The sequence below is a fragment of the Eschrichtius robustus genome, chromosome 2 (assembly GCF_028021215.1).
Source record: "Eschrichtius robustus isolate mEscRob2 chromosome 2, mEscRob2.pri, whole genome shotgun sequence".
NCBI lineage: Eukaryota > Metazoa > Chordata > Mammalia > Artiodactyla > Eschrichtiidae > Eschrichtius > Eschrichtius robustus.
The window spans coordinates 162,066,866-162,174,405 of record NC_090825.1 but is presented as its reverse complement, the minus strand read 5'-3'; the positions used below and the strand labels follow the sequence as shown (position 1 = coordinate 162,174,405).

The 107,540-nt window shown below is 50.5% G+C and overlaps 1 protein-coding gene across 1 annotated transcript; it reads right to left on the bottom strand.

Moving 5' to 3' along the window:
• Positions 1-16,913: 16,913 nt before the first annotated feature.
• On the bottom strand, positions 16,914-63,822 carry WNT3A (Wnt family member 3A). Its single transcript, XM_068534669.1, has 4 exons — positions 63,752-63,822; positions 45,045-45,286; positions 22,975-23,240; positions 16,914-17,393 (listed from the first exon to the last, which is right to left on the bottom strand). Exons 1-4 carry the CDS (start codon positions 63,820-63,822, stop codon positions 16,914-16,916), a joined length of 1,059 nt encoding a protein of 352 aa, XP_068390770.1.
• Positions 63,823-107,540: the final 43,718 nt, after the last annotated feature.

Below are 107,540 nucleotides of genomic sequence, written 5' to 3'. Positions count from 1 at the left end.
CGCGTCCGTTTCGCAGATGCAGCGGTTGAGTCCCGTGTGGGCCCTGCGGTCCCGGGGCGGCGGTGCCCAGGTGCCAGCTCCCCTCCCCAGCCTCAGCCCGGGTGACTGCAGTGACCCACGCAGCCCCGTGCGCGCCCGAGGAGCCGACCTGAAGAAGCAAGACCCAAGATCAAATAAAGCTGGCGTCTAGTAGCACGGACGGAGCAGGGAGCCAAGCTGGGCAGGGAACAGCGCTCCCCCGAGGTAGCCACCGAGGCGGGTTCCAGGTGACAGACGGGGGAGCCCTCTCCTCTGGGAAGCCTCCCTGAGCTGATCAGAAGGGAGAGGGGGCCTGTCGTGGTCCCTCTCCACGTTCTCCCGGCTGGGGGCCTGACTGTGGCCTGCCGCCAACCCCCAGTCCCGCACCATCCCTCCACCCCTGTGCTACTTGAACTCTCTCCCCCACTGTCCTCCTGCTGCTGTGAAGGGTCCCCAAATCAAGAGTCATTGGTGAGATTGCTGGGGGCCTCTTCCCCCAGTGCCTGCATGTTGTGGAGGGCGCAAAGCAGGCCATCACCTGGGTCTTGGCCCAGGGGCCTGCCTGGCAGAGAAAAGCCTTGAGGTGTTGTGCAGTATGCCGGCAGGCTCCTGTCATTTCTCTGCCACTCCTCACCCACCCACTCCTCTTGGGCAGGGCCTCCTTACTGGGCTGGGGTGGCTAGGACCTCACCAGCCCTCCCCAGGGCTGCCTAGCCACCCCCCCGCCCCAGGCAGCCCTCCTGCCCCAAACACTGATGACCTCTTCTCCTGAGAGGCTGAGGGCCCTAGGCCCTGTGAGCCAGACCCTGCCAGTCCCCTGTCTCGAGACCCAGCTTCCCCCAGTTATCTACGGAAGAACTAGCCTGTGCTCTGCACCTCAGCTGCTGCCCCCCCAATGCTGTAAACACATCACAATGCTCACTCAAAGTGCCCTCAGGGGTTTATATCTCCAGAGAGGGGCACAGAACCTTCTGGTGATGCTGGCTCTCTACCCCCAGAGAACTGACCCACAGTTGGACGTCTGCAAATGATTATTGTGTCCTCAGAGCTTCCTTTAAAAACAAAAAAAAAAAACGGGCTTCCCTGGTGGCGCAGTGGTTGAGAATCTGCCTGCCAATGCAGGGGACACGGGTTCGAGCCCTGGTCTGGGAAGATCCCACATGCCACAGAGCAGCTAGGCCCGTGAGCCACAGTTACTGAGCCTGCGCGTCTGGAGCCTGTGCTCCACAACAAGAGAGGCCGCTATAGTGAGAGGCCCACACACCGCGATGAAGAGAGGCCCCCGCTTGCCGCGACTAGAGAAAGCCCTCGCACGGAAACGAAGATCCAACACAGCCAAGAATGAATAAATAAATAAATAAATGCACTATTCAATTAAAAAAAACAAAAAATATAGACAGGAAGGAGCATGTGAAAGATACATGCGCAGTTTAAAAAATAAGATGGATTCCTGTGTAATCCCCAGGTCACCGAATTTACCTTCCTCCTGATTCTGTTCTCCTGGTTTGGTGCCCCCCCTCCCTTGGGAAAGGAGGCATCTTCAGGCCAGACAGGTATGGGAGGCCCAGGATGGGCACCTCAGGGGAAGGATCCCTGCCCGTGGCAGGAGACCTGTTAGAGAGCCAGGAGTTGTCAGGCAGTTGCCTAGGGAAAGTGAGGCCCCAGCGCCCACCAGGACCTCCCTGCCCCCTTCCCTAGAGTCCAAGCGATGGAAACACGGGATGGACAGAACAGGGTGCCTACCCAGCTTTGGCCAGGAGGGGGCGAGGTGAGCTGGCTAGAGGGCTTGCCAGCATCCATGGCCACCTCCATTGTCAGGCTCAAAGCCCCCAGCCCAGATCCTCACCTTCAGCTTGACCCACGCCAGGGGCCTGGCTGGGGTCTGGCGTCAAGTTCCTCCCCTCGGGGGGTCCCTGAGTCCAAAGACAAGGTCAGACACGGGGATGCTGAATCAGAAGGCCCCCTGGGGAAGGTGGCTAGAGGGACAGAAGTACCAGCAAGAGCAAAGGGGCAGAGGCAGGAGAGAGAGGGAATAGGAAATGCCAAGACCCCAGGCCTGGCAGGTACCTCATGCAGCTTCTGTGTGTGGCACCTGTGAGGTGGACAGCATTTGCGCCAGGTTATTGGCAGTCAGGTTGCAAGCCCACCCAAGGTCACACAGCTGGGATTGAGCCCCTGGAACTCGGACCCCAGCATGCCTGTTGCCAGCACCTTCACTATTCCTCTGGCCCTACCCTGCCTCTGGAGACATTGGAGCTTCAGTACATCTGCAGGCTGCAACATTATCTTGGACTCCTCCAGTGATGGGGAGCTCACTACTTATGAAGGCACTCAAATACCAGGACCTAATTGCAGAACTTTATCCTCTTAAAGAGTTCCCTGGATGGGGGTGGGGTGGGGATGGGAGTCCTCTGCCTGCTTGCACTCCTCTACCTGCTCCTGGCTCTGTTGGGCTGGCCTCTATAGAATTCCTGAGCCCAGAGGGGACCCTGAGATAGGTTTCTGTCCGGATAGAGGTGGGGTGTGGAGAGGGCCGCACCCTTCCGTCTGCTCAGCTCAGATCCCTTCTTCTCTAGGCACACTCTCCAAGCCCACTCTCCTACATGACCCTCCTGGTGCAGGTGCAGGGATTATCACAGCTATTCTGATGGTGTGGGTCCCAGGAGGGGACTTACACACCCTCCATGCCCACTTTCTTGCCCCACCCCTGGGCAGCTCTGCCCCTTGTCCTGGGCCTGGGCTGGAGTCTGGGGGTAGCCAGGTCATGTGGGAAGCCTGTGGTTGGCAGAGGGGTGGGCTCACCCAGAGCCACACAGCGGTCAAGGGGCAGTGTGAGGAACCCCATAGCCCAGTTCCACACATGTGAGAGGGCTGGCTCTGGGGTCTCTCTCACCTTCGGAGCCTTTGAGCATACCTGCTCCTGCCTCAGTTTCCCCATCTCATGCAGGCCCCTCCCTTCCCTGCATCCTCACTATGGCCCCCTCACTCTGGCCCAGCTCACAGGGACAGGCCAGGACCATTCCCCACCCAGGGCCTTTCTCCCTTTGCCTGGGGCACTGTCTGAGAATGAGCAGTTCCTGCACGCTCACCTCAGCTCTCCTGGGCACCATGGTCCTCCCTGGAAGGCCAGCTCCACTGGGCAAGGATGTTTCTCACCTGGTTCTCGTCCTCACTCCATGCCTGGGCAGACAACAGGTGAGGTGCGTACAGGGAGCCCCGCTCAGTGAGCCTTGCACAGGGATGCCAAAAAGCACATATTTGTTTTTAGGACCCTCTGACTAACATTTAGCTTTTCCTCCCATTTTGAATATAGGTGACATTCCCAAACAGCAGTATGTGCTGGACCTATGACGTCAGCAACAGAAACCTCAAGACATTTTCATGTCGTGTCATAGATGTTGCAGGAACCATGAAATCTTGTTTCTGTTCCCCGCTCAACTGAAATTACAGAGGTTGTCAGCCTGCAGCCAGCCTTTTCATCTCTGGTGCTGGTGACAATGCTGCATGTCGTGCCCCATTCTGCACAACGCTTCATTTCCATATCTTCTGGCTTTATGGAGGTGAACGCAGTTAGAAGGACATACTGGAGGTGTGTGGTCTGGAAAGTTCTAACCACACTTAGTACGTCTTGGAAGCCATCACCCTTGTCAAGGTAATGGAAACCTGTTGCCCCTGAAGTCACATGCCACAAAAGTCTTAAAGCTTTTGATAACTGGATCTGTTTCTTTTGTGATGGTGCATCATTTATTTTAGGCAGTAATAAAAACCTTGTTCTGAGAAGGAGCCCATGGGCTTCACCAGCCTGCTAGGGGGTCCCTGGTGCCTACATAGCCTCCCTGCTCTAACCTCTGGATGAGGTCAGTAAGGGTGGGAGAGAGGCCCCATTTGGGGATATGTAAGACAGGCTGCAGCGCAGGGGGCCAGCAGAGATGTCTGAGCTGGAATTTGAGGGCCAGGAGGAGCCCCAGTGACTCGGGCTTTCTCTGGTGGTTCCTGCAGTGTGGCCAGGGAGGGGCTGGAGGCCAGGAAGTCAGCAGGAGGAGGTCACCAGGACCAGGCTGACCAGGGTGTGGAGCCACAGCACCCAGCAAGGTGGTGGGTAGGGGAGGGAGGAAGGGTGGGGCCCTCATGGGTCTGGGGGTGGGGAGACACAGATTGTGAGGGGGCATGCAACACTAGTCTCCACCTGGACCAAGCTGTTCTCTTGGGACTCACCTCCAGGTTTGAGGGGGCTGGTGTCTGTGCCTCTCTCTGGGGGCCCTTCTCCCCTTTCAATCCCCGGACAGAGGACAGCAGGAGGGAGGGACCCCACCTGGCCTGGGAGGCATCTAATGAATTCAGGGTTCCAAAAACCCTGGGAAAGGGAAAAGGTGGTCCCCGCCCATTCTGCGGTCTGGTGACAAGTTCCACAAGTTCCACAAACCTTAGTGGCTTAAAATGACAGTCCTTATATATGCCGTCTTCTTAGGGGTTAGGACCTAGTGGCATCTTGGCGACATGTACTGGCATGAAGTCTTGCGTGAGGTGCAGCCAGACAGCGGCAGTGCCTGGGTTTACACCACAGGCTTTGCAGGGGGTTAGAATTGCGTCCCCCAAAATCACATCCATCCAGAATCTCCGAATGGGATCTTGTCTGGAAATGGTATCTTTGAGGTTGTAATTAGTTGAGAATCTTGAGATGAGATGACCCTGGATTAGGGCGGGCCCTGAATCCAATGACAAGTGTCTTTATAAGGAGATTTGAGACACAGACAAGGGGAGATGGCCACGTGACAACAGAGGCAGAGATTAGGGTGATGCAGCCATAAGCCAAGAGTTGCCTGGGGCATCAGGAGCTGGAAGAAGCAGGAAGGATCTGCCCCTAGAGTCTCTAGAGGGTGCACACTCTACCTACACATTGATCTCAGAGTTCTGGCCTCCAAACCTGGGAGAGAATAAATTTCTGTTTTTAGCCACCACGTTTGTGGAAATTTGTCATGGCCTCCCCAGGGCCTCATGTGGGCTGGTTCCTGGGGCTGAAAGGATGGGGGCCCCTTGGACACCCCTCTTTCCTTTCACCTGCCTGTCCGGGTGGTTTCTGCACCCATCAGCCTGAGGGTGGCCGACTTGTTGCAAGTGGCCACCTAGCCTGCCCAGCTGGGTATGTGTCCCCCACTGGGCATGTGTCCCCTGCTGTGACCGCCACACCTTGAAGTGGTTCTGGGTCTTGGGGTCAGACCAGTCCCTTCCCAGGTGCCCCCTGTCCTGCAGCCCCCAGCAGGACTAGGGGAAGGACTGGAGGCAGTCTGTGCTGATACTGAGAGACACTCCCTCACCCTGCTTCCTTCACTCATCGCTCCCAAAGCCCCGTGTCTGGAGGAAGCCAGGTGTGGAGAATGTCAGCCCTGTAGCTGCAGTAATTGCAAAACTGCCCTGAAGAAAGATGGGCAGCTGTGGGGGCGGACTCATGTGCCTGCCTGCCACCGCCTCCCCCAGCCAGCTCCAGGCCCGGGCCCAGGTGCGGATCATCCTCAGAAGAAGGAGTCAGGATTCACAGAATCTCTCAAGGACTCACGAGCATCTTGCTTGCCATCCCACTGAGCAAGGCGAGGGAGCCTGGACAACAAGCAGATTGGGGTCTGGGTTATGGAGGGCTCAGGCACCCTGGTTCCTGGCACCTAGCAAGTGGCCCTGCTCAGAAGCTGCATATGGTCCCTGTGCCCCTGAGTGACGCTGAAAGTCCCCCATGTCCACGGCCTTCTGCCATCTGGCCCCCTCTCATTCTAATTTGCAGGTATCAGGCAGCTCAGCTGTGCCCAGGGTCCTGTCCCGGGGCCTTCGCACTGACTGCTCCCTTCCAGGTGAGCTCGCTCCCTCCTTCCTTCCTCCTTACGAGGAAGGAGGTGCTCCTCTGTACCCCCTCTCCATTTGAAGCAGCCCTCCCTGCTTCTCTCAGCCCTTCACTCCACTCTCCTCCATTGCACACAAACATATTTAATACGTTTGTTTCATTGTTTTTGTCTATCCTCCACCACCCAGCAGGGCCTTTGCAGTGGACACACCATAGATGCTCAAAGATGGGAAGGAGAGCAGGGGGGCAGCCAGCAGGGGACAGTGGCTTAGAGAGGAGCTGCCTGATCTTGGGCCACACAGACTGGATAAGAGGTCACAGGCTCTGCAGGCGACATGCTGTGTCCTGCGTGGCCAAGGGCAGGCAGTGCTCACTCTTGCCATCTGAGGTGTGCCATCGTCCTTTGGAGCAAGACTGGAGCAAAGGCGGTCAGGTGGGGGCGCTCCTGCCTAGGCAACTGCTACCCTGGCTGGGAACCTTCTGTGCTTTAATTAAAACTCATCTCTCTGCCTGACCCCACTCTGCCATCACATTCTCCATTTAATTGGGGCCCTTCAGAGTGGCCAAGGTTAATTAAAAAGCCCAGCCAAAGGCATCACGGTGTCCCAGCATCTGCTGCCAGGGTCTGCCCGCATGCACCCTGCCTCATACCCCAGAGGGCTGGCCTCGCACCTGCCACCCCACCTTGGGGTGCAGCTCCATGCTCCCCACTCTGGTCTCTCCAAGAGTGTGAAAATCCCTCAGGGATCCTGAGGCTCTGGAGTGGCTTGCTGTCCCCACCAAGTGAGGGCAGGCTGGCTCTGGGGACACCAGCCTGTTTGTGCCAGGTCCTGACTCCAGGCTGGGGGGCAGGGTGCTGCTTCTGGCTCCCAGGTCATGGTGGGCCGGCCCTGCCCTTTTCAGCACCCCATCCCTACCTGCAAGCCCAGCTGGGCACCTGCCCTGGGGAGCCCCCTTCTTGGGAGGGTGTCTCAAGCCTTTTCCTGCACAGGCTGCCACCCCTCCTACCTCCTACCACCCCTTGTTAGGACTGTCTGTGGAGGACAGGCCAGAGTCTCCCTGGAAGGCACCTGGCTCCCCAGGTGTGCTCAAGGGGGTGGGTGCCCTGTGAGGGAGGCCAGTGGGCAGGCAGAGGCCTGCCAGATGAGAAGCCAGGGACATCAGGATCTGGGATCTGATCCTTCAAAGGCCTGGCTCTAGAGAGGGAGACACGGATAGGCCGAGGAAGGCAAGTCCCTGACAAAAGCAGGCCTTGTTCTGCCATAGACGGGAATAAAGAAGACCTGAGTGTCTCACCACTGCCCAGAGCCTGAACATCAGGGCAACAGGCAGAGTCCAGGCCCAGAGGCCCAGCAGAGCTAGGCTGAGGGCTGGTGGAGCCTGAGCAGGTGGGCCAGGTGGTGTGAGGAGGCCCAGCATTGCTTCTGGGCCTGGAGAGAAATTATTCCTCATAACTGAACAAGGAGAATATAAAATGAACACCTGACACTGGGACAGACCCAGAGCTGGAGACTGCTGGCCATGCTGGGGTATCAGCTGGGCCGGTGCTGCTGCCTGCCAGCGTGTCAGGCCAGGCTGGGTTCGAGCTGCAGCTGGAGAGCTGCAGGGGGAGCCCTGGAGAGGCCTCTGGTCCTATTCCAGGGCCCAGGTGTGTCCTCATGTCCCTCAACCCAAGGGCCTGCTCAGGGACCCCAGGCCCTGTGGTAGGGGAAATAGGAAGTGGTCGCACCTGCTCCTGAACTTGCTGGCTGAGGAAGCATATCAGAGTGGATGGTGGCCTGTCCCACTTGTCATGTCAGCCTTGGGCTGGGTTGCAGGAGCTGGACCCTGTGGGTCAGCCCCGACTGGCTCACAGTCGAGGATCAGCCCAGGGGAGGGGCTAAACCTGGGGTCAGGAACAAAGCTCCTCTCTTTTTGTCCACCATAGGGCAGGCCGTGTGACAGGGAGAGGCAGAGAGCGGGTCTGAACCACCTGTGAGTGTGTCCTAGCCTGAGGTATCCCACCTGTGCTGTGTGCAACTCCGCCTGTAGTATGCTCCCTTGTATCGTCCCCACCTGCAGCATCCACACCAGCAGGGTCCCCATTTGTATCCTCCCCACCTGTACTCTCTCCTTCCCACCTGCATCCTCCTCACTTGCAGTGTCCTTCTCACCTGCAGTGTCCGCAGCTGCACTACCCCCACCTGAGTCCCCACCATACCTGTTATCCTCGGCTACTCTGGGGCAAGCTGAGCTGAGCTGTCTGGGGGAGGAGGCCACACTGTCCTCCTATTCTGAGTGCATGGGTGCTGGGTTGGAGCCCTACCAGCTTCCTCACACCAGCTGTGGGCTGGGGTGTCCATCCTCCCCATCTGAGAGGTTAGAACTCTCCAACCTCCACACCCCCCAGGAGGTGTTGCCAAACAAGCACTGGCAGGGCTGTGGGTCACTGGGAAGTGGCAGGGCAGCTCCCCAGTGGTCCAATGGGTGGGAGACTTGGAGCTCAGGCACTTAGGCACGGGTTGGGGACCAGGGAGCTGTTGCTGCACCCGCAGGGGTGTCCAGGAGCCTGGGTGAGGCCACCCATCCCCCATACCGTGGGGGACATCCACGAAAACCAGCCCTCTGGAGACAGGCAAGGGGCAGACCCAGACCCAGCTCTGAGCTGCCAGGCTGACTTCTGACCTCAGACTGACCCTGATCCTGTCCCAAGCAGCACCTGTCCTTCCTGGACACTTGCCCAGCTGGAGCTGCCTGCGCTGGATGCGGCCCCTTCCTGGTGGGCTTCCAGGGCAGGGGTGACCCAGTGTATGGATCCTGCCTGTCCTCAATGTGCCATTGACTCTGAGAGGCTGGGACAAGGCCTGCCTCTTTCCCAGCCTCAGTTTCCCTGTTTGCAATGTGACCTGAGACCTGGGACACCTTTCCTCACGGCCACCTCCTGGGGACCCTGATATGGGAGCTGGGGTGAGGCTCCATGGTGGGCACGCACACAAGGACCCCCTGGTACCGCTGCAGAGACAGCTGATACGCCACGTGTTGTAAGGGTGGCCCATTGCAGGTGTCCCAACCACTCCCAAATCTCCTCCCAGATAAGGGGCATTCCCCTCAGGCATTCTGATAATCTGGCTTACTCAGACTGGCCTGCGCAAGGGCTGGAGCTGGGGAGGGTGGATCTGTTGGGAGCTGGGTCTAGAGCTGGGGAGATAGCTGAGCCCTAGGAGCTGGTCAGGGCCCCTGCAGAGGCCTGTAGCCCTGGGGATGGGCCAGCTTGGCATCAGATCCCCCCACCACCAACCCCCACATGCGGCACATACACAGCTTCTCCTCTGCCTTGCATGGGCCCCTGAGGTGTGGCTGGCACTGACCTTCCATGTCCCCAGGGGACAGTGATACAGGAACCACAAAGGTTATGGCAGTGAGGTGGTGAGAAGGCTGCAGCAGAGGCCAGGGGAAGCTTGAGACTGGAGGGATGGAGGCAAGGGTGAAGGAAGGTGAGAATGAACTGTAGGTGGGACCAGAAGGTATGATATGAGGTCTCAGTTTTCCTTAAGACTCTATCCTGACTAACGTGCTGAGTGCCCTTGGGCAAGTCATGTCTTGCCCAGGTCACTTTCTCCATCCATGGATTAGAGGTCCCCCTTTAGCTCAGATTGGAACCAGTTTGTGATGGGTGCAGGCTGAGGCACTCCAACTCCAACTCATAGGCACTGGGGAGCCGTGGAAGTTTCTTGAGAAGAGGAGGGGGCTGGCTTGGGGATGTGCGACCCATGTCCTCTGTTCCTGAGGTTCCTGTTCTCCGGCCCAGACCTGGGAACTAAAAGCACGCTCAGGGAAGAAGCACGTGTGATCTATGGGGCTCCTTCCAAAATCCAAACATCAAACAGCCTTCCCCAGGGCTCCCGGCTTTGCCTCTCTGTAGGTTGCAGGCTGACAGGCTGGGCGAGCCAGTTGAGGTGAAATGAACCCCTGTAATCTATAGGCAGCAGAGGGAGCTAAGGAGCCTGGGAGGGCTGTTGAGCCCTGCTGGAGATTCTGCATGGGCCTGCCTGCCTCTCTGCAGTCTGGTTTTTAGGCAAGGGGCAGACAGGTTGGGAAGTCCCCCTTCTCTCCCAAGACCTTCCCATTGCTGTCTTGGAATTCCACCATTCAACCTCTTGCATTAAGGCCTGGGCCTCCCCACATTCCTGTCTTTAGTTCTGCAGATGGCCTCTGGGGTTGGGAGGGGGTGTGTGTGTAGAGGGTCCTGACATCTGCCATAGGGACTTGGAGAAAGTTGAAGGAGATGGAAGCCTGAGAGGTGCTTGGACAGGAGCTGTGATTGGACACAGAGCCCTGGGGAATCTGAGGGCACTGGCGAACCTTTGGAGCTCCCCTTGGAGGGTCCTCTCTTTCACAGAAACCTCCTCCTAGAAGCCCTCCTGGATTAATGGCAATTCCTCAAGTGTTGGCCACCTCCAACTACACAAGTGCTCAGCTGGCAGGATTCTGGCCAGTGCTGGCCCACTGCTGGTGGGTGAACTAGCTGGCTCCTCACTTCAGGCTGGGCTGCAAGCATCAGGGGTTGCTGGAAACAGGCCTGCCTCCTCCTTTAAGAGTGGAGGGAAGGCCCTCCCAGCGCCAGGCCTCCATGGGCAGGAGGGCGTGCCATCCCTACCAGCCCAGCGCCTCCCTCCCAGCCTGCCGTGTTTGGGTGGATGACTCTTGGTCCTTATACCATAAACACCAATTTGCAGGGCCCTGAGAGCCAAATGACTGTTTACTGTGTGCTCCAGAGACTCAAATAAAAAAAGAGAGAGGGAGAGAGAAAGAGGAAGACGTGATTGAGGAGCCAGCCTGGATCTAAACATCAATTAGCACCTTCTGACTAGCTCCTGTCCCAGCTGCCAGGCCAGGCGGTGGCGGCTCCCAGGCTGGGGCCCTCCCCAGGGCTTCCCTAGTGCCCTGGGCACCACACACCCCGCCCCCGGTCCTGGCATCTGTAGGGATGGACTTCTCAGTAGTATAGGATGCCTAAGGGGCCCAGACTGAGGATGTCAGAGCCATAGAAACGGTACCACATGCTCACCTCCTCTTGGGAGCCCTCCCAGATGACCCAGAAGATATCGAAGGGGCCATCACCCAAATCTCTGGGGCCAAGGTGAGGGGGTAAGGGGGGGTGAGGGGTGTGGCAGGTGGGAGTGCCCTCTGTTAGCTACTCCCCGTCCCCCTACTTTATGGTGGGAGAGGGAGGGAGAAAATGCGGTAGTTTTGCCTTCATAAACTCATAGTGGGGAGAGAGACCTCATCCAGTAGGTCTCAGTTTACCTGTCAGTGCCTATGAACAGAAGGGCTGCCAGCACTCCCACCCCTGCAGGGCCGCTGTCTTGTTCCTTCAAGCCTTGGACATCACCCTGGGAGGTTGTCCCCAGGGACAACTTCAAGCCTCAAGTCCAGCTTCAGTCTGTTCAGTCCAGACTGAAGCTGGACTTGAGGCTGGAGGCTGGAGGGCAGTGTGGGCGGGTAAGGTGTCCTGTTCCTGCTCAGGCCAGGAGGCCAAGGGGCTGCTGGAGAGGAAGCTGCTGACTGCCAGGATGCCTTGTCCTTGGGTGTCCCAACCAGAGGGTTTTACGAAGGGACACAGGTTTCTAACAGGGAAATGAGTCACAGGCAAGAGGGCCAAGCAGCTTGGGGAGGGACATGGGGCTGGAGTCGGGGTAGGCCCCTGAAGGGGAGAGCTGAGGGATTGGGGCAACCCCAGGCCATCAGGCCAGACCCCAGGATGGGCTGTGTCATGTCCCCCAGACCAGACCCTCGGGACAGGGGCAAAGGCCTGGCCAGCAGGACCTTGAAGCCCATCCAGCCCAGGCTCTGCTGTAGGCAGTGAGGGCCATCACTGTGTGGGACCAGGGAACCTGGCCAGGGGTCCTCAGCCCTCTGTACCAGGCTTGGTGATCCAGAGCTGGCCCTGCACCTGTTGCTCTGGGGGTCCCAGCCCTGGAGGTTCTGGCCCAGCATAGGGGTGGGGGTATGGGGTGGTTCAGAGCATTCTTGAAGTGTGTGGAAACTGAGGTCCTAGGACCCAGAAAGTGGGAGTATGGGGAGGAGGGGGGAGGGGGGGGCCTGTGGGGGCCCCAGGAGGAGGGGGCTGGCCACACACCCTCCAGGACTTCAAAGCTGCTGCCCTGGGGGTGTGAGATTTGCAGGGGGCTGGGCCAAGGGGGGCCCTGGTGGGGTGAGGCCCTACTACCTCCGGGCCTTTAATATGGTTATTCCTCTTCTATCTCAACTACCTGTGAACAGGCCCACCAGGCCCATTTCCTCCTTCTTCAGGGCTGGCGGGAGGGGCTGTAAACTCCCTGGAGAGGTGCTTCTGAGGCCCAGGCAGGCTGCCCTGTGTTCTGCCCTCCCTCTGAGTTGAGGGTAAAGGGCAGGGGCTGAGGGGCTGGACCAGGGTTCATGGGGACATGCTGATCTTGGCAGGGGAGGGGGGCCAGCTGGGCTCTAGAGGGGGCTCCGGTTAGAACATTCCACGTCAGCAAAAGGCAGGAGCAGAGAGGCCCTGGGGAGCCCCCTCATCCCACTTCCTCTGGCACTGGAGGGAAACTGAGGCCCCGGGTGGGGCTTGCTCCTGGCCAGCAGAGAGTTGAGAGTTTTGCCTCCTCATTCACACAGGCTCCTGCTAGCTCCCCTCACCCATTTACTGGGGCCTGTTCTGTGGACCTATGGGCCTCTTCTGGTGGGGTTCTGCCTCTCTCTGCCCTGGAGCTGTGGCGATGGGGAGTGGGAGCCTGGTGCCTCACCTGGTAGAGTGCTGAGACCAGGTAGGCAGAACCTACCTCTGCATCAACTCCCAGGGTAGCTCCTTTCTTGTCTCTGGGTATCTGGGCTCTGCTCCCTTAGGAGGCCTGGCTCTGTCCCTGCTTCCTCTCTTGGCCTCTCACCCTTGTGACCTTGTGGCTATGCCTCCACCCCCTGCCCAACCTGTCTTCCCTACCCTTTCATGTGAGGAGCCCCTGGCACCTGGTTCCCAGCAGGTACCAATTAGGGCAACTCCTGCCCATACCCTAACTTAGAGGTGCTGCACCATTTGTACTGTCTGTGCACTGTGGATGATGTGGCCCATAGGCAGCTCGAGTGGGGCACCTGTCACCCCCCACCTCCAGGGCCTAACCCCCGTGTGGAGTGTCTGACCTGGCTCTATTGCCTGGTGGGCTGTGAGGGCTTGGGGGTCCTCCCGGCTGGTGACTCACACCCGTGGGTGAGATTGGCCACCTGCACTCCAGTCTCGGACACTGTCCTGTGCGCTTAATCACTGTCTCCCTCTTTATAGAATGTCTGCCTGCAGTCTGTCTGGACCCAGCCAGCCCCTTGGGGCCCCATTTGGGAATTGCTGGTGGTCAGCTACAGTCCCGGAACAGTGGGTAACCTGGCCTGAAATGGGCCTGGTCGGGGGGAGCAGTGAGCCCCGAGCTAACAAGGCCATGGGCTTGGGGCGGGACGTTGGTGTGCCAGCCCGGTGAAGCTGATGCGTGATTTGGGGTGTGAAAGCAGGGGATTTGGAGGTCCAGAGACCTGCGTCTGTCTCTAGTCCCTTAGCCTCACTGGGCCTCTTCTGGCTCTGTCTTCAGTGGCTTGGAGCCTCCAGCAAAGACCACTGTGGCCGGTAAGGTGGTGGGGTTGGTGTTCCCTGGGTCCTGTCTTGAGGGATGAAGCCATGTTTCCTTCTCATCACCATGTTTCCTTCTCTCCTCCCTCCCTCCCTTGATGGGTTCCCACTCCATCCACCAGGAAGCCCCCCATACCCTACCACAGCTCTCTCCCAGTGCAGGGCTCTGTGTGGAGTGGATATTCTTGCCCACGCTGGGTCTGCACAGCCCTGCCCAGGACCCCTGCCCAGCCAGCCATGACTCTCTGTTGGCAGAGGGTGGCCCTTCATTCCCTGCTCTCAAGGACACCATGTGGCCCTGATGTCTAGCCACGGAGTCAGCTGAATTGGGCTTCCCTCCCTCTGCTCTCAGCAGGCACGGGCCTCCCAATTACGAGGCTCCTGTCTGTCCCCAGCCCCCTCCCTTCCAGCATATGGCTCATTCAGGGTGGCTATGCTGGGCCTGACCTTCGAGAGGGTGGGGCTAGGCCTCCTCCCCTCAGCTCCAGCATCATCTCCCCCCAGCCCCCACCTGTCCTAGCCTGTCCCTCCACCCCTGCCTCCTCAGCTTTCTCCCTCCTTGTGGGTCTGGCTGGATATCAGGGCAGGGTTCAGAGGTGGTGGTATGGTAGTAGTGGGGAGGGGGGCATGGAAGGACACAGAGAGAAGCAAGGACTCTGCTCCTGGCTTGGAGAGATGAAGGTGTGGCCTTGAGAAAGCCACTCCTTCAGCCTAAGTTTTCAGAGGCCCACCCAGCTCTGCATACCCCAAATACCCTGGATTGAGGATGTATGTAGGCAATAGCCATGGAGGGACAACATGAGGCTTCTGCCAACAGGATACCTCGTTTTTCCTTGAGGCTCTCCCTGTCTGCCTTGGAAAGATCCCCATCCCAAGGTTCTGAGCATGATGCCAGGATTTGGCCAACCATGCATTGAGAGACTGCTGAGCCCTGCCAAGACTTGCACTCCTGAGCTATGCCCTGTGGTGGAGGGGAGGCCAGGGGTCCTGTGTCAGCTCTGGCCTCTGGCCTGACGATGGACGGAGGCAGGAGGGAGCCCCTGGGAGTTCTTGGCTTCATGCAGCAGCTCTCTGCCACTGAGAGATATCCCTCATGACCTCCCAACTGGATTCCAGCTGCGTGAGCTGGACTTCTAAAGTGGCCTCTGCAGGAGGTAGAAGGAGGCCAGGCCCAGAGAGAAGCGGCTGCCTGATTTCCAGGCTTCAGGCTGGTGAGCCTCAAATTGAGGGAACATGTCTGGCCTCCCAACCAGACTGGGCTCCTAGAATGCCCCCTGGTGGACTGAGAAGGGGACCCCACACAGGGGCCATGTCCCCAAGCCCAGGGAGCATGGCCACGTAGCTGGTGCTCAAATGTGAACTGAATGAAGCATGTTGTGGATGTCTGGGGAAGTGGCTTTCAGCTGACTTGGTGGATGTCCTGCTGCACCACTGACTTGTGTGGGGTCTCCCCCCTGGGGCTGCCATGGTCCCCTGCTCACTGCACTGTACATCCCCTGCAACAGGCAGGCCTCCTTTTCCCTTCCTCTGCACTTCCATTGGGGTCTTTTGCCCTGGTCTCTAGTCTACCCCGCCCCAGACTTCAAGACCACTGGCTGTTTCCTCCTTTCTTTGGAGTGGCCATCCTTCTTCCTTCCCCTGGAATTCTGGCTCCCGAAGAGGCCATTGCAGAGGCCCCAGGAGTCTCTGAGCTAAGCATGCCCACCTCACCTCCCATCGTGGCCCCTCCCAGAGGGTCACGACCAATCCAGGCCCCATGCCTTGCTGACCCACCATCCAAAAATCCAGCACAATCCACAGGTTTGTTTGGTTGTTTCTTCTTTTCGTTTTTGTTTGTTTGTTTTTACTTTCCCCATAGTTTGAAACTCACAAGCTATGACTGAAATAATTTCTTTCATAGAAAGAAAAAGAAAACCACAATAACACATCTGTTTGTCTAGTTCCTATGTATGGTGGATATAGCAGCATCGGAAATAAAATTAAAACCAAAAATGCAAAATTCAAGGCAGAGGAAGGTCGTATCCCTAGCGAGCCGTGCAGCTTGTCCTCCCCACCCCCCGCCCCAACTGTCTCTTCCCCCTGCCTGGAGGGTAGGGCCTCGGGGACAGGGGGCTGGGCAACATTCCACAGTGGCAGAGGCTGAGGAGGAGAGGTCTTGGCATGGCAGCACCTGGCAGGAAGTCCCTGTAGGCATTGGTTGAGAGGTCCATCAGTCTCGCTCATTCCCAGACAGGATGGATGAGTCAGACGTGAGAAGGGCCAAGTCAAGCGGCCAACCAGAGGCTCCAGAACAGTGGCCAGTGGCAGGTAGGTCTGGTGCACCATAGCCACAGCAGCAGGACCTGGGGGTCTGTCCTGGCTACGAGGGGCTGGGAAGGAGACCAGTCCTCTGGGGTCTTTGGGTCCTCTGTCTGTAGCACCAGTGTGGCATCATGCCCCGACTCCAAATCTCCCAAACAACCCAACCCAAAGTGAGCCTCCAAGGCAGGGTATGGAGCTGAGTACGACCTGGACAGCAGTACAGGCCAGTGGCTCCCTTCTTGCCTTCCCCTTACAGGGGGCTGTGAATGAGGGAGGTGGAGAGAGGTGCTAGGCCAAGAGGGAGGCAACAGCAAGACTGGAACAGGAGGTTTTGCTCCTTTTCTGTGGATGCGATGGGGTGCAAGTGGGAATGTGAAGACAGGGAGGAGGGAGAGCCAGGCGTAGGACTTTCTGTCAGCTGCAAAGTAGAAGGCACAGCAGACCAGGCTGAGTGGCACCTTGCTGGGGCCTGGGTGACAGCAGAACGCCACTGGAAAGAGGGCCTGGGTGTCTGATGCCCAGCACAGGGCAGCCAGGACAGAGCCAGGCCTCGTCTTCCAGGCCCTTTCTCAGCCTACTGCCGTCAGGCCCTATCTCCTTCACCCAAGCCCAGGTGGTTCTTGCGGTTCTGCACGGCAAAGGCTCTCCCTGATAGGGTTCCTGGTTGAGAGCGTTGGCAGGTATCAGACTGAGGGAGGAGTGCCGCAGGCCTCCAGGCACCTGAATCATTGTAGGATGGGCCTCAGACCTTAGTGGGAGGGGTAAGGGGACAAGATGCCCCCCACAGGTTCTCCACAGCTCGTTCTGCCAGGAGATACTGCTCTACAGAACGAGGTCAGGTGGAGGGAACCATGTGGTCTTCGGAGGAAGGTAATGGCAGGCTAAATCCCCACCCCTGGAGCCCCGCCCCCAGAGAGGAGCCCGCCTCCCTCCAGCAGCCCCATCCCTGGAGTTTCATCCCAGGAAGGGCCCCGCACCTGTCGGGAAGAACTCCATCCCACTCATGAGCCTCACCCCTGCCCTACCACGGAGGACCCCGCCACCCTCCAGGAGCTCCATCCCAGAGCCCCGCCCCATCCATGGAGGAGTCCCCCCGCCGCCGCCGCCAGGAGGACCCCCAGCCCGGTGCAGCGCCCGCTACTTGCAGGTGTGCACGTCATAGACGCGCGCGCACTCCTGGCAGCTCACGTAGCAGCACCAGTGGAAAACGCAGTGGCACTTCTCCCTGCGCCGCTCGGTGCGCGCGTTGTGGCCGCGACCGCAGCACAGCAGGTCGCAGCCGTCTATGCCGTGCGAGCTCACGTTGCAGGTGCGGTCGCGCGTGCCGAAGGATCCCGTCTCGGGGTTGGGCTCACAGAAGTTGGGCGAGGCCTCGTAGTAGACCAGGTCGCGCTCTGTGGGCACCTTGAAGTAGGTGTAGCGTGGCCGCAGGGTCTCCACCCAGCCGCGCGACTCGCGGTGCTTCTCCACCACCATCTCCGAGGCGCTGTCATACTTGTCCTTGAGGAAGTCACCAATGGCACGGAAGTCGGGCTGCGACCACCAGCAGGTCTTCACCTCACAGCTGCCCGAGAGCCCATGGCACTTGCACTTGAGGTGCATGTGGCTGGCGATGGCCTGCAGGAGCGCGTGAGCGGGGGCGTCAGGGCAGGCCCTCAGTCTCCCCATCTCCCCGGAGGATGGCTGTACTCCCTGCCTGTAGTCCCCCTCCGCTCACCTGGCAAACCCAGTCCCCCCACTTGCTCCATAAAGCTCCGGGACTCCCAGGTGGAGCAGGTGCCCTCTCCCAGCAGCACCCTTCCGTGTGGTGCTGCAGGTTCTTGTGCCATGTGGCCCCCCTGGTAGACCCAAGATCCCTGGAGAACAGGGCCTGGGAGGCCCCCTCCTGGGCTGGGTCTACTTCTAGGCCATCTATGTTGAGTGAAGGAAAGAAGGGGCTGTAACATGTGACATGTAAGTGCCAGGGCGCAGGAGGGAAGTCGTTCATTCTGACTGGGGAAACCCAAGACCTCCGTCTAGAGGAGATGTACATGGGCTGGGTGGCAAGGCTGGGGGCTGACCTGAGCACGGATAATGGTAGTGGCTTGAACAGGGTACCTTCAGGGCCCAGGAAGCTGGTTTTATCAGATTGTAGGGGAGTTGCTGAGGATTGTGTGTGTTTCTCCTGTGGGCATCCCAACGTCAGGTTGTCTTCCCTTCTCTCTTTGGGGGAAGAAGTGGGGCTGGGGGTGAAAGGTCCCGTGGCGTAATCAGAACTAAGGCTGAACTGGCCACTATGATGGGCACTGGCCACATGTGAGGTCCTGAGATGCGGCTGGTGGTCCAAACTGAGAAGTGCTGTTAAGTGCAAACCACATGCTGGGTCACACTAAGTCCCCAGACTTCGTAAAAGAAGAGGATGTAAAATATCTCATTCAAAATTTTAATATTGATTGCATTATTGCAATAACACGTTGACTATATTGGGTTAAATAAAATTCATTATTAAAACAAATTTCACCTGTTTCCTTTTAAAATGTGGCTACTAGAAATTGATAAATCTAAGGCTTCATGTGGGCTCTGTGTCCAGATGCTGCCTCTACACTGTCCCCCTCTGCCTGCTCTTTCTTCAACCCTTCCCTCTCATACTGGCACATTTTTAGGGGCATCTGTAAATTACATTCCCCCACCGCAGTCCAGTTCTGTCTAATCTCCATTCTCTTCTCTTTTGTGACCAAGCTTTTCCAGAGAGGAGCTGCCACTACCTCTCTCTGCCTCCTCAGTCTCTTGTTTTAGTTTTACTTTTGATCAAAGTTATATATGCACATACTTTGAAGAGTCCAAGAGTTCCTAAGACCTGTTAAGAAAAACAGGAGTTCTGCCCCCACACTCTCATTCACAGCACTTTCCTGACCACTTGAGGCAGCACCTTGTACCTCTACACCTCTAATAAGATGCTTGTCTTGCTACTTCTTGATTTTTCAGTGTTTGGCATTGTCTATGGACCTCTCACCTTGGAGGTCCCATGGGACCTCACCCCACAACTCTGATGCACACTTTTCCCAACCCCCTTCCTACTCTAAAAACTATAGCATAATTCCAGTTAGATCAAAATTTAGTGCTGACAGTATTGGGGCTGTGGTAAATGTCATACTTAGTTGAGCCACATGCCATGATAGCTTTTCCTTTTCTACAAAACGTTTTGTTGTTGCTGTTTTTAATGTACTTATCACTGGTTCAGTCTCACTAACTCCTTTCGTTGTCTAAATATTCTCTTCAAGACTTTCAAACACACCAGCTGATCTATGGATTTCATCTTCTTGGAGACATCTTTTTCAAAGGCCTTCTGGTAAATTTTGTGAAATGTGCATGTCTGAAAACAAATCTTTTCTACTTAAAGTTGAAAAGATGATTTAGCTGGGTATAAAAGTCTTGGCTTAAAATATTTCCCCCTCTCAGGATTCTGAAAGCATTACACTATTTTATTCTAGCTTTCACTGTTGTTCTTAGAAACTCTGATGACATTTTGATCCCTGATCCTTTGCATGACACCAAAGCGTGTCCTGGGAAGCTTGGAAGGCTTTTCTGTGTCATAGGCTGTGAATTTCACAGCAAGTTTCGATGTGGGTCTTCCCCTTTCTTGTGCTAATCACTTATGCGGCCTGTTTTGTCTGAACTTCTGCTCTTCAGCCCTGGGAACCTTCTTGTCTTATTTCTTTACCAAATTCCTCATCTTCATGTTCATCATTGTCTTTCTTGGACAGATCCTCCATATTTTCTATCCTTTCCTATTTTCCGTCTCCTTGTCTTTTTTTTCTCTACTTTGTGGGAAGGGTGTCTCAACTATCTTCCAACCTTTCTGCTGAGAGTTTTGTTTTTGCTGTCCTATTTTTAATCTCTAAGAGCCTCTTTTCCCCCCTGAATGTTCTTTTAAGTTAACATCCTGTTCCAATTTTATGGATTCAGTGTTTTATCTCTCTGGGGATAGTGATGGTTTTTTGAAGTTTTCATCTCTCTTTACAATGTCTCTTTCCCATAAGTTTGGGGTTTTTTTTCTTTATTTTGGTCTTTACCTTTGTGGTTGCTGGAGGCCTTCCTCAGATGTTCAGTGATCCTTGGCTGCCTGCTCATATTTGATAGCGGGGAGCCAAAAATCTTGTTGAAACCTCCTGTACATGGGAGGGATTCATCTATTTGGGCCCTCACTGTTGAGTGATCTGGCCACGTTGCTTTTGGGGGAACCCCCATCTCAGTATCTTCAAGTCTCTTCTCTTGGGTTGGTCTGATTCTCAGGGGAGAATCTTCCATTTTCCTGCCTAGAGCATAATCAAGCTTCACTGTGGCACTAGGAGATTAGGAAGACAAATGTGTATGTAGACAGACTACTTTTACTTGGGCAGCCTCACCCTCAGCAGTCCAGACACCTTCTGCTTTACCCTTTTTAGGGAATAAGCCTCCAGACTTCTGCCATGGTGATGGAGGGGTGCTGTCTGGATGCAAGAGGTTGGATAGAAGAGCTGGTACATTAAAAAGTGCTTTTAAAATAGACTTTAAAATGAAAGCACAGCTCAGCATACACACTTTTTCCCCAGACCAGCAAATGACCAGTCTTTCTGTTTTCAGCCCCATACCTATCTCTACTTCTCAAGATATCTGATACTAGAAATTCCTTGGTTGATTCTCAGAGTTCTCTACTGGCTTAAGATTCAGCTTTCTTGAGTGTACTAAGATATTGAGTATTCATCTATCTGCTTTTTGCTTTCAAAATTTTGTTGCCATTATCACCTTTTCTGTTTTCCATGTTCTCAAAAGTTTATTTATGTATCTTAAAATTAATTCATTGTCATTTTAGTGGAGTTCTAGGAGAATGCAGAGGAAAATATTTGTATTTTGTTTGTCATCTTTAACTGGAAACTCCCATTCATTCTTCAGGTCTACAATTTCTATGTGATTCTTTCCCAAATCTTACATTTTAGCTTTGTGAACATAAGTAGGCCATATTTTTTCTCATAATCTGTGTCTAATAATTCCAGTATTCGAGCCTTGTTTCTGTTTCTTTTGTTGTTGTTGTTGTTTTGTTTTGTTTTGTTTTGCTGATTATCACTCATTTAACAGGTTATCTTTGATTATGTGTTGAACATTGTGTTTGAAAAGTTGTTTGTAGAACAAAATTTCAGCCTAGCATAAGGTTATCATCCTCCAAAGAGGATTTATCTGCTTTCTCCAGGTACATGGGGATACCAGCAATTTGGGGCCACCTTAATCCATTCAGTCTAGAGATTTTCCTAGCCTGTACATGTGCATAAGGGCTTGTCTACTTCTGATTTTCCTTTACTCCTCAGGATCCCAGCCTAAACCGAGGAGTTTTTTCCTAGACATAGCACCTTTGGTGGGCCCCTTTCAGCTCTGTGAGGCTGCTGGAAATGTAGCTCAGCATACGCACTTTTTTCCCAGACCAGCAAATGACCCCTGGACAAAAGCTGCCCCAGACACCAGGTTCAGAATCTTGTCTTCTCCTGGACTTTGGACTGCTAGTTCCTCACTATATGGTTAGTTATTTGACACTTAACAATTATTTAATGGAAGTGTAATATACATGCAAAAGTTTATATGTCATAAGCGTGGAATATGACAAAATTTCACAAATTACCAGCCTCAGAACCCCAGCTCCTCAGAAACTCCCACCATGCTCTGTTCCATTTGTTATACTCTCCCCTCTCCAGGGCATATATTCTAAGAGCATCTCCTTGATGACTAATGATATTGATCACCTTTTCACATATTTATTGGACATTTCTAGATTTTCTTCTGTGAAGTGGCTTTCCATTTTTCAGCCAACTTTTCTATTGGGTTATCAGTCTTTTTGTTCTTTTTATACTATAACTTTCATATACTTGTTGGGTGTATATATTGTGAACATCTCCTCCTGTGTGGATTGCCTTTTCAGTTTCATGGTGGTGCCTTTTTATAAATTTTAATATAGTCCACATTATTACATTTTTCTTTCATTGTGAGTGCTTTTTTGGCCTGTTTAGGAAACCTTTGCCTACTCCAAGGTCACAGAGATGTTCTCCTATGTTTTCTTCTAAACATTCTTTGTTTAATCTTTCCCATTTGGAAATGGGAAATTGATTTTTTATATGATGTGAGGTAGGGGTCAAGATTAATTTTTTTCCACATTGTTATCCAATTGACTGAGCACCATTTATTGAAAAGACCATTTCCCCCTCTGTACTGCACTATCTTCCTTGTGATAAATCAGGTAACTTATACAGGTGAGTATTCTATACTTTTAAAGGGTACTTTTTACATTTCATCCTACACTGGTACCTGTCTTTAGCCGGAAGATTAATTTGAGTCACCTAGTTCCCTGTTGCTGGAAGTTAAATGTTCACTCTTCAGCTCTCTGCAGTGCCCTGGTTCCACTGGCCAAGGCCGGGGCCAACTCTGCTGAACACTTTTCAGTCCCTACACATATCACTTCCTATCAGTAGTTCCCCACTGAACCTCTGACTAAGTTCACTAAGCCCCCTTTTCAGAAGGGCTCACAAAGCCCTGTACAGCTTGGTCTCTGCCAGCCTTTCCATCCCCCAAATCTTTTTCTTCCTCTGTTCTCCATATTCTACCTGGACTAACTCACGTGCATTCTTTCACCTCTGAGCTACCCAGAGGCTCTCCTGGCTTCCCTTCACCTGGATAACTGCCAATTATTCTGCTTGTCTCCACTCACCACCTCTGCGAGAAGTCTTTTTTGAGATTCCAGCCTGGGTCTGACCTCTCCGCTATGTCCAGATCACCTTGTGTGTGTGCATTTCTTCATCGTAGAACTTACCACACTGTGGTGTAGCAGCCTGGCTGTCTCCCTCCCTGGATGTGCAGGAGCTCCTGCAGAGCAGGCCTTTCTCCCACCCCTCCTTCCTTGTGACCCCAGCTGCACAGGTGGACCTGCCATCCTGTGGGAATGCCCTAGACCTCGTGGAGCAACTGGACAGCCCTATGTTTCAGACACCGCTGGGCAGGAGGTGAGCAGACCCCCAGCCTGGCCACCATATACATCCCTCCCACAGCCCACCACCCTGCCTACACCATGCCACACTCCTCAAGGGACCAGGGCACATACCCTGCTCAGAAAGCTTCTATTTCCCAGGGACCCGCAAGGGTGTGGTCTCAGGGCTCTCGGATTCACAACCCAGGATGGGGGCGGGGGCCGCGGACGTACCTGGCGCCCAGCCTCATTGTTGTGGCGGTTCATGGCGGAGCGAGCGTCTGGTCGGTTCTCCCGCGCGTCTGCGAACTCCCGAGACACCATCCCGCCGAACTCGATGTCCTCACTGCAGCCGCCCCACTTCCAGCCCTCACCGGGCGAGCCCTGGTGGCGGCTGCTGCAGCCGCAGATGGCAGCGGAGCCCTCGGCGCACGAGCGTGTCACAGCGAAGGCTACGCCGGCGGAGGCGATGGCGTGCACAAAGGCGGACTCCCGGGTGGCTGCGGAAAGAGGCGACGTGGTTGGCAGGCCCCGGCAGGGCTGAGGTGGTGGGACTGGCGTGGGGGCGTGGCTGCCTCTTCCCGGGCTGGGTCCTGGGCACCCACAGTGGGCTAGACTCGCAGCGCGGTAACGGCGGTGCAGTAATCGGAGTCGGGGAGGCAGGACTGCGGTGGGACAGGAGCGCGCGTCTCCAAGGGAGGACCCAAGGAGGAGGGAGAGCTGCCCCAAAGAAAGTATACGGAGGGCTAAGGAGCCCAAGGCAAGATGCTGGACATACCTTGGCATGGAGAACAGCAGGGACGGCTGAAATCAGAAAGTCAGATCATAACCAGTGCTGGTGAGGATGTGGAGAAATCAGAACGCTGTACACTGCTGGCTGGAAGGAAACTGGTGCTGCCCCTTGGAAATGGGTTTGGCAGCTTCTTGAAAACATACACCTACCCTATGACCTGGTCATTCACCTCTGAGGTATTTACCCTGGAGGAAACCTGTGTCCCTGCAAAGACCAGGAAGCAAATGTCACTGCAGCTTTATTTGTAATAGTCCCAAACTGGCAGTTCCAAAATGTCCAACAACGGGTGAATGGATGAAAAATTGTGGCATGAAATAAATAAGTCGTGGATATGTGATGTACAGATGGTGACTAGAGTTAATAATATTGTATATTGGAAAGTTAAGAGCGTAGATCTTAAAAGTTCTCATCATAAGAAAATATCTTGTAACTGTGTGGGGTAATAGATGTTAACTAAACTTATTGTGGTGATCGTTTCACAATATATACAAACATTGAATCATTATGCTGTACACCTAAACTAATATAATGTTATATGTCAATTATATTTCAATTAAAACTTGTGGCATATCCATGAAATGGAATTCTATTTAGCATACCAGAAAAGAGAGCATGGATGAATCTCAAAACAATCATGCGGATTGATTAAAAGGCATACAAAAAAGGCTCCTTCTAGTGTACCAGCAACCCACGGTGGAGCCCTCGTGCCCAGATGTCCTGGTTGGAAGCTTCCCACAGCCCTGCCCAGGGCATGGCTCCTGGCCCACGTGCTGCCCACTTGTGCCTCTTTTTCTGCCTGCACACCCTTCCCCTCTTCCACTCCGGACACCAGGTACTGAGAGGCCCAGCTGAAGGGCTGCCTCTTCTGGAACCTTCCGAAGGTCAGTGCCTCCATTTGCACCTCGCCTCCTGCTGGCCCCACATGCTTGGGTCTGGAACTGAATGCCTGCCAGGAACCGCATCCAGGCTGCCTCTGACCTGGTATTGGAGCTGCCGCCTGCATGCAGCCTTCTCTTTCTACACATGGAGAAAATGAGTCAGGGGATGTGGCGCTGGTTTTCAGAATGCCAGTGGGGGATGGCTGGAGCTTGGGAAGGAAAAGCCGGTGGGGCCGAACTGGGTGAGACAGGCATGTGAGGGAGTCAAGAGAGGCCTGCCTTGGCGAGGCCAGCTGCAGGGGGTCGCTGGGTGTGGGAGGCCTAGCCTGACCCTGGTAGACAGAAGACTAAAGGAGCTGGTCTCAAAGGACAGGCAGGAAATCGACAGAGGAAAAGCAGGGGGCAGGGGTATTCTGCATGCGGAGGCCCACAAGGGCAGGGCCTCAGGTGGGGAGGGGTTGGGCTGGCAGGACCAGAAGGAAGTACAGGGCATGTGGGGGACAGCCTGGACTTTGCAGAGGCTGGACTCCCAGCCAGGCTTCCCCAGATGGGATGAATGAATGCATCATGCCTCCTGAGTGTGTGCAAACATTTCTTCAAGGGCACCAAGCCACGCTCCGCTCCAGGTGGAGGACAAGGGCCTGGGGGTGCCCTGGGTCCCACGTGAGCTGATAGGACTCACTCCTCGACTCGCCATTCCACATGTGTGTGTGGGAGTAGCTGCTGTTTGCCAAGCCCTGCTGGAGAAACATCAGGGAGCAAGATGACCTCGTGGAGCTTACCTGCTGATTAGCAGGAATTTTAAAATCCTAGGTTAAAAAAAATGCTATGGGCTGTGGAGTGAGCAGGAGAGATGTAGGAACAGAACCAACTAGGACCTTCTGTGCCGGGCAAGGGGTGTGTGCCCTGCTGTGTCCCTGAGCTCCTCGTGGGCAGAGGCCCCACTGCAGGACTGGACACTGCTAGGGCTCCAAATGGCTACAGGAGAGTTATCAAAGGGGGCTGCTGTCTCCTCACCCCACATCAGTGCCCTGGAGGCTTTTTTCCTGGGAGGGGGAGGGACAGGCGGGCTTCACCCTGGGGAGTGAGTAGAAGTTTTGGGTTGCTCCCCACACTTCCTCCAGCTGCACGGTCTCACCTGCTCCCAGGTTTGCATCTGAGCATGTGTGTCCCAAAGCTCAGGTGGCAGAGGCAGGAAAATGGTAAGATAGAGTTCCAGCCAGCAATGTGCACACACTCAGACTCATCCACGTAGCTTCGTACACATCCACACACACCTGCCACTGAAAAAAGCACATTCACTCCTATACCAAGAACACACAGTGTGAGATGTGTCTGAGGAAGTGCCCCCTGCACGAGCCTCCCGATAGCTGCCAGGCCCCACCCTGCTTTTGGTGACTCTTTCTGTGGATTTGCCAACAGTTCTGGATGGTCCTCTGCAGGCCCCGGCCAACCTGTGTACTCCCCATGTTTTGCCCAGAGCAGGCCTGGACTCTCGCTGCTTTCTGGAAACTCCCAGGTGGTAAGCACCCAGCCACAAACCCAGAAAGGGACTCCTCATTTCTCCCCTGTCAGCCTCCCACTGACAGCTTGGTTGGGGACTGCCCAAGTCTGAAGGCTGCTCTGGCCTCCCGACATGGCCCTGGCCCATCCTGCCTCTCCTGGCTCTTCACCAGCCCGCAGTATCTCCCAGTTGCACCAGAAGAGGTTCCTAGTTGGGACAGGCACCTCCAGCTTCCAGCTTCCCCCACCCATCCACACACATGTAACACGCACACACACACAGACACACACACACACACTCACTCACTCTTTCACCCATATATGCATGTACACTCATCCACAGACACACAGACACACACACACTCTCACTCTCTCACCAATATATGTATGCACACACATCCACAGACACACAGACACACACGTAGGCACACGCTCTTACACAGGTATGCACACACATGCCCACACACACGCTCACACATACTGTAGGAGGAGCGCTTTGTCCAGCGCCCATCTGGCCCTGCCCAGCCCTTCTCCGGTTCTTGCCACTGTGTCCTTGCTTGACTCACACACAGGCTGACTCTGCGCCGCCTCCTGCCCTCTCAGCCCTGTCCACCACTCCCTGGCCTCCAGCCACACTCAGCCCTCGTCCTTCCCTTGGGTTCTTTCCAACTGCTTCTCTGCTCATGTGCATCTGCCATGTCCCCATCCCTGCTCTTTGAGGCACAGGCCAGGATCCTGACCCTGCAGTCTGGGTTCGGTCCACGCCTGGCCCTGGAGCCCTCGGGCTCCCCAGGTACTTCAGGAGCACCCTCTTACATCCATTCTGCCTGAAACCTCCCTGAGCTGGGGGCTGTGTCCTGTTCACCTTTTGTTTCTAACCTGGAGTCCCAGCCCATCCCACAGATGGTTGTTGGGGAGTGAGAGCCTGGTCAGAGGAGGGGGCACAGGCCCTGGGCTGGGGCAGGGAGTCCAGGAGGGTCTGAGCCCACCTGGGCAGGCCTCCCCCATGGGACCTGGCTCTCTGCCCCTCCCTACTCAGCTTGTCCTTGAATGAATTCAAGACAGCTCCCCTCACTGTTTCCTTTCCCAAATGTCAGCCAGGCAGCTGCCTCCTCAAGACACTTGAAGCCCCTGCCCCGTTTTCCTTTTATAATACAACTGATTAGTTACAGGCCAGCCTGGAGCCACCTTCTGCTGACTCAAAGCACCATGAATAAACAACTGCATGGACACAGACCCCTTTCCTTCTTGCCCCTCCACTCAGAAGGGCCCCCGCCCTTATTTTGTCTTCTCAAGGACTCAGGTTGTCCCCCGCCTCCAACTCCTCAGAGGGTGGGCTCAGATCCTGATTCTCACCCTTCCAGGGCCCTGGTCTGGTATCTTCCCTCCTGCCCATGCAATGACCCTGGGTTAGGGGCTGTGAGCTGGTGGCCTGGGGGTTCCTTATCACCTCTCCCAGGGCAGGGTAGAGCCAGTATGTCCTGGGCATTCCTGGAACCCACTGCACACAACCTGGCGCCTCCCCCACTGCACCCTCTCTGGTGGCCCTTCTCAAGGCTCAGATTCTCCAAGGCTTGAATATGTTCCCCCAACTCCCTCTGAGTCTGCCCCCTGAGGGCCCAGGGCTAGCTCCTACAGGAGGATCCTGCCTCTGTCTCTGCCTCTGCTCTGCCCCCTCCTCTAGCCCCTCCTCACCTCCCCTTCTCCAGCTTCTGAGATAAGGGGAGAGAAAGCAGGCCTGGGGCTTTGCTCTGCCCTGAACAGGGCTTGGAGATCTCTGCTTATCGAACTCAGGCAAACAGTCCAGGGCTGCCAGACACACTTGAGGGGAAGGGTGTGTGGGGGTTGGGAGGAGTGTTCCCCCTTGAACTTGGAGGAAAAAGAACTCATTCCTGCCCTGCTCTGTCACCAACTAGCTGTGTGACCCTGCACACTTCTCTTTCCTTTGGGGGCCTCAATTTCCTCTTCTGCTAAATGAAGAGAGGGCCTCCTCACAAATAAAGTCCCGAGGGCCAAGGACACCTTGGAGCCGGCCTTTAAATTGCTCATGAGGAAAAGAAGCCTTTATGAAGAGCACGAGCCAGAAAAACTTGAGGTGGTTCATTCTGGGAAAGAAAGTCCCTTTTAAAATTGAAGACACAGGTCTTTAAGTAGTTCCCCGAGATACTGATCAATCACAAAGGGAAAAACTGCATTGGAGAAATCTGACAGACCCCGCCTTACCAGAGAAATTGGGGTTGCGGTCACCAGCAACGGGACAGAAGACGGATGGATGCCACGTGCCTCCTAAGACGAGGCCGCCACCAGGACATTCCACCTCCTTTGAGACATTCTAACCAAAGAATCGTAACTTGCCATCTAATCATCAGGAAACATCAGACAAACCAAACCCAAAGGCCTAACCAAGCTCCTCCCAGTCTCAAGGGCATGAAGGGCAGGGCTGGGCTGAGGAGCCTGGGGACCTGGGATGGGATCCTAGACAGATAAGGGACATTGATGGAAAATTGCGTGAAATCTGGGTAAAGTCTGGAGTTTAGTTAGTAGTGATGGATCTTAGTTTTGATGGATCTAGCTGGGTTTGTGTGATGTCAGCACTGGGAAGACCTAGGAAGAGATCTGGACTCCTGCCGTATTTCTATAAGTATACAATTATTTCCAAAGAAAAAGTTAAAACACATCCTGAGACTGTGCAGAAGGAAGACCCTCTGAATGCCCAGATGACATCCCACAGTGGTGGGGCTTTTAACCCAGGAATCCATGGGCAGGCTTTAGGGGGTTCATAACCCTGCCAAAATCATGAGCTGGAATTCCAGGGCATGTCTGAAAACTCATGTGTTTTTCTGGATAGATTGCTTTTATCAGATTTCCACAGGGGTTTGAACCAAGAAGGTCATGACTGACTGGCTGGAGTAGCCTCAGTTTACAGAGGAAGGGGGACAGGGCTCCCCTAAGGTCATGGGTGGGCAGGCACAACCAGAACTCAGACCAGGGTCTGAAGCCCAGCAGCTGCCCCAGTTACAGCAAAGTTTTTAGCCACAGACAGCAGCCTTGTCAGAGATTATACAACAGAGGCAGCTAGGGAGGGGGAGAGAGAACCATCCTGCCTGTGGGAAGAGAATTGCATCTTGGAGATGAGACTGCAAATACCTCTGTCACCAGCAAAATGTCTTCTTTTGAATAGGCTATGGCAGGTCAAGAGAGGAGGAGGGGACACGGGCTATGAGACGGGGGTGCTTAAGGACCAATGTTGCCAATTTACCAAGTTGCTGCGGTAGAGCCTGCATGAGCTTTTTGAGCTATCTCAGTCCTGCTCTGTTCCAGCCCAGGACTCTTATCCCACAGTGCAATTAGGGCTTGGGAAAAGGAAGAAGAAAGGGAATCTTGTAACAAAGTCTTTCTATAAGACAAGCATCTTCCATCGAGAAAACCATCTTCCCCAGAAACTTGATGTTGTCTCATTAGCAACTCATTTACTGAGTTCATGCAAAGTATCAATGATATACCCTTCCTTTCATTCTTCTACCATCTAGCCATCCATCCATCTACAATCCACCCATCCATCCATTTATTCTTCTACCATCCATCCATCCATCCACCCATCCAGGACCTGAGAGTCTATAATGAGCCATACACTAGGAATATAAAATAAGTAAGATGCAAGGTGCCCATTCTCAAGACCCAAGGTAAGAAGTCTGCAAGAAAGTGGATTGCTGCTCTCTCTGACGAAATGTCTAACAACCCAGGCTTTCTGAAAGGTTGAAGGAGCTACCTTTTCTTGCGGTAATCAAGCATAAACTGGATGACCCACTGTTAGGTGGAGGGAATCCCTGCACTGGGAAAGAGGAGGGTGAACCAGAGGAATCCTTGCATTCCTTTAGTGGGAGGCCCTGCTATTGCAAGTCATGTCCTTTGCTTTGGGCTGTGCTGAGTCACCTGCCTTTGGGAGCTTACAGTTTATGATGAAGAGAGTAAGGGGAACAAGGACACACAGTAGGCTTGGCAATGTGAGCTCTGGGGCAGGCCTGGGATGGATGGGTGGCTGAATGGATGGATGGTGGATGAGTGAATGGATGAATGAATGGGTGGGTGGTGGAGAGTGGGTGGATGGGTGAGTGGATGGATGGATGGGTGGTGGTGGACAGAGGATAGTGGGTGGATGTTGGCTGGATGATGGATTGATGGAAGGGTGGATGAATTGTGGATGGATGGAAGGGTAGAGGTAGAGTCTGGGGCAGGTGAAGGAGTACTATGTGGCAAGAGCTGGGAGTCTGGGGGAGGGCAGGGGGAGTCGCCTGGCAAGGCTGCATCACCACTGAGGCCAGCCCAGCCCTGGGTATGGGGGAGAGTGTCACATGTGAGATGGGCTTTGGCAGTTACTTCACTTCCCTGGGTCTCAGAACTTTAGAACTAGAGGGATTTTAACAAATCTTGTCTCCAGATTTGGATTTCATAGGCTTGGCAAGTACTAGAAATTACTTGGGGACTGAAATAGGACTGCAAAATGTTGTTACTTTTTTGAGAGAATAAGACACATAAGAAATGACTATCATAATTTCAGAAAAGGACCTTTTAACATTAAAAATGGATACAGTTCCAAAGTCCTATATGCTGAAGAAAGTTCAAAAAAATTATTCCAAGGGGCTCGCCTTTCACATTTCACCATGAAGCTGGTGGTTGGCAACTATTTATTGAGCACTGACTGTGTTCTAAGTGGACAAGAAGGCTGCAGCCTCTGTCCCAGAGCTGATTTTCCCTCTGGGAGATTACCCAGAAGGCCCTTTTATCAGGGACTGATAGGAGAGCACCGCCCAGAGGCCTCCCTGCCCTGGGCCCTGCGCATCTTTTTATAACTGCTGAGAGGACTGGTCCGGACAGAAAGAGAGGGCTCCTCCCTGCTGAGCCACCACCATGGGCCCTGCAGGCCCTCTCAGTCCCAATGATGTGTGAAGGCTCAAAGTGGGTCAGCCCCCTTCCCAGGCTGCCCAACAGTGAGTACTGAGCCCAGACAGGGGTCGCAGGAGAGGCTCTTGCACCCCCCAGCAGTGGGTCCTATGACCACCAGGCTGTTTCTGTAGTTGCAGCTTTCAGGAGGTGAAGGGCCCACCTGCCCCGCTGGGCCCCATCCTTCACAGCCACAGGGAGTGAGGAGAGGCCCACCTGTCCTCTCCTGGAAGGGGAAGGCTATGGGGGCCTGATACCAGATGAGAAGGAGGGGATGGCCGAGGGCTCCTGGGATAAGCCCGTTGGCCTGAGGGGGCGCTGGAGCGCTTTTCGGAAGATAGAGTGTGACCCCTGGCAGTGGAAGTTCCTGGAAGGGGATTGTGGTTCAAATTCGACCACTGGCCAATGAGATCAAGCTCCTGGGTGTTCTGTCTGTGGAGTCCACCCAGTGGACCCTTTGAGAAGCTCTGCAGGTAACCAGGTGCCCCAGCAGTGGTCACTGCAGACCTACCAGTGGACCCAGGCCCACTGTTCTTGGTGGGGGGCATCTATATCTGTAAGGAGTCCTCTGGTGATTCTGATGCATCCCTGAGCTGAACTCAGGCTCCATTATGGTCTCAGATTCCTAAGCCCCCTCCTCCGGAAGTTGGCCAGACCCAGGAGGTGTTTGGGAGGGAGGTCCCAGGACAGGATTCTGCAGGGAGAGGGGAGGAGTTTACTGTGGCAAGGGTGTCTCTGACACACTCCCCCCCATTAGAGGGACGTGGAGGTGGCCAACACGAAGGGTCTCAAATACTCCCCCTGCTCCGGGCTCCTGCAGTGGGCTGTGCATCTCTGGCCCGGCTCCTATGTGAAGCGAGGCCCTGGGTCACTGGGGCCTGGCTGCTATCATCTGGTGGCTGGGTGGGGATTCAGCCTGGGGCAGGGTGGGGTGTGACCTCCTCCTTGGGAACTGTAGGATCTGCCTGTCAAAGCCTCCTCCTGGCTGAGTTCTGGCCTGAGGGACAGCCCTCTCTCTCCTGGGCATGCCTGCCCCATGGCCCCTGGAGACCTGGGGCTCCACTACTCCCCTGGGCAGTGTTGACTTTTGGGTCAGACTCCCTGCCTTGGTGCTGGGGTTGGTCAGCAGAGGGTGCAGCCATGAGGCAGGCTCCCTTGTCTCCATGGAGACCCCCTCCCCCCCACCCCACCCCCGTCAGGACCATGGCTGCAACCACAATCACCTGCCCAGGGTGGGGAGTCCTGGACCCCAGCCCCACCACTCTACTGCCCTGCAGGGAAGCTTCTCTCTCGCCAGGTATGTGAGGAGAATCCCCCATCCTACAGGCTTGTCCCCACTCAGCGGGGGCCCTCTGTGCGTCTTCCCTGGCCTTCCAGGTTAGGAGTTCTTTGTGGCAGCTGCTGGTGCTCACAGCTGGACAGGACTACAGAGAGGCCAGGTCAGGGCAAATGGCTCCTGTGGGCACTGGGCCTCCATGGGAGCCTCCGTGGGGGCCTCTCTCTGCTCCTACCTGCCCACAGAGCATCGCTGGCAGGACACAGAGAGAACTCGGTGCCCTCACTCATGCCGCATCCTTAGCACACACTCAAGGGCAGCGACTGCGGCTCCCTCTCAGGCACCACTCAGCCTCCTTGGGCCCGGCCTGGGCCTCTGCACACCTGGCAGGTGAGAGGCTGTAGGAGGGGGAGGATGCAGAGAGGCAGGTCCAGGGATGGCCACCCCACAAAAGACAAGCAAGTCCTGCAGTGCCTGTGCACGTGCAGAGAGGTCAGCAAATGCTCTGTGTCTGTCTCCCTGGCCCATGAAGGCCTCAAGGGCACTTTTAGAGCATTCAGAGGTTGGCACCTCTTCCCCTACCAATGCCCCAACATGAGGGAAGGAGAGATGGGAGACTGGCCTGAGCCCCTAGCCGGCACTTTGCTCCCTTCCCACACAGCCCACCTTCCTTGGTCTCAGAGCTAGCGGGGCGGCCAGGAGGGGGTGTCGCAATGGGCAATGGCATTTGGTAATCCCGTTGGCCCGTCCTGCACAAAGGATGGAGCCACCTGAGAGCGGAATGCAGCTTGCGCCCCACTATAGCTGCGGCCCCTGACACCGCCCGGCCGCCAGCACGGCCGGCGTCCTGATTACCTGCTGGGGCTAATGAATCTGGCTTTGTGAGCCACTGTCACGCCGCGTTAGGCCCACAATGGCTCTCGATATTTTATATGAATTTCCTCCCTCGTCGGCGATTAGGCCATAGCAAGCCAGTCATAGCAACCGGGAGGTATGCGCAGCCCAGGGGCCTGGGGCGCGAGGGGAGCTCGCTATTCACACGCTTTAACACAGCACTCCCGAGGGCGTGTGAATCGCCAGCAGCATTTTCACTTTTCTCTTGTGCTTAATCTTGTCGTCGTCGTGGGGATATTGTTTTCTGAGCCGGGCGCGGCAGGGTGTCGCCGGGGTCTCTCCTGGCCCCTTTACACACACCCCCAACTGGGGAGAGTTAATGATATACGGGGGAGGCCGCAGAGACAGTCGGAGCTCCCCAACCACCGTGAACCGAAACACTTTCCGATGAGGGTCAGGGGTTGCAACCTGGATTCAGGGATGCCGGTTCCCTCATGGGCCCCTTCTTCTCTCTGACCTCTCCTGAGCCCTGTGGCTTGTGCCGTCCTGGCTGTCCTGCCCTGGCCCCGTGCCTGCACGCCGGCCCTCCGCAGATCAAGCCGGGACACACAGGGAGGTGGACAGACCACCCCCTGGAGCCTGGCCAAGGGAAGGGGCTCTGCTGGGGAGGGGACAGGCCATGCTGTCCCCCCTCCTGCTCCTCCCCAGCCCAACCCCCAAGGAGAATGGGGAAGAAGGCAGGCAGACATGGGTGCTTGTCCCAGGGCTGTCCAAGGGCACGGGCGGAGGGTTGCGAGGAGATGAGCACTGTCTGGGGAGCCAGAGGAGGCAGCAGGCACCCGGAACACACTTGCGGAGACCTTGATTGACACCCACAGACCCTGCCCCTAGGTAACCAACCAGGACTCTGACATGATGTGCTTTGAGGGGGTCAGCCAGGGCCCCCAACTCAGCTGCCCAATGGGTGAGGTCCAAGTGCAGACCCCACAGTGAGAGTCGGACCACTTCTACCAGCAGCAAGGCTCCCTCTGCCAATGGGGATGCCCCACCTGGAATGCAGATGTGCAGGCCCTGTGTCCTCCAGGTCCTGAGACCCCGAAGGGAGCTTTGGGGGCACATATGCTGGAATCAGAGGCAGGGTTGAGTGGCTCCCTCAGTCTCTTCTTTAAGGAAGCCATTGTAGCCCAGGCTTGGGGGTGCCTGGGAAAGCCACTGCCAAGGGCACTATACTGAGGGCACTAAACTAGTGGATGGACACAGGCTGAGGCCCGGTTTCTAGAGGTCATTGATGATGAAGCTGGGGACCATGCCCCACCTGTTCACGCTGACGTGCTGGGACACCAGTGGGAGAGGCATCAAGGGTCCTGCTGCCCACTGTGGATGACTCACCTCTTTATGGCCCCTTCCATTTCTCTAAGTTGCAAATGCCCCACCCAGCTGAGACCCAGGTCCCCCCCCAAAGTCATGTGCCACCCACAAACCCACTGGCCTGGACCTTGGACCGGCTGCACCCACTGTGCTTCCCTACGGGCATGGCCCTGGCTGGGCTTCCTCCAGGAGTGTCTGCTAAGGCACTGAGGTCTGGGACCTGCCTTCCCTGCCTTTTGGTCTCCCCACCCCTTCATCTCACTGGGGGTCAAGAGTGGGTGTCGGCCAGCTCTCAGGGAAAGCAGGCGCTCCAGGTGTCCAGGGGCCTGCCTGGAGGGACAGATAAGCCGCATTCGTGTGCCAGCCTCCATGCACTCAAAATTCTTCAAATACTTTCTGCCTAATGCAGGTTACATGGTTCTGCTGCTGTGGAAAGTGAGGGTGGAGGGTACTTCTTCCGAGCCCGGGTTCACCTCTGTCACTCAACCCTACGTTCCTCGGTGGCAGCTTCTCAGGGGTCCACCTGGCCCACCCAGCCCCCAGCCCCCAGCCCCAGGCCAGGCAATGGTGGTTTGTGTGTGTGTGTGTGAGTGTGTGTGTGTGAGCTGGAAGCAGGAGGTATGAGCACACGCTCTTTCCCTCTTATCCTCACCCCACACGCACACACTCGCACACCTCCACACGGGGCTGGGGCCCTCTGCTCAGCTGACAGTGTTAAGCTTTGTTCAACTAGGCCGCCTCAGCAGGGGTGGTCAAGCACCCCACAGACCTTGCCACAAAGCCTGAGTGACCTCTGACACGATTAGGGTCGCCCTGACCCTAATCCAATCAGATTGATTACTGTGAGTGTGGCCCGGTGGCCAGGCGGGGGCCTCCACAATGGCATCCCAGAGCTGGCCTCTCTCTGGGGCACCTGGAAGGCTCCTTCCTCCTGGGCCATTCAGCTCTGTGCCACAATGAATCCGGCCATTTCTCAGCCCCGTGGCAAGCGATGGGGGAGAGAGGGTTTCCTCTTTCCCATTAGACCAAGTGGTGAGGGCGTATGGGAGCTGAGATGACTTTCATCCAGCTGAAAATGAAGGAGGGAGGGAGGGACAGAGATCAGGTCGGGGGAGGGGGAGCAGAGGGAGCAAAGGGCAGAGGAAGGAGCACGGACATGCGGGAGTGGACACGGGGGAGAACATGGGGGAGAGAGGACACGGGGGAGAGAGGACAAGAGGGGAGAGTGGACATGGGAAGGGTGGATACGGGCAGAGAGGGACTGGGACACCAAGGCCACACGAGGGTCCCAGAGGCCTGCTGGGGTCTTGGTTCCCCCTGAGAGGCTTTCAAGGAAGCGAGGGAGTGCAGAGGAAGAGGGGGAACTCCCTGGGCCCCAAGCCCAGAAGCTAGTGACTTGTCTGTTCCGTGGGGCAGGCCCTGGGCACCTGCAGGGCCTGTTCTCACCTGGAGAGCCCCTACAGACACCCCTGCCCCCACCACAGGCTGGCACATTCTTAGGAGTCCTGGCCCAGCCCCTTCTTTGTGCCTCAGTTTCTTTAACTTGTAACCATAGTGCTGCTCATGAGATGGGTGCTAGGATTCAGTTCACTGCTGTGTGTAAAACACTTAACACACGGCTCCAAAAGCACTGTATACATGTTTTAAAGAAAGAGAGAAAACTCTTTAAGATCCAGCTCAGACGCCCCCCTCCCCAGGGAAACCTGCCCATGTGGGCACCCTCAGGCATATGTGCTCATCCTTCAGTCACTCACTCAGCACATCCTTATAAAGCACCCATTCCGTGCCAGAGCAAACCTTGGTACTGCCCTATGTGCCTGCTGTGTGAACCTGCTGCGCATGGCAGGGGACCCCACACCAGACCTGAGATCACCCTGCAGGGCTCAGCTTTTGTCCCGGTAGAGTGATGTTGAGGTTGGAGGCAGGAAACTAGGAGCTGCTCTGGAGGCCAGGAGCTGTCCCCCAGGTAGTTCCTGTGGGCTGAGAGCTAAAGATAAGAAGGATCTGGAGAGGATGAGGATTGCAAAAATGGCGGTCACAAAGACTGACCCCATTTCAGACTGTGGGGTCCAGTGAGGGGCAGGTGCAGGCAGCTCTGGACTGGCAGGGTAGGTCCATCTACAATGGCGATGTTGGAAAAGTCGCCTGGGAGAGAGCATGGCTGCTGTGGCACCCCGATGTGGGTAACACAGAAGGGAGTGTGGGCAGGGGTCAAGAGGCAGGCCTCAGGGCCTCCACAGCTGTCCTGACTAAGGTGCTTGTGTGTTTGACCATAGCTGGAAGATTGCGGGTTTGGAGCTGAGCATGACAGGATCCTATGTCTGAACGTGCAGAAAAGGGACGAAGCCTGTGGGCCTGTGAGGGTGATGCTGTGCCCCAGGGGTCTCCAAGGCAGGTTCACATATCCCTAGGGGTGTGCAGAAACAGGCCAGGGCCTGTAGGTCGGCATGGGTGATTCCAAGGCAACCTCACTGGCATTGCTACTTCTTCTCCCGCCTCCCCTTCTAGGACCACCCATCTCCAACTTGACCCATGAAGAGGCTCCCAGTTTTCCTGGCACATGTCCAGCCCTGGTGCCATCTATAAAGACGGGGACAGCAAGCTCTGTGTAAATCAGGTGTTTCCAATTTCTTGTTTCAGAATGAAAGAGGACCCAATTGAATCATGAGCTGACAAATTTTAAAAACTTGTTGATAATGTATCACTGTGAGACTTTTGGCACAGGTAACTCAGAAAAAATTCAAAGAATCAAGAGACATTATATCAAAACTCTCCCCTTTTATCTGTTTATTTTTCTGAAGGATGATCCTCATGCCTAGATCTTTAAATTTTAAGAACAGAATGGGCCCCGAAAGCTGTTCCTCTAAGATCAGGAGGAAATCAGGGGCACCTGTTCTGCTCACTGCTATTCACCATTTCCTGGAGGCTCCAGCCAGGGCAACTGAGCAAGAAAAAAATAAATAAATAAAGAGTGTCCAGACGGGAGAAAACTGTCTCTATTAGCAAATGACATGAAAATTCTAAGGAATGCATGAAACATCTATTAGAATTGATAAACCTTCAGCAAGGTTATAGAGTATGAGATCAATATTTGAAGATCAACCATGTTGCTATACACCAGCAATGAACAATGCAAAAATGAGATTAAGAAAACAATTCCACTTATAATAGCATCAAAAAGAAAAAAATGCTTAGGAGTAAATCTAACAAAAGAAATAGAAGATTTGTATGCTGAAAACTGCAAAATGTCATTGGAAGACATTAAAGACCTAAATAAATGGAAAGACATTCCATGTTTATGAATCAGAAGACTTAAAATTGTTAAGATGGCAATGTTCCTCTAAGTGATCTGCAGATTCAATGCAATCTCTAAAAAACCAAGTTTTGTTTTTTTTTTGCAGAAATTGATGAGCTGATCCTAAAATCCCTATAAGGAGCCCCAAAAAGCTGAAACAAGCTTGGAAAAGCAGAACATAGTTGGAGGACTCACACTTCCCTGTTTTCAAACTTACTGCAGGACCACAGAAATCAAGACAGTGTGGCCTGGGCATAGGACAGACATGTGAGCCAATGGGGTAGAAGAGAGTCCAGAAATAAATCCGTATTTCCTTCTCTGGTTTCCAGGTGGGGCCTGACCCCACCTGACACAGCCTTCCTCCACCACCAGCAGGATGACAGCCTTTCCAGGTGTACAGGCTTCTGCCTTCTTCCCGAAATCCCTGACATTTCTTCTTACTTAAGAGAGTGGGAACCCTAGACACCCCCATCAGGCTCTGGAGCCAGGAACCCAGATGGCACCATGATCCTGTCTGGGCCCTCCCGGGCATGGTGAAATTGATGAGCATACCTCCCTGACCATGGCACAGCCTGGGACCCTGCACCACACACACACTACACACCACACACACACGTACATAAATGCACATGCGTACTACACACAAATATGCACATGCACAAACGTGAACACATACGTGTTCAAACACACAGGTACACACTCATACACACATGCACACACGTGCACACACAACCCACACATGACCCCCCCACACAATCATGCACATGTACATGCATGCACACACACACACTTGCACACACTCACACACACATGCCCCCACACTCAATGTGTCACATCACCCTGTGGCCCTAACTTCTCCCACACATGTCAGTGGCCATCCCTGCAGGAACTGATGTGTAATTACCGCAGCCAGTAGCTCTGTGAAGTTGGCTGAGTGGCAATTATTCTCCCATTTTATAGATAGGGACGCTAATGCTCCAGGAAGTGAGCTGACTTGCTGGTCAAGGTCACACGGCATGACTCTCCCCTGCCCCTTCCTGCCCCTAGAGAATACAGGCCAACCTTGAGGGGCATGACCATGACTTCCTGATGTCAGACAGCCCCGACCCCTTGAACAAACACCACCAGGCCCCACCTTCCCTTAATGCAATGCTCAGTTGCACTCTCAGGACCTCTGCCCACAGTACGCCAGCAGTCTCGGGGCCTGGTGTGTCTTCCTCCCAGACATCTTTTGTTCTTCCTTTCTCTGTATTCTGGCTGCCAAGTCTGAGCAAGGCCATTTGTTCCTCTCATACGTACAGGCCACGTGCTGGCAAGACAGACAGGGCAGCTGGGGTGGGCTTCACAGTACTCATGGGGTGGTTGATGGATGTGATGGTAAAGGACTGAGGACAACGGGGAGCAAGATGTGATGCCGGGTGACGGGGATAGAGAGGGCCAGCATGGGGGATGCTGCATGACACAGGAGACAAGGTGGCATTTAGAAGGAGACTGAGGGAAATGGGCAGGGAATCACACACAAGGCAGAGAAAAGAGCAATGGCAGAGGGATCTGCAAAAACAAAGGTGGAGATAGAACTGTACTCAGTGTTTGGGAGGCAGCCAAGAGGCCAGGGGGGCTGGAGAGGGGCACAGGGAGGATGAAGAGGAGGAGGGAAAAGAGGCAGCAGGGCCAGAGGATTCGAGAGAGCTGGGAGCCCTGGAAGGCCCAAGTGAAGGAGGGGTGTGGTTGACACAGCTCTTTTGGCCTCAGGGACATTGGGAATGGGACCGAGCAGTTGTATAGGAGCCACTTTGATCATGCAGGGTGTCAGGGTGGCTGGGCTTGGTGGTAAATGGTTGGATTCAGGAATGACTCTGAAGGTACTGCTGATGGGACTTGCAACGGAGAGGAATCATGGGTGACCCCAAGTAACAGAAGGATGGGGCTGTCCTTTACAAGATGGGAAAGCAGGTGTGTGGAAGAGATGGTACATGGCCTTGGCCATCCTGTCACCAATGCCCCTTGGGACTACAGGGCCCCCAGCAGATCTTTGCTGATGTGACCCACCCTACCTCTGTCCTAGTAGCCTTCCTTTGGCATTCTCTCTTCTTATGTCTTCTGTGGCCTACTCTTTTTTTTTTTTTTTATAAAGTTGGGCTTATGCTTTTTTATTTATTTATTTATTTATTTATTTATTTATTTATTTATTTATGACTGTGTTGGGTCTTCGTTTCTGTGCTAGGGCTTTCTCTAGTTGTGGCAAGCGGGGGCCACTCTTCATCGCGGTGCGCGGGCCTCTCACTATCGCGGCCTCTCTTGTTGCGGAGCACAGGCTCCAGACGCGCAGGCTCAGCAGTTGTGGCTCACGGGCCCAGTTGCTCCGCGGCATGTGGGATCTTCCCAGACCAGGGCTCGAACCCGTGTCCCCTGCATTGGCAGGCAGATTCTCAACCACTGCACCACCAGGGAAGCCCCTTCTGTGGCCTACTCTTGCTACTGACAGCATGTTCAGCTGTGGCCCCTGGGGACCCACCTCAGCCATCAAATCTCTGTTGGCCCATCCTAGATTGGATGGCAGTTCTATAGGTGGCCACACCAATGAATGTCCCATCCTTAATGCTCATTTCCCAAGGTGACCTTGACATGCTATCAAGGGTGGGGTCTGTGTCCCCTACACTAAAATCTGGGTGGGCCTTTGTAACTGCCTTGACCAACAGAATGTGGCACTGCTCAGCCTTTGAGGCTAGGTCTCAAAAGATGATACAAAGTGGCATCAGCAAAATGGCAGAGTGGGGGCCTTTTTCTTGTTGTTGTTGTTATCCCAGGATATTAAGGAAATCTCTGCCAAACCACTAGCTGACTCTAAGCTAAAGAAACAGACTTCAGAGAACCACACATGACATAGAACACAGTAATTAAAAATAGTTTAGAAAAGGCACTAAACAAACAAGCAACAACAACCCATAGTAACAACAACAACAGACCCTGAAGAGGAAGAAGAATCTAATTTCCTGAGTTATCATATTATAATATTCAAAAACTACACATTTCAACAAAAAATTACTAGGCATGCAAAGAAACAAGAAAGTATGGCCCATCCATAGGAAAAAGAAAATTAAATTAACAGAAACTATCCCTGAGGAAGCACAAATACTGAACATACTAGACAATGATTCTAAATCAACTGTCCTAAGTGTTCTCAAAGAGATAAAGGAAACCAGGAGAAAAATGTCTCAACAAAGAGATACTATCAATAAAGGGACAGAAATTATAAACAGCATCCAAATAAAATTTGTGGAGCTGAAAAGTACAATAACTGAAATGAAATGTTCACTTGAAGTTTTCAACAGAGTTGAGCAGACAGAAGAAAGAATCAGTGAACTTGAAGATAGTTTAACTGAAATTATACAGTCTGAGGAGAAGGAAGAAAAAAGAATGAAGAAAAATGAACAGACCTGTGGGACACCATCAAATGTAGCAACAAACACATTGTGGGAGTCCCAGAAGAAGACAATAGAGAGAAAGGAGCAGAAAGAATATATTTAAAGAAATAATGGCCAAAAGTTCCAAATTTGATTTAAAAAAACCTCGAAGACTCAAGATACTCCCAAGAAGCTCAACAAACTTCAAGTTGGATAAACATAGAGAACTTCACACTGAGACATTTTAATCAAACTATCAAATGGTACAGACAAAGAGAGAATCCTGAAAGCAGCAAGAAAGAAGTTATTCATCATGTAAAAAGGATCCTCAATAAGACTAACAGTCAATTTCTCATCAGAGACCAATGAGGCCAGAAGGCAGTGGGATGATATATTTAAAGTGATGAAAGAAAAACACTGTCAACCAAGAATCCTACATCTGGCAAAACTATCTTTCAAAAATGAAGGACTAACCTAGATGAAATGGAGAAATTCCTAGAAACACACAAACTACCAAAACTGACTCAAGAAGAAATAGAAAATCTGAACAGACCTATAACAAGTAAAGAGATTGAATTAGAATTAAAAACCTCCCAGCAAAGAAGAATTTCACTGGTGAATTGTACCAAACATTTAAAAAGAAGTCAACGCCAATCATTCTCAAACTCTTACAAAAAAATGGAAAAGGAGGGGACACTTCCTACCTCATTCTATGAGGTCAGCATTATCCTGATACCAAAACCAGACAAAGGCACTACAAGAAAAGAAACTATGGGCTAATATTCCTTATGAATATTGATGCAGAAGTCCTCAAAAAATACTTGCAAACTAAATCCTCCAGCATATTAGAAGGATTACATACCATGACCAAGAGGGGTTTATCCCAAGAATGCAAGGGTGGTTCAATGTATGAAAATCAACCAATAATAATATGCCACATCAATAGAATGAAGGTGAAACAACGTGATCATCTTAATTGATTCAGAAAAAGCATTTGATGTAATCTAACACCCTTTTCATGATACAAACACTCAACAGATTAGGAATAGAAGGGAATTTCCTCAACCTGATAAAGGGCAGTTATGAAAATCCCACAGCTAACATCATATACTCAATGGTGAGAGACTGAAAGCTTTCCCCCTAAGATCAGGAAGAAGACAAGGGTGCCCACTCTCACCACTCCTATTCAACATAGTACTGAAAGTGCTAGCCAGAGCAATTAGGCAAGAAAAAGAAATAAAAGGATCCCAAATTGGAAAGGAAGAAGCAAAAATGTTTCTATTCACAGATGACATGATCTCATATATAGAAAATCCTAAAGAATCCACACAAAACTCTTAGAGCTAATGAAAAAATTAAGCAAATTTGCAGAATACAGGATCAAAACACAAAAATCAATTGTACTTCTATACATAATCAGTGAACAATCTGAAAAGGAAATTAATAAAACAATATTTCGTTTATAATAGCATCAAAAAGAATAAAAATGCTTAGGAATGCATTAACCAAAGATGTACAAGACTTGTTCACTAAAAACTACAAAATACTGCTGAAAAATTAAGGAAGACCTAAATAAGTGGAAGACATCCCATGTTCATGGATTAGAGGACTTAATACTGTTAAGATGGCAATACTTCTCAAAGATTCAATGCAATCTCCATAAAAAAGTGAGAGAGTGGCATGGACATATATACACTACCAAATGTAAAAACGATAGCTAGTGGGAAGCAGCCGCATAGCACAGGGAGATCAGCTCAGTGCTTTGTGACCAGCTAGAGGGGTGGGATAGGGAGGGTGGGAGGGAGGGAGATGCAAGAGGGAAGAGATATGGGGATATATGTATATGTATAGCTGATTCACTTTGTTATAAAGCAGAAACTAACACACCATTGTAAAGCAATTATACTCCAATAAAGATGTTAAAAAACAAATTCCAACAGCCTTTTTTTCAGAAATGGAAAAACCATCCTAAAATTCATATGGAATTACAAGGGATCCCAAAAAAGCCAAAACAATCTTGTAAAACAAAACTTAAGTTGGAGGATTTATACTTCCCAACTCTAAAACATACTACAAAACTACAGAAAACATAATAGTGTGATATTGGCAGAATGACAGGCATATAGACAAATGGAATGGAATTGAAAGTCCAGAAATAAACCCAGACATCTATGAATAATTGATTTTTGACAAGAGTGCCAGGACCATTCAATGGGGGGAAGACTAGTCTTTGGAACAGATGGTGCTGAAATAACTGGTTTCCCACGTGCAAAAGAATGAAGCTGGACCCGTACCACTCACCATACACAAAAAATAACTAAAAACAGATCAAAGACCTAAATGTAAGAAGTAAAACTGTAAAACTCTTAGAAGAAAACACAGGTGTAAATCTTAGTAACCTTAAATTAGGTAATGCTTACTTTGATACGACATCTAAATAGGTAAATTGAATCTCACCAAAATGTATAACTTCTGTGCATCAAAGGACACTGTCACAAAAGTGAAAAGACAATCTATACAAGGGAGAAAATATTTGCAAATTGTATTTCTGGTAAGTGTCTAGTGTCTAGAATATATAAAGAACTCTGACAACTAGACAACAGAAAGACAAACAACCCAATTAAAATTAAAAACTGGGCAAAGGACTTGCATAGACATTTCTCCAAAGAAGACATTCAGATGTCCAACAAGCCCATGAAAAGATGCTCAACATCATTAGCCATCAGGGGTGTGCAAATAAAAATTACAATGAGACATCACTTTGTTTCCACTGGAAGGGCTAAAGGGGAAAAAAAGACAGAGACTAACAAACATTGGCAAAGATGTGGAGAAACTGGAACCCTCATGTGCTGCTGGTGGGGATACACAATGGTGCAGCTGCTGTGGAAAACAGTTTGGTAATTCCTCAAAACACAGAATTACTATGGAGCAATCCCACTTCTAGGAGTATACCCAGAAGAATTGAAAACAGGTATTCAAACAGATACTTGTAAGAAATGCTCATATCAGCATTATTCACAATAGCCAAAAAAGGTTGAAAACAACTCAAATGTCCACCAACAGATGAATGGATAAACAGAAGGTGATCCATCCGTACAGCAGAATATAATTCAGCCATAAAAAGGAATAAAGTGCTGAAACATGCTACAGGTGGACGAATCTTGAAAACATTTTGCTCGGTGAAAGAAGCCCTTCTCCCTCTTTCGCTCTCTCTTTTTCTCTCTCCCCACTTGCTGGAGGGCCCGTCCACTATATTTAAGGGAACCCAGGTCACGTGAAGAGGCTACCTGTGGGTGTTCCTGCTGACCGCAGCATTGGCCACCAGATATGCAAGAGAAACGAGGACCCGCTGAGGTGCAGAGACCAGCCCTGCCTACTGCATCTGCCTACATCTGCAGATGCTGGGACATATAACACATGATTATTATTGTTTAAACTACTAGGTTTTGTGAAAGTTTGCTCTTCACCATAAGTTAACCAACACCCAGCGCTCTTGATCTTCCTCTCCTTCCCAAAATAACCCTCTGGCTCCATGACCCTGGATAACTTCTGCTGTGTGCCTCTGTGATCTCCAACCCTCTCCCTTTCTGTGTTTTTTGTTTCTTTTCATATTTTCTCTCTAAGACCTGCCTGAAGTCCTGGCTCCTGCAGGAAACCTGCAATGGTTAATCTTGTCCCCGTGGAACTACATAACTGCTTTTGGGAAAGGGGAAGCAGGAGGAATCTCTGCGTGATCTTACATTCTTCCCAGTGTCAGGAGCACGCTCCAGAGTGGGTGAGCATTGGAAAGGACCCACATGGGAGATGCTTACGGTAATGAGGTCTGTGCAACACTGCCCCCCTGCTGGAAGTGCTGTTCCCACACTTGAGCATAGGTGAGACACGAAGGCAGAGAGGAATGTAGTGGCTTGTGCCCACCCTCACTGAGGGGGAAGCTGGCTTGGACCCTGCTGCACGCACATCCCTGGGCTGCCACCTCTGCCTGAAAAGACATGACGGGTGCCACATGTACCTTTGTCCAGCACAGGGCCAAAAATGGCCAGGCTGTTGTTGACAGTGGTGCAATTCCACCGGCGGCCACGGAACTGGTGTTGGCACTCCTGGATGCTGATCTTGATGCCCTCTGCCACACTGGGCATGATCTCCACGTAGTTCCGGCAGAAACGCAGCTGCTTGGGTACCAGGCCTGGGATGCTGGCGCAGAGGATGGGCTGTGTCCCCAGGGATGAGTACTGGGGCCCGACAGCCAGGGACCTTGGGGAGGAGGACAAGGGGGCCTGGTTAGTAGTGGGGGTGAACTGCTGGCCCATGAAACAGGAGCAGGAGCCAGGCCCGCCTTAGTGTGAACCTTCTTTGGAGGATGCACCCAGGCCCTTTCCTTCCAAACACTTGTGCATTCCAGGGCAAGATGTGCTTCTACCATGCAGGAAGCCTGTCCCTATCCTGTACCTGAGACTTAGCACAAAACATCATGATGTGCACATGGATTGACAGAAAGTAAATCAAGGAAGTGGTGGAGGCCTGACACAACTGCAGGTGTCCCCCGCTCTGTTGGGGTGGAGACAGTAGCACCCTGAAACTGTTCAGGAACACAGAGGACAGAACTCGAGGATGCAGTGTGATGCTGGGTCAGCACAGGGGCTGCCCAGAGGAGGAGCTGCTGGGTCTGTGGTAGGAGGGAGGAGGACCACTTCTGGAGCAGCAGTGAGATGGGGTACAGCAGTGGCTAAATCATATGGGTGAAAATCACCGCTGAACTCTTACCGACCATGCCAGCTGGCTTTTGGCTATTTACCCAACAGATATAAAAGCATATGTCCACAATAAGATGTGCTCAAGAATATTCACAGGGCTGTGATCATCAGAGAAAAACTTGGAAACCACCCAAGTATGTATCCATAGAAGCGTGGATGAACAGACAGTGTTTACTCTTGCAGTGGAATTCTCCCTGGAAACAGAGAGGAGTGGACTACTGATGCAGAGGGCAGGGATCTCCCTGGCAGGGTGCTGAAGAGAGGCCTGACACAGTGTGGGTGACCACGATTCCTCTGACGGAGACCAAGGCCAGGCAACACTGCGGATGGGGACAGAAATCAGGGTAGTTTCCTCATTCATAGGGAGGACTGGCCTGACCTGAAGGCAGCATGAGAGAATGTTCCTCAGGCTGTGCTTTGCAAAATTGTTCCCACTCACCACACGTGCCTATGTAATTTAAATTAAGCAAAATGACAATAAATGAGAGAAAAATTTGGTTTCTCGGTCACACCAGCTACACATGGCCTGTGGCCGCCACATTGGATGGTTAGATATTTCAGTCACTGTGGAAAGTTCTACTGGACCATACTGGTCTAGGGTGAAGGAAGCACTCTGTGTTTGATGGAGGTGTTGGTGACACATGTGTTTATGTGTCAAAACGGATTGAAATGTGGTCATTTTACTATATGTGATTACACCTTGATTTAAGAGGAAGAACCACCAGGTCCTTTTTGGGGCAGAGGGGAAAGAGCTTCTCCAATCCCATGGTGACATGTTGTTATATTTGCCCATCCCGACGGATGACCCACAGTCCTGTCACTTGTGGATGCGTCTGTCTGTGTAGCGGGGTGATGGGCTCTTGCTGGCAGAGCTCTGCTTGATTCCTCTGCGTCTCAGTGCTTCCTTCACCCCTGGGTGGACGCTCCGTGTGAATGACTGTGCAGCCAGTGCTACTCTTCAGGCCCGGCTGTGGGAGCCTGCCCCCCATCAACCGCTGATATCACAAAGGCTCTTCAGCTCTCGGAAGGGGCTGTGAAGACCCTTAGGGTGGTAGCACACAAGACCAAAGCATGGGAGGCCCCACGGATCTAGGAGGACGACTGGGAGTGGGGTGGTTCCAGGGAAACAGCCTTCTGTGCCTTCTTACCTAGTCCCCAGAGATCTGTGGACTCTCTTGGCACAGAGAGGTGCAGATGCTCTCCATGCTCACCCAGGCCTTTGGCCTCTGCGCTCTCTCCTCCTCCTCAGGGAGCCGTGTCTCCTCCTCCCTCTGGGTTGTCTGGGGTGGTGTGTCCCCGGCCCAGAGTGGCCCCTCTGCCTGGCAGGATGGTCCCTGCTTATCTGGTAGCTTTCTCTGGTGGGATCCAGGTGGAAATGTCTGTTTCCCCTTCCTTTGTTTGGTGGGGAAACCAAGGCAATGGCAGCTTTATAACCATTTTAGATGCCCCCCCCCCAAGAGGTTCCTCTGTTTGGCACCTCCTCTCCCCTGGGAGGGCTAAGCACCCCTGAGAAGGTGGGACAAAGGTTTCTGTGTCCCTCAGCAAGCCACACACCTGCATTATGATGCTGGCTTTCAGTAAGTCCTACTAGAGTCTAACCCAGTTCCATTCAGCTGTGGTGAGAATGATAGGACACAGGATCACTGTCTCTCAGAGAAACAAACCTACCCTCTGGAAATACACATCATATCCTAACATCTTTCCCTCTTCGTCTTCAGAATCTTCAGAGGCTGCCTTGCCTTAAGGCACAAAACCCACGCCCTTCAGGACCTGCAGATGCCTCATTGGATGACCCAGAGAGAACATTTCCTCACTGCGCAGTCCTGTTAGAATCTGGATCTGTCCAGCTCGCTCCTCTCACACCCTGTGAGCTCCCTGCTCCCGTCACACCAGCCTCCCCGCACACTTCCTGTCTCCACCCACCTCTCAGCTGATGTGGGCCTTCGTCCCATGCATCTCCACGGCCACACGGAGTCCCTGGTATCCCCCACAGCCCCCCTGCCCTTCTGTGTGAGGGCCACCCTCTACGCCTCGCCCAGGCAGCATTTATGTACTTCTGTATTCAGTTAGCTGGTTGGGGAGAGGGCAACTTCTCCTTGAAGTCCTGAACACAGGGTTTCCATGTATGGTGTCCTCTCATCCCGTGCCCTCCTGCCCACCATTTCTGGGCAACCATGCAGCCCTCGTCCTCTGCTTGCTCTCCCTTCCTGATCAAGTGCATCTCTCAAGAATTAAAACCTGTCTTTCCCCAGGGACTGTCCATGACACCTTGCAGTCAGGTGTTCAAGTGGAGCTGAGCCTTCTTTTAATGGGTGGCCAGCCCTAGAGTCCCCGTTCCTGGGGAAGGCCCGAAGCCTCCAGACCGGACTCCTGGCCTCCTGGGTCCCTCCCACATCCATGCTCCAATATCTGACCCCCCTCCCTGGGCACACGCCCCATCCTGTCCATCCTCATGACTTGATGAGCCAAAAACCAGCCATGACCTCGTGCCAGATATCACGGACGTCCCCATGCCGCTGCCTGAGTCTGTATTCCCGAGTGGCATTCAACTGTGGGGCTGGCTCATTCCCTTGCTTGTTCCTTCACTACCTGCAGAGCCTATTGGGTGCTGGGTGCCCGGCCAGGCCTGACCCTCCCCAGCTCTCTCTCACACCCACCCCACAGTCTGGGACCCCAAGGTTTTCAGAAAGGCCAGCCCTCTGCTTTCACCCAGCTGTGAGGTCTTTCCTCTCTAGCAAGTATTTTGTGATCTGAGCCTTGCTCTCCTGCACCCTGTCCTGCACAGATGGCTCTGAGTGGAGACCACAGGGGCTGCTCTGCCGCTTCTCCGGGACCCCTGGGCTGGCCCAGGTGCTTAGCTTCCTGATGGACCAGCACAGGCTGAATGCACGGATGGGAGGATGGGAGGATGGGAGGGAAGCTGGCCCTTGGACTGAGAGGTGGCATGCAGGCCAAGGTCAGCAGTCTGCTCTTGGAGGCACACAGTGGGCAGGGTGAGGATTTCAGGGTGGAGAAGATGGGCCAGCTCTGCCCACTCCAGGCTGAGGTCAGATGTCCAGGACGGGTTGGCGGTGGGCAGCGGGGAAGGTAGGCCGTGTCTAACCTGCGTGCCCGCTGCCACTCTCAGCCCACGCTTTCGTGGAGAACCTCCCACCTGTAAATCAGAGGGCAGAACTCCCTGGGCCCCAGTCCCCCTTCAGAATATCATCACCTCCACTTCCTACCCAACTTACTCCAGCCAGTTTCTACACCCCTCCACCCACTGAGACATCCCATCCCGGCCCCAGTGACCACTCTGCCTATATCGGCACATGTGGCTGGCCTCCGACTGCCCTTGGCTGAGGTCGGCTATCCGTTTCCACCATGTGGTACCTCTCACAGTGACCCTGAATGTCCCCGCCTCCCACCTTTGCCCAGCATTATTCCCCCACTCCACTCGGCATTAACAGGATGTAACCTGGAAGTGGCAGCACAAGAGTTTGGGATGACATCTTCTGTAAAGAGTGGAGGGGCTCATGGGGAAGGGTCATGGGAACTGAGTAGCCTTGTGAAGACAGCAAGTAGAACACAGGGCAGGAGCTGGATTGGGGGAGAATCAGGACTCTGGCTCAGGATCCTCCAGCAGCTTCTATGGCACCTCCCATAGCTCAGAGCCCATCTCTGGCTAGACTGGTTGGTCACTCACCAGGCTCCTTCTGCCTCAGGCCAAGAAAGGGCTGCTGTGGCCAGTCCTGGAGGCCTCAACGGAGTGCCAGGCCAGAGACGTGACTGTGGGGGCCAGGCTAGTGGTTTTCAATCTATGTTCCCTGGAGCACACAGGAGCCCCAGCAGAGGTGCCTCAGAGGCTGGCAGGTGAGGTGTGGCTGGGACCAACTGTCCCAGTTTGCCTGGGACTAGGGGTTTCCATTTGTAAGCAGGAATAAGCTGTCACTCCAGGCGAGGCTGCCCTGACAGGCTGCGGCTCTTCCACTCCGTGAGCCAGGGTACTTCACATCTATCTGGGCCACATTTTGATGCCCCACATGGGATGTGATTTGTAAACGAACGTTGAACTCTAGTTAACAATGAGCCAGCCAAAGTGTTCAGGGGAAGAGTGGATTGAGGGCACGTAAAACATGAGATGAATAGGTGGGTGGATAGAGGGATGGTTAGGTATGGAATACACTGGGTCAAGTAAAATGTGAGTTGTGGGTACATAGATGTTCTCTGTCGACGTCCTGCATCTTTTCTGGATGTTTGAACATTTCCTGATGGAACATTAGGGTAAGGTTTGACCTTCAGGGCTCTGGTTATGGAGCCTTTCTGAAGGGGCTGACTCCTGAGGTTCATGGGGTTCTCTTCTTCTTCCCTTCTGTTGCCGGCAGCCTGGCTCGAACTGGAGAAGGGACGAAGAGGGTCCGTCAGAAGGCAAATCCACTCAGCTGATTTCTTTTTACTGGCTGAATGTACTCAGAGACTCAGAACAAGTGGAAAAAGAAGGGGTCACTTAATTCAGACAGAAAGAGAAAGAAGACTCAGTCTCTCTCGGTCCTCACCAGTCCCAAGGTGCCGGTGCCCCTGCCAGATGCCAGAGGCCAGGACCCATTCTGAGTGGGGGTTGAGTTGCCCATTCCCAGAACCCCACCACCTCCCACAGAAAGCATAGAGCCTGCCCCCACCTCGGCCCCTCCCCACTTCCCTTCACGCCGCCACGCCGCAGCTCCAGGGAAAGCAGAGTGGGACTCCCAAGTTCACAGCTTCTCCCCAGGCTCATTCCAAGGTTGGGGTGCTGAGTCAGCTCCCCTACCCCTGTCTCCTCTCGGACCTCCTCCCAGTCAGGCCCCATATGACCACCTCCGTGAGCAAGGCCAGAGTACAGGCAGCCGGCTCCCAGCCCAGATGCCACTCCAGCTGTTCTGGCCTCCACCAAGCCTGACTGGATCCCTCTCCCACCCCCTCTGGACCTGATGGCCCCTTTAGTTCCCTGAATTATTTCCAGAAAGTTTCCTCTGTTCCAGAGCTGGGCAACCAAGAGGATCTGGGTGATGCAGACCCTGCCCAAGGAGGGCAGAAAGTTGGGGGGTCCTGTCAGACACAGGAGGGCCCAGTGTGTGAGAGAAAGTGGGTAGGGAAGGGTCAAGGGGGCCCAACTCAGGTCACTGAATCTTGCTGGGCCTTGAAGGATAAATTGGTTCATAAAAAGTTCATATTAAAGATCCAAATTGTGTTCACTAACCTTATTGTGGTAATCATTTTGCAATATATACATCACTATTACATGTAAATACATCAAATAATTACGTTGTACACCTTAACCTTACACAATGTTATATGTCAATTATATCTCCATAAAGCTGGAAAAAATTCCAAACTGGACATATGTTATCTCCTTACCACCCCCAGGATTCAAATTTCTAATCTGAGAAGAAGGTAGTTGCCCCCAGTCAATTAATACTTGGAAAACCAAGATTTGTAACTCCTTCCTCCCATGCCCTTCCAGGGGGAAGTGGAGGGTACACTGGCCTGGGGCTGGGGGCTGGACAGGATGGTGGAGAGCAGCATCCACCAGAACTCTGGGCCCCAGACCCCAGGGGTAACCACGTACTGTGCTGTCTAAGGGTCTCGCCAGGGACCAGAGACAGCTTAGTGGGAGAGGAATGCTGTAAACTGTAAAGTGCTGCAACTACAGGGCACCACCATCCTGGTGCTCTATGCCTCCCCAGGTTCTCAGAGCACATAAAATGCAATGACACCAAATGCGACCTGGGCTCCCGAGTCAGATCCTGGAACAGAGAAAGGGCATCCATGGAGAGACTGGTGAAGTCAGCCTGTGTCCGGCTGTGCACTAGCATGGTCTCCATCCTGATAATTATGTGAGATGTGACCACTAGGGGAAGTGGGTTTGGCCGGCACAAACTCTCTGCGCTATAGTCAAGTCATCATCCCAGACCAAGTGGAGAAGAAAGAAACAGTTACAAGAAAACAAGCAGACTGACATAGGGTTACAACAGGGAACAAGCTCGTGATTCAGGGCTGTGTGTTTCTTTACTGAGCCTACATGATGGGCTGAGAGCTCAATGGCATTTTGTAATCTCTGGGCAAACTGTCATCTGAGACGAAAGTATCTGCTTTCTCCTGGTGATAGCATCTCAGAAGCCACAAATGCTGCTGCAGTTTGTCACCTCCATTCATAATTGAAGGTGTGTTCAACTGCTGTTAGTGGTGGGTACAAATAAAGATGTCATTTTCTTGTCCCAGGGGCCTGGCATCCAGAGGGGGGCATCTAAGGAGCATTTGGGAGGGGACATGTGGTTTTGGGGGATGGGACAGAGGGCAGCTATGCACCCCTGGAAGGAGGTGGCTTCTGTCCTGCTCTCCCACCCACCAAGCCCAGATTCTGATGTGGCATCAAGAGTGCCCACCTTCCTGTCCAGAACTCTTAATATAGACAGATCACACTTGCTATGTCTGCAGGACCTGCAGTGGACAGCAGACATAAATCAGGGCCACCAAGCTGAGTTAATCTATCCACATGCATGCTTTCAAAGCAGAGCCTCCAGCTGGTAGCAGAAGTTGGAGACATCAGCAGCGTCTGAAGCTGGTGCTGGCTCTGAGATGAAGGGGCTGCGTTCTGAGACCAGAAAGTGGCCTCGAGGAGCTGAGAACCACCCTTGGCAGACAGCCGCAAGTACATGGGGACCGCAAGGGCCAGAATTTGACAGCTGGGTGAGGTTGGGAGCACATTCTTCCCCAGACTGGTCAACACTTTGATTTTGGTCTCTAGAGACCCTGAACAGGGAACCCAGACAAGCTGCCCAGACTTCCGACCTGCAGAGCTGTGAACTCTGTGAATGCACAGGTAATGTTTGAAGCCATAACTCTGGTCATTTGTCATGCAGCGAAGACTGAATATTCCCCATCTCCCTCCTCTGCTCATGCTGGCTCTTTTCTCTCACCCTCCAAGCTGCTCAGGCCAGAAGGAACTGAACCTCGCAAGGAGGTGGTCCCTCCATGTGTAGCCCAAGGGTCTGTCACCTTCAAGGGCTGGTTACCGCAGCCTTTAGACAGCTCTTCCCTCCCTCCCCCTCCTCTGCTTGTGTCCCCAGCACCACCCCTCCTCAGGGACCAGTGCCTCTCTCTTGGAAGCTGGTTACTTCCTCCTTCCAAGCCCCTGGTATCACTTCTGCCACCACCTGCCATTAGCCACTGCCTAGCTACTTATCTGGCCCACCTGCTCCATTACCATCACCTGTGTGGTCCTGGCTCTGGCCCTGCCCACTATATGACTCTCTCCAACCTACACAACCTGGTAGGTGGAACCCCGGGGAATCTCTTGGACCAAGAAGCTGGGGCTAGAGGAAGACACCTGACCAACGTCAACGAGTTAACACGACAGGATGGGGTTTTGGCAGGTTGGCTTCCCAAGGCTCCCCCTTTCTAATATGCTATTATGCTCTTAAAATGTATTAAATGCCAGTACATACAAGGTAACATTTATGAACAATTATCTTGGTCAGTGTGGGCCACCACAGCAAAGAGTACAGATAGGATGGCTGAAACAACACACATTCATTTCTCACAGCCCTGGAGGCTGGAAGTCTGAGATGAGGGTGCAGGCATGGTGGGGTTCTGGCGAAGGGTTCCTGGTTCACAGATGGCCCCCTTCTCGCTGTGTCCTCACATGGCAGAGAACTCTAATGTCTTCTTCTCTTCTTTTAAGGACACTATTTCCATCATGGGGGCTCCACCTTCATGACCTCATCTAAACCCTAATCCCCTCCCAAAGGCCCCACCTCCTAACACCATCACATTGCAGGGGTCAGGGGTTCAACATATAAATCTTGGGGAACATGAACATGCAATCCATGACAGAGAGTAAGATAAACATCATGTTAATAAACAAATCCCACACAGACACCACTAAACCCAAAGACACAGAACACTATTGGTCTCCCGGATTCAATATGACCCTGTTTCCAACACAGAACTATCATTGACGGGCGATGTGTGTGGTGGCCCCAATCTGTCCCCTGGCTGGTCAACTTTGCCTGTTGCTTTGGACCCTTTGCACCTTGGTTTCCCCAGCTATCATGCCAGGTAGCTGGGTGAGAGGTGGGTCCTCTTAAGGTGGCCCCTGGGCGGGCAACAAGTGCACCACAGAACCTGTCAGAAATGCAAGTTCCAAGGTGGTGCCCCCCTAGACCTGCTGAATCAGAAACTCGGGGCTAGTGACCTGTTTTGACAGGCCCTTCAGGGGGTTCTGATGCTTGCTGGTGTTTGAAAACCACCAATTCTGGGATCACTGAAGGTAAGCCCAGCTTTGAGTCCTGGGACTTTGAGTCCAGGGAGCCTCCCAAGGCTTCAAGTCCAAACCCTTTGGTCTGGCAGTCAAGGTTTTCCTTTGGTTTCTGCTTCTGAATCCCAAGGCTTCCAGAAACTTCCAGTGCTGCTCTTTGAGAACACGAGGTCCGCTATAGAGGCAGGGGAGAGCGTGCTCAGCCAGGCTCAGGACGGGGGCCAGGACGTGAGCCCCCGCCCTCCACAGCCCCATCTGTCTCCATGAGGCTGGACACTTGCTTCCCTCCAGCCCAGTGTCCCAGAGCCAGCAATAAGCAGGGGCGGACCCCACATCTCTCTTCCGGAGGTGGTGAAGATCCTGAAAAGAGCAAGGTGGTGACAGACGAAGGAAGCAGCAATAGTGAACATTCCAGAAGTGTTGTGGTGGGAAGGGGGATGTTGAGGCAGGGCATAGACCGCCCGTTTCCAAACCCTGAGGAGGCAAACTCATGGTCTTCTGTCCAGTGTTGCTGAGAGGGGTTCTCTGGAGGGGTAACAAGCGTGGACCAGGCCTCATTAACCTCCCAGGAACCCACTCTGAGCTCTCATCTGGGTGTCTGGGGCTTCAGGTTAATTTTCCAATCTCTCCTTCAGCCTCTCATATGCTTGACAGGTGTGCAAACTGGGGACCAGATGGAGATGGAAGGGGCCTGACTTAGGGCCACTCACAGGAGGGATGTTGGTGTTCAGGTGAGCACTGGGGGTGGGAACCCCACAATCAGTCACCCCTCCTTTACCCTCAGGCCCATGTACTGGGTCACCGTGAGGTCCTGACTTCGCCTCGGGATCACCATGCATCTCCTCCTCCTCACGGCCACCACCAATGCAGGATGTTCTAGCCAACAATGACCTCAGGGGTCGCTGGCCCTGCCCTAATGGGCAAAAGCTGTGTCCTGTGGCCTCAGGGAAAGCCAGGCAGGAGGTGGGGGGGGGGGTGTGCTGCCATTCCCTTGGGACGGTGGTCCTGGGGGCCTGGGAACCACAGGGGCATGAAGGCCCTGCCCAGCCTGCAGGCAGAGGCCAAGAGGCCAGCCTGCCCTCACTGCACCCATTTCCTTCACCCTGCACTTGGTCACCACAATTCACCCTACGAGGAATTTGTTCCATTTCTCTTGTTGCTGCCAACCCTGAAGTGCAGGGTGGCAACCCAGGAAACACCCACACCCCCACCTTCAGCCGTCCCCTGGCTGGGAGCTAGAATTTTAAATGCTCAACTGGATGTCACATCCGGTGTCCCGAAGGCCCCTAAAAACCAGATTGTCCCAAACTGAATGCACCCTTCCCTGCCCAGATATGGGAGGACCCCCCTCTGAGCCCTGAGCTTTTACCCCAAATTCCAACTCTGGAGAGATCCTCCTTGCGGGGTCATCCATACAGCAGAAAGGGCCAATGGTCAGGCAAGCAGATTACAGTATGCTCACACCACAGGCCTGAGTAACTGCTAGCACCATCGCTGAGAAGTTCCCACAAATGCAAAATGTTTAATGGGAGATGGTACGCCTTAAAAAACAGACCACGATCTTCTCTGCACACTGTTATTATGATCATGAAAAATGTGTGAATGAAATAAGAACCTAAAATGAGGAAAATGCCTGTATTAAGTTGGTAAGATGACGAACTTTTTTTTTTTCCAGGTTTTTGTGAATGCTATTGTTGGTTAATTTTTTAGTAATAATTTTTTTCTGGGTGGGGGTATCATTTTCAACCCAAAGCAACCACGTGTGCAGTTTGCAAAGTGGCTCCTAGACTCCGATTCCAGCCTGTGGCCGGGGCCACGTGAGCCACGCCTGCCTCCTGAAAGCACTAATGGTTTTTCTCCCTCCTCCCTCGTTTGCTCCTGTTGCACTGTTGAAAGGCCAGGCGCCTTGCCAGACAGTCTTACTCAAGATAGAGCAAAGGCACTGGCTGTGACATGCAGGGGAAGGAGGCCACTCAGGACCCAGCCTGGGCCAGCTTTGCCCCAACCTGAGCTGATGGCCTTCACTCAAGCGGATTTTACCGTAAATATGCCGCGAAACCAGAGGGCAGAAGCCTCTTCTCGTGGACAGAGGCTGGGGGCAAAGGCAGGACCTGGAGCAGGCCCCCTCTCTGCCCGCCCCTGCCTGGCTCCTCTGGGGGTGGATCCTCAATCAGAGAGGCTAAGTGCCTGTGCACCGTTACCTGGCAGATCTTAACAGAGTCATAGGCTCTTAGGTTTCTGGAGTCCTGGTTTGATTTCTTTTTGCAAGACCAGCAAACACAGGGTACCTGTGCACTGTGGGCACAGCTCTGCCCTTGCCTATGGCTGTGCGCATTTTGGAGGGAGAGCTGGGACTTCACAGCAATTCTCAAAAAGAGAGGGGTTCTGGGGAGAGGACAGCTTGGCTGGGCCTGGAGGGCAGGATGTGGTCACCAGCTGTATTATTCACTGAATTAACTGTTTTTGCCCTTCCTTCCTGGGCCTCAGTTTCTCCATCTGTCCAAGGAGGTGGTGGACCACATTCTATCAGAGGCTCCTGGAGGGGAAGTGAGCAATGGGCATGGCAGGTTCATTCACACCTTGGCGGGGCTGGGGCACATTCTGTCCACACGTCATCCAGGGCCACCTCTCCAGGAAGTGCTCTGTGCTCCCAGCCCTGCTAGCCGCCCTCTCTGGACCCTGCTGAAGCTTGCCACTCCTCATGCACAACCTCCCATGTCTGGGCCATGAGGGGCCACTCCCAGAGAGCAAGGCCACATCTTCTCTTGTCCTTCGAAGGCACAGATCTCTGCTCAGTCCTCATCTGGGGGCCCCTGTTCTGCACTCTGCCTGCAGGGCCTCTGCTGAGGAGGACCCTGGTTGGTCTCATGGGTCTTCCCCTTGGCGACACATGAGGATTCCAGAGTGCCTGTCTTGTCCCAAATTGCTGTTTTCTAAGGTCAGGGCCTCCCCACAGCTGGACCAGGTCCCTGTCCTGAGACCAGAGGCCTTGAGTGTGGGGCTGGTTGCCCTGTGGGTTGATGGCTACCCAGCTTGATGGGTAGGCTCTGTCTTTTCTGGATGGAGCTGTCCAGGAGGTTCACAGGACCCAGACTCCCCCAAGGGTGCTCACCTGCCCCAAAGCCCTCCAGGTTCTGCCTTCTCTTTCTACCCACTATGGCGTCTCCAACAAAAGCCCACATGCCTCTATGCTCTCTCTCTCTCCTGCCTGGAAGACCCCTCCCCAGGAGCTGGAGCACCTGTGGCGATGGGAGGGCCCATGGGGAGGGGTCCCAAGACCTGGGTCCCTGGTGTTGGGGGCCACCTCTTCCCAGCCCCTGGGCTGCATGGCCCTGCCTGCAGCCCTCCCAGCACCCCCTCCTGCCCCAGCGGGCCGAGCCGGGATTACTGACACATACTTTGCGCAAGTCCCAGCAGGCGGGCAGAGGCTCCCGTGCCCGCGGCCATGCATTTGCCCGCTTCCCTGGGCGGCAGCGGCACGTTTTGTCGGGGATGGAATGTGGAAGCACCAAAGTGTGAGACACCTCCAGGGTGTCACCTGGAGAGGCTGGGAGGGAGACCGAGGCAGAGCTGCTCTGGTGCCTGGTGGGGACCCAGCCCCAGAGCCGGGGCTCAGTCAGGGGGGTTGTAAAAACAGTCAGCTGAGTCCTCATGTCCCCAAGCACAGGTCACCTGATAGTTTCTGTTTTTCACAGGAAAGATTCCATCCATTCATTCCTTCATTCATTTGTTCAACCAAATCTTATCTAGGAGCTACAAGGGCTGAAGGGTCAGGAGGGGAGGAAGGAGAACAAATACCCCATGGGATTTCACAGCCTGGTGATATAGGTGCCGTCCTTGTGACAATTCTACAAAGGGAAGGACAGGTTCCCCTGGGATCAGGCAGCCTGGCCGGAGTCAGAGCCTTATTCTCCATCTCTTCATGTCACCCCACAGCATCCAGCCCAGCCAGGTGAGGAGTGAGGAGGCGGGTATAGTCAGATCCAGGACCAGCTGAGCGAGGCCAGGGGGAAGTGTGATGTGATGCAGGTGCACTAGGTGGAGAGGGCATACTGCTGGGGGGTGGCGGGTAAAGGCATGCCAGGATGGGGTTATCGATTGCTGTGTAACTGTGAACCAAACTACCCCAACTGTGCCTGGTGGAGTCTAGGGGACTTACCAGGAAGACTATTAGCTGCCGTGCTGACCACGGTGGGGGTGGGGGTAGGATGTGGGCCTTGTAAACCTTGGATTCTCAGCCGCTGATGTGTCCATGGGAACCCTCCACCCAAAGCAGTCTGCTCCTTCCTCAGCCTCTGTTTCTACCCCTCCAGGGATGGGCAGCTCACCACCATCACTCTCAGACGAAGGAAGCCTTTCCTATACTGGGCCAAAATCTGCCTCTTGGTCACCTGTAGCCTCTGCTCCCAGCCTTTGCTGGAGCCACACAGAAGTCCAGTCCTCCTTCCCCAAGAGCCTCTCACACACTGAACAGCAGTGGGGTCTTCCCCTGACACTTCTCAACAATGGGTGGCTCCAGTCCTTCAACTACACTTAAAAGGGGCAAATACAAACTCTGGCATTTGTTTCCAAAACGCAAATGGCAAGTGCTGGGTGGCGAAGCCTTGAGGGGATGTGGTCCACATGGATGATCCCAGACTTGGGCATAGCAGGAGTTGCCTACCGTGGGGGGCTTTGGCTTCTCAAACTAGCTAGAGAACTTGGTTTTGGGGTTTTAAAAATTTCTAACCCATTCTTATAGATTATATTAAAATGCTGCACAAAATAATACATAATACATTTAAAAAACCGCCATGACTGTTCCCAAACACCTATTTTCAACTTCCATTCTTATTTCTTCATGGACAACCACTCATGGATGGGCTCTGGTCTGTGGACTACACTTTGAGTATAACTGATACTTTCATGGACAGGTGGTACATCCAAGCCCTGCTTTCCCCTGTCCTGGGCCACACCTGCAGGACGGTTGGCAGAGCCCCTCTGGAACAAGGCAATTCCTATTCCTGCAGGCTGGAGATTTGTAATTGGGACCCACCGTGGAAAGTGTGGTTTTACAACCCCTTCAGACTGTATTCCTCCTCAACTGTATTTATTCACCCTCTTCCCTGTCACAAAGAATTCCAGCAAGCTTGTGCAAATAAAACAAAATCATTTTTTAAAAAAAATGACAAGAAGCCCAGTAAAATGCAGGGTTAGCCAGCTTGGGAGAAGCTGCCGCACCCGAGCCCCAGACAGAGTCCCAAGTGTTTAGGTGGCCAAGTCAGAGAGAGCTGGATGTGAGAGGTGAGTGACGCTTTTGTGCTCCTGAAGGAGCGTGTGCCGTGGTGGGCTTTCAAGGAATCAAGATGATGGGTATTCAACTTGGTGGTACAAAACAAGGCTTCTGACCACATATATTTTACCTACGGTTGTTTCTAACATTGCTCCTCAGGAAAAGGATGTGCATTGGTGGTTCTGTGGAGGAACATCGTTCCCAGCACCCTGAGATCCTACAACGCTGGGGGTGTCGAACTGGTGTCTGGATTTCTCTAGTTTCATAGGCTAGCCACTACCATCACCAGCCTCAGAGCTGCAGAGAGAGGCAGAGAGAGATAGAGACAGAGACACAGAGAGACAGAGACAGAGGTAGAGGGGGATAAATACAGACAGAGAGACAGAGACAGACAGGGACAGGCAGACACACAGAGAGACAGAGAGATAGACAGAGATAGAGAGGTAGAGAGACACACAGAGAGACATAGAGAGAGAGGGACAGACAAACAGGGCAGAGTGAGAAGGAAGGACTGGAGGGAGGGACAGGCTGCCTGGGGAGGGACTCGCAGTGGTGCAGGCTCACAGAGGCAGGGCAGCTCAGGAAGTCTTGCTTGCTTGGGCCCTGCCTGCCTGAGAAGCCTCAGAGCCTTGCTCAGCCCTCCCAGGTCCCGTGTCATCTGACACAGGCAACCTCTCACCTCGTGTGGCTGCTCACCCCTCCCTTCCTCCTCCTCCTCCTCAGCCCCCACCTCACCCACCCTTCGAGGCTGTGGGACCTGGGTGTTGCCTCCAGAACCCTTGTTCACTCTCCCTGAACTCCACATGCACCTTCACCCCCAAATAGTGGGTCCCACTGAGGGAAGCCTATGTCCCACCCGGGACTGAGAAGACCCCTGGGCCTGAAGAACCGGTGGGGCTGGCGCCAGGGAAGGCTGTGCAGAGAGGAGGTTCTAGAAGGTGGGGGGCAGGTGACAGCTGAGCTGGCCTTCCTTGGGGTCTGGACACATTCTCAGAGCAGGGTGTCTGCGTGCATGTGAGTGTGGGGAGCCGGGGGCTAGGGAGGAGGGTGAAGAGGCAGTGAAAGGGGGGAGAACCAGAGAATGCTGCACTGGGAGCATGTCTCAGGCTACTGAGCTGGCCCAGGGGTGGGAGAAGACGGGGCGTGAACATGGGAACTTCCTGGGCCAGCTGGGGTGATGTCCACTCCAGGTGCCACTCAGTGCTGGGGAGCCCTAGGTCCAACAGAGACTGGTGAGGAGCTGGGTGGCAGGAAGGGGGTCCTGATAGGGAAAGGGGGGCCGGGCTCTCTGGGCAGGTAAAAGCACTGCTGCTGGAGCTCTGGGGGCAGTGAGGGTACGGGGTTAGAGTGGAGGGTGGGAGGGCAGTGAGAACAGAGGCAGAAGATGGTGGGAATGGGGCATTGCAACCTGGTGGAGGAAATGAAGGGGCCTGGCCCCATGGTGAGGGGGCAGGGGAGAAAAGAGGCTGACCTCCAGGGCCCTGGCTAGGCCACGGGGGGATCACAAGATGCCATCAGCCCAGACATGGGAAGTAGGAGGCAGGTGCCCAAAGCACATCATGGAGCACAGGTGCACACTGGGTATTGTTCTTCAAGGGTTCCATGTGTTCCCCTTGACCATGATGCCTGTTCTGTGCTCACATGGATCCTTGTGATCAATTCTAATTAAATAAGAATTCAGTCTGGACAAGGGGAGTGAGGGGGAGGGGGCTAAGGCCTCCCTGTAGGTTTGCAGTACATGGCCCTGTGGGGAGCTGGCGTCTGGCCATGCTGTGCCTCTGGGGTCAGGTGCCCAGGCCTCTGTCCTGTCACCTCCCAGGTCTCTTCTCTGGATCCCACCCCCCCACCCCGTTGTCTGTCACACAAGGAGCACAGACCTCTTGGAGGTCTCTGTAGCTTTCAACATTCTGGTCTTAGGGCTGTCTCTCTGTGCCTCTGCTGGGACCTGCCTTTGGACCTTGAGCATCTAGGGTGAAGGACACTTCCGAGACAGTCCTGGGGAGGCAGTTGGCTCTTTAAATTCCCACAGGATGCAGCACCACCTCCTCCTCTCTTTCCACCCTCCCACCAAGACCACACCAACTTCAAAGCCTAATTACTCCCAATTTGGGCTGTTTCCTTGTTTCTCCAGGTGAGGAAGTCCCTGTCACTTTCACTTTCATATGCGAGGAGCTGGGGGTGGGGTGGAGAGAAGTGATGAGAACAGTGGCTTTATTTTGGGGAGGGAAGGTGAAACAGAATACCAATTAGGGAGGCTGAGTGTGAAGGTGAAAAGTTATAAAGAGAGGGTCTCCCTCCAAGGCCTCACTTGGGGAAGGGAGGGAAGCGGGAGAGGGGGTTGGCAAGAGAAAGAAGGAGCCACCTGTGGGAAACTCCATCAGGTAGGGTATGAAGATAGAAAGCCTTCCGCCTGCTATTAAACTCCATTTCTTTCTCTGTGAGCCCTCCTTTTCATTATGCTCATGTTCACTGTGGAGACACCACGTCCTTCCTGTGTCCAGCTGGCCTGGGGGCAGAGGGGAGGAGGAGAGGAAACTGCTGGTCCCCAGTAAGCCCTGAGATTGTGGCCACCGAAGATGCTTCTTCCCAGGAAACAAGAGAATCACTGAAAGTGAGAATCCTCTGGAGAGCAAAGTGGGGGGTTCCATGGCGCCGTCTTCCCTCTGGGGCCAAAAGGTTGCTCTAGACTCTTGATTGGGTGGGTCACTGAACGGGAGGCGGTGGGGAGAGGACGCCCCTCCCCACTGATGTGGAGAATGCCGGATGCACCGAGCATGTCCCAGGATCCTTTCAAATGGAACACATACGGCCCAGGTGGAAAGGGTGACATACGTGTGTTAAGGGGAGCAAGGCCAGGGACACTCAGGGCCAAAAGGACAAAGATTCCACCGCGTAGGGTGGCCAGAGGCTGGTGACAGGGCCCTTGTTTATAGAAGAAGCGCGGGGGCGAAGGCGCTTCCACTAGCGCCCAGGAATGCGGCGGCGGGTTCTAATTAGAAGCCTGCGCGGGAGCGGGCGGCCGCGGGGCTCTCTCAGACGCGCTCCCTTGGTTCCCCCGGCGTCAGTGTCCCCGCGTCGGGAGGCACGCCCGCTGCATCCTGTGCTCCAGAAGACGACCGGGCGCTGCAGGTGCCGCGCGAGTGCGGGACCCGCGGGGGTCCCCGAAGCAAGTCCCCGCCGCCCCGCCACCTCTCCCAGGCCCTCGTACCCGCCGGTGCCTCCTTCTTGCCCCGCCCCGTCCCGCCAGGCTGCGCCTGGACCCGAGCCCCACACCTAGGGCGCCCCCGCTCCTGGACAATCTCGAAGAGAAAAATTATTATCGGATTAGATGTACTTCGGCTCACTCAGTCTCCCCCCGCCCCAACTTCCCCTCGGCGTAATTATTATAATTCCAGGCAAGCCGTCGGAGAGAGTTCCTGGCTGTGTGTGTGTGTGTGTGCGCGCGCGCATGTGTGTGTGAAGGCTTGTCTCCGATCTGGGTTTCCTCCAGCGGCGCGCCCAGGCCGCTCGGCTCCCGCATTCCCCCCAGTTGTGTTCGTCAAATGTTGGGCATCTCAAAGCGCCCCTCCCCTCTCCACTGGGGAGCTGGGGTGGCCCTTGCCTGTGGGGGCTCTACCAAATTCGCTTCCCTCCTCCCCTCATGATATGAGCTGTAGACCCTCAGGACCCTTCCCTTGGTTTATCTGCACTTCCATCGCCAGATTTAGGAGCGTCTCACGGGAATGTGTCTTGTCTGGGGTGGAAGACGGAACGCCCCAGCCCTCTCAGTTGTGGGTTCGCGGAGCCTCTCACTAAGGAGCCTTCAAACGCGATGCTTTCTCCCTCTTTACCTCTCCAGAAGCCCCTCCTTACCATCGCGGTCGGGACAGCGGCAGGAAGGCGCAGGAGGGCCCGGTGCTGGCCCCAATGCGCCCGCCACTCCCGGCCGGGTCCCCGCAGTCTTTACGTAACTACGCTGCTCCGAGCTGTTCGGTCTTGTCTCACTGACTTTGTTTTAAGGTGTGTGTGTGTGTGTGTGTGTGTGTGTGTGTGTGTGTGTAAGACATGTCCTTAAGGAAAGTCTCAGGCGGATCTCCCTCTCCCAGCTCGCCCTCCTGGCTTCTCTTGGCCTCTGGCTGCCCGAGCTTTCATGCCATCTGTGCTGTCCCACTTCCTGCCTCTCCCCAGCTCACTGCTCGCCCCGTCCGACGCCGGGAGCCCCTCTATGCCCGACGGATCAATGTCTGCGGAAACTCCGCCACCCGCGTCCCAGTCCCGGCCCGAACAGGTCGAAAGTGGCCGCCAAGGAAAACAAACCACCCTCGGAACAGGAGGGCTGGGCAGAGCGCGGGCTCTGGGCCACCGCGGGGCCCTGCCCGAGGGGACGGCGGCTGGGGGACGCACAGAGGCCGGGGAGAACGTGAGGAACGCTCACTCACCACCAGATCGGGTAGTTGCCCAGCGCTTGCTTCAGGCCGTAGAGGAATATGAAATATCCGAGCGGGGCCATCGCCGGGCGGGAGATCTCGGAGGGCCAGGAGTCCGCCCCGAGAGCGCGGGCGCCGGAGCGGGCCGGGCCCTGGGAGCTCGCGGGCGGCGGCGCTGGGCCCTCCTGCGGCCGCGGGGTGCGCGGGGTGCGCGGGTGTGCGCGGGTGTGCGCGGGTGCGCGGGCTCCGAGGGCGGCGCTGCGCCAGGTGGGCCGGCGGCCGGGCGGCGGGCCGGGGCCCGGGGCGGCGCGGGACGGCGGGGGCGGGGCAGCGCCGCGGGGGGCGCCCGCCGGGGCCTGGGCCGGGGCGGGGCAGGCAGGGGGCGGGCGGGGCCCTGGGAGCTAGCTTGGTGACGGCTGCAGCGCGGGCCCCTCCCGTGGCCGCGGGGTGCGCGGGGGTGCGCGGGGGTGCACGTGGGTGCCGGCTCCAAGCTTTGCGCTGTGCCAGATGGGCAGCTGGCTTGGCGGCCGGCCGGCACCCGGGACTGCGTGGTCCGCAGGTATCCCCTCCGAGCTCCCGGGCCGCGCCCCCTCGGCGCTTATGGGCGGCTCCTTAGGTGTGGAGCCCCGCGCGCCCTGCGCTCACCGTGCGACGCGCTGTCCAGCTCTCGCTCCTGCCCCTGCTCTGTCGCGCGCTCTGTCCCTTGCCCTCTAGGTGGTCGGGCTGCGCCTCCCTTTCGTCCATCTCCTTGCTGGGGGTCCGCTCGTCCGAGGCTTGTCTCCTCGAACGGCCCCTTGCTGGTCCGCTGGGAGCTGGGCCGATGGCGAGCGGCCAGAATGGGGGCGGCCTGTCTGGGGACAGCTGCTGGGTGGGCATCTAGGGTGCAGCCACGTTTCTGAAAGTCACTATTGGGAAACAGTCCAGCTCTGTTTAGGGCCCAGGTGTTGACGGCTCCTCTTTCTCCCCCACACCCCACCAGGGAAGGGAACGGCAGTCCTGATGCTTCCGGTGCCCAAGGACAGTGTAGCCGGTTAGCGCCCTGGCTCTGGGACCACTGACCGCGGAGTCTGCCCAGGGCTGCTGGCCTCTTCAGCCAGAAGGGATTTCTGACAACTTAGGTAAGGCTTATGATTTTTGCTGATGGGGAAAGAGAAGACCAGAGAGGGAAAGTGACTTATCCAAGGTCACAAAGAGTGGCTAGCCAGTTCTCCAGCTCCCAGTCCAACGCAAAGCTCTGTTTGCATATTCACCTGCAGCCCAGGGAGAAAGGAGCCAGGGTTATTTGGGGAGAGGAAGATCCAAGTCGAGATGTCTTCCCAACTTCCCTTCCCTCCCCCACCTTGTGCATTAGCAGGAGACCCAGTCAGTCTCAGTGATTGTGAAGAAAGGGTAGCAGGAATCCATGTCACCGTTTCGCAACTGAGGGGAGGAGAACCATGAATAAAAATCCCAACTCCAAGCTCTTCTATGATGTCTCTTTTCAAGTGGACCATCTGCTCCTCCACAGCCCCTGAGCCTTGCCTTACCATGTGACCTGCAGAATGTGGGGGCCCAATGGAGAGGCCACTGGCCGGCATGTGGCTGCTTCTTGGGGCAGGGAGTGACTCAGCAACCCTCCAGGTTTAGCACTGGCTGGAGAACAAGAGGCAGGCCGTACCCCACGGCATGCTGCCCCCATCCATCTTGGTTTTCCCATCTGTAAAGGGAGCCTGTGGGGTCCTGTGGACTCTGGACCAGGGGTCACCTCGGTGACTGCATCAGGGGCTCCTTCCCAGATGTGGAGCGAAAGCCATTCTCTTTCAAGGAATGTTCCCTTTTCTCTGCACTGCCAATGGGATACAGTTGAGTCTATGCATGCCTGGTCCTTCTACCCCTCCTCTGAGTCACTGTGCCCCCTCACCCGAAGAGGGAAGGAGGGAAGAATTCTGGAATGAGGCAGGGTGGGTAGTTAGCTCTCTTCCTCTGGACTTCCCCTCTCTCTCAGTTAAAATCCCACCCAATTATCGCATTACTGGGGATCTGGGCTGTGGGAGTGGGGTGGGGGCCAATCCCAGTGCAGCAGGCTCCCACCCCCGCCCTCCCAACTGTGGGGCCCTGGGATTAGAGCTGTTATGAGGAGCCCCCAAGAGGCTGCTGGCTCCTCACACACAAACGGGGGTGGCTGTGCCCTACCGAAGGACCGAAGGACCGGCTGTCCCACTGTGATGGGCTCTGCAGAGAATGGAGCAGGTGGGCGCTGCCTCCTCAGTCCTCCCTCCTGCCACCTCACTTGCCAGGCCCCTCCTTTCTTCCTTTTGCTGCTTGCTTCTTCCTCATTTGGTCCCTGCCCTCTGCCTATACTAGGTGGTAGGGAGGGAGAGTAAGCTGGGCACCCTGAGCTTGGGGGAGCCTCCCATGGTGCAGGGAGAGAGAGGGAGAGCTGAGAACTGCCCCGCTCCCGCTCCCACGTGAAGACTCCCAGTTCTTTAGAGTTCCTTGAAAAATGTGCATCACAGCGTTCCTTTGGGAGAGCTGCAACCAGGGCAAGCTGCATGATGGCACTGGTCTGGAAGCTTCCAGAGCTGGCCCTTTCCACCTGGTGATCTTGCAGGGCGCTCTTCCTTTGCCCCCATCCTGTGGTCTTTTTGAAAGCTTTGACCTCAAACAACCCATGTGAGTGCACAGAAGAGGGGGAGCAGGGATCTTCAGCTGGGTGGCAGAACCTCAGAGGGAAAGCTGTAGAGTGGTGCCACCTGAGTCTGGATGGCAGGGGCCACCTGCCCTCCACAGACCCTGTGAGACTTACATAGAAGTTATGGCATGGGGGAATGGGCGTCCCACCCCATTTTCTGGGCATGATAGAAGCTCCCTAAGTCTGTTTCCCAGATGCCCAGGAGCATGGGGATGGGGACCATCCCCAGGTTGGGGTAGAGAGAATGCAGGTGCAGAAGGAGGATGTTTCTATCATAACTGAGTGAGTGGGATTCTTTCCTGCTCCCTGATGTTCAGCTGGAAATTCTGCAACCTGACTTAAGGATAGAGGCAACCTTGTGGTGTGGCATGCCTTTGCTCCACACAGCTGCTCACCCTGGCCGTGGGGTCTGGGCTCCCTCCCTGAAGGTGAAGGGGAGGATGCCTTCCTGGCAGCGCCCTCTGCTGTCACACAGAGGGAGCTTCCATGACTGACCCATGGTCACAGGTCTAATTCAACATTCTGAAGAATTTATGGATGCCCCTGGAGAAAAGATCTTTTTTTGCCTCACCATAGGTCTTCCAGAGGCCCCTTGGGGCTGTGTTCCTTCCAGAATAGTCCTGGAGGGGAAGGAAGGTATGGTCCCAGGAGCTTTGGAGGCCCCTGCTGGGAGGTGGGGGAGGGAGGGCAAGGACCTGGTGTGGAGGAAAGAGGCCAGATGAGAGGGCACTTTGCTTTCTGAGGTAGTGAACCGTCATCTGTGGTAGCATTTGAATCCCTGCCTGGTAAGTATCAGGTAGTGGTCCTTCCTGTACTGGGGAGAGGGCAGCCAGACTTTCAGACACTAACTGCCTAATCATTCATTCACTTCCTTCTTTTCTAAAAAGTTGAGGGGAGGCAGGAAAGACTCTGGGTAGCCAGTGGCTGGAAGCCGAGGAGCCCTGCAGCTGTCACCTCAGAGGGGCCACAGGCAGACAGGATGAAGGTCTAGGGTCAGAAGAGCGGGTGCTCTTCTTACCTCCAGGCCCATTTGGTTCTAAGCCCCTTCTGGAAGCTTCCCTGACCTGCCTTGGGGGCTGTCATTCCTGGAACACCTGCTCTTCACGGGTGGGGTGCTTGTACTCAGAGGCAGACTTTCTGTCCATGCTCTGTCATTTTTTTCACAGTGCCCCAGGCCAAAAGAAATGCCTAATAGTTTTGTGTAGCAAGTAATTAGGTCCAAATAATGTATTAATTAGTGGCTCTTGGGAAAAGAAATTTTTATAAGTTAAAAGAAAAAATACTATTTTTGTTTTATTCTCACATAACTGCAGTTACTTACCAATGGGAAGTGTGTGCCTGCAGCCCCAGGGAGGACAGCTTACTTCCTGTTCTTCAGCAGTTTTCACTTGGTACTTGTTTTTTAATCACAGCAAAAGCCAGAAACTCAGCTTCACAAAGGAATGTGCCACCATCCAAGCTGAAACAGCACTGCCTGGAGCCAGTAGGTGTCTGTCCTACAGAGAGGACCATATCGCCATGTGTTCCTTGAACATTTAAAATATCCTGCAGTACCCTGGGAATTTGCTGTGGCACCCCAGGGTGCCTTGGCACAAAGTTTGGGAACCATGATTCTTGGGTGGGCCTGAGATGCATGGGTCATCTTGGCTTTTCTGCCTCCCCCATCCCTTTCTTTGCTGCAGGTGCACCTCTTCATGTGTCCTACCTGTGTCTAATCCTGCTGTGTGTTCATTGGCTCTTACTATTGTCCACATCTTTCCATCTTAGTCTGTAGTTTTGTTGGTGTTCTAAGAGCCTCTCCTCTCCAGTTCAGATCCCTGGTGAAATTTTCACCTCCTCTTGTCTCTCTGGAAGGTTCTCCTTGTAAAGGCAGGCTGTTGGATCAGATGACTTCCCCAGTGCTCTTTGAGACGGTGACAACACCACATGCCCTGGGTGCCCAGGGCTCTGCCCAGTGATGTGGGGCCATGGTCTCACCCAGCACCCCTTGGAAGCATCTGTCTCTGCATTCTGGGCAAGGAGGCTCAGTGAGGGTTACGATACAACTCTCCCTGGGTCCCCAGAGGGAGTCAAGGCAGGATTGGGGTCTCAGTCTCTCTGAGACTTGTGTATCTGGAGATAATGTGTTCCTCACAAGAGTAAGTCCCTCCAAGATTTGAATACTGGTGGCGGGACTCATAATTCTGAAGGCTGTGTGGCAGGAGCCTGAAAAGCTTATGGCTGGGATGGAGAGGGCATGCAGGGAGGCATGTGTCCACAGGAGAGCAAACTTGGTCTCTGTCTGCTCATCTTTCTGAGCTGACTCCTGTGGATGAAGGGTGAGGTACCTGGTGGGCTGGGTTCCCTGCCCTCTGGAGTCCCTGGAGAGAGCATTTGCAGAGGTTTGAGGGAGTCCCTTTGAGAACAAATCCATCTGTCTCAAGATACCATCCCATAGCTGGCTCTCCCCTCACATGGTTACCTCTTCTAAGTTCCCCTGAGAGTTCCATTTCGATTTTGATCAGAGGCTCTGATTCATGGAAGTGACTGGAACCTTAGGTCAGCCCGCTCTTTGCACAGAGAAAGTAGGCTCAGGGTGAGCAGCAGAGAGTGAGGATGAATGCACCCTGGTTTCTAGATCTCATACCCCAGGGATTCTTCACGCCTTTCAGGACATCTGCTCCTGGATCACCAAGCGCCCAGCCTCTGGATGTCATATGGAAAGCTATCATCAAAGGCTTGTGGGGCAAATATCCCCCATAATCCAGTCTCCAGTGTGCAGCCCTACCTCATGTGTCTTTCTGTGCTAGCACCCTAACCTTCCATCCCCTCCACTTAGGACTTGGAGCGCAAGAGACATGGCTGGTCCTATTCTGGTTGCAGGTTGTATTATTCTTTTTGGGTTTTTTTTGGCCACACCGTGCAGCTTGCGGGATCTTAGTTCCCCCACCAGGGATTGAACCCGAGCCACTTCAGTGAAAGCACCGAGTCCTAACCATTGGACCGCCAGGGAATTCCCAGGCTGCATGATTCTTGAGCCTGCTCTCCTCAGATGGACAGAGGTGGCCTGATGTTGTGGGAATTGTGGATCTCTGTATGGGGAACGAAGGGAGGATGGAATCCAAGAATCATGGAAGTAGGGCTACTGAGTTTTCTAACTTCTTAAGTAGCCACGTGGTGAATTCTGCTTAAAGGAATGAATGAACTCTCTAAATGCTGGCACCACTAAGTCGTAGAATCATGGGGCCCAGAGCAGCTGAATAAGTAGAGCCGTCAGATCTTGGCATCATTTGATTCTCAAAGCAGGAAACCACAGATGGAGTCTTAGAACCGTAAGAAAAAAGAATTTTAAAATCAACATCGTGGCATTTCTGGACTCCTAGACTCTCATCACAACAATTAGGATCTGTAGATTAATTGTCCCAGAATCTTGGCTTCCTGTGGGGCCTAGAATCCTGACTCTGAGGCCTCGCTCACCTGTGAAAAGAGAGTGTTATATTATCCCAGCCATTCTTTTTTATTTTTTTAATTTATTTTTATTTTTATATTTATTTTTGGCTGTGTTGGATCTCCTTTGCTGCGTGAGGGCTCTCTCTAGCTGCGGAGAGTGGGGGCTACTCTTCGTTTTGGTGCGCGGGCTTCTCATTGTGGTGGCTTCTCTTGTGGCGGAGCACGGGCTCTTGGGCGTGTGGGCTTCAGTAGTTGTGGCTCGCGGGCTCTAGAGTTCAGGCTCAGTAGTTGTGGCACATGGGCTTGGTTGCTCCATGGAATGTGGGATCTTCCTGGACCAGGGCTCGAACCCGTGTCCCTGCATTGGCAGGTGGATTCTTAACCACTGGGCCACCAGGGAAGTCCTATCCCAGCCATTCTAACGTGCTAAGTGTTGTTGTGACAGCCTCCCTGTGGTGCCATTAGAGTTTGAGGGGCCACCTGCCGAAATTCCGCTTCTAGGACAATACTGCCACCGTGTGGAGATGTTGAATGAGGTGGCATGGATGGGACACCTGGGGCCACTGCTAGGTCCCTCACCTGCAGTCAGTGCCCAGCTGGGCTCAGCTGTGGGTGGAACAAGCCTCAGCACCTCCCCAGCCTTTGGCGTTCCCAAGTCTTGAGTGCAGATGATACCCCTCCTGGTAATGGCAGTGACCACAGTCCCGGCTGGTCTGCATTAGGCAAGCTGGGTGATCACTCAGTCCCAGAACCACTTGAGAAGCGGTGTTACCATCCTCAGGACATGAGTCAGAGCTGAGGCCTGGAGGGGTTGAGCACAAGATCCACGGGGCTGGCATTCAGAGGGTTAGGGTTAGGGGCTGGGCGCCTCCTATGCAGCATCCTTCCTGCCTCCCTGTCGCCCAGGCTTGCAGTCTGCAACTCCCTCTGCACTCGATTGCCCTCTCCTTTGGTGCACTGAACCCTCAGCATAACCTTCGGTGCCTCCACCAGTGATGGTGGGGGAAGAATATGCGCCATCAGCTGCCATCTCCCTGGACTGAGCGAGGCTGGGGTGTTACCTTCCCACACCTCAAGGTCGTGGTCAGTGGGTCAGGAAAGGTGAGGCGTGATCATGGGAGGTAGGGGCAGGGGGGCTGAGGCTGTCCAAGGTCTCCTCTGACCACTCCGTTCCCCTCTTGCTGTTCTCTGGCTCCAATGAGACTTGACAATGTGTTTCCTACGAGGCCATCAGCCTCTTGGTGGGCCTTTTCTCTACCTCCCTGCTCTGCAGAGCCTTTCCACCTAGCATCCCCACCTCCCCCTACCAGTGCAGCTCCTTCTGCCTGCTCTCAATAGGTATCCCTCCTCTCTCATGTTGTCCAGAGGGTTGTACTGGGAAATTGAGGCCATCAGCGTTCCCCATATAACCTGCTGTGGGGCTTCCATCTCTCCTGCCTCAGAGGATGAAATTTCCACCAGCCCAGTTCGTCCAGAAGATTCAGCAGACATTTGTTCTCGTTGTCTCCAGGCTCTTCTCTCTCCTAAATCTTCCACCTGCCCTCTAGACCAGCCCTTTCCTCTTAGTCTAGGAGATAGATGCTATTTTAAATGATATTGTTTCTTTCAATTTCCATTTCCATTATTTGTTGCTAGTACGTAGAAATACCATTGATTTGAGTACATTGATCTTGTATCCTTCCTAAACTCACTTGTTAGTTCTAAGTGTGGTTTTTTTCATAGATTCTGTAGGATTTTCTCCATAGACATGGTGTTGTTTGTGAATAAAGACATTTTTACTCTTCCTTTCAATTCCAGATACCTTTCAGCTCTTGCTTGCCTTGTTGAGTTGGCCAGAAACTCTAAGACAATTTTGAATAAAAGTGGTGAGAGTAGATATCCTTGCTTTGTTCTTGATAATGGGGAACAGGCCCACAGTGTTTCATTTAAGTATGATGTTAATGGTAGGTTTTTCATAGATGCCCTTTATCAGGTTGCGGAAGTTCCCTTGTGTTCCTAGTTTGCTGAAAGTTTTTATCCAAATGTCAGAATTTGTCAATTGATTTTTCTGCATCTATTGAGACAATTATATGGTTTTTATTTTTCAGTCTGTTATTTTACTGAGTTATATTAATTGATGTTCAAATGTCAAACCAACCTTGCGTTTCTGGGATAAATCTCACTTGGTCGTGATTTATTGTCCTCTTTACATATTGTTCAACTGGATATGCTAAAACTTAATTAAGAATTTTTGCATTTATGTACATGAGGGATATTGGTCTGATATTTTCTTTTTTTATAATATCTTCTTCTGATTTTGCCATCAGGATAATGCTGGCCTCATAGGCTACTCATGAGTGTTCCCAAATCTAATTATCTAGAAGAATTTGTGGAATATTGCTATTATTTCTTTCCTGAATGACTGGTAGGATTCACCAATGAAGCCTTCTGTGCCTAAAGTGTTCTCAGGAAGAAAAGGTTTCTATAAGAAGGTTTGTAACTATCCATTTAATTTCTTTAATAAATGTAGGGCTATTTTGGTTACCTATTTCTTGTTGAGTGAGCTTTGATAGTCTGTCTTTTAAGGAATTTGTTCATTTCATAGAAGTTGTTAAATTTATTGGCGTATAGATGTTAATAATATTTTTTATTTTCAATATCTGTAGTATCTGTAGAGATGTAACCTTTCTAATTCTTGGTATTATTAATTTCTCTCTCTTTTTCCTTATAAGTCTGGCTAGAGTGATCTTTTCAAAGACCCCATGGTTTGAACCTACCTGTGATCTCTTCCTAAATTTCTGTGGGTTTTGGATTTGTTTCACCTCCACAAATGTATAAGGCAATTCTAATAATAAATAATAAACAAACCTGTGTGCTAACTTCAGGGACTCCAATTATACAAGTATTAGGCTGCCTGAAGTTCTCCCACAACTCACTGATGTTCTGTTCATATTTTCAGCCTTTTCTTCTGTTCTATGTCTTCTAGTTCACTAATATTCTTTTCTGCCATGTCTGATCTGCCGTCAATCCCATCCAGTGTATATGTCATCTCAAATATTGTAGTCTTCAACTTCAGAAGTGTCATTACCCTCCTATGTTCCTTGTCTCTACATAACCTGTTCAGTTTTTCCTCTACCTTCACAAATATGTGAAATCCCTACAGTCATTGTGTTGATGTGCTTATCCACTATTTTTCTCATCTGCCTCATCTGTGTCTATTTCTATTGCTTGATTGCTTTTTCTCTTCATTACGGGTCATTTTTCTGCTTACTTGCAGGTCTGGTAATTTTCAATTGAGAGTCAGACATTGTGAATTTTAGCTTATTTCGCTGAATACTTTTGTATTCTTATAAAAATTCTTCAGCTTTATTCTGAATACAGTTAAGTTACTTGAAAACTTCTTCTGAGGCTTTCTTTTAAGCTTTGTTTGTCAGGACCTGAGCAGGATTTAGTCTAAGGCTAACTTTTCCCTAGCACTGAGGCAGTGTACTTCTGATGACTCTATTTGATGTCCTCTGAATTATGAGGCTTTTCCAGTCTGGCTGTTGGGAACATAAACTGTTGCTGACCTGTGTGAGCTATGGAGATTATTTCTCTGATTCTTTCAGGTGGTTCCTTCTCTGGCTTTGAGTATTTTCATCACATGTATGTGCTGATCAGCAGTCATGGATGACTTGAGGGAGCCCTCTGCAACTCTCAAGAACACTCTCCATGCAGCTCTCTCCTCTCCAGTGCTCTGTGTTGTGAACTCCATCCAATCTGGATTCTTAGACTCCTGACTCTGTATCCTCAGCTCAGGAAGACCCCAGGCTCCTTCTGGGTCCTTCTCCCTACCTCAACGTGGACTCTCCCCAGACAGTCAACTGAACAATTGTAGAGCTGACCTTGCTTGCTTTCCCTCTTTTAGGGATCGCTGTCCTGCACTGTTTTCACACTCACTGTCTGTTGTTTTATGTATTTTGCCCATTTCTTTTCTCTTTTATTCTTTGTTGCTGTTGTTTTAGATAGGAAGGTAAATCCATTCCCTCTTACTCCATGGAAGCAAAAATCCTGATGTTATTCATTCATTTAAATTTTTGTTCTGCTAGTGGGTGTGAAGTGGTAGCTCACTGTAGTTTTACTTTGCATTTTTCTAATAACATTTGTATATCTTCTTACTTTGAAGTATCTGTTTGAGTGTTTAACACACTGTTTTATCATGTTGTCTTTTTACTTTTGATTTGTAGGCGTTCTTTATACAGCCTGGATGCAAGACCTTTGTCACATATGTATATTGTGAACATTTTTAATCTCAGTCTGATGCTTTGCATTTTTATTGTCTCAAAATTGTCTTTAGATGAACAGAAGTTTTTATTTTTTAAAATTAAATTTTATTGGAGTATAGTTGCTTTACAATGTTGTGTTTGTTTCTTCTGTACAGCAAAGTGACATATAAATAAATAAATATATATATATATATATATATATATATATATATATATATATATATATATATAATGTCTCCACTCTTTTTTAGGTTTCCTTCCCATTTAGGTCACCGCAGAGCATTGAGTAGGGTTCCCTGTGCTATACAGTAGGTACTCATTATGTATCTATTTTATATATAGTAGTGTATATATGTCAATCCCAATCTCCCAATTTATCCCATCCCCTTCCCCCCTTGCTAACCATAAGTTTGTTTTCTACCTCTGTGACTCCATTTCTGCTTTGCAAATAAGTTCATCTGTACCATTTTTCTAGATTCCACATATAAGTGATATTATATATTTGTTTTTCTCTTTCTGACTTATTTCACTCTGTATGTCAATCTCTAGATCCATCCGTATTGCTACAAATGGCATTATTTCTTTCCTTTTTTATGGCTGAGTAATATTCCATTGTATACATGTACCACATCTTCTTTATCCATTCCTCTGTTGATGGACATTTAGGTTGTTTCCATGTCCTGGCTATTGTAAAGAGTGCTGCAGTAAACATTGGGATCCATGCATCCTTTTGAATTATGGTTTTCTCCAGATATATGCCCAGGAGTGGAATTGCTGGATCATATGGTAGCTCTATTTTTAGCTTTTTACGGAAACTCCATACTGTTCTCCATAGTGGCTGTACCAATTTACGTTCCCATGAACTGTGTAGGAGGGCACCCTTTTCTCCACATCTTCTCCAATATTTGTTGTTTGTAGATTTTTTGAAGATGGCCATTCTGACCAGTGTGAGATGATACCTCATTGTAGTTTTGATTTGCATTTCTTTAATAATTAGTGATGTTGAGCATCTTTGCATGTTTGATGGCCATCTGTATGTCTTCTTTGGAGAAATGTCTATTTAGGTCTTCTGCCCATTTTTTGATTGGGTTGTTTATTTTTTTTGATATTGAGCTGCATGGGCTGTTTGTATAATTTGGAGATTAATCCTTTATCAGTTGCTTCGTTTGCAAATGTTTTCTCCCATTCTGAGTGTTGTCTTTTTGCCTTGTTTATGGTTTCCTTTGCTGTGCAAATGCTTTTAAGTTTAATTAGGTCCCATTTGTTTATTTTTGTTTTTATTTTCGTTACTCTAGGAGGTGGATTGAAAAAGATCTTGCTGCAATTTATGTCAAAGAGTGTTCTGCTTATGTTTTCTTTAAGAGTTTTACAGTATGTGGCCTTACAAGTAGGTCTTTAATCCATTTTGAGTTTATTTTTGTGTATGGTGTTAGGGAGTGTTCTAATTTCATTCTTTTACATGTAGCTGTCCAGTTTTCCCAGCACCGCTTATCAAAGAGACTGTCTTTTCTCCATTGTATATTCTTGCCTCCTTTGTCATAGATTAGGTGGCCATATGTGCATAGGTTTATCTCTGGGTTTCCTATTCTGTTCCATTGGTCTATATTTCTGTTTTTGTGCCAGTACCGTACTGTTTTGATTACTGTCACTTTGTAGTGTCATCTGAACAAGGGAGCCTAATTCCTCCAGCTCCGTTCTTCTTTCTCAAGATTGCTTTGGCTACTCAGGGTCATTTGTGTTTTCATACAGATTGTAAAATTTTTTGTTCTACTTGTGTGAAAAGTGCCACTGGTAATTTCATAGGGATTGCACTGAATCTGTAGATTGCTTTGGGGAGTATATTGGTTCTTCTAATCCAAGAACATTGTGTATCTCTCCATCTGTTTGTGTCATTTTTGATTTCTTTCATCAGTATCTTATGGTTTTCTGAGTACAGGGCTTTTGCCTCCTTAGGTAGGTTTATTCCTAGGTATTTTATTCTTTTTGATGATATGGTAAATGGGACTGTTTCTTTAATTTCTCTTTCTGATCTTTCATTGTTAGTGTATAGAAATGCAAGAGATTTCTGTGCATTAATTTTGTATCCTGCAACTTTACCAAATTCATTGATGAGCTCTAGTAGTTTTCTGGTAGCATCTTTAGGATTTTTTATGTATAGCATCATGTCATCTGAAAACTGTGACAGTTTTACTTCTTCTTTTCCAATTTGGATTCCTTTTATTTCTTTTTATTCTCTGATAGCCATGGCTAGGACTTCCAAAAGTATGTTGAATAAAAGTGACAAGAGTGGATATCCTCATCTTGTTCCTCATCTTAGAGGAAATGCTTTCAGCTTTTCACCATTGAGTATGATGTTCGTTGTGGGTTTGTCGTATATGACCTTTATTACGTTGAGGTAGTTTCCCTCTAAGCCGACTTTCTGGAGAGTTTTTATCATAAATTGGTGTTGAAATTTGTCAAAAGCTTTTTCTGCATCTATTGAGATGATCAGATTTTTTTATTCTTCAGTTTGTTAATGTGGTGAATCACATTGATTGATTTGTGTATATTGAAGAATCCTTGCATCCCTGGGATAAATCCCACTTGATCAGGGTGTATGATCCTTTTAATGTGTTGTTGAACTCAGTTTGCTAGTATTTTGTTGAGAATTTTTGCATGTTCATCAGTGATATTGGCCTGTAATTTTCTTTTTTCATGATATCTTTGTCTGGTTTTTGTATCAGGGTGATGGTGGCTTCATAGAATGAGCTTGAGAGTGTTCCTTCCTCTGCAATTTTTTGGAAGAGTTTCAGAAGGATAGGTGTTAACTCTTCTCTAAATGTTTGATAGACTTCTCCTGTGAAGACATCTGGTCCTGGACTTTTGTTTGTTGGGAGTTTTAAAATCACAGTTTCAATTTCAGTACTTTTGATTGGTCTGTTCATTTTTTCTATTTCTTCCTGGTTCAGTATTGGAAGGTTGTACTTTTCTAGGAATTTGTCCATTTCTTCTAGGTTGTCCATTTTATTGGTTTATAGTTGCTTATAGTAGTCTCTTATGATCCTTTGTATTTCTGTGGTGTCCATTGTAACTTCTCCTTTTTCATTTTAATTTTATTGATTTACGTTCTCTCCCTTTTTTTCTTGATGAGTCTGGCTAAATGTTTATCAATTTTTTTTATCTTCTCAAAACACCAGCTTTTAGTTTCATTGATCTTTGCTAATGTTTTTTTCATCTCTATTTCATTTATTTCTGCTCTGGTTTTTATGATTTTTTTTCCTTCTACTAACTTTGGGTTTTGTTTGTTCTTCTTTCTCTAGTTGTTTTAGGTGTAAGACTAGGTTGTTTATTTGAGATTTTTCTTGTTTCCTGAGGTAAGATTGTATTGCTATAAACTTCCCTCTTAGAATTGCTTTTGCTGCATTCCACAGGTTTTGTTTTTATTTTTTAATTTTTAAAATTATTATTTTGTTTGATTTTTTGGGCTGCTTTGGGTCTTTGTTGCTACATGTGGGCTTTCTCTAGTTGTGATGAGCAGGGGCTACTCTTCAGTGCAGTGCACGGGCTTCTCATTGTGGTGGCTTCCCTTGTTGTGGAGCGTGGGCTCTAGGAGTGCAGACTTCTGTAGTTGCAGCCTGCAGGCTCAGTAGTTGTGGTGCGCGGGCTGTAGAGCTCGCAGGCTCTAGAGCGCAGGTTCAGTAGTTGTGGTGCACAGGCTTAGTTGCTCCACAGCATGTGGGATCTTCCTGGACCAGGGATCGAACCTGTGTCCCCTGCATTGGCAGGTGATACTTAACCACTGCTCCACCAGGGAAGTCCCTGCCTTTCATAGATTTTGGATCAACGTGTTTTCATTGTCATTTGTCTCTAGATATTTTTTTGATTTCCTCTTTGATTTTCTTCAGTGATCCATTGGTTGTTTAGTAGCACAGTGTTTAGCCTCCATGTGTTTGTGCTTTTTACAGTTTTTTTTCCTGTAATTGATTTCTTTTTTCTTTTTTCTAAAAACTTATTTATTTTATTTATATATTTTTGGCTGCATTGGGTCTTCGTTGCTGTGCGTGGGCTTTCTCTAGTTGCGGTGAGAAGGGGCTACTCTTTGTTGTGGTGCGCGGGCTTCTCATTGTGGTGGCTTCTCTTGTTGTGGAGCGTGAGCTCTAGGTGTGCAGGCTTCAGTAGTTGTGGCCTGAAGGCTCAGTAGTTGTGGCCCACAGGCTCTAGAGTGCAGGCTCAGTAGTTGTGGCACATGGGCTTTGTTTCTCCATGGCATGTGGGATCTTCCTGGACCAGGGCTCAAACCCATGTCCCCTGCATTGGCAGGTGGATTCTTAACCATTGCATCACCAGGGAAGTCCCCCTGTAATTGATTTCTAATCTCATAGCGTTGTGGTTGGAAAAGATGCTTGATATGATTTCAGTTTTCTTAAATTTACCGAGGCTTGATTTGTGACCCAAGATGTTATCTATCCTTGAGAATGTTCCATGTGCACTTGAGAAGAAAGTGTATTATGCTTCTTTCGGATGGAATGTCCTATAAACATCAATTAAGTCTATCTGGTCTAATGTGTCATTTAAGGCTTGGGTTTCCTTATTAACTTTCTGTCTGGATGATCTGTCTGTTGGTATAAGTGGGATGTTAAAGTCCCCCACTATTATTGTGTTACTGTCAATTTCCCCTTTGATGGCTGTTAGCATTTGCCTTATATATCGAGGTGTTCCTATGTTGGGTGCATATATATTTACAACTGTTATATCTTCTTCTTGGATTGATCCCTTGATCATTATGTAGTGACCTTCCTTGTCTCTTTGAAGTCTTTATTTTAAAGTCTATTTTATCTGAAATGAGTATTGTTACTCCAGTTTTCTTTTGATTTCCCTTTGCATGGAATATCTTTTTCCATCCCCTCACTTTCAGTCTGTATGTGTCCCTAGGTCTGAAGTGGGTCTCCTGTAGACAACATATATATGGGTCTTGTTTTTGTATCCATTCAACAGTCCATGTCTTTTGGTTGGAGCATTTAATCCATTTACATTTAAGGTAATTATCAATATGTATGTTCCTATTACCATTTTCTTAATTATTTTGGGTTTGTTTATGTAGGTATTTTTTCTTCACTTCCTCTTTTATTCTCTCCTCTTGTGTTTCCTGCCTAGAGGAGTTCCTTTAGCATTTGTTATAACACTGGTTTAGTGGTGCTGAATTCTTTTAGCTTTTGCTTGTCTGTAAAGCTTTTGATTTCTCCATCAAGTCTGAATGAGATCCTTGCTGGGTAGCGTATTCTTGGTTGTAGGTTTTTCCCTTTCATCACTTGAAATATATCTTGCCACTTCCTTCTGACCTGCAGAGTTTCTGCTGAAAAATCAGCTGATAACTTTATGGGGATTCCCTTGTATGTCATTTGTTGCTTTTCCCTTGCTGTTTTTAATAGTTTTTCTTTGTATTTAATTTTTTACTTTGATTAATATGTATCTCAGTGTGTTCCTCCTTGGGTTTATCCTGTATGGGACTCTCTGTGCTTCCTGGACTTGGCTGATTATTTCCTTTCCCATGTTAGGGAAGTTTTTGACTATAATCTCTTCAAATATTTTCTCAGGCCCTTTCTCTTTCTCTTCTTCTTCTGGGACCCCTATAATTCGATGTTGGTTCATGTAATGTTGTCCCAGAGGTCTCTGAGTCTGTCCTCATTTCTTTTCATTCTTTTTTCTTTATTCTGCTCTGTGACAGTTATTTTCACCATTCTATCTGCCAGCTCACTTATCTATCCTTCTGCCTCAGTTATTCTGCTATTGATTCCTTCTAGAGTATTCTTCATTTCAGTTATTGTATTGTTCATCTCTGTTTGTTTGTTCTTTAGTTCTTCTAGGTTTTTTTTAAACACTTCTTGCAACTTCTCAATCTGTGCCTTCATTCTTTTTCCAAAATCTTGGATCATCTTTACCATCATTATTCTGAATTCTTTTTCAGGTGGATGGCCTGTCATTTAGTTGTTCTTGTAGGTTTTTATCTTGCTCCTTCATCTGCAACAGGTTTCTCTGTCTTGTCATTTTGTCTGTCTTATTGTGTTTGTGGTTTCCTTTCTGCAGGCTGCAGGATCATAGCTCCTCTTGCTTCTGGTGGGGGCTCCTCTCTGCCCCCTGGTGGGTGAGGTGGATATTGAGAGGGGCCTCCCCTTTGCTCTGTGGTTGTCACTGCCCTATCATGGGCATGGTGTGTTCCCTAGTTGTTGAAGTAGAGGCGCCGAGATCTGCTTCTTAGCTGTGTTTCTGATCTGTGGTGTGAGGTGGGTGGGATCGGAGCACTCCCACTTGGAGAGAAGCCTCTGAGTATTCCTTGTCTGGGGCTGTTCACCTGTGAGTGTGCTCTGTTGTGTCCCCTTTTGCCTGTTATGTGAGCTCACAAAGTACACTGTTGTTGGCACTGCTCTTGGTCCCACCTTAACCATGGGTATGCTGGCAAATGGCCCTGGTGACTCTCAGGTGTTGTTTTCACCAGGCCACTGGTGCAGATGCCCTGAGGTCTGGTCCCAGGACTGCAGTAGTTATGCACCTGGACCCGCTGTGGGAGCTATGGAGGCAGCTCAGACTCTGGCCTGGCCCAACCCTCACATGTACATGCCCACAAAGCCCACTGTTGCTAAAGCCAGATCCGTCTCAGCTGCATGAGCATCTGTTGTGTGTTCAGATGTTCCACTGGCACTGAATTTAGCAGCAGAGGTGTAACTCCGTGGTTCACATAGCCGTGAGGAGAGATTTCAGCTCTTCTTCCTTAGCTGCACAGCCCCTGGAGCTCAGGTGTGGTTTCATCCCCACCTCTGCGTGTGTTCCTCCCACCAGTGTCTGCTCCTGAGGCTGCCCCGGAGTGCATGTGCACGTGCAGATCAGCAGGGGTGGAAGTGTTGATGGGTGTGGCCACTGGGGCTGGCTGGAGGAGGCTTTGGTGGGGGCCGTGTATGGGTCACTGGGACCAGCATGGCCCAAGGAGGCTTTGGCAGGGACTATGCTTGGGCCCTTCTGGGCCTGCGCTGCTAGACGAGGCTTTAGCTTGAGGGGCGGGTGAGCCCACTCAGGTGGGCTCGTCTCCTAGGGCCTGTGGAGGCAGGGGCTGGCAGGTGGGGAAGGGGGGCTGCAATGGTGGCCCCACCCCTTGCACACCATGCAACAATGGTGCCTTGCTTCTATGGTGGCCCAGGCTTCTTCTGCAAACTTTCCCAGTTGTGGAGCTCCTTACTCTTATCCCTTCAGGCTGTCTCTTCACAGCCAACAGCTGTCCCCTCCCTGGGTCCGCTCTGCAAACCTCCCATGTTCCAGCAGAAGTTGCAGAAATAGTACAGAGGATTCTCACGTACCCTTCACCAAACTTCCTCTAGTGATAATCTGTTATATAAATATAGATCATTATCAAAACCAGGATACTGACATTGGCATAATTCAGTTTCCTAGGCTGCTGACCTTGTCTGGATTCTACCAGGGTTTACAGGCACTCACTTTGTGTGTGTGTGTGCGTGCACACGTGCACGTATGTTTTTATGAAATTTTATCACGTGTGTAGAACCACCATCACAATCATATGGAATTACTCCATCACCACAAACAACTCCTTATGTGTCTCATTTCACCCATAACCCACGGCAACCACTGATGTCTTCTCCATCTCCATAATGTCATTTGGAGAATATCGTATAAATGGAATCATATGGTATGTGAACCTTTGAGACTGCCTTCTTTCACTCAGCATATTGCTTTTGAGCTTCATCCAAGTTGTTGAATTTACAATAGTTCATTCCTTTTTTATCACTGAGGAGTATTCCACTGTATGGAGACACCATGGTTTGTTTGCCTGTTCTCCTGTCCCAAGGGACATTTGGGTCCTTTGCGGTGTTTGGTAATCATGAATACAACTGCTATAAGCATTAGTGTTTCATTTATCTAGGGTAAATTGTACACATTTTTGTGTGAACAAAGATTTATTTCTCTTGGTAGTAAATACCTAGGAACAGGGATAAGTGTATATTTGACTTTATAAGAAATCGCCAAACTGTTTTCCAGAGTGGCTGCACTATTTTGCATTCCACCAGCAACATGAGTTCCAGTTGTTCCACATTCTTGCTAGCATTTTGCATTTTATTGTCATTGTTTTTTATTTTAGCCATTTTAATAGGTGTGTAATGACAGTTCATTGTGGTTTTCATGTACATTTCCCAATGACTAATACTAGTGAGTATCTTTTCATGGACCAATTTGGCTTCTATACATCCTCTTTGGTGATGTGTCAGTTCAAATCTCTTACCAATTAAAAAATGTTTTTATTTAAAAGTAACCATAGATTCACAAATATAGTACATAAAGTGTGCCCTTTTTTTCTGTTTCTCTCCATGGTTATTTTTACATAATTATAGTACAATATCAAAGGCAGGGAATTGGCATCGATATGACGTTTGTGTGTAGTTTTCCATTTCATCTACCTGTGTAGATTCCTGGAACTACTGCTGCAATCAAGATACAGAGCTCTTCCATCACCCTACAACTCTCTCTTGTGCAGCCTATTTATAGTCCCATCTACCCCTCCCCCCAAACTCCTACCCTCATACCACTAATCTGTTCTCTAGCTCTATAACTTTGTCATTTCAAGAATGTTACATACATGGAATCATACAGCATGTGACCTTTGAAATTGGCTTTTGCACTGTCCTTGAGATCCATTTAAGTTGTTGTGTGGACCAATAGTTTTTTTAAGTATTACAAAAAATGGTTGTACTAAAGTTTGTTTAACCATTCATCTACTGAGGGATATTTTGGTTGTTTGGGATTTTGGGCTATCACAAATAAAGTAGGCCATTTCCATTGAGTGTAATTATTGATATGTTGTGGCTATGCCTGCCATTTTATTTTTTGTTTTCTGTTTGCTTCCTCTGTTTCTCTGTTTTCTTTTTCATACATTCCTGTTGGTTACCTGAAAAATTTTTTAGAGTTCCATTTTGGTTTTTCTACTGTGCTTTTGAGTATATCTCTTTGTCTAGCTTTTTAAATGGTTGGTTTAGGTATTATATTTTATACGACATCATAGTCTGCTGATGTAGACTGTGATATGATGTTTTTATCAATTCAAGTACAGTTTAGAAACTTACTTCCCTTTACATCCTTCATTTATAATACAATTGTCTTAAACATTTCCTCTCTAAACTTTTAGAACCACACCAAAAAATGTTATAATTTTCGTTTAAACTATCAACATAATTTAGAAAACTCAAGAAGGGGAGAAAATCCTATTATAGGATCCATATTTTCACTCTTTCTTCTTTCTTAATGTTCCATGAGTCATTCTTTCACCATTTCCTTTCTGTTGCATGATTTAACCACCCTTTTAGGGTAGGTCTACTGGGGACAAATTCTCATTTCTTTTCTCTGAGAATGTTTTTATTTCCCCTTAATTATTGAAAGTTTTTTTTTTTTTTTTTTTTTGCTAGATATGGAACTCTGGGTTGACAATTCTTTTCTCTCAGCACTTGAAAAATGTTGTGCCGCTCCCTCCTGGCATCCATGGTTTCTGATGAGAAATACATTATAATTAGAATGGTTTTCCCCTTATCAGTAAGGATTCACTTTTCTCCTGCTGCTTTCAAAACTTTTTCCTTGTCTTTATGTTTTCAGAAGTTTTACTATGATGTGTCCTGGAGTGCCGTCTTTGGGTTGATCGTGCTTGGGATTTGCTCAGCTTCTCAAATCTGTAGGTTTATGTCGTTTACCAACTTTGGGAAATTTTTCTCAGCTTTGCCCTCTTTCTCCTCTCCTTCCAGGAACCCAATGACACAAATAGATCTTTTGTTATGGTCCCACAGTTTCCTTGGTTCTGCTCATTTTTTTCACAGTCTGTTTTCTTTCTGTTATTCAGATTGGGTGGTTTCTAATATTCTATCTTCAAGTTCACTGATTCTTTTCACTTAGAATTGTGGTTGAGCCCACCCAGTGAGTTTTTTAAATTACATTTTTAGTTCTAAAATTTCCATTTGGTCATTCTTTTTCTTAATTAATTAATTAATTAATTTTGGCTGTGTTGGTTCTTCACTGCCGCATGCGGGCTTTCTCTAGTTGCGGCGAGTGGGGGCTGCTCTTCGTTGCGGTGCGCAGGCTTCTCACTGCGGTGGCTTCTCTTGTTGCAGAGCACGAGCTGTAGGCATGCAGGCTTCAGTTGTTGTGGCATGAGGGCTCAGTAGTTGTGGCTTGCAGGCTCTAGAGCGTAGGCTCAGCTCAGTAGTTGTGGCGCACGGGCTTAGTTGCTCCGTGGGAGCTTCCCGGACCAGGGATCAAACCCGTGTCCCCTGCATTGACAGGCGGTTTCTTAACCACTGCACCATCAGGGAAGTCCCTGGTTATTTTTTATATCTTCTGCTTCTCTGCTGAGAATTTCTATATTTTCATATATTTCAAGTGCATTTGTAATTGCTTGTTGAAGCATTTTTCTGATGGCTTCTTTAAATTCCTTGTCAGATAAATTCAACATCTCTGTCATCTTGGTGTCAGTATCTGTTGATTGTCTCTGTCATTCAGGTTGAGGTTTTACTGGGTGTTGGTACCATGAATGTAGGGTATTACATTTAAGTCTGTTTTAGCAGGACTCCTCTGATACTGATCAGTGGAGAAGGAGAGGCACTGCTTTATTACTGCCAGTGTATGGCTCCTCACCAGGCTTCCACCAACACCATAAGGATGAGGTAGGAGCCTGTAACCCCTGGAAGGTGGTGTTCACCTGGCTTCCCATCGAGGGCCTTCTCTCACACCACCCTGGTGAGTGAGAGAGAGAGTGTCACTATGTCTGGGTGAGGAGGAGGTCAAGGGTCCCACCTTGATGGCAGGGGTGTGGTGGGCATGTTTTCTCCCATGGTGTCTGGCTGGGATTGGGCAATTACCATCTAAAATGTCTTATCTTGTTAAGGTGTCTTTTCTTGGTCCTCTTGCTAGAGATAAGCAGATTTTCTTAGGGCTTTTTTGGTATGCACCCTTTGTTGTGTCTGGGTTTCTGGCTTCTCCAGCACCCAGGCCGGGATCTGGGAGGCAAAAAGAAAACCATGAGACCCACTTCTGCATCTTTTCTCAGATCCCAAGGCCACAGGTGGGCTGTCTTCTCTCCACCTCTCAAGTCTTCTTGTCTCACTTGATTCTTTTGGAACTAATTTCCTGTTCATGATTCATGTTATCTCCTTAGGTAAAGGCATCACGCTACTTTTGCTTCAGATGGTGAATGGTGTCCAGTGACCTTTATCCTGAGATGGCTGGCATTTTCAGCTCTTTGTCCTCTGGTGGTTCCAGCTTTCTGCTGAGTAGTGTGAGTTGAGAAGGGCCAGAGGCAGACGTGGTCTGGGTCAATTCATGATTTTAAGAAGATGGCATAGGATGAGCTCCAGAACAAAGGGTCCAGACCCCCAAAAGCCACTGTGAACCTTTTGCACTTGCTATCATTCCATGCTCTGGTGGCATGGAAGGCACCTGACACTCAGGGAAACACAGGACTGGAAGAAGCTGCCTCTACCTGCCTAGAGATGTAATCTGGTTTTAATCCTCCCCCTCCACCCCCCGCAGGGCTTTTGCATGACCCTGGGATTAGTTTATCTATGGACAGAAGAACCAAGGAATGGGATCCATGACTGATCTCTGTGTCCAAGGGACAGATTTAGGTGGTAGGAGAAAACAAGATCAGAACATTCAAAGTGCTCCTCCTACCTGCTGATAAAGACTGGTAGGTAAAGACCACCAGGGGCACCCTTGTAATGAAGCCACATTGAGTGCATTGACTTGCCAAGGAGGCCTCATGCCAAGGGGGGTCTCGAAGTGTCCTAGGGAGGAGGAGGGGCCTTTTAAAGGGTCTGGTGTTGTGCTGAGTGATTCTGAGAGGGTCTGGGAGATCAGAGTCAGCTCTGGGCTGTGTGCTGTCAGCAACTGGGGCTCCCAGTGGTATTTGTGGGGCTGGGGCAGGTTAGGGGCTGGAGGGAATGAGAGGTTAGCGAGTAATGGTCACTTGGGAATGGATGGCACTGTCTGGGGAGAAATGTTGCTCAAATGGCCTTCACCTGCTGGAACCCATAAGTTGAGATTGATGTAGAAAGTCATGTCGGAAGAAACCCCTTGATCTAAGCTTTGTAACAGTTGAGTTAGTTAGTTTTCTTTTGCCACATAACAAATTAGCACGGGGTCAACACTTAAGACTCATGTATCATCTCAGTCTGTAGATCGAATCTGGATGCAGTGTGGCCTCTGAGCAGGGTCTCACCAAGCTGAAACCAAGGGGTGGGCAGGCTGTGTTCTCACCTGGGGGTTGGACCAGGAAAAGAGCTACCCCAACATCTGTGGGTCATTGGCAGAACCTGTGTTCTTGTGGTTCTAGGGCTGAGGTCCCTGTCGTCTCACTGCTGTTGGCTGGGGACTGCTTTCAGCAGCTAAGGATCATTCTCATCTTCTGGGCCTCCCTGGGCCCCCTCACACCTCCAAGCTCTGTGACCTCAGAGAGGACCAGTCCCATCTACAGGGTCACCTGATTAGGTCAGGCCTACCTAGATACTCAGCCTTTTCAAAGCCAACTGGTCAGAAACATGACCCCATCACAATCATGGATTCATTCCCACTCAAGGGTTGGGGCTTATGCAAGGTGTGAACACCTGTGGGTGGGAATCTTGGGGGGCACCCTAGAACCCTGCCTGCCACACCAGGTTGGGAAACCAACACTGCTTGTCCATGTCAGAGTGATCCATGGGGCTCCTATCTCTCAAGAAAGAATGGGCAGGCTTCCCTGGTGGCGCAGTGGTTGAGAATCTGCTTGCCAATGCAGGGGACACGGGTTCGAGCCCTGGTCTGGGAAGATCCCACATGCCGCGGAGCAACTGGGCCCGTGAGCCACAACTACTGAGCCTGCGTGTCTGGAGCCTGTGCTCCGCAACAAAAGAGGCCGCGACAGTGAGAGGCCCATGCACCGCGATGAAGAGTGGCCCCCGCTCGCCGCAACAGGAGAAAGCCCTTGCACAGCAATGAAGACCCAACGCAGCCAAAAATAAATAAATAAAATTAAAAAAAAAAAAAAAGAAAGAAAGAAAGAATGGACTGTGTGACTCTCACCAGCGTGGTTTCAGATAACAAAATCCTCATTGTCTATGAGTTTGGGGACAAGGCTTCTCAAAGCAAGTCCTTATGCTGATGGACATGCAGTGTCCACAGGCTCACAATGGCCTTTCCCTGCCACCTTGGACTTGCTTCCACCAAGTGCCAGTCCAGAGCTGTTTGCAGGTGTCCAAGGTGCTGGTGAGGGTTCTGTAGCTGCTATGCAGTTTGTTGTTGATTGCTTTGTTGCAGATGTCCTAGGTCCCTGGAATACAGGGCCGAATTTGTAAGATGGGGGATGCAGCTTGTTCTAACTTGCCAGTATGACAGGAATCTCAAATCTGTTCCCTTAAATGCCTTTGATATGCTGATGATCATCTTCCCTCAACTCTAACCTTGATGTCGATAATCAACTTGACACCTCACACTTACTGTGTCCCTGAACCTGCTGGTCCCTTAGTCCTCCCATCTGAGCTGACAGCAGCCCACCATTGGAGCTGTCTGGCTCTTCTTGTCCTCGCACACCCACAGGAGTGTTGAGAGGCCTGTCAGCTCTCCCTGCAGGGATAGCCAGAGCCTGCCCCACCACTATCAGCTCTCTGATCTAAGCACGTGCTTCTCTCACCTGGTTCCTTCTTCTGTTTGCCCCATAGTCTGATCTTAGCGCAGCAGCCCGAGGGACCCTGCCTTGGGCTCCAGACTTGTGTGACCACTTGCTCAGTGCAAGACCCTGCATGATCTTCTTTCCTGGTGTCTGTTACACTCACCGTCACCCCCATCCCCGGCCCTCACTCACTGACCTCCAGGCATCTCAGCTTGCTTTGGTCAGACAGGAAAACCACAGTGGGGAGCTCAGCTGTCCAGGATGGGCCTCACTTTGGCCTGGTTGAGGAAGACCCTGAAGTTAACAGAAGGCCCATCGCAAGTCACCTGGGCCCTGGGCCCCCAGAAGCCCGGTTATGTCAAAGGTGACTCAGATAGCAGCAGTCTCCACCTGTTGCTGATCCTGGTAAAAAATCATGACATAGAGAAGATAGATGCCAATTCCTCACCTCTAACCTTTCTTACCCTGCCAGGCCATGCTATGTAACAGAGAATCGCAGAATTTCAGTTCAAACACCAGCCCTCATACCTTACAGGTGGACAAACTGAGGCCTGGGAAGGTTAAGACTTGCCTGCAGATGTAGCAGAGTGGTATGCCCTGGACAGGACCCTCCATCCCGCCCTGTCCCCCTCCTCCATTCTCATCCCACGTGGTCCCTGCTCTCATCTCCACTTCCTCCCTTGGATTAGGGACACCCTGATGGCCTCATTTTACTTTCATCACCTCTTTAAATGTCTTGCCTCCAAATACAGCCACTCTGAGGTCCCGAGGGTTGGTGCACCCACATTTGAATGGGGAGTGGGGAGGGACACAATTTAGCCCATAACAGCCTCCCTGGACTCCAGCTGTCTTCTCAGTCGGGGGTCTGCTGGACCCCAACCTATACTACACTCTGCAAACCCAGGCTTACCCATCTGTTTTCTTTCCTTCAAAAATTTGTTGTAATCCCTCATTGGCTTCTCTGGATAACTTTGTTCCATGGGCCTCATGTCTTTTTATTCATTTATTATCATTTTAGTGAGGTCTTAGGAGGAAGAAGAAATCAATATGTGGGATCAACAGCCCTCTTCTGTTTCTTTTTTTAATTTTTTAATTTTTTTAACAAAGATTGCTTTTTAAAAAAATTTTATATATTTATTTATCTATGGCTGTGTTGGGTCTTCGTTTCTGTGCGAGGGCTTTCTCTAGTTGTGGCAAGCGGGGGCCACTCTTCATCGCGGTGCGCGGGGCCTCTCACTATCGTGGCCTCTCTTGTTGCAGAGCACAGGTTCCAGACGCGCAGGCTCAGTAATCGTGGCTCACGGGCCCAGTTGCTCCGCGGCATGTGGGATCTTCCCAGACCAGGGCTCGAACCCGTGTCCCCTGCATTGGCAGGCAGATTCTCAACCACTGCGCCACCAGGGAAGCCCCTCTTTTTTTAAATTAATTAATTTTTATTGGAGTATAGTTGCTTTACAATGTTGTGCTAGTTTCTACTGTACAGCAAAGTGAATCAGCTATACATATTCACATATCCCCTCTTTTTTGGATTTCCTTCCCATTTAGGTCACCACAGAGCACTGTGTAGAGTTCTCTGAGCTATACAGTAGGTTCTCATTAGTTACCTGTTTATTTATTTATTTTGATAAATGTATTTATTTTTAAAATTTATTTTTGGCTGCACTGGGTCTTCGTTACTGTGCATGGGCTTTCTGTAGTTGTGGCGAGCGGGGGCTACTTTTCATTGCGGTGCGCGGGCTTCTCATTGCAGTGGCTTCTCTTGTTGCAGAGCATGGGCTCTAGGTGCGCAGGCTTCAGTAGTTGTGGCACACGGGCTTAGTTGCTCCACGGCATGTGAGATCTTCCTGGACCAGGGCTCGAACCCGTGTTCCCTGCATTGGCAGGCGGATTCTTAACCACTGCACCACCAGGGAAGTCCCAGTTATCTATTTTATACATAGTATCAATGGTGTATATATATCAATCCCAATCTCTCAATTCATCTCACCACCCCTTTACCCCCTTGGTGTCCATACGTTTGTTCTCTATGTCTGTGTCTCTATTTCTGTTTTGCAAATAAGATCATCTATACCATTTTTCTAGATTCCACATATATGCATTAATATATGCTATTTGTTTTTCTCTTTCTGACTTACTTCACTCTGTGTGACAGTCTCTAGGTCCATCCACCTCACTACAAATAGTGCAATTTTGTTTCTTTTTATGGCTGAGTAATATTCCATTGTATATATGTGTCACATCTTCTTTATCCATTCCTCTGTCAATGGACAGTTAGGTTGCTTCCATGCCCTGGCTATTGTAAATAGTGCTGCGATAAACATTGGGGTGTATGTGTCTTTTTGAACTATGGTTGTCTCTGGGTATATGCCCACTAGTGGGTCATATGGTAGTTCTATTTTTAGTTTTTTAAGGAACCTCCATACTGTTTTCCATAGTGGCTGTATCAATTTACATTCCCACCAACAGTGCAAGAGTGTCCCCTTTTCTCCACACCCTCTCCAGAATTTATTGTTTGTAGATTTTTAAATGATGGTCATTCTGACCAGTGTGAGGTGATACCTCATTGTAGTATTGATTTGCATTTCTCTAATAATTAGTGATGTTGAACATCTTTTCATGTGTTTGTTGGCCATCTGTATGTCTTCTTTGGAGAAATGTCTATTTAGGCCTTCTGCCCATTTTTTGATTGGGTTGTTTGTTTTTTTGATATTGAGCTGCATGAGCTGCTTGTAAATTTAAGAGATTAGTCCTTTGTCAGTTGCTTCATTTGCAAATATTTTCTCCCATTCTGAGGGTTGTCTTTTCATCTTGTTTATGTTTTCCTTTGCTGTGCACAAGCTTATAAGTTTCATTAGGTCCCATTTGTTTTTTGTTTTTATTTCCATTTCTCTAGGAGGTGGGTCAAAAAGGATCTTGCTGTGATTTATATCATAGAGTGTTCTGCCTAAGTTTTCCTCTAAGAGTTTTATAGTGTCTGGCCTTACATTCAGGTCTTTGATCCATTTTGAGTTTATTCTTGTGTATGGTGTCATTCTTTTACATGTTGCTGTCCAGTTTTCCCAGCACCACTCATTGAAGAGGCTGTCTTTTCTCCATTGTATATTCTTGCCTTCTTTGTCATAGATTAGGTGACCATGTGTGCGTGGGTTTATCTTCCTATCCTGTTCCATTGGTCTATATTTCTGTTTTTGTGCCAGTACCATACTGTCTTGATTACTGTAGCTTTGTAGTATAGTCTGAAGTCCGGGAGCCTGATTCCTCCAGCTCCGTTCTTCTTTCTCAAGATTGCTTTGGCTAGTCAGGGTCTTTTGTGTTTCCATACAAATTGTAAAATTTTCTGTTCTAGTTCTGTGAAAAATTCCATTGGTAATTTGATAGGGATTGCATTGAATCTGTAGATTGCTTTGAGTAGTATAGTCATTTTGACAATATTGATTCTTTCAGTCAAAAAACATGGTATATCTCTCCATCTGTTTGTGTCATCTTTGATTTCTTTCATCAGCATCTTATAGTTTTCTGTGTACAGGTCTATTGCCTCCTTAGGTAGGTTTATTCCTAGGTATTTTATTATTTTTGTTGCAATGGTAAATGGGAGTGTTTCCTTAATTTATTTTTCTGACCTTTCATTGTTAGTGTATAGGAATGAAAGGGATTTCTGTGTATTAATTTTGTATCCTGCAACTTTACTAAATTCATTGATTAGCTCTAGTAGTTTTCTGGTGGCATCTTTAGGATTTTCTATGTATAGTATCATGTCATCTGCAAACAGTGACAGTTTTACTTTTTCTTTTCCAATTTGGATTCCTTTTATTTCTTTTTCTTCTCTGATTACCTTGGTTAGGACTTTCAAGACTATGTTCAATAATAGTGTCGAGAGTGGACACCCTTGTCTTGTTCCTGATCTTAGAGGAAATGCTTTCAGCTTTTCACCATTGAGAAAAATGTTTTCTGTGGCTTTGTCATACATGGCCTTTATTATGTTGAGGTAGGGTCCCCCTAAGCCCACTTTCTGGAGAGTTTTTATCATAAATGTATGTTGAATTTTGTCAAAAGCTTTTTCTGCATTTATTGAGATGATCGTATGGTTTTTCTCCTTCTATTTGTTAATATGGTGTATCACATTGATTGATTTGCATATACTGAAGAATCCTTGCATCCCTGGGATAAATCCCACTTGATCATGGTTTATCATGCTTTTAATGTGCTTTTGGATTCGGTTTGCTAGTATTTTGTTGAGGATTTTTGCATCTATATTCATCAGTGATATTGGCCTATAATTTTCTTTTTTTGTGATATTTTGGTTTTGGCATCAGTATAATGGTGGCCTCGTAGAATGAGTTGGAAGTTTTCCTCCCTCTGCAGTTTTTTGGAAGAGTTTGAGATGGATAGGTGTTAACTCTTCTGTAAATGTTTGATAGAATTTGTCTATGAAGCCATCTGGTCCTGGACTTTTGTTTGTTGGAAGATTTTAAATCACAGTTTCAGTTTCATTACTTGTGATTTGTCTGTTCATATTTTCTGTTCTCTCCCGGTTCAGTCTTGGAAGGTTGTACTTTTCTAAGAATTTGTCCATTTCTTCCAGGTTATCAATTTTATTGGCATATAGTTGCTTGTAGTAGTCTCTTATGATCCTTTGTATTTCTGTGGTGTCTGTTTTAACTTCTCTATCATTTCTAATTTTATTGATTTGAGTCATCACCCTTTTTTTCTTGATGAGTCTGGCTAAAGGTTTATCAATTTTGGTTATCTTCTCAAAGAACCAGCTCTTAGTTTTATTGATCCTTGCTACTGTTTTCTTCATCTCTATTTCACTTATTTCTGCTCTGATTTTTATGATTTCTTTCCTTCTGCTAACTTTGGGGGTTTTTTGGTTCTTCTTTCTCTAGTTGTTTTGTATGTAAGGTTAGGATGTTTGAGATTTTTCTTGTTTCTTGTGGTAGGATTGTATTGCTATAAACTTCCCTCTTAGAACTTATTTTGCTGCATCCCATAGGTTTTGGTTCATCGTGTTTCTGTTGCCAATTGTTTCTAGGTATTTATTGATTTCCCCTTTGATTTCTTCAGTGATCTCTTGGTTATTTAGTAGCATATTGTTTAGCCTACATGTGTTTATGCTTTTCACAGTTTTTTTTTCCTGTAATTGATTTCTAATCTCATAGCATTGTGGTTGGAAAAGATGCTTGATACAATTTCAATTTTTTAAAATTTCCTGAGGCTGGATTTGTGACCAAAGATGTGATCTATCCTGGAGAATGTTCTGTGTGCACTTGAGAAGAAAGTGTATTCTGCTGCTTTCAGATGGAGTGTCCCATAAATATCAGTTAAGTCTATCTGTTCTAATGTGTCATTTAAGGCTTGGGTTTCCTTATTTATTTTCTGTCTGGATGATCTGTCTGTTGGTATAAGTGGGATGTTAAAGTCCCCCACTGTTATTGTGTTACTCTTGATTTTCCCCTTTGATGGCTGTTAGCATTTGCCTTATGTCTTGAGGTGCTCCTATGTTTGGTGCATATATATTTACAACTGTTATATCTTCTTCTTGGTTTGATCCATTGATCATTATGTAGTGACCTTCCTTGTCTCTTGGAAGTCTTTATTTTAAAGTCTATTTTGTCTGAAATGAGTATTGTTACTCCAGTTTTCTTTTGATTTCCATTTTCATGGAATATCTTTTTCCATCCCCTCACTTTCAGTCTGTATTTGTCCCTAGGTCTGAAGTGGGTGTCTTGTAGACAGCATATATATGGGTCTTGTATTTGTATCCATTCAGCCAGTCTGTGTCTTTTGGTTAGAGCACTTAATGCATTTACATTCAAGGTAATTATCAATATGTATATTCCTATTACCATCTTCTTAATTATTTTGGGTTTGTTTATGTAGGTCTTTTTTCTTCTCTTGTGTTTCCTGCCTAGAGAAGTTCCTTTAGCATTTGCTGTAAAGCTGGTTTAGTGGTGCTGAATTTGCTTAGCTTTTGCTTGTCTCTCAAGCTTTTGATTTCTCCATTGAATCTCAATGAGGGCCTTGCTGGGTAGAGTAATCTTTGCTGTAGGTTTTTCCCTTTCATCATTTTAAATATATCCTGTCACTCCCTTCTGGCCTGCAGAATTTCTGCTGAAAAATCAGCTGATAACCTCATGGGGATTCCCTTGTATGTTACTTGTTGCTTTTCCCTTGCTGCTTTCAATATTTCAATATTTTTTATTTGTATTTAATTTGTTAGTTTGATTAATACATGTCTTGGTGTGTTTCTCCTTGGGTTTATCCTGTATGGGACTCTCTGTGCTTCCTGGACTTGGGTGGCTGTTTTCTTTCCCATGTTAGGGAACTTTTCAACTATAATCTCTTCAAATATTTTCTCAGACCTTTTCTTTTTCTCTTCTCTTTCTGGGACCCCTATAATTCGAATGTTGGTGCAGTTAACTTTGTCCCAGAGGTCTCTGAGACTGCCCTCATTTCTTTTCATTCTTTTTTCTTTATTCTGCTCTGTGGCAGTTATTTCCACCATTCTATCTTCCAGCTCACTTATCCTTTCTTTTGCCTGAGTTATTCTGGTATTGATTCCTTCTAGTGCATTTTTCATTTCAGTTATTTTGTTGTTCATCACTGTTTGTTTGTTCTTTATTTCTTATAGGTCCTTGTTAAACATTTCTTGTATTTTCTCGATCCATGCCTGCAATCTATTTCTAAGATTTTGGATCATCTTTACTATCATTACTCTGAATTCTTTTTCAGGTGGATTGCCTATTTCCTCTTCATTTATTTGGTCTTGTAGGTTTTTATCTTGCTCCTTCACCTGCAACATATTTCTCTGTCTTCTCATTTTGTCCAACTTAGTGTGTTTGAGGTCTCCTTTCCACAGGCTGCAGGGTCATTGTTCTTCTTGCTTCTTGTGTCTGCCCCCGGTGGGTGAGCTTGGTCCAGTGGCTTGTGTAGGCTTCCTGGTGGGAGGGACCGGTACCTGTGCTCTTGTGGGTGGAGCTGGATCTTGTCCTTCTGATGGGCAAGGCCACGTCAGGTGATATGTTTTGGGGTGTCGGTGAGCTTAGTATGGCTTTAGGCAGCCTGTCTGCTGATGGGTGGGTTTGTGTTCCTGTCTTGCTTGTTGTTTGGTGTGAGGCGTCCAGCACTGGAGCCTGAAGGCAGTTGGGTGGGGCCAGATCTTGGAGTCAAGATGGAGACTTCCTTGGGAGCTCTTGCTGATTAATATTTCCCAGGGCTGGGAATTCTCTGGTGATCCAGCATCCTGGACTCTGCACTCCCATCGCAGAGCCTCAGGCCCAACCGCCCGCTGGGGAACCAAGACCCTGCAAGCCACACGGTGTGGCAAAAAAAAAAAAAAAGGGAAGGGGAAGAAAACAAACAGACTAACGAAACCCAAGACTAATAGCAAAGACAAAGACAAAAAACAGTAACAACAGTTAAAAAAAAAAGAAAAAAAAGAAAAGAAACCAAATGGACAGACAAATAAAACCCAAGACAAATGGTAAAAGCAAAACCAAACAAACAAAAACAAAAACTAACAAGGAAACACACACATACAAAAGAAACAAAAACAAAAACAAAGAAAACAACCAGAGCACAACCAGACAAAGAAAAGAATGCCAAAATAAAATCAAACAATTAAAAACAAAACTAACAAAAAACAAAAAACTAGAAACAAAATAAAAGCAGAATGCAAACTAAAAAAAAAGCAAAGAGAAAACAGATGCACAAAAACGATAAAAAAATATTAAAAACAAAACTTAACAAAACAAGGAAAAAACACAAAACAATGAAAAAGTAAAGTAAAAATAGAAAAATTTTAAAATAACAATAAAAAATTAAAACCATTAAAATTTTTTATATTAAAAAATAAAAATAAAATAATAATAAGAACAGAACAAAAGATTAAAAATATTAGTAATAATAATATTTTCCTGGGGTCTCAGCTGTCAGTGTCCTTTCCCCCACCATGAGTCACAGCCAACCTCCGCCTTCCCAGGAGGCCCTCTAATACCTCTAGGTAGGTCTCTGGACCCACTGTGGGCACTGTGGGGGCAGCTCAGACTCTGACCTGGCCCAACTCTCGCAAGTACTTACCCCCATAGACCGGTCTCTGTTGTGGGAACACTGGTTGTCCATTCAGATATTCCATAAATGCAGGGTTTACCAAGCTGATCGTGGGAATTTAATCCATGGCTTACGCAGCTGCATAGAAAGATTTTCGTTCCTCTTCCTTAGCTGCCCTGCCCCTGCAGCTCAGCTGTGGTTTTAGCCCCACCTCTGTGTGTGGGTCTGCCCTGGTGAGGACAGGACACAGAGGTGGCATGACTGCTGGGGTCACGGGAGCCCCAGTGGCAACAGGTGCGTTGGTGGGTGGGGGGTTGACGGCTGCGAGAGATCCATCCGGACGGTGAGGAGGTCTGCGGGGAAACTGGTAGCTATGGGTGCAAGAGATCCAGCCCTGGTGGGAACCTTTCCTAGCACCGGCAGCTGTTGTGAGAGGATCAGCCCTGGCGGGAGCCTTACCTAATGCCTGGCAGCAGGCACGAGAAGGCCAGCCCTGGTAGGGGCTTTTCCTGGCGTCTGGCAGCAGGCGTGTGTGTGCCAGCCTTTGCAGGGACATTTCCTAGTGCCCAGGAGCAGGTGCAAGAAGGCCAGCCCTAGTAGGGGTTTTTCCTAGTGCCTGGCAGCAGGCACGTGTGTGCCAGCCTTGGTGGAGGCCTTTCCTAGTGCCGAGCAGCAGGCATGAGAAGGCCAGCCCTGGAAGGGGCTTTTCCTAGCACCTGGAGGCAGGCACATGTGTGCCAGCCTTGGCGGGGGCCCTTTCTTAGTGCCTGGTGGGGGCAGAGGCTGGCACGTGGGAAGAGAGAGGCTGCAATGGTGGCTCCACCCCCTGGACATCACTCAACAGTGTCACCTTGCTTCTGTGGCAGTCTGGATTTCCTCCATAAGCATTCCCGTTTCTGGATTACCTCCCTCCTGTCCCCTCAGGCTGTCTCCTCGCAGCCAATGGCAGTCTTCTCCCTGGGTTTGCTCTCCCATCTCCACATTCCAGCTCCCAGCCCTCACACACTGGCAGACACACATCCCAGTCTGGGGCCACAGGGCTGTGGCATGAACCATCTGTGTAGGTCACACTCTGTCCTGTCTGCCACAGACCGGCTGTTTCACCCTCCTCTAACAGCCTCAGATGCTCCTTCTGTCCCAACTGATTTCCCTGTTGATGAGGGGGCTTCCCCGGATGTGGGAACCTCTCCTCTTCCTCAGCTCCCCACCAGGGGCACAGGTCCCATCCCACTTCCTCTCCTCTTCTTTTCCCCTTCTTCTTTCTTTCATCCTATCCGGTTACAAAAGGATCTTTCCTGTCCTTTCCAGTGTCCACAGTCTTCTGCTAGTATTCAGCCAGTGCTCTGTGTGAATTGTTCCATCTGTAGGTCTATTCCTGATGCATCTGTAAAGAGAAATAAACTCCACATCCTCCTATTCCTCCGCCATTTTGAAAAACCATCCAACAGCCATCTTAAACCAGAAATTTTCTTGTATCTTTAAGCAGTTAAAAATTCCTGGAAACAGATCTCCTCTGGAAGACATTTATAATGTTTGTAATTTTGTAGTATTAAAAATGATGCTTTGGGGGCTTCCCTGGTGGCGCAGTCGTTGAGAATCTGCCTGCCAATGCAGGGGACACGGGTTCGAGCCCTGGTCTGGGAGGATCCCATGTGCTGCGGAGTAACTGGGCCCGTGAGCCACAGCTACTGAGCCTGCGCGTCTGGAGCCTGTGCTCTGCAACAAGAGAGGCCGCGGCAGTGAGAGGCCCGTGCACCGCGATGAAGAGTGGCCCCCGCTCACCGCAACTGGAGAGAGCCCTCGCACAGAAACAAAGACCCAACACAGCCAAAAATAAATATAAATAAATAAATAAATAAAAACCTTTTTAAAAAATGATGCTTTGATCCCTATCCCTTCCCAGAATGTTTGTGCATCTCTGTTCCTTTTCTAGCATAAAAGCCCAGAGACTGGGTCAAAGTTTTGACAATGTTAAAATTTTTCACATATATTGCCAGGTGGCCTAAAAATGTGCATCATTTTACCAATGTTTTATACTTATGCTTACAAAAATCATTCTAACCCTTCAATGGAAAGGTGTCCTATATTTTCATTATTTTAAAGTCTCTTTGATCCCTCTGAAAATTTTTTATGGCAAAGTTAGGGTGTGACTTTCTTTTTCTTTTTCAAATAGTTCATTAGTTCTTGTTAAATCAGTTTTCAACCCTGCTTAACATTTATGCTTCCTTCCCTCCTCACACTGGGCTTAGGGCTGGCCCTGGCATTTGGGAGGGACACAGACAGGGTTGGACCAGCTTCTGGGCCTGGACTCCCAAGGATGACTGCTGTTTCCTGGCAGTCCTACTATGACACCAGCAGCCTCCCTCACTGACACTGAAATAGCACCTTTACCAGCCACCAAGTTAACTGGCATCTCAGGAAGTCTTTGTCATCAAACTGTAGGGTCTGAGCAGAGACGTAAACTGTTCAGAGATGTGTTCATATTCATGACAAAGATTTGACCTCGTGCAGTTTTGGAGATGGTTACACAGTCTCTATGAAGCTGTTCATTTGGAAGGCCATGTAGGCAGGAGGGAATGGAGACAGATGGAGGTGTCTTAGCAGGATGTGCTATTGCCCTTTGTACTGTGGTAAGCACACCCTGGCCAATCCAGGAGGTCCAGCATGAGCTGGAGGGCCTCACTGACCACAGGGGAGCACCCAGGCCTGGCACCCACCCCTTGGGCACAAAAGCACGTAGCTCTCCTCCACTTACTCTTTCCAAATCCCACACAAAATGTTCCTGGGGGGTCCAGGCTTCCTGAATCTGCAGGAAGAAGCCATGGGAAATGCAGGTCCAACCTGGCAAATGGTGATATTTGGCAGTCAGGGCTCCAAGAGATGAAGCGGCAGCTAGCAGAGTCTGGAACCTGTTGCTGAGCCTAACAGCCATTCCCTACGGCCTCAGAGGAACCTGAAAATGTTGGGGTGAGTTCCTAATTCTGGGGACAGGCACTGGGGAACATGCTGACCACCAGGGGAGGCCAGTGAGCCCCATGAAACAGGAGCACATTTCAGGGCATCTTATCTGGTCACCTGACTGAATACGGTGGTCTTGGTGTCAGAACTCCACCCAGGCCTGGATGGGAGAGTGAGGCTGTTCCCTGGGGGGATAGGAATGCATGGGCTCAAGGGGCCAGGAAGAGCCTGGATGCAGGATTCGTGCTCCCTAGCTCCAACAGGGAGACTGCAGCCTGGGCGGGAGTCCCAGCCATGAGGATGGGACTTCAAAAATGGGACACTGGCCCTGCACCTGGCATACTCCAGTATAACCCCTAAGTGCAAATAGCTCCCCTTCCACCGAGTCCCAACCTGTGGTCCAGGTGGAATGGTGTCTCAGTCTTAGCACCTTCCCCTTTTCTCTGCTGGCCCTACAGCAGAGAGTGTGAGAGTTAAAACTTTTGGGAGTGTCTCTGGAGTGGCACTGTCCCTGTTAGCTGTGGTTAAACCTAGGGAGGAAAAGAGACCATTCAGAAAACTGGTTTGGAGTAGATTATAGAAATGAAATCTTTTCTCCAAATAGGGGATAGATTATTTCTGCTTTAATTAAAAATTTTAAATTTGAAAAACATATTTAAAGATTTCCATTGAGACTCTCTTTGACCCATAGATTGCTTAGAAGTGTGTTGTCTAGTTTCAGAGTGTTTAGAGGATTTCCAGGTGTCTTTTGTGGCACTGATTTCTAGTTTGATGCCACTGTGGTCAGAGAACACACCCTGTATGATTTCAATTCTTTTAAACTTGTTGGGGTTTATTTCACACCATGAGATATGGTCCATCTTGGCAAATGTTCCATGGGTGTTTGTAAAGAATGTACTTTGGGTAGTGTCTATCAGACCCTCTTGGTCAATGGGTTGTTGAGTTCTTAAATGTCTTTGCTAATTTTCTGTCTAGTAGTTCTATCAATTGCTGACAGGGGTGTTGACGTCTCCAACTATAATTGTGGATTTGTCTACATCTCCTTTCAGCTCTATCAGTTTTCAATTCATGGATTTTGAGGCTCTGTTGTTCGTTGTGCACATATTTGGAAATTAAAATGAAAGTGCGACATGTCACAATATGTGGGATGCAGCTAAACAGTGCTGAGAGGAAAATTTATAGCACTGAATGCTTACATTAGAAAAGGGGGCAGGTCTCAAGTCAATATTCTAAGTTCCTGTCTCAAGAGACTAGAAAGAGAAGCAAAATAAAACCAAAGCAAGAAGGAAGAAATAAAAAACAGAAAACAATAGAGGAATCAATTTTTAAAAGCTAGTCTTTAAAATTGTTTATAAACTCTAGCAGGACTGAATAATGTAAAAAGAGAGAAGACACAAATCACCAAAATCAGGATGAAACAGGGGACATCACTACAGACCCTGGGACATTACAAAGATAATAAAGTAAGCTATGAACAACTTTATACTTATAAATCCAACAACTTAGAAGAGATGAATCAATTTTTCACAAACTATAAACTACCAAGACTCAACCAAGATGAAATAAACTACCTGAATAGTCCTATAACCATTTCAAAAATTGGTGTAAATAAAAAGCACCCCCCCCCAACGAAATCCCCATGACCAGAAGAAATTACACCAATTTTATACAATTTCTTCTAGGAAATAGAAGAGATGGGAATAGATACCAACTGATGTTAGGAAGTTAGTATTACCCTGGGTGATACCCAAACCAGGCAAAGACAGTACCAAAGAGAAATAGAGATAGAGAGACAGGGAGGCAGAGATAGAGCCAGAGCCAGAGAGAACTACAGACTAATATCACTTATGAACTTAGAAATAAAAATTCTCAGCAAAATATTAACAAAATGAACTTAGCAATGTATAAAAAGAATTATATACTATGGCCAAGTGGGATTCATTCCAGATATGTAAGTCTTGGTCAACCGTTGAAAATCAATCAATGTAATCCATCACATCAACAGGCTAAAGAAGAAAAATCATATGCTTATACTGATATAGAAAAAGCATTTGAAAAAAACGCATCCATTTATGAAAACAACTCTCATCAAACTAGGAAGTGAGGAGAATTTTCCCTACTGATAAATAACATCTAAAAAAACCCCCTACACCTAACATCATACTTAAAGGTGAAAGATGAAAGCTTTCCCCCTAATGTTCAAGAACAAGGATGTCTGCTCTCACCACTCTTTTTCAACATAGTATTGGAAGTTCTAGTCAGTGTAATAAGATAAGGAATAAAAGGTATACAGGTAGGAAAGGAAGAAATAAAAATGTTCCTATTGGCAGATGACATGATTATCTATTGTACGTAGGAAATCCCAATGAACCTTTTAAAAGAAAAAAGCCAAACCTTCTAGCACTAAGTAAGCTCTGTATGGTTGTGTGTAAGATCAACACACAAAAGTCAATCACATTTCCATATACTTATAACAAACATGTGGAAACTGAAATGTAAAACACAATATTGTTTATAATCACTCCGAAGAAAATGAAATAGTTATAAACTTGACAAAACATGCAGGATCTTTATGCTGAAATTACAAAATGATGATTTTAAGGAGTCAAAGAAAACCTAAATAAATACACATTTTGTATTCATGGATTAGAAGACCCAACATAGCAAATATGCCACTTCTTTCCAAATTGGTCTATAGGTTTAATGTAATTCTTATCAGAATCCCAGTAAGGTTTTTTTTTTTTTTTGGAAGGCACAGACGAGCTTATTCTAAAACGTATATGGAAAGGTGCAGGCCTTAGAATACCTAAAACAGTCTTGAAAAAGAAGAACAAAGTGGAAGAATCACCCTATCCAACGTTAAGACTTGCGGTATAGTTCCAGAAATCAAGACAGTGTGGTATCAGCAGAGGGTTAGACACATACATGAACAGAACAGAACAGTGAATCCAGAAATAGCTCCACTCAAATATGCACAACTGATTTTTTAAAAATAAAGGCACAAAAGCAGTTCAATGGAGGAAGAAGCCTTTATAACAAACGGTGCTGAAGCAACTGGATGTCCATAGACAAAAAAATGAACCTCAACCTAAACCTCACACTTTATATAAAAACTCAAAATGGATCATGGACTTAAAGGTAAACTGTAAAACTATAAAACTTTTATTTAAAAAAATAGAAGAAATCTTCAGAATCTTGGCTTAGGCAAAGAATTTAGGCATAACTCCAAAAGCATGACCATAAAAGGAAATACTAAATTAAAGTTTTGCTCTGAAAAAGCCCAGGTGAGGAGGATGAAAAGACAAACTATAGACTGGGAGAAAATATTTGCAAAACAGCATCTGACAGAAGAAACCATACCTACAATATACAAAGAACATTCAAAACTCAATGTTAAAAAATTCAACTAGAAAATGGGTAAAAGATGAATAGACATTTCACCAAAGAGGCAATAAAATCCACTAATGTTCCACGTTATTAGCCATTAGGGAGATGCAAATTAAAGCCACAATGAGATACCACTGCATGCTTATAAGAACAACTAAAATAAAAAAACAGTGACAACCCCAAATACTGGTGAGAATGTGGAGAAACTAGATCTCTTGTACATTGCTGGTGGGAATGTAAAACAGTGCAGCCACTCTGGAAAACAGTTTGGCAGTTTCTTACAAAACTAAACATGCAACTACCATATGACCCAGCCATTGCTCTCCCGAGCATTTATCTCAGACGACTAAAACTTATGTTCACATAAAACCTGTACACAAATGTTAACAGCAGTTTTATTCATAATAACCCGAAACTGGACACAGCCCAGATGTCCCTCAATGTGTGAATGGTATATCCATACAGTAGAATCCTATGAAGCAATCAAAAGGAAGGGGCTATTGATACACTTGACAACCTGGATGGATCTCCAGGAAATTTTGCTTAGTGCAAAAGCCAATCCCCAAAGGTTACTGTATGATACCACGTATATAGCATTCCTGAACTGACAAAATGATAGATGGAGAGTGGATTAATAGATGCCAGGGGTGTGTGGCTATAAAAGGGCAGCATAAGGGATCTCCATGAGTGATGGAGATGTTCAGTGTGACTGTGGTGGACAAATGAACTTCCATGTGTGATAAAAGTGCATAGAATTAAACACACATGCACACAGATGAGTGCATGTAGCAAGGTCGATGGATTTTGTCAATGTCAGATTCCTGGCTGTCATATTGTCCATTGGGAGAAGCCCGGTGAAGGGTACAAGGAATCTCTTATTATTTTTCACAATTGCATGTGAATCTACATTTCTTTCAAAACAAGTTTTAAACATTTGAATAAACACGTTAAAATGTTTATTAGGCATCCAAGTCTCCAACACACATCTCACAGAGGATGAAGTGGTGTGAACAGATGGTGTCCCACTGTGAAAAATAAGCTCCATGTCCATTTGGCATCTGTCTCAGGACAGGTCCTGTGCTGGGCACTGCAGAGAAGGTATGTTTATGCTGGCCTGGATGATGGCTGGGATACTGAACTGGATGCTGGCCGGGAAGCTGGCTGGGATGCTGGGTGACGATGCTAAGCCAGGATGCTGGCTGAGATACTGGGCCCTTCCCTCCCCGACCTGCAGGGGGCAGTCTGGCCATGCAGTGATGGGGCCCGCAGTGGAGGCTCTGCAGGGCTCAGCTTCTGAGTCCCAGCTGTGTGAGTACCACAGCTCCTCTCTTCTCCTCCCCTCCCCTCCCTTTCTCTCTCTCTCTCTCTCTTTCACACACACACACACACACACACACACACACACACACACGTGCACACACATGCATGCATGTGCGTCCCAGAGCCCATGAGCTCATTCTATTCATGGCTGGCAGGCTGGGTGGGATCATTTCTCCTTGAGCTCTTTGTCCGGCTCAGTTTCAAATGACTCATGAGTGGCTTTCACCGTCTCCCCAAGGAGCCCCCCTTCCTGGCCCCATAAACCTTCCCAATTAGGCCCCAATTAGGCAATGTTTTCTGATAAGCAGCTGCTCACCCACTCCTCCCAGACCACCTGAGAGAACCACTCCCTGTTCTGGGCAGCATCTGGGCAGTGCAACCTCCCCAGTCTGGCCCTCCTAGATCCTCCCCAAACCTCATTCTCATCATGCTGTTGGCAGGGCAACTGAGGCCTGAGTAGCTGAGGAGTGGGTGGGCGTCAGCTGGGAAGATGGTCCTCTGTGCGTTCTCTCTGTCTCTGTCTCTGGCCCTGGGAGGAGGTGACTGAGAAAGTCACTGAATTGACAATTGAGGCCTTGCTTCTGCATCCAAACTAGGCCTTAAAGATGTCGGGCGGGCCTGGCCCAGGGAGGTGGGCTGCCCTTGCCCAGCTTGAGGTCATGGTGGGCGCCCCCAGCTTTGAAGGAGTTTGCTGTTCTGCTGAGACCTGGGTAGCCCCCTCTGCATGGCTGGGTGTCAACATGCTCAGGACCCATTGCTGTGCATGATTCTGGCAGCTCACAGGGCCAAGGTCTCCATGAAGTTGGATGTTTGCAAAAGTGCCAGTGAGCCTTCACAGCCTACCACCCTTGTCTTTCCTGTCTCAGGGTGGGCTTTGTTTCACAGCACACACCCCTCCCTGGTGCTGATGAGGTCCTCTTCGAGCTGTGCCCATCAGCCCCTTGGAGAGCACTGCCATAACTCTGGTTAGGAACATGTACAGGGTGGAGATGCAGCCCAGCCTGGACCACTCCTTGCTTTCCCTCATGCTGCACAGGGTGGCTGCAGCCCCCGCACTAGTGACAGCTTGTCCTGCCTCATACTCTGGATGTCCTTTCCCAGAAAGCTGGCCTGTGCCAAGCAGGCTTGGGTGGCCATGGCAGGGGGAATAAAAGAAGCCCCAAGCCGAGGCTTCTCTAACAGAAACACGGGGCCACTTTGCCAATGGCCAGAGCATGCTATGCTGGAAGAAAAAGCTCTGACCTCCTTGGATAACACACCCTCCTCATGCTGTGCTGAGGCCAGCAAGATTATCTGGAGGTGGCTTAGCTGGTGAAAGCAGGAGACTGGGATCATGTGTTTGCTACTGCCCCACCCCCACTTGCTTTGTGTCCTTTGAGCTAATTTGCCGAGTTCTCTAGGCCTCAGTTTACCATCCAGGGTCAACTGAACCGGGTGCTGGTCTGTCAGTGGCTGTTCCACGTTAATTTACCTTCCTTCTCCACGCTGGGCAGACACAGTGAGGCCAGGCCAACGCGGGATGGCCAGGGGAGGTGTTGCAAGTGACCAGAAGCTGCAAAGGTAGGCTGGGGCTGGTTGTGGGGGAGGCAGGAGTTGTGGACGCAGAGGTGGGAAGCACCTGGCCCCCTCCGAAGGGGTCCAGACTGCATGGGCGCCTTGAGGTCTGTAGGCAGTAGGGCCACCTTGGCCATGGAGGAGATGGGAATGCAGGCAGGGGCGGGGCGAGGAGGTCAGACCTGATGGGGAAGTATGAGGCCTGGGAGATTCCTGGGTGAGGGAGCCTGTGTCCCCAGGTCCAGCTGGGGTGGGGGTAGCTGGTGGCACCACCTCAGTTGCTGCCATCACCCCAGGTACAGGGGGTAGGGGCAGCCTCTCCCAGACCCTCAGGTGTATTCCCAACGTCACTCTGCATCGGGCACTGCCTCCCCTCCACCCCCCACTCCACTCCACTCCCATGTTGCATGGCCCGGCAAAGCCTGGTCCTCCTATAGGCCTTGGTTCTCACTCCCTGGACTGAAGGGGTCTCTCAGAATCCCTCCCCTGCTGATACCTGGGGGAGGCTTAGCACTCAAAATCAGGTGCCATAGGGCCACTCAGTCTGGCTGGGATAGCCCCCCAAGCTGCTATGAGCTGACAGCCCCCGATGAAAGCAGAACCCCAGCCCTCCTTCCCCTTCCACAGATGGTGCTCATCTCTCCAGTCCCCTTTTTACTGGCAGGGCTATAGCCCTGCCAGTCGCTGGCTGGAACCTCAGCTGGCCGCCTCTTTCCTTGGGACTTTCTGGGTGGCCAGAAGAGAACACTCCACTCCCCACAGAATGGAACTCTATAAGGCCTACAGCGCCTTCCAGACACACATTTACAATCTCACACTTCATTTTTTTTGGACGTAATCTCTGTGCCTTTAAACATGTCATCACTTTGCGTCCCCTCACCCCATGCCTCACACTTCCCGGGTGTGGGAGCCAGGCCTTCAGGTGGAGGCCCTGGGGGCTGTGTTGAGGCCCTCAGAGGTGGGGATGACAGGGTGTCCCCAAGCCCTGCAGTCCGGGTGGGCTGGGGCTGCTTTGGTTGGTGTTCTCTTTGCTGTGCCAGCCCTGTCGGTGAGGTGGCCGAGTGTGGTGTGAGCAGATGAGGGCATTGGAGGGCCCCCTCCCACAGGAGGAGTCCCTGGAGTGGGGAATGATGTGAGGCTGGTCACACCCACAGAGAGGTATAACTACAGGCAGAGGTTTCTACAGCGTGACATTACAACTTAGAAAAAGACACGACTCCCTGGAGTTGGATGGGTCTCAGATGGGGAAACAGAGGCCCAGAGAGGAAGTGATTTGCTCAGGCCCCATCTTCTCCCCACCCTCTTCTCACCCAGTCAAGCACCGAGGTCCCCAGGCAGGGTGGGGTATGCTCACCTGGGTGGCCTTCTAAGAGAGGTGAGAGCCCAAGGATGTGTCCTGCTCTACGGGCCACTGTCAGGGTACATCTTTTGCCCTCCTGTTTTGCCTCGCAGCACTGTCCTGACACAGGTCACAAAGCAGTAGATCCTCAGAGCCCACTAGCCCAGCCTTTGGGGGGTGCTCAGACCCCCAGACCCTGGGTCATTGTGCCCAGAAGCAGCAACTCTGAGTACAGATGTCTGATAGGGAGCTGGGTTCTCCCCTTCAGGCCCAGGACTTGAGGGCTCTGGTAGCCCTGGCCTAGTGGGCCCATGGAGCCTCTAGTGTCATCTGAAGGCTGGCATTTCGTGGACATTTATTCCACAGCCTAGACCCCAGAGCAGTGCTCTCCTCCCTGGTCTGTAGCTGTTGACATGGAGAACCCCTGGTTCAGGGGTTTCTAAGGATTCTCCTTGACCCCATCCTGTGTCTGGTAATTTGTGTTACCTGTTTTAATTTGGGTTTTGGGTTCTCGGACACTAACTTGCCTTAGCAGTGGCTCTGCGTCATCTCTCCTCCGTGTCCCTGGCAACTCCTCTTACCTCTAGCAGCGCCAAGACCCCTTTGTCCAGTTCTCACAGTACAGAGGTTCTGAGAAGGAGGTCACCCGAGGATCAGCGCTGGCAGTGACCTCAGCCTCTAGCTCACCCCTCTTGATTTAAGGATAGGAAGACAGAGGTCCCAAAAGGTTGAGCGACCCGGCCCGCATCATCCCTCATCAGGTCGCCTCATTCCCAGGACAACAAACCAGGGAGCAGAGCCCCTCTGGCCTCGCTTCCTGAACTGTCAGTCTTCGCAAAAAGCAGGGGCATCACCTGCTGGCTTGTCTCCCCTTTCACGCAAACTCCTCCGGGAGCCGACGCGCGCGCTCCAGCTCCAGACCGACACCCGAGTCCCCTGCGGCACCACCCCTTGCGTCGCGGCCAAGAGCTCCGCCCTGGCCCCGCCCCAGGCCACACCCCGCCCCCGCGGCCGCCCCAAGTCCCCCACCCCCAGGTCCCCCAACGCTCCCACCCGCTTGCTCCCACCCGGCGAGCCGCCCAACGCCGGCCCCGCCGTCTTGCCCCAGGCCACCAACGCTCTGTCTTGGCTCCACCCCCATAGCCGCCCTGGGGCTCGTTCCCTTCCCCCGGCCCCCGCCACGC

Bases quoted from the DNA above. Each gene is read 5' to 3' on its own strand.
- WNT3A (XM_068534669.1), bottom strand. From the start codon at position 63,822: ATGGCCCCGCTCGGATATTTCATATTCCTCTACGGCCTGAAGCAAGCG. The intron at 45,287-63,751 runs GTGAGTGAGCGT...CTCCTCCCCAAG, and splicing joins GGCAACTACCCGATCTGGTG to GTCCCTGGCTGTCGGGCCCC. The intron at 23,241-45,044 runs GTACATGTGGCA...CTCTTTCCGCAG, and splicing joins TGGCCCTGTGCTGGACAAAG to CCACCCGGGAGTCCGCCTTT.